Source organism: Equus caballus, chromosome 6, assembly GCF_041296265.1.
Source record: "Equus caballus isolate H_3958 breed thoroughbred chromosome 6, TB-T2T, whole genome shotgun sequence".
Classification (NCBI taxonomy): domain Eukaryota; kingdom Metazoa; phylum Chordata; class Mammalia; order Perissodactyla; family Equidae; genus Equus; species Equus caballus.
Genome location: NC_091689.1, coordinates 6,902,281 through 7,024,176, shown reverse-complemented (window position 1 = coordinate 7,024,176; position 121,896 = coordinate 6,902,281). Strand labels below are relative to the sequence as shown.

At 44.8% G+C, this 121,896-nt stretch overlaps 2 long non-coding RNA genes across 4 annotated transcripts; both read right to left on the bottom strand.

The window, feature by feature from the left end:
- Positions 1-15,440: 15,440 nt before the first annotated feature.
- Positions 15,441-36,223, bottom strand: LOC106783234 (uncharacterized). 3 transcript variants are annotated; one of them, XR_011439474.1, is made up of 4 exons: positions 32,859-36,223; positions 21,346-21,673; positions 20,097-20,297; positions 15,441-16,761 (listed from the first exon to the last, which is right to left on the bottom strand). It is a non-coding gene; the product is annotated as an uncharacterized lncRNA (long non-coding RNA). The 3 variants fall into 3 exon arrangements; XR_011439475.1 differs by lacking the exon at positions 32,859-36,223 and having other exon boundaries at positions 21,346-21,460; positions 21,556-23,365; XR_002808458.2 differs by lacking the exon at positions 32,859-36,223 and having other exon boundaries at positions 21,346-23,357.
- Positions 36,224-38,604: 2,381 nt separating this feature from the next.
- LOC138924552 (uncharacterized) lies at positions 38,605-85,649 on the bottom strand. Its single transcript, XR_011439476.1, has 3 exons — positions 85,429-85,649; positions 40,773-41,007; positions 38,605-40,599 (listed from the first exon to the last, which is right to left on the bottom strand). It is a non-coding gene; the product is annotated as an uncharacterized lncRNA (long non-coding RNA).
- Between the last annotated feature and the right edge of the window lie 36,247 nt (positions 85,650-121,896).

Here is a 121,896-nt window from a genome sequence, read left to right as displayed (position 1 = left end):
ACTCAGTTGAAGTCTGTAAAGAGACCAGAAGTTCTAAGTAAAGCATTAACTCTTTGGAATTGAAGTTACTCTTGTAATGCAGGAGTCCAACCGCGTGGTGTAGAACCCCAGCGCTGCCAGGGACAACTCTGAGTTGCCTTAAGTCTATGACTTAACCACTTCACTCTTCAGTCTCTTCACCTGCAATGGGAATCTTAGTCGTACTTCCATTATAGATGATGTGCTGTGAGGACTCAGTGAGAGAAGGTGGGCAGCCCTTAGTACACTGCCTGGCATCTAGCAGCAGCCCATACCCAGGAATTCTGGTGGTTGTAACACAATGTAGAAGTTTCTTCTGTGTATTCATCACCAGGGTACAAGAAGAGTCTGTCTGGTATAGTGCAGGCAACACTCAGCTATGTTATTTTTCTGGTTATGAAAGTGACATAGTGCAGTGCTACACAAAATGTGGTCCACACGCAGGCAGCACCAGCATCACTTGACAGAAATGCCAATTCTCAGGCCCTACCTTGGACCTACAGAATCAAAATCTCTGAGGACAGGGCCTACCAGTGAGTGTTTTAATAAGCTTTCCAGGGGATTCTGATGCACATCAAAGTTTGAGTCACTTTGATCAAATGGAGTCCAATCTCATAAACGCACACATATACACACACACACATTTAACAAACATAAATTCAGCTCTAGGTGTTAGACAAAAAAAATTAAATAAATCATGTTACCGCTTTTTCCTCTTCAAATTAAACTCTACCCTCCATTTCCCTGAAGAAAGGGGAGGCTGAATGGCTCCCTAAATACAAAGGAGAACAAAAGAATTTAATTTTTTACTTTTAAGCCTCTCTAGGCCCAGGTCTTGGTGATTTAAGAATTATGTAAGGAGTTCATCAACAGATAAATGGATATACAAATAATGGTATATCTATACAATGGAGTATTATTCAGCCATAAAAAGGAATAAAGTTCTGATAAATACCACAACATGGATGAACCTTGAAGATATTGCACAAGTGAAAGAAGCCACTCACAAAAGACCACATAGTGTGTGATTCTACTTATATGAAATGTCCAGAATAGGTCAATCTATAGTGACAGAAATTGTGTTAGTGGTAGTCTAGGGCTGGGGTGTGGTTGGGGGAAATTGAGGGGTGATTGTTAGTGGGTACAGGGTTTCTTCTGGGGAGATGAAATACTCTAAAATTGATTGCAATGATTATTCCATGACCCTGTGAATATACTAAAAACCATTGAATTTTTTAGTGGGTGACTTTAATGGGTGACTTGTACAGTATGTGAATTATATCTCGATAAAAGTGTTACTAAAAAAAGAGGTTAAAAGAAATTTCAAGGCTAATTCTAGCTAAATTCAGTTTTTGCCTTAACAATTGTCTTTAAGACCTAACCCCAGTAACACATGACTCCATCAGATAAGCTCACTGGGAAAGACCTAACTACAGATATTACCTTAAAAATTCTCCATGACAACAATTACAGCATTTAAAAATATTGCATCATAAATTGCCAGGGCTGAAAAAGCCTTCAAAGATGATCTAAACTAGTTGTTTTCAAACTTTTTTTTTTTTTAAAGATGAGGAACTCCTGTTCGACAAAAATCTTACAGAAGCTCGAAGGGAAAGCAAATGAAAATGGAGCTGTTCTGGTAAGGCAGGAGGGGTCGTCTTGGTGCCTCACTCCTCTGGTAGCCTCTAAGGAAAGGTCCAAGAAGCAAAGTTTGAAAGCAACAGATCTAGGTACCCTCTTCCTGTGTCCGGATGAGGAGGCCAGGGCTAGGAGTGCAGCGTGACCCAAGGTTACACAGGGAGAGCTTCTTGGTTCTGATTCCCAGTAAGTTTTTCATCCCGCATATATGGCTGCTGTATTCACCACCTGGGAATGACTTCACAACCATGTCCTATGTTGGTATGTGCAGGTGGCCTCAGGAGCTTGTTGTGTCTGTGCTTGAAGACAGGACAGTTGGCTCAGTCAGTTCCACTAAACCGCTAGCGGATTCATCAGAGGAATATGAAAGAGGGTGGTGAGAAACCTTTCTGACCCTTTGTTTGGATTTTGGCTTTGGGTAGACTAAACAATAGATTGACCACCTGAATGGTTGCCTCTCTGCAATTTAAGACATACTTCCAAAGCTCTTGGAGCTGCTTTTGGTGAGGCAGAAAATGAGGGCTGCTCATTTTCTCAGGGCTGTTGTGAGTATCAAATGAAAGACAGAGCATAAGAGGGCATTTTATAAGTATGCAGCTTTTGTGTTTTTCAGAGGGAAAACTTGGCAATGAGATGGGGAAGATTGGGTCAAGGTAGAGGCGAGTTAAGTCCTGACCTCCTAATTCCTAGTCCAGATGTCTGTCCTTTCATACCACCTATATCAGCAGAGATTTAATCTTGACTGGGGTCAACAAACCATAGTTGCTTCCCAAATTATGCCAGCCGATGGAGTAGGACACTGTAGGAAAGATGCAGCTTATGCATTCTTTTTCCCTCGCCCCACCCCAATCAATCATGAAGAATTTCCTTTCTCTTTTCAAAAAGTAAAGAAAACTGGTTTGAGTGTTTTTTCTCTAATTACAGAGACCTCATAACAGCTTTCTATAAACTTGGGCTCAGTGGTCTCTCTTGTGATTTTTCAACCTCCTTTTCACATATTTCAAATGCAGGAGACATTGGTCAATATACCATCGACAATGAATGGATGGAAGGAATCAAGAAAAAGAAGACGAGATAATAAAATGTTGATTTAAAAATTAGATCCAGTAGTTTCTTCTCCGTCAATGATTGTAAATTAGGTGGAAATACTGCACACAGATGCGCTTAGAATCTTCTGTTTTCAATATATTCTTGTGAAAACGTATTTTTCCAGAACAGCACTGTTCAATAGCATTTTCTGTGATGATGGAAATATTCTATATCTGTGCTACAGTCACTAGCCACACATGCCTATTGAACACTTGAAATATGGCTAGTGTGACCAAAGAACTAAATTTTATAATCTTACTTAATTTTAATTAATTTATATTTAGATGGCCACATATGGCTACTGGCTACTGTGTTGCATTATGCAGTGTTAGAATAAGGTACCAGTATATTTAAGCATAGGACTATAGAAGTTTAATATTTACTTATTCCATATTGTTAAGGAGGAAAACAATAATAAAAAGTAGGTTATCAAAACATTTTTGATTCCATTTTTACGTTATTTTAAAATGTGTTTGTGGATAGAAAAGATATATTCAAAATATTACTAATATGTATCTCTGGGAATGTAATTATAGTTGGTTTTGCTTTTCTGTATTTTATATTTTCTCTGAAATAGACAATTTACTGTAAAATTCTTAAAGTGATTGTTTCTGTATCTGGCCACAAACTCCACTGCTATCTCTAAGCATAGTGTTTGCAGAAAGTAAGATTTATTGTATTTAATTGACACAGTATCATGTAATTGAGTTTTTCCCCGTGGTCAGAAATGTACATAAACTTGCACAGCTGTAGGAAGATAGAGAGACATGAAGGGCTGTGGACATGTCACATGCATACATGAAGAAGAGTGGAGGCAGAAAACCCATAACCCTTCAGACTCTTGAGTGGGTGCCCTGGAGAGCCACTAGGAACCCAAGGGCCTAGGTACCCAACCACGGCCCATGATTTCAAGAAGACCTCTTAACTCAAAGTGAGCCATGGTCCTGGTCGAGTGCGTCCTGAAGCTGAGGCTAAGTCAGTGGGAAGGTCAGACTTAGCACACCCTCTAATAACAGACACAGACCCAAGTGGAGGCCAAAACAAATGCATTGCATCATCTTGGGTTATTATCGTCTATCAGAGCCTCTACCCCTTAGGAATAAAAATTGCGTGGGGATGGAGAAAGGGGGAGGAGAGAGGAACCAGGCAGTAAATGTTTGGCTGCAGACAAATCATTTCTTTGGGATCATAAAGTCATTGAATGCCGATACTGAAAGGGACCTAGAGAGATCATTGCATCCACTCTCCTGCCTCTATTGCTGGAGCCCCCAACACCTTAAGTAGTTGCAAAGCTATTCTGTGTTTCTAGCCCTACAGAGACAGTGACAGGAACAGGCAATGATTTCTTGTGTTTAATCTAAGTATCCCCAGGTCATAGTTTATGATACTTGCCTATTGCATTGCTCGAGATCCATCATTCTATTCTGTGTATATACAAACTCATCCTCACTCACTTCCCCTCACACAGTGAATATTTATTCACTTTATGTATATATCATTAAGGTGCCACTCTAAAGATTATTTATTTAATTTTTTTCAGGTAAAGAAACTGAGATAAAAGGGAAAAAGGAAGAAATTCAAATAATTGGTGGCATAATTATATTGTGGTGGCCCTTCAATAAGTATATCTTGATGGAGTTAAAAAACAGAACCCAACTTTCTTTATTCCTAGATTCTTTACAAATGTATGACCAAAGCCCTACATCGAAAAAAAGGAGACTGGAATGACTCTTCCTATGCTTCAATAATTCCCCTCCTTATAGCTGACCCCCAATTGTAGACTCCACTGAGATATTTTGTCCCTAAGAACTGGGGAAATTACTCATAGATTTATGGTCCTCTCCTATATTTGGCCATTTTCTCCCCTGATCAAACCAGGAAATCTTTGTAAGTAGAAAAAAAATTACAAAATTTTTCTGTTTCGCATCCCCCATTGGAAATCTGGTGGATTTTTCTCATACTAAACTGATTTACACTCAAGGTCTGGAATTTCACTAATGCAGATATGAGAGAGAGACAAAGGTGAAATGAAATCAGGATGGATGAATCAGTCTCCCAGAATAAAGTATGGGGGCACACAATCTCCCTCTCAGGACCCCACCGGCTACATTTATAAAATCCCATTGTTCTGACCAGGGCAGTATCCTGTCCTACCTGTGCTGTAATATCCCCGCTGATCGGTCTTGGTAGGCAAAGAGGGTTGAAGCTCCGGGACTGCAGCTGGGACAAGTAAAATGGATTTGGGATGGAGAAGAAGAGGCAGAGCATATTTCAGTGGTAAAATAAGGAGGGAAGAGGGAGAGAAGAGGCAATGTGAGTCGGCTAAGTTGAGGTCAGAGACATGCTAAACATGCTGGAGTCAAAGTTCTGTGTTGGATGATAGTATCAGAAAAGAAGAGCCTGGGATACTAGTCTGAGGAATCTCAACTCAATGTAACACACAATCATTGGAAGCTCGGGAGCAAAGGAATAATATGGCAAAAAATGCATTTGAGGAATATTAAAATGTCAGGAGTGTGCAGGCTTCGTGTACAGGAGAGATGACAGCTTGCAGGCAGAGACTCCAGTAGGAGTATATTGCAAGTGTACTGGCCTGCAATGGAGAGGGGCTGGGAAGGAGGCTGACAATGGGATAATAGCAAAAGGAATAGCATAACTCACATTTACCGAGTGCTTCCATGTGCTAACCATTGTGCTAAGGGTTTTACTTACGTTCTCAGATTTCATCATTACAACAAGCCTATGAAGTAGGTATTGTTTTTATTTTTATTTTCCAGTGTGCAGACTGAGGCTCATAGCTGCCAAGTAAAAGCATGAGTGGGAGATGCCTTTTAGAGGTTTTGGTGAGCAGGCAGTGTTAAGGATGGACACAGAATGCTTTAAGAGCCTGGATAACAGCGGGGCGGGGGTGGGGCGGGCGGGATATCTATTGGTGTCAGCGATAGAAAAAGGGAAGATTTGTAGGAGACTACGTTTTATTAGGGGGGAAATAAACGAAAATTTTTGCCCCATATGAACTTCCCATTTTCCTCGATTTTTCAAACACTTCTAAGTTCCCGGAACACTTTCTCAATAGGATCTTCTTCCCCCCAGTATTTCTATAGTTGGGGGAACAGAATTGGTTGAAAATGAGGAGAAAATGAGGGTCCAGCAACACCAAACCAACACCAGACAGTGAAGAGAGTTTGAAGACAAGGGTCTTTGTCCTTCCCTATGTGGGCACGGGGTCGCCAGTGACCTTCTGGTTGACCACAGGACTGGCTGAAGGCCCCGCTTTTCCCTACCTCTTTGTTCCACCCACACTCTCTCAGCCACCCCAGGCTCCTGCACCTGGTGGGACAAAGCTCCAGCAGTTCTCTACAAGGACGCTGTGTCACTCCCAGTACTCGGATCCCTCGGGTCCAGGAGAAGGGTGTGCTGTAGTAAGACAAGAGCAGTAAAAACGTCTCTGAAAGGCTGGGACTTCCAAGAGGGTCTGGGAGCAGACATCTGCCAAAGGCCACTGGGAGGAGGCGTGAGTGATTCCACCATCAAAGAGCCTCCAAGGTCCCGACACAGGATGAGATAATGGCTTTTTTCTTGAGGGAGCAAAGTCCCCTTGTCCCTAAGGTTTTTTATAACTCAGGGCACCAGGAGGTTAACCACAGATGAAAGTTCTGTCCTAACATTGAGAACCTTCTCCCTGTTAGCTTTGCCTTAGAACATGAGCTTGTGCGGCACACACATGTATGCCTTCTCTGTGTAGAGTTGAAATGTGACTGCTCCGTGTCTTGACTCCCTTCTCTCTTTCTTCTACACTTCTCTTCAACAACCATCTTCTCATCCTTTTCTTGACCTTCCTCTTCTCCTTTCTCTCTTCACCCCAGCAAATTAGAGAACCTTAGATTGCGTGACTTCCATGAGAGGAATGAAGGCAGATATTTCTATTTTCTTCTTTCCCACTAAATCATCAAATTGAAGTCAATGACCCCACAATCAAGTTAAATAACTACCTGGGGGAGGCACAAAACCCTTTCTAATGGTCTGAAGTGTTGCACTGAGGTTCATTGAATGAAATCCCAGAAATGCTCATCCTTGATTATGGCATCCTTACTGAGCCCGACAGGTGCTCAGCAAGACTCCCCTGACCGTCTCCAGGTTTCAAGGTAGGAACTGTCAAAATCTCTCTTCTACTGAGAGGTCTTGAAGGAATGAGTCAAACCTGTAGCTATTTAGACTGCCGAGTATTTTCAGAGCAGCCAGAGCCACTTCAGAGGGCAGGATTCCTCCTTGCTTCAAGCTTTCCTCCTAATTGCCTGACCACGTAATTTCACTTTGCCCATAGCATCTATTTCCTCTCAAACAAAAAGTAGCCCTTTTCTATCAGCACATGAATAGACCGTCAACATCTAATGTTGGTCATTTTGACCCTAACTTAAATTCTTTTTTAGAATATGGCAAAAAACCAATCCATCAACAGGTTAGTATTCTCCCTGACTAGAACGAAATCTGTAGAAGATCAAGGACTTTGTATGTTATGTTCTCCACTCCCCATCCCCAGGACCCAGAGCAGCGTGGGCACATTCCTAATGGTTTACAGTCATTTAACAGGCTCCCTCATGAGACATCTTGGCATATAAGTGTTGAAAGACTTGACACCCAGCCTGAAGGGCGATGCACCAAATAAAGTCATCTTTTCTCATTTCACCAGCTGAGCAGGCAAGTTTTGGAATGCTAACTCTTCTCCCCAAGATTCACTGGCCCTCTAGCCACATTCTTTGGTGGGCAGAGGAGTTTCTTCATAAGTCCTGGCTGCACAATAATCTGATTGTTAAAGGGCACAGAAGTGACGTACATGGGACCGGGGCACCACATTGGTTTTCTAGGGCTGCTATGACAAAGTACCACAGGCTGGGTGGCTTAAAACAAGAAAAACTTATTCTCTCACAGTTCTGGAGGCCAGAAGTCTGAAATCAAGGTGTCATCAGGGTCATGCCCCCTCTAAGACTCTGGGTAGACTCCTTTCTTGCCTCTGCCTAGCTTCTGGCGGTGGCCGTTGATCCTTAGCCTTCCTTGGCTTGCAACTGCATCATTGCAATCTCAGCCTCTGTCACTACATGGCATTCTCCCTGTGCTGTCTTCTTAAAATGACACAAGTTATATCGGATTAAGGTCCACCCTAATGACTTCATGCTAATTTGTTTATCTGCAGATTCCGTATTTCCAAATAATGTCACATTCACAGATACCAAGGTTTAGGACTTGACTTTATTTTTTGGAGGGGACAAAATTCAACCCATACCAGGCACTCTGTTTCCCTCTTGTCACGTGCAGACTCACATGCAAGCAAGCAGGCATGCATGGCCAAGCCTGGCCTGCTGCAGAGAAGACGCTGAGAGGATGGGCTTGACCGGGGAGTCTGAGAGCGGCTTCTGACTCTGGGCTGATGAACCACGTGACCATGGGCAGGCCACATATTAAGCCCACTTTTGAACAGACAGGGGAACTGAGGCTTTGAGAGTCTATCTAACTCACCAAACTCACATGGAAGTTGTAAGAATGGAAGAAAATACACTTGTGAAAATAAATCATAAAACCTGGAAGCTATTTAAATATGAGGGGAGATCCTCATTCTCCAGGTTGCTTTGGTCTTTATGATGAGAGGAGGACCTGTATCCAAGAAAGCAGAGCTGGGAATGTTGGGATTTTCCCATGACAGATCACTTGACCCTTTCCTAGTTTCCTCCAGAATCCAGAGCTCTTCCACAAAATCCCAGACATACTTTTCCTAAAGCCCTTGTTTCCTTAATCATTATCCCTGGCTGGATTTCCAAGAGTATTCCTGTTCATGCTTTAGATGTATGAATGTGGAACTTAAAAAGCTTTTGGTCCCCTCTCTGAGAGATCCCTCTAAGTCAAAATGAGGTTATATTTCAGCCCTAAGAAAGACTCAAGCCCTAATCCTAGAACTTTAGGGCAGTTCAGAGTTCAATGCCATGGAACAGGGGTAAATCTCCTTTGTCCACCTTCACTTGCCATTGCACTTGCCACATTGCAACTAGAGTGATGTTTCTAAAATGCAAATCTGGTCATGTAACTCCTCAGAAGTTACATGGATCAATCAATGGATCCCTATGACTTGCCAGGTAAAATATACAATTCCTGTAATGACTTGTGGGCCTTCCACAGCCTGGCCTCTCTCTGCCCCGAGCCACGTCTCTCCCCGTGGACCTGCAGCTTATCCATGGAGAGCCATTTGCAGTTTTCTGGATACACCAAGTTCTCTCGCCACTCCTTTCCATTTTGTATTCTTGTCTTTCAGTTAGAAAGAAAACAAACACAACATAATAATGCTTGGTATTTTACCACCAGGAATGGACCATGGTCCCATTTAGCCTGGAGAGTTTGTGAATCTAAAGGTTAATTTTTGAGTTTTGGTTATTTTCAATCCTGTTCCCCATGTTCTGTCCCCACATAAAGGAGATGTTAGACTCTGCGAGCCCCTGGGACCGTACTTTCTGTGGCTGTTGCTGCGCTGTTGTTGTCAGACATTCATCAGACTACAGTCCAGATTACGTGAACATGGGAGAATGGAGAGAGAGCACGCCCCTGTGTGAACACCCACACAACTGCAATAAATCATGATAAGTGACATCAGCAGCCCCAATATGAATTTTCCATGCCCATGGAGGAGGCTCCAGCCCTCACATTTCCTTGCTTTCTTCCTCTCTCTCTTCCCCCCACGTCATTCTCCTCTTTCTCCCCATCACCACCTCACTTCAGGCTCTCACCACATCACAGCTGGACCGTTGCAGGAGTCTCCTGCACATCTTCCTGGAGTGCTCTGAAATGACCTCGCCTCCTAGGCCAGTATTTTTCTTCTTTTTCTTATTCTTCATGACTCTAAATTCTCAAGTTCTTTGGAAATTCCTGTTCCTTTTGCAACTTTACCACCAACCCCACCACCACCCAAATTAAAAAACAAACAATAAAAACAGTGTAGAGAGAGGCAAGTAGGCAATACACCTATCCTATACCTTACCCATAGTCAGTCCCCCAAGATCTCAGCTAGCTACTATAATGACCTTCCCTTCTCCCCTCCAAAAAGAATTGTCTCTTTGGGTCCTAGTTCCAGGCCTTTGACTTGCCTCAAATAGGAGCACAACCATCCAAATCTTTCTACCATAGTCTGTGCCTGGCTACACCCAGACTCAGTTGTTTATTCTCTTAAACAGACAGGTACAAACATCTTTGACTTACCTGAAACGCAAACACACCCTGAAGACATTTCTCCACCTCTCCCTTAGATCAATCTGAATCAACAAAGTGTGAGCAAGCAGGCCAACCTCACCCAGAACCTCAGGGTAGAGCAAGCAGGAGATAACCAGTGTGAGTCTTAATCCTAAACCTTTGATGAGTGGATGGCCCTGTGGATCGTCTTTCTCTTGTACTTTGATGTGAAGCCTTTGGCTGTGACTCAGCCTGGGAGAGGGTGGGGGTGCCCAGAAAGAGAGAGAGATACCAAGCAAGACTGCCACCAGGATCATGCCACCAAGTAGCACGAATTCAGCTTCCCAGAAACTTGCACCCTGAGAAATTCAATTATCACCCTGAGACACACAGCTCAGAGGGACTCACGGGTCCTGAGTAAGGTGCCAACAACAAGGGGAAAAAAAAAGGAAATAAAGACATTTTAAAAAGCCTCCTTACAAAAACAGAAAACTCCTTACCCTGCAAAGCATTTGCTTAACAGGAGCAAACTGAAAACTTGACAAGTCTCCATGAATTGGGCAGGGCAGAAAAGTACACACCTCAAAAGAAAGGGAAAATAAACCCAGCAACAACAACAAAAAAACCAAATGAATGCACTTTTCTTCTGCAGGATGAAGTGGAAGGGGAAAGCATGGAACAGGGATTTAGGTGTAGTTAGGTTCTACTAACTAGATTATTGATTTGAACCTAGTCTCTTAACCTCTCTGCGCCTTTGTTTCATCACCAATATGTAACCCGAATAAACTCAGAGACCCATGTGATTTAGTTTCAGAGAAGCATCAGATTTAAGAAGCAACATCCAAAAATTAAAAGTAATAAAGATGAAATTCCATTTATTATTCATGTCTGTCTAAAGACATTAATGGGGATGAAGCTATATGGCTCTTAGAAACACTCATTCAAATTCTCTTTCCTCTCCAGCCTACTCTCTTATCTGAGCTCTTCTGGCTCTGGTCTCCAGGGGGAAATAAAAAGCCTCCTCTTTCACTCCCTACTCATTCAGTTTTCTGTCATTTTCATCCTCTCTCCCCACTCCCCAAGTACTGTAATATCTAGATCAACTTAGCTCTTCTTCCAGGAAAAAATTCTCTCCTCCTGTAAGAGTACAGGAAGTGGAAATTGGACTCGCGTTTACACATTCTTTTGATGAGGTTGGGGAAGGGAAAGGTCGTTAAACAATTTTAAAGAAGTGACTTTTGTCCAAGTATTGTTAATTTTTGGTCCAATAACACTAAATATGAAATCTCTAATCTGTCCTTGCTTACCTCACAAATTTGTTGTGTAGATCGAGTAAGATAATGTACACTCCTTTAGAAACCATAAATCACTATAATCACACACAGTATTCTTACGTGAATCTATGATAAAAGGATTGGTATAATTTCTCTTTCCTGGATGGCAAGGCAAAAATATAGGAAGAAGAAAGGGAGAATTTCTCCTTGAAATAACCACGTAAATGATTATACGTCTGAAATTGTTAAGCATATTCCTGTGTTGTCTAACATGTCTTCATCTTACTTTTTCAGTTTTAGCACTCCTAAGGATAGAGCTGTTGTTGTTTTTTTTTTTTGTCATATTGTGTCTCTATAAATGGGGTCCTCCATTAGTTAATTAACTAATTTATCCAAAGTAAATATTTATCAACGAATTAGTCATTTCCTCCCATATACGTATATTTTTAAACATCTTCTGTGAGTCTGGTTCTGGGTGGTAAATAAATCCTAGCCCTTTCCCTCAAGCAGCTCACAATCTAGTGGGTGAGGTGAGAACGTAAGCAGACACTTGAAGTCATTGATTCCTGATGGAGCAAAGTCCAAGGAAAGGGATGGGGATTGAGAGCCCAGCCTACGGATGAAACAGCTGCCATTGCTAATGCCTAACCCAGACCTTAGTCCTCCTGTGGGCTAAGCCAGAGAGAGCCCAGCAACTGTGCTGGACAGTGTCGTTTGGCCATGCTCCAGCTATTTACATCCCTTCCTCCTTTGCCTACATCCTCTAAAAAAGACTGAAAAAGACAGACCACACTTTCCCAGCTTCCTCTGCAGTTAGAGACGTCCACGGAATCTGGTTCTAGGCAGTGGGGAAGTCGATTGAGGAGCTTTGGGAAAGTTTTTCTTCCTTGATAATAGAAAAGAGAAGCAGAAGAAGGAAAAAAGCTAGAAAGTTTCTGCACAGCAAAGGAAACAATGAACAAAATGAAAGGTCAACCTACGAAATAGGAGAACATGTCTGCAAACCCTACATCTGATAAGGGTTAATATTCAAAATACATAACGAACACTTAGAACTCAATAGCAAAAAAAAAAAAGCACAAATACCATGATTTTTTAAAATGAGCAAATAAGTTGAATAGACATTTCTCAAAAGAAGACACACAAATGATCAGCAAATATATGAAAAGGTATTCCACATCACTAATCATCAGGGAGATGCAAATCAGAACCTCAAGGAGATATCACCTCGTATCTATTAGGATGACTACTATCAAACAAACAAAAGATAGCTCATGTCGGTGAAGATGTGAGAAGTTGGAACCTTTATACACTGTGGGAATGTAATGGTGCAGCCACTACGAAAAACAGTATGGAGATTCCTTGAAAAAGGAAGTACCATATGACCCAGCAATCTCATTTCTAAGTATAAATCCAAAAGAATTGAAGGCAGAGATGTCTACACAGCTATGTTCACAGCAGCATTATTCACAGCAGCCAAGATACGGAAACAACCTAAATGCCTATCAACAGATGAGAAGATAAAGAAAATGTGGTATATACATACGATAAAGTATTATTCAATCTTAAAAAATAAGAAATCCTGCCTTATGTGACAACCTACATAAACTTGGAAGACGTTCTGCTAAGTGAAAGAAGCCAGTCACAGAAGGACAGATACTGCATGATCCCACTTACAGGACGTATCTAACAAAGTCAACTCATGGAAGTAGAGAGTAGAATGGTGCTGACCAAGGACTGAGGGAGGAGGAATGGGGAGATGTTGTCCAATGGGTGTAAGGTTTCACTTATGCTAATGAATAAGCTCTAGAGACCTGCTATACAACATAGGCTCTTAGTTAACAATACTCTATTGTACACTTAAAATTTTGTTAAGAGGGTAGATCTCATGTTAAGTGTTCAACAAGAAAAAAAAGGAAAAATCCATGCTCTGTACCCCTTTCTTTTATTTTTGACCTTTGAGGACATGATGTACAATTATGCAACGTGCATCTTGCAACCATAAGATGGCAAGGTGGAGAACTTAAATCAGAAGAGCCCTGGTCCTTGGTGCCATAGTTGAGCCATCAAATTATCCAGGAGCTCATCTATCTCAGAAGGAAACCATCAATGTCCATCCTGCAGGTTACTGTTAGTATTTTCCTTGTTGTTGTTACTTGCAGCTGAATATTTCTCATAAAGAGATGCAGCCTGTCAGAACTAGGAGACATAGATTTTTTTTTACTTTATTATTTCTTAGTTAGTAGCCCACAGTTTATGGAAACAAATCTTTATTACCTCGAGTCGTGCTTTCTGCGACTTTGCGACGGGGCAGGCTGCTTTGCTCAGAAACCCTCTCCTCTTCTTCCTCTCTCACAACAGAGAATTTAGAAAGTTTCCCAGGTATGGAATGTAGGTTGGCTATGAAGCGCTAATAATTCTACTAAAATGATTTACCTTAGGTCAAGGAGTAAGATGTTTTTTATACAACTAAAGGAAAAAATATTGTGGGGGTGGGGAGCACATTCCTGAGGGTGGCAAATATGGCAACCTTCTGAGTATGTAGCAAGAACCACATTCCTCCCTGTGCCACAGACCATGGGCAACACTGCCCTTGGGACCACAGAGACTGCGTAGGGTACTGGGAAAGTAACCTGCAAGGAGAAGACAGGCTCACAACGGGCAGGCAGAGAGCAGAAAACAAGTATTTTGCAGGGCCCTGGTAATAAAAAAGATGAAAAAAGCCATGGACAGTTTCCTTTAAAAATATACATGCACTCAAAATTTTGCATACAAATTTTGAGAATTTTCTGTCTTCCTGAAGACTACCCATGAATTATGGTTTAATGTCCTCTGCCAAAGTGTTACTGGGGATGCTGAAGAAAAAAGCAGTTTGGTAGAAATATTAAATAGAAGGGGGAACATCTTCCACAAATAGGAAGATGGGTCCCTGCAGAGGGCAGGAGGAGAGGACCAGTACGAGAGGCATTGGAGACGGTAGTGAATGGGCTTGGCTAAATTCGGAGGGTAGGGCACTGGCCTCATTTAGAGTGAGGACAAGTGGACTGGGGATGTGATAGAAGTTTGGTGGGGACCCTGAAGCACACACTTACCAGAGGTAGCAAGCAAGTCTCACAGAGCCATCAGCTAACTCTTGTTAGTGTAACTCTTACAAGTGAATATGCACGATTGTGGTTAATATGGAGAAAAACCTGGCTTCTGATGATTTTTGTCTTGGTGTTCCAGTGTTTTCTATATTTTCAAGAGAAGCTAAGATTCTGAATGTTTATGTAAATATCTCCTGATTTTTGAAATATCATCTCAATGTTTATACTCTGCAGGCAACTAAGATCAGCTATGCATGCCGGATACAGCCCATAGGCTTCCATTTCAAAACTTCTGCATCGAATGTGTGCAACGGTTGGTAACAATTTCAGGTGTCTGAGGTGCCTAAGAAGCAGGGATGGAGAGGAAACCAATTCAGGAGAATTTGGGTCTAAGACAGCCGGCTGCCGGTATGCTGTGTGACCTCAAAAACGTCCTTAACCTATTTCCTCATCTACATATAAGGAGACGGAAGCAGATGACCTCCAAGGCTCCTCTTGATACTGCTTGGACATTCTGAGGTCCTGTGGCTGACCTGATGGGTGCGATGTACACTGGTGCAGCCTGACATCTGAGAAAGCACATCCAGCTGGTCTCTGAGGCTTTCAGCACCTCCTCCCCATTGTGGTCCAGCGTCCCCCTGTACCTCAGTTAAGTGGATGTCAGTCTGTATTTTCTCAGCATCCTGGGGAAGAATGAAATGACTTTGGGGCCAAGATCATCACAAATGGCAGTTGCCTCACCTGTTTTGTGTGTCTGGGAAGGATCCCAGCACTGATAAGTATCAATCGCTCTGATCACATCTCACAGAATACTGGCCAAACCCCAAACATGATAAAGCCTGCACCTGTAATTATCAGCAAAGTAATGGTGGAAAAGAGCCACTCCATCTATTAGCTAACACAGTGCAGGTGGCCAGCAGCCAGGCATGATCAGTCAGCCTAGAAGAGGTTGATGACACGTACTGTCCACCGAGACTTTGCCTCCCAGACCACAGCCTACAGGTTCAGACGCTGGGAGTCCCAGAATAACGTACCAGGTTGGTAACAGTCTGAAGAGGACAAAATCACAGAGAGCATTCTGCTCTTCAGAATATTAAAGTCACATAACTTGCCAAACTCACACAGCTAGGTAGAGACCAAGTCATAGTCAATTCATAGCAACTCCAAAGGCTGGACTTATCATCAAAGAATAAATAGTAAAAGAATATTCAGGAGAACATATTCAGTCTCTAGTGCAAATGAAAAATAAGAAATACATACCAGTAACCAGAAAAGTATCATTGAAATATGAACACGGGCTTCCAAAGTGAGTCTTTGTTGGAAAAAACACTTATTTATATGCATAAGTCTCAATATGTTTGTTAAAAGTTCATTTGCAAAGTCATGGTCACAATATGTACATGACAATGTTTGAATCTATTCCTAGGTTAATAAACTTGCAGTACACGACAAATGATATCCATAGCACTTTGATTGCCCCTATCGATCCATTCATCACAGCTGGAACATCTATTTTCAATGTCTGACTTCCTCCCTGGACTAGAGGCTTCCTGATGACAAGAAACTGTTCATCTTATTTCAACTGCTCTACCCTTAGTGCTGAGCCCAGCACCTAGTATATAGAACTGCTTCATAATTACAGGATGAGTAAGTGAATGAATGAATGAATGAATAAGCTCCATGCCGCCAGCTAAACTTACTCTCTTAAGGAAGTAAACAATTAGGGATTCAAGAGGCTGTTTTTCCCCTTGTGCCTTGACCACGTAGCATTTGAATTGTCTTTGAAAGCTGTGACTCCAGCCTTGCACAGAACATCCTGCCTTGTCATTCTTCCAGTTTTGGAAGAGATTTGAGATCCCCCTTCCTCTGTGTAGGCCTTCCCTCAGCTGAATCACCGTTCGATTATATTCTTCAATTCAACATTTACTAAATGCCTACTAAGTGCAAGGCAAGACAATCCTTTCTTCAATACCCAAATTGAGGTTAAGAGTCGGTTCGGTGATTTTTATTTTTTTACCCCAGAGTGCCTATCATATAACTCTGTTATATGATATATATGTGTTATATAACTGGGTGTTAAATGAATACTTATTACTCCTTCCACAGTTTGGTTCTTGGCAACCGGTCTGTCCAGAAAGTCTACGCTGCATCTTCACTGCTGCTGCTTGACGATGTCAGTCAGTTTCCTCGTCCTGGTCAGCGAGAAGGAGATGGATCAGCAGCCAGTCATGTATAACGTGGGTCTGTAAAGAGCTCAAATCGTCTTCCCCTCTGGATCGTTAACTCCTGTGGGAAGAGAGGCCAGCTGTCTTTCTACACATACATTTCATGGTTCTCTCTTCTAGATGATGGCTTTACAACCACAAAGTGTCCAGGGCTTCTGCTTCCTGACTCCTGCTTCTGACCCTCTTCTCCAAGGCCATGGTGGTTCTGGGCTGCATGGAACCCTGTGGACAGATGGGTAAGGAGGGGCTTAGTCACAGTACCAGCACTGCAGGAGTTCATGTTGTGGGGGATCCACCGGCCAGAAGGACTCTGGGAATCTGAAGGCCAAGGCACCTGTTAAGGCCTGAATGTTTGTGTCCCCCCCCCAGAAATTCAAATGTTGAAGCTCTAACTCCCAATGAGATGTATGTGGATGTGGGGCGTTTTGGGAGATGCTTAGGTTTAGATGAGGTTGTGCAGGTAGAACCCTCATGATGGGATAGCGCCCCTATAAGCAGAGGAAGAGAGAGAAACCTTGCTCTTTCCAGGCCCATGCACCAAGCAAAGGCCATGTGAGGACACAGCAAGAAGGTGGCCACCTACAAGCCAGAAAGCAGGCTCTCACCAGAAACCAAGTCTGGCAGTGCGCTGATCTCAGATTTCCCAGCCTCCAGAATTGTGAGAAATAAATGTCTGAGTTTAAGCCACCCAGCCTGTGGTATTTTGTTGTAGCAGCCCAAGGTGACTCAGACAGATCCCCTACCAGCCGGTTCCCTTCACAGGTGTTACCCACCCTGGGCTGCCCTCTCTCTGCATCACAGCACATTCAAACGGCCCTCTGTACGGCACGTGCAGACAACTCATGACAGTGGCGAAATGCAGCACGTGTCAGCGAGTCCTCCAAGAAGAACCACACGTCTTCCTAAATTCCCCACTTTCCTTCGGCTTGACTGCTCCCTCCGCCTAGAGTCAGAACTCTTCAAAAACACGGTGTTGGATCCGTGTCCGTCTCAAATCAGGGATCTGTGGAACAGCCTCGATGCTGTCCTCACATAATTGCTGGTATCAGCTTTCAACCTTGTTCCCCATCCTCAGCATGAGTGACAGAGCAAGGAAAATTAGAAGCGGAAGAGGCCAGCCCAGTTGGTGGGTCCCTATGTCTAGACAGGCTAATGAGTAAAAAGTGTTCCTCTTGGAGGTCCTTGAACCAGGAAAATAACTTCAAAGACTGATCCTCTTTTTCCCCCTGGTCAGTCTATGCCGCCTTCCTGAGATCCCTGTCCCAGGGTAAGTGGGGAGGAACGCCTCGTCTTGGCACTCGGGCCCTGCTCTGCACAGGCCCTGCAGCCCGGCTCCACCCCTCTCGCTCTAGGAGGTCCATTGGGCACCAAAGTCTCCCCTTGCTGGGGGTCTCCTCATCGAGGCCGGCCTTTCAAAAGACTCAGTGTATGGTCCCCAGCAGGGCAAGACCTAAGGAGGGCCAGGATACTCTGTTCCTCAAGATTTCTCATTATATTTTTTTAGTGGTCCTTCCTCTTTCCTAAAATTCACAGAATCCATTGATCAAAAGTCTGCAGGGGGGCTGGCCCCACGGCTGAGTGGTTAAGCTCACGCTCCGCTTGGTGGCCCAGGTTTTCGCCGGTTTGGATCCTGGGCTCAGACATGGCACTGCTCATCAGGCCATGCTGAGGCAGCGTCCCACATGCCACAACTAGAAGGACTCACAACTGAAAATACACAACTATATACCGGGGGATTTAGGGAGAAAAAGGAAAAATAAATTAAAAAAAAAAAAAAGTTGACAGGGACCTTAAAATCCAGCCACTCGTCCTTTCTGCAGGATTCCACCTGCAGAAAGTCATTCAGCCTCTTCTTAAAAACTACATACGGAGAACTCACAGTTTCCTTTTCCATCTTTGGTCAGCTCTGTTAGAATACTCTTCTTTTTAATTCAGACAAAATACCTATAGTTTGTAATAATTGGTTTTCCTGGAGTTTTAGAATCACAGATAAGTAGAAGATCTATAATGGAGCATAGAGGAAATCTAATTCAGTCCCTTCACTTTCAGGGAGCCCTTTCAATGCAGTGAGCTCCTGAGACATCACAGGGAGAGTCAGTGATACGGACAAGACTCAGGCCCAAGCCTCCTGACCAGGTCCAGGTGAGCAGGTCACATACCTGCCGCCCCTCTTTCTCTCGGGATCAAATTCTACCATAAAAGTTGTAACCCTTTGTGACTTAAAGTTTTGATGTGTGGAGTACATGGCTTCAAACTGATTCCTAACTATTATTCTGGCTAAATGTCAGATATTTTCCAAACAGAGCAAAATGCCTCAATAAAAGACCCAAGAGGGACACCAGGAGATGGAATGAATAAAGAAGAGACAGAAGATTTTAAGGACAAACCTCAATGTGCTCCTGTCCAGGGTCTCATTGAGGGAGAATAGCACCCTGGGTGGTCCTCTTCTGGTCTGCCAGCTCTGGACACAGCTGGCAGTAGGGCGGTGGGGTGGGGGACAAGAGAGGCCAGCCAAAGCCCAGATGGCAAATCAATAGGAACAGTACCCCTCGATCTGTGTAGGGTTCTCTAGTTAGCAAGATGCTTCCTCGTCCATTTTCACATTTGATCTTCACAATCACATGGCAATGTAGACTCCAATTATCCTCATTTAGAGGATAATTGGCATCTTTAGATAATGAGAAACTGAGGCTCACAGAAGTTAAACATGGCTGATCAAGTTCAGAGAACTAGTCATTGGCGGAATAAAGACTAACCAAGGGGTCCAGACTCCCTACCACCTCAGGAATCCCGGAACTGTAAGATAATACTAATAGCTAATATTTATTGAGCAATTATTACATGCCATGAGTGCCTCTGAGTGTTTTATCTGTTTCAATGCATTTTACCTTGCACCACAACCCTGTGATTTGGATATCATTTTTATTTCCATTTTGCAGGTGAGGAAGCTTAGGTACAGAGATGTTAAGTAACTTGTCCAAGGATACATAGCTAGAAAGATAGCAAGTCAGATTTCAAACCCAGGAAGTCTGAACAACTGCACTGTGCTGCCTCTCTGTGGGTGCCCCCCAGACCAGCAGCCCTGGGCTTCAAGGACAGTCCTAAAAATCTCATGCTCAGGTCAGATTTTTGACCCATGAGATCACTTCTAACAACGTGCCCTTGTTTTTATCTCCTGCTAAATGTTTTATCTTGATCAAACTACCAATGAGCCAGCTTAGAAGGCACTTTGGTCTCAGTTGCATCTACAGCTGAAAATCACAAATTCGAAAGGTTAAAACAACGTTTTATCCTCTCCTCTCTTCCTTTCCTCCCCTGCCCATCAGAGTGGAAGGAGTCAGGCTGCCAAGGCCAACCAAGGGAGGAACAACTCACGGAGCAGCCTGAATGACTCGGTCTGCTCCTCCCACTGCCCTCTAGAGTCATCCAGACCCACAGGCAGGGTTTCAGGATTAAGCTGGGAGTCTCTGGAAAAGTCCAGAGACCACACAGCCCAGGGGTTCCATCCAATCTCTCAGTCTGAGGGCCAAAACCCACCAGCTTCACTACACACCAACCTTCACTGGATGAAAAGCTGGGCCCTGCGCTTGATGAGACAGCATGAGAATCTAAGGCTCGCAGGTTTCTGTCCAGACTCTCCAGCCTCTCTCTCTCTTCATTAGGTCTTCACTCTTGCTCCTGACTTCTGCTGAGGCCAATAGCGTTAGGGCCAATGCTGGCCTTTCAACACTGTGAAAACTCAACTCTTGGTCGTGGATCTGTTTGCAAGATGGAGAAGAAGAGGTCAAAGGCGCAGCTATGGGTCATGTCCCCAGTACTTCCCACACTGAGCCTTCCCTCCACTTCTCCCCTCCTTCAGAATTGCTGGCCTCAACTTTGCCTTGGCTTCCTGTCTTGGCTTGTTCTACTGCCAGCATGCTCTCTTTCCTCCATCCACCACCACAATCAGAGTGATCATCCTCAAGTCCAGCTCCAGGCATGGCACTCTGCTGCTCTGAAGTCTTCAGTGGTTCCCCATTGCCCACCATCTCAACTCTTAATAAAATCCTTAATATGGTTTTCCCTCCATATGACCTTCCATAATCTGACCACAGCTTGTCTTTCCAAAAAGTGAATCAAACTGATTGTTGCTTTCCCCAGAGGGGGACAGTGGCCATTCAGGGAACTTCCAGGCTCTACAAATCAGTTAGAGCAAGAAGGAGTCCAGGCCCCTGCTTCACTTTACCTAACTCCCTGGCCTTCGCCTCCTGCATCTCGAGTTTTCCAGTCATTCACTGAAGACTGGGGGACAGCCGGACTCTGGGGTCCCTTCTGAAGGCATGAAAGGAGCGTAAACCTAGACCAGGACTCTAAGTGGATGGGAACATGGATGAGAGGGTAAATGACTTAGAGGGAGTCTCAGAGAGTGAGGAACTAGCTGTGAAGAAACTGGGTCAAGAAGGGAAGACTCTGGGAAACGTCAAAGTTGGCAGTCCTGCCTCAGTACCTCAGTGACACATTGAAATCATCTGGGCACTTTATAAAACAGCGAATGGAGCCTGGGTCCTACTCCAGAGATCCCGATTTAATTATCCTGGAGTGCAACCTAGTCACTGGGATTTTTAATAGCTCCCTAGTGATTCTAACATGCTGCAGAGTTTGCGAACATAACCCTAAGGGAAGGGTAGGCACAGAGGGGCAATGACATGACCTTTATCAAAGAGAGAAGTTGCCCACATTGAGTTCCGAGGGACTGGCCTGAGGAGACAATCTATGCAGCAAAACAAACCTTCGACTCCCCCAGCAGATAGTGACTATTTTCCTCACCTCCTAGGGCCAACGACATCTGGTTCACTCAGAGAGACTTCCACACGAGAGGGCTGGTTCCATCATTACTGCTGGCTCGTGAACGCTTGCGCCTTCCAGGCCTCTGTGCCCAGACCTGAGAGGAGCAGAAGGTTCCGCTGACGTGTGAAGGCTGCAATTACCACCCTGATGTGGGCTCAGGTCTCCACAGGTTGTGTCCTCTCAGCTCACCTGAAAGCTGATTTATTTTTAGCTTTGCTGGCGTCGGTCTGGGTGAAAAGACTGAGATATCTATCAGGCTGGGCCACGTTTTCCTCCCACGCTGTCCTTAGTGAACCGTTGAGCCGTCCTGGAGAAGCCGGATGACTGGTGTCAGAAATGCCCTAGGGAAAGCTGCTCATCAGGCCTCTCTCTCCACACACACCGAGCTGTGCCCTTTCTCGGCCACCAATAGCCAGAACCGCCAGCTCTGCTCTGGAACTGGAAGGGAGTGTGGCGCCAGCCAGCTGTTACTTCTCAGAGGCTGGGATTCAATGCAGGGCGTGGGGGGCAACTGAGAGAGTAGAGCTAAATCCACACATTTTCACTTCACTGCAAAAGTTTCATGTTAAAATCTTTGGAAAGATGCTACCAAACAATGGTGGTTAAACATTTGAAAAAGTAACGTGGAGCCAGCAGCAACCTAGGACAAACTCCTGTTCTTGGCTCCTCTTTGTCCCTTCTGGGCATGACTTCTGCAATTTTACACCTTTTTTGGGGGTGTGTATGAGCTATAACTGCCATTTACCCTCCGTGTACAGTACCCATTCTTTGCTACTCTCCTTTATACATCCTCAAACGTATGGACTGCATCATTAGCTCGTGCTTGCTGGCTTCTGGTTGGACTTAACCAGTCGGGAATACCAGAGAAAAGTCCTGATAGGAGAGATCAAAGAAGGGTGAAGTTAGAGACAAGGCAGGGGCTGGAGTGGGGAGAACACGGAAGCAAGAAGGCTGGGCTGCAGTGTATCCATTTTGCTGTGGATTGAAATCAAGAAGTGAGATGATCAGGCTTGTACTTAAGGGAGATTCCTCTGGCTGCAGGATGGAGAAAGGATTGAGGGGCAAGACTGCAGATGAGGAAACAAGGTTGCTGGCAGCTATGACAGGCCAGCCAGAGATAAGGCCCTAAATGAACCAAGGTGGAAGCAGTGTTTCTAGAGAAGAAGGCAGGTGGTCAAGCAATGGTGGAGACACAGCACTGATCAGACTCTGAGTGACGGGATACGAGGAGAAAGAAATGAGAGCAGTAGTAGGGATGCCCTTCACAGAAAGAAAGAAGATACTGTTTTAGTATCTACGTTAAAGAAATAAAAAAGATACTGCTATTAACCATGGCAGGCAGGGTCCTAAGATGGCCCCCAACATTCTCACCCCCTAGGTGTACCCCTAGGATTATACTAGGTATATGCACCTAGTATAATCCCTTCCACTGTAGTGTGTCTGGGACCTGTGAGCATGATGGGGTGTCATTCCTGTGATTAGGTTACGTTATATGGCAAAGGTGAATGGATTTTCACAAATGTAATTAAGGCCCTTAATCAGTTGGCTTTGAGTTAATTAAGAGGGAGATACTCTGGGTGGGCCTGCCCTAATCAGATGAACTCTTTGAAAATAAATCTAGAAGTTAGAGACGTTTTCTCTTGCCAGTCTTGAAGAAGCAAGGCACTATGAACTCTACAGCCACAGGGAAATGAATTCTGCCAACACCCATATCAACCCGGAAGAGGACCCTCTGAAGAGGGACCCTGATGAGATCCCAGCCCTTCCTGAAGGCTTGATTGCAGCCTTGCGAAACCTTGAGAAGAGGACCCGGTTAAGCTGTGCCTGGACAACTGACCCATGAAAACTGTAGGCTGATAAATAACGGGTATTCATTTAAGCAGCTCAATTTGAGGTATCTTTTTACAGCAATAGAAAGCCAGCACGCTAGTAATCACCAGGACTAAAACAATCTTTCATGTTTTCCAGGTAGCTTTTATGAGCAGAAAACAACAGCCAGGGGTCACTTTAAAATTAATTTTAGGTAAATATTTTATTAATTAAGGTTCCACATTCAAAAATCTAGCTCTCCTTTAATCTACTACTTTCAATTTATAAATCTTGTATTTCAGATTATGGAGCAAGTGAATTTCACTATCACTTTTTAAGGAGCTTTGATTAACGTTTGGGCGCAGTTACAAACTTATTAAAGACATTCTCCACTGCACTGATCAATTTAATATATTTGATTTCACTTAAAAGGACTCTGTCCAATAAGTTTTCTCACTTATTTAAATGATTCTTATAAATCTAAAAAGTAAACCATTTTAAAATAGTTATTTTTGTTTTCCTAATTATTTGAATACAATTAAACCAAGATTTCAACCTAAACTCGTGTCCAAATTAATCATTCAACTACTTATTGTAAATTGGAGTTACAAGGCTGATCTGTAATTTTAATAGGCCAAAATCTCTTAAACATGATAAGAACATAGAATACCAAAAATGCACAGATTTCTAAATACAAAAATATCAATAATATGAATCTATTATCTAAATTTTCTACTCTTAGTTCTAACGCTTTTTCAGTTAAAAGGTGCTTCTACCTGAAAGAAAGAAAGAAGCCATGGCACTTTTGGAGTGGGTCTTTCTTAGATGGTTGAGCTTGACTGTGGCCAGAGACACTGGCCAGAACGGGAGGTCTGGAGAGGTCGATGCCCAGAGAGATTTCTCATGACCTCTTCTGCCAAAGGGAGCCCTGTTTGTCATCCCAAGTCTTGGGCTCTGTAAATTGGAGAAGGGGCTTTTCAGACCATCCATACCCGGGTTTTGAGTCATGCCATTACCTAACTCTTCCGTCTAGAAGGAAGGCTGGCATCCAAGCCCTGGAACCACCTTATGGCAGAGAATGGGGCTTGGACCAAGGATGGGACCCTCAGGTGGCTTTGCTTCTCACCCGTGGCAAGAAGTACCCTTTTCCTCGGTACCAACACCCAGCCCTGAGGCCCTAGGTGGAAGAAAAGGGGCCAAGAGGTGCAAAGGAGTGTTGACCTGGAAGGCACTTAGTCTGGAAAAGTGTGCAGACGGTTCAGCTGCTCTGTTTTTCCTTCATGAGCTGGAAATGTAGGGGGAGCTGTAGGTATTATTTGCAGACTTGCTAATAGGCCGGGTCTCGTGGTTGAAGGCCCAGCCAACACTCAGCTTCGCTCTGAGGACTATTTCCCTTCCCCGCCCCCACTCTCTTTCCTCTTTTCCATGTGGTCCCGTCCAAGTTGGTACAGACACCTTGGGTGGCAAAATCCATTTGCCGTCTGACACACACCCCTCCACCTCTCCCCCTGGCGAATACTTGAGGTTTGCCGGGAGCCAAGTGAGCTTCGGGTAACCCCAGAGATGTGACTCCTTCTCGGAAAATGATCTCTGGTCCCGAAGCATGTGTGCTGTCAGCCTCGTTATCTATTTCTTGTCTGTCTCTCTCCCCATCCCTCCTTCTCCTTTTTGTCTCCTTTCTTACCTTCTCTCCCTTTATTTCAGTCTCTCTTATATCTCTTCTCATATTCCTTCCTCTCTCTTTTCTTCCCCTTTTTCTGTTCTTCTGCACTATGATACATATATTGATGAATTTCATTTTTTAAGGAGAATGGTGGAGATATGGGGTAAATGTGTATTGGCGCCAGTAAAAATAGGTAAACTTGTGAGCCTTCACTACGTGCTAGGCACAGTGACAAGCACCTGACATGCATTACCTTTTCATCCCCCAAACAATCTTGATCGATTGATTGATATATGTTTTTCCTATTTTCCACTGGCGGAAACTGCAGCTTAGAGAGGGTAGGCGATTTCCCCAAAGTTAGAGAATGCAGTTGAATCACACGTCCCAGGAGGACTGACTCTAGGACCACATTCCGAACCGCTCTGCTTTGGCAACCCAGGCACATTACCCACTCCATTTGACTAGACGACTTCAACATTATTTCCCTGACATCCTTGCCCCTTGAAGCCAGGTGCCTCACCCTGAGCTTCTGAGTAAACCGTATCCACTAATGGAAAATCTAGAAATTGTTTTCTTTTGAGAAGGAGAGTATTTATTAAATCCACACTAAAGGGCCTGCACTCCTCCTTACTCGTCCTTGCTAACATGTATTAGGAACTAAGTAACCAGCTCTAGTCCAGGGTACAGAGAAGTCGTCTGAAATGTGAGCTGGTAGGGCCAAAGGGCTGTGTTGGTGGATGCGATGAGATTCCAGGGGAGGGGGGAATATGTGATCTAAACACCTACCGTCTCGGCCTCAAGGAACTATTTGGTAATCATTTGTGTATCTTAGGTCTGGTATATAGTTCTTTCCCTTTTAAACTCAGCCAACAGGTGGAGAAGTCCAGGCTATCCTACAGGAGAAAGAGGCCACGTGGAAAACTGAGCACCCCAGCCAAGAGCCAGCACCAAGGCCCCAGACACGGAAGTGGAGCCTTTCGGACCCTCCAGTCCCAGGTGTGCTGTCCCAGGGGATACCTCGTGGTGTGGAGATAAGCCGTCCTCCTGAGCCAGGCCCAGTTTCCTGACCCTCAGAACAACATGCAATAAAGCAGCTGTTTTTAGGTCACTAAGTTTTGGAGAGGTTTATTGTGCAGTAATAGATAACTGATGCATGATCCTCAAAAGATGTGTGCTGAATGATTACTTCCCTATCCACTTCTGAACCTCTCCAAGGACCCCTCTGACCAGTTTCTCTTCATCCCTCGTGTGGCACTCTCTCCTGGGGAAGAAACAGGGGTTCATGAAATGAGAAGCAGAATAAAGGGGGACTTCCTCTGTAATTCATGTATCCCTGGCTGCTCCAAGCAACTCCTAATAACAGCATACCCCCAATAAACCAAAGAGGCCAAATCATTTTTGGGAGAAGAGGTGCCTTTTCACCTCCAGAGGCCCTGAGCTGGCCGCAAGGGCTGGGGACTGCCTGTGTCTGCCCTGCGGGGGATGCAGCCTTCTGTTCCTGCGAAGAGCAGGGAAGAGGGATCTTCTCCAGCTACACTGTCCCCACCGGCAGTCCTCACAAACTTCAGAGAGGCTGGAAGAGGGCAAGGAGCAGCCTGGGCGTGAGGAGGACGTGGTTGGAGGTCCCTCGGATAGTGCTTTCAGATCCTCCCATGGGTGGCTGGGAGCTAGGCCTCAGGGGCACGGCGGGCTACTCTTGGAGGGGAAGAGAATTTAATAAAAGGAACCGTGGGAGAGGCCTGATGACTGAGCAGGTAGCAGGGCCTGCCCAGTCATTCAATACATGTTTCCTTATCCCCTAACTGTGGACGGCTCAGGCCAGGACACATACCTTGTCGACTTTGATACCCAGGGCCTAGTGCCGGCTGGGCACGGGGACCTCGGGCAGGCCATGCGGCCTCTTATCTCTGCTTCCTCAACTGTGGAACGAGGAGCTGAACAAGCTCCTCCCCAAAGTCCCTTCTGGCGCCATCTCCCTCGGTCCTCCATGGGGAGAGGGGCAGCTTGGGGGTTGGTTTCATTTTTTCTGCTGCCAAAGGCCTGTTTCTCTCCCAGCACAATAACCAGTTAAACTAGAAAGAAGATGGAGGGAAAAACCTAGGTGGGTCCCTCCCTTCCCTGTGGCTTCCCCAGGTTCAAGGCCCAGTGGGGAGAGGTAGGACCCTGCCTCAAAGAAGGGCCTGCGGCCTCAGCCTGCTGAGCTCTGGCTGGGTCTTGTCACCAGCAGGATAAAATGGGGCTCTCGTCAGCGTGGGAGAGGAAAGGAGGCAGGTGGAGCTCATCCTGGGACAGGGAAGTCACACAAATATCCCAGGCAGCTGAGATAACAAGGACCTATTGAGGAGAAGAGAGAGGCACGTCAGAGGAAATGGGCCCAGCCGGCCCATCAATGAAAACGTTAGGGAGGGCAGCCGAGTCTACGTTCACAGCCACGGCCTTTCGGAAAGGTGGGGGAGGGCAGGAAGGAGAAGGCAAAGCGGTGAGGCTCAGAGCCCCCAAAACAATGAAAACGCTTGCAACATGTGATCAAGAACGTGGGGAGAAATAAATAATGTCACCCAGCGGGGCAGGTCGTGAACAGGTGTCAGCAAAGGCAGAGAGCAAAGAAGGAAGCAAGGCAGGAGGGCAGGCTCAAGGGCTGAAGAGAAACAGCGTACAGAACGAGTGTCTCCAATTTCCCCCGCAGAGTGGTCCTGCGAGATGAAGCCCTGAAATTGTAGACATAATTTAAAATTGCAGTCGTGATTTATGCTCTGTCTCAGGCTTTACGCTTTGCAGCCTGTTCCAGTTTTCTCTTTATAGTTGCTTTGGGAAATCAGGAGGGCAGGTGTCATCAACCTCATTTACTGATGGGGGACTGAGGTCCTGAAATAATTAAGGGACTCACCAAGGTCACTGAGCAGCCAGGGACCCTGGGGAAGAAAATGTGTAACTGGCTTGCAGACCACTCTGGGGTTCTACTCCTAGGCTGACCCACCAATTCACTGCTTTGAAAAAATTAGCACATTTTTGATATACCGAAATAAATATGCTCGCCTGACTTATCTTTTCTTACTACTATAGTTTCTTACATAATTAAAATTTGTATGCAACTTTTATGTGAATAAAAACAAATGAAATCTTGCAAAGCATTGTGAGAGAGGCTGCAATATTACTCTAATTATAATAAGAGGAATTTGGAAAATGCCTTGTGCAATTGAAAAGCACTAGTTAAAGGACAATTTAGTTCTTTGCTCCTGCTCCCTCAAAAAGAGTCAACACAGGGGCTGGCCAGGTGGCGCAGTGGTTAAGTGCTCACATTCCATTTCTGTGGCTCGGGGTTCGCTGGTTCGGATCCCGGGTGTGGATCTATGAACTGCTTGACAAGCCATGCTGTGGTAGGCGTCCCACATAAAACAGAGGAAGACGGCCACAGATGTTAGCTCAGGGCCAGTCTTCCTCAGCAAAAAGAGGAGGATTGGTGGCAGATGTTAGCTCAGGGCTAATCTTCCTCAAAAAATAAATAAAAATTAAAAAAGAGTCAACACGTGGCTGTGTGCTGGAGAAATTATGTTAATTGCAAGCTGACCTTAAATGTTTCCTCTTAGAAGACCTTATGAGCCCTGTGCTGTCTTGGAATCACAGAGAGCCCTAGTTTGTCTTTAACTAGAGTTGAGCTTCTATTTGTCCTCCTGAGGGAGGGTTGCTGGCTGGGTTTGCATCAGAAAATGAGCTGTGGGTTCAGTGTGAGGAGCAGAGAGCAGTGGCGTCCACCACCACCCACCTCCCCTGCAGCAGAGGACGGGGAGGCAGGGCAGGCGGCTGCCCCGGGAGGGCAGGAGGGAGGCTGCCAGCAAGAGAAGGTGAAAGTCAATAGCTATCAAGCCCCAAACGAGGCTGCCCACAAAGCTCTTCCCAGCAGGGAGTAGGTGGCATTGAGCACGCAAAGATGGTCCACACCACAGAGTCATATGTAACATCCAAGGGAGAAGCACAGACAAGCGGGAACAGGGGCATTTACAGGGGGCTATGCATTGCTGGGGTCTGGGAAGTGTCCACACTTTCCAGGAGTGGCTTGGACATGTTCCCTGAAAGTGGTGGAGAAAAGCAGGAAGGAAATCCCAGGAAGAGATGGGAGGCAGGGATGCTGGGTGTGTGCAGGAAACGCCGGGGAGGCCGGTCCTGCTGGCAGTGGTCAGTGCTGGGAGTGGGGGACGCGCATTTAGAAAGAGCATTTGGAGTATGTTGTGGGACGTCCCGAGAGGGAGTGTGGCCCTCAGACCAGCGCTGAATCACAAGAACAAAGCGTTCATCCAACTCTGCCGCCACTGGCCATGTGTTCATGGCCAAGTCATTTTCCCTGGGCCTCAGTTCTGTGATTTGTTGAACAAGGAGGTTGAGAAGATTGTCACCATAGCTAATGTCTTAAGTTCTCCCTGTGAGCCAGGCCTGGCTCTAACCTGTATTAACTCACTCAGTCCTCCGACAGCCCTGTGAAATGGGACCTGGGATTATACCCATTTACCAGACGAGAAAACTGAGGCACAGAGAACTAAGTAACTTCTCAGAGGATGCAGAGGCAATCAAGTAGTGGAGGTGAAATGCAGCATCCTGCACGCTGACTCTAGAGCTTGTCTTCTCAGCCATGAGTCTCTACCACCTCTACAAAGTGTCCCCAAATCAGCATTCAACCCAAGTATAGAGTTGAAATGAGCTGCCATCGCCCCCCAGCAAAAATAGGACACGTGGCCCTTTTCCCAAATGACAAAGTCGTGCCTCTCTCCTTCTAAAGCCTGGGCTCACCCTAGACTCCTGCCCCACCCAGGAGAAAAAGCCACCTGGCTGAGCCCTGAGGCCCGGCCTGCCTCACACTGGGGATTGGGGTGCAGAGAGTGGCGACATTTAGTGACTGTCGCTCCAACCTCCGGAGAGACTCTGAACAATGACTGCTCATCGCATAGCTTGCTGCTGTCCTGGTCCTAATTGTGTGCTCCAGTCAGTCAGTCAGGCTGAGCTGAGGAGTAATAAGTGATTATTAATATGAACAAAGGCAACAGTAATGAAAAGCATGATTAAAGAGCCTTCTAAGGAAGACAGGTCACAGAACACAGAATTATAAAATACAGCAGTCAGAGGTTGGGCAGAGATCTCCATCCCAACCCCTGATGTTTCTCATGAAATCAGGCTCAAAGAGGCCAGTCCCCTGCCTGAGGTCACACAGTGCGTAGAACCAGCACTCTGACTGGGACCCACCTTTCTTGAGTCTACTTATTAAAGATCATGCTAGAAAAGGCAGATGTCTACTTTTCCAGTTCTACAGGGCTGACTTCTATATACCCGGGACACACAGCGTTGCGGGGTGGGAGGTGGTGAGAAGTCTAGAACCATCAGCCCTGTGAGCTGAGAGGGGCCTCATGCCACCAGCTGATCCACACTTCAGCCTACAGGGAGTTAAACGGCAAAAGCTCCTAGCCTCGATCACTTGGCCTCTGTGTGGCCCAGTCCTGAGTCTGCCCAGAGCAGTTTCAAGTTCTCACCTTGATGCCCAGGAAGTGGGACTACAGCACCCACAGACCCCTCAGGGACCTCAAACTTCAGAAGGACGGCTTTCCTTGCACTTCCCAACGTGGAAGACCCATTGCCTTGTGTTAGGCTCACAGCATGCCTTCTCCGCAAACGAAAAGGCTGCATTCGCCTTGGCCCCAAGCAGCCACGTGACTTAGCCATATCAGTTCAAATCTCTGGGCCCCACTTTCAGCAACTGTGCAATAAATGGACTTAAAAATGAATGCTACCTTCCCGGGCTCCTGGGGAGTGCTCAGGCCTCGCTTGTCCTGGCTGTGCAGTCCCATGTGGAGGTGCCCCTTCTCCCTGGTGAGCCTGGGTCACCTGTCCCTGCTGGCCTGGGAGGCACCAGGCCTAGAATAAGACCTGAAAAAGTCCTAACCCCTGAAAAGCACGTAGCATATGCTGAAACGTAAGTCACCTCTCGCTAGAGTCTCCCAGTCTCTCTCTCTTTCTATTTGGTGACCCTTGGCAAGTGCTGACTCCGCTAATCAGTTTATCTACATCACTGTGAGTGCATTCCTTTAAGCTAAGAAAGAAAAAAAATCATGAGAAAAGTGTAGGTAGCCCAAAGTATCTGGTTGCCACTACCCGAGCTAGTTATAACCATCTAAGTGAGGTGAGGGTGCGGGGGCCGCTGGCCTGGGACAGACGCGCCCTATCTCAGTGCTGCCTCAGCTCCGGGCTCTGTTCTCACCAGCCCACAGGGCAGACTTCTTTCTTTTTTTTACTTTTATTTTTTCTTGTATTTTCAAAGCCTGATCTCATTCCAAAGTAGGTGAAGTCCTGGCACTGAGATTGGCCCACCATTCCACCCCCGGGAAGCTCCCCAAGGAGGTCTCTTGGTTTGCTCCATCAGCCATGATGGCTACCCCACTACGGAACCCTCAGACACCCTCACTCATGCAATGCCACCCCTGCCTCCCCATCCATCACTCTTCCACCCAGAACCTAGCAGCTCTCACGTAAAACGTGGTACAGACCTATCTTGAAGGAGCTGGCTGCCAGGTCGGCCCACTCTGCTTCCCTGGGTGGACTGTCATGTTTGTTTCAATGAATATGCAGCATTCGCTGGCATTGGCACACAACCCGCCTTGTCGGAGACAGAGCTTCCTCAGCACATGTGCCGGCCTCCCCCGCTGCCCAGAGTCATCCCTGAGGGCGTCCTGGTCACAGCCTCCTCCTCAGCCCCATCTTCATCCTCTGTCCTCTTCTCCCTCACAGCACAGCACTGGCTGCATTTTATAGGAAAAAAAGGCCTTCAAGCCATTTTCTTAGCTGAGCACAGAGGGGAAGAACGTATAGGGACTAAGGGTTACTTAGCAATGTACTTCTTAAAGAAATCAGAGCAAATTCTCATCTGCCTGGCTCAACATTTCTCTTAGAATAAGAATCCTGTGGCCGAAAGGAGCTGGGAGGAATTATTCTTGCCTGGGGAGCATGTCAGACTGCTGGCCTCCCCTTCCTGAAGATTCTTTAAGGAAGGAGGCCTCCTTGGCCTCTGATCTGCCTCTGATAGTCACAAATTTCCATCCCTCCCTCATTCTGGGGGGATGTCCCGATCACCTTCCTCTGGCAGGCCTGAGTACCTCAGTCTCCCAGGAGCAAAGCCAGCCAGGCCTGGGACAGGAAGGAGACAGGAGCAGAGGCAAAGCAAAGGTCCCACCTGGCTGAAGGAGGAGCATTACTCAGGGGCAAGAATGGGGATGTGGGCCCAGGGTCTCGATCGTTGGGACTTTTTTTGTTGTTGTTTTTCCCCAAAGATTTTATTTTTTTCCTTTTTTCTCTCCAAAGTCCCCCGGTACATCGTTGTATGTTCTTCGTTGTGGGTCCTTCTAGTTGTGGCATGTGGGACGCTACCTCAGCATGGCTTGATGAGCAGTACCATGTCCGCGCCCAGGATTCAAACCAACGAAACACTGGGCTGCCTGCAGCAGAGTGCGCGAACTTAACCACTCGGCCATGGGGCCAGCCCCTCGATCGTTGGGACTTTTAAAGAGAAACTAGAAATCTAGATTTTTGCACATGTCAATTCATGGGCTGAAGACAGGCTGGGAGCCTCCTGCTTTCCATGTCTTCTCTGGACAGCGAACTCCATGACCATGCGTCCATGTCCCGCATGGCACCTGACTCTTCATTCTTCCCCAAAATACTTTCAAGTGAGTTAATGAGCAAATGAGTTTCTGGTTCCTGACAGATACAGGAAGGGCCCCCTGGAGGCCCTACCCTTTCAGCTGGATTTCTCCCAGGGGGCTTCCCAGAGAGTCCTTCCATAGTCGCAAGCCAGAGACTCTGAGTTCAAAGCTCACAAAGACTCTAATAAGGGTCTTTAAACTGTTGACAGCCTGAGCTGCTGAACATTTATGTATGGGACATTTTTTTACTTCAAATTTCCCAACACGCCATAAAGTCCAGGAATTGCATTAACTGATCATTCTAGCCAAAGTAGATGCTCTAAGCACACCCACATACTTACCCTTGAGTGATTGGCTTCTAGGTAGACCTGGCCTACAATCCAGGATCCAAACGGGAGGTGTCCTCCTTCTGTACTCACAGTTCTATTGGCATTTCATGCAGAAAAGTACATATAGTCACGGAATAAATGAAGTGTTTTAGAAAACACAGAAACAACACAAAATTGTAGACCCCAGGCAAGGGAGAGTGACAACTGAGGGCTAGTTTGGAGAAAGTTTGGAAGGAACCCAGGGGTCAGCATCCCTGGTCATGGTGGGGGAGCAATCCTTAACCCCAAATGGAAGCCCTGGCAAGCTGCTCCCCATACCCACCCCTGCAATGCCCTAAAGTGTTTCCTTTCTGGGGCAGCCCCAGTGAAATGGCTTTGTATTTGGGTTAAACAACTGTGTGTGCACACACAGCAGTTCAGAGCTAAGTGTCAGGAGTTCACTGTTATTGGGTAAACAGCACACTTTCTGAGTCTTCTCTGGATGAGATTAAGTGATTCTGGTTCCCGGGAACAGATCAAAGTGAAATTCTGACGCCCTGTCTGGGGCAGAGGGCCTTGGGATAAGGAGGGAAGCCTAGACTCCGGAGAGGCAGGCACTGTGGGGGGACCTCAAGGGCTGGGACAGTGAACCTTGCTTTGGGGCTGAAAGCGGAAAGATGAGCACTCCTGGTGGGGGCTCAGGAGGGCCGGGCTGGGAAGAGCTTGCAGATAATGGGATGCCAGAGGCCCTTAAAGTGGCCAAAACTGTGTCTTCAGTGGATTCTGTCCCCAGCTGCCTGCCCCATGGGTCAGTCCTCACACTTCCCCTGGCTGGGCAGCAACTGGCTCCTGGTTGCCTTCATGGGGTCTGAGACTAAGGCAGGGTGTTTGGCATTCCCGTCTGCGACCAAAAGGATGAAGTCATCAGAAAAAGGCACTGAATCAGGAGTCAGAAGAAATACATTTTGCTCTGAAATTTGCCTCTAATTAGCTTTAGATTTACTGGCCTAATTTCACACATCTGCAAAAAGAGGGGCCGGTCTGGATAAGCTTTCAGCTCTGGATTCAAAAAGTCCTCCCTGTAGGCTTGTCTGTAGCCTTCCTACTCATGATTAGTACTCCCACCCCAAAACACACATACGCACAAGACCACACACACACACACACACACAGACCACACACACTGGCCACACATGCACATAAGCACATATCACACCACACACACACCACACCGCACACACACCATACACACACCGCACATCCGCATACACATAAAACACCACATACACTACACAGCCACACATACACAAACACCACACATCACACACACACCGTACACACAGACCACACATATCATACACACACACACCCCCAACATACACACCTCACCCTGACACACACACATACACACACCACACAAGCACACTCAGATCGAGAGGGCTGGGCATGCAGAAAGGATCCAGGCCCCGTCCGGGCAGCGAAGAGGAAGGCGCACGCCGACTGCAGGCTTCCATCTACCTCCTGAGAGGTTAAAAGCACAGCTGAAGCCAAACGAGCTGTAACTGAGAGCTGGGGGTGGGGGACAGGCCTGCAGTCTCTGCTCTCCACCCCACTTCTCCTGCCAGACCCAGCTCCACAAGCGCATCCGCCCCCGGCAGGGGTCATCCCACTCCAGCCTGAGACAGAATGAGAGGAATGGCAAGGGCTTAGGAAATGCTGGACCTTGGAGCGGCCCTGGGTAATAACCAAACGAGCTGCAGGAGTGTCCGTTCCCTTCCTCTTCTCAGCAGCCCACGAGAGGGGTACAACGATGGAGGAAATCAAGGCTCAGAGAGGCTGAGGAACCTCCCAAGCTGGAAATCAGCATTCATCTGACCTTATCACACTGTCCCAGGTTTGTGGTGTGAGTAGAGACAACCACTATATTTCCTGTCCAGGTCCCACCAGTATCTACACTTGAGTGTCATCTTCTATGCATTTAGGAAAAAATATATGTGTATATTACTATATACATAGGTGTGTATCAATCACTTACACATCTAACCTATAATTTCAAAGGTATTTTTGTGTGTGTCTGAGGAAGATTGGCCCTGAGCTAACATCTGTTGTCAGTCTTCCTCTTTTTGCTTGAGGAAGATTAGTGCTGAGCTAACATCTATGCCAATATTTCTCTATTTTATGTAGGATGCCACCACAGTGTGGCTCAACAAGCAGTTTGGTAGGTCCACACCAGGGATCCAAACCCGTGAACCTTGGGTTACCAAAGCAGAGCGCATGAATTTAACCACTACACCACCAGGCTGGCCTCTCAAAGATATGTTTTAAAGATAAGAATAGATAAAACAAAGTACGTTGGTTTAAAGTTGTTTTAAAGAAAGTACTCGCTAAATAAAAAAATATTAGATAAATAGCAGCACAGGTGGTACAGAAATATGGCAAAAACCAAGACATTGGTGTGAAAATGGCAGGTGTTGAGAAACCCTCACTGGCCCACCAGCACAGCTCTGACAATCAGAGCTGTTTCCTTACACTGAGCTGAGTTTGCCCGGATAGCATCTACTCCTTACAGTGGGGGTGTCCTCTCTCAGTGGCGGGGCACAAGTCTGATCTTCCTAGGCTGGTTCTTCAAATACTCAAAGCCAGGAAAGGACCAGGAAGACCCTTCTCTTGTCCACACTCAACCTCTTCTGGTGGTCTGCAAGGAGCTGGAGATTCAGATGTCCACTCCGCCGGCCTGCCCTCCAGTCTCTACGTCTCACACTTATGTCTGACCAGAGCCCAGCCTCCTTTTGTCCCACGTTCAACTTACTCAGTTCAAACTGTGGGAATGGAAGCAGTTCCTGTTTCCTTAGCATCTGGACCGAGGCAAAGGTCAAGAAACTTATGGTCAAGATCAATCACACTTACAAAACTGCCAACAGAAGCACATGCTTGTGGAAAACAGTATAAGAATTTTAAGCAGGAGAGCTGGGCTTCGAACTACACAGGGTGCCTAGTGTCTGGACAGCTTCATCAGGAGCTGTGTCCTGGAAGTTGCAAGCCATAAACAGTGGTTTAAAGCAAAAGAGGAATGTGTTAGGGTGGTCCTGAGAAACCTGTCAGGCCAAAGCGGGTGCATGAAGGGTCGGCACAGCCAACAATGCAGGGACAGAAAATGGTGCCAGTGAGAGGGGACAGGTGGACACATGCACAGAGCAGCGAGCCCCTGTGCCTAGAGTCAACGGTTCTGTTTGAGCAAGAATCACTTGCAGGGCTTTTAAAATTACAGATGCCCAGGAGCCGCCCAGACCAATTGATTCAGAAGATCTGGATAAGCATCAGCAAGTTTTTGTTTATTTGTTAACTCGTCTGATGATTTAATGTGCAGCCAAAGTTAAGACTGTTGAGTTATTGAGTATAAGATGCTGGATAGATAACTAAAAGCTGGGTGAAGAAAACAGATGTGAGCCCTGCCTCCATAGTGCCTCAGAGCCTGGAAGGAGAGATAAACATTAAACACAAATAAACACTCAATTGCAAATTGTGGTTTGGGCTACACAGGAAAAGAACAGGGTGGAGGATGTGTGTGTCACGGTGAATGGCACATCTCTGCAATTTCTGGGAGAAGGTATTTAACGGTTATAAACACCATAGAATGTAGTTACATGAAATCAGCTACATAAATTGTGACTAATGCTCCCATTTGTTGTGCAATAATATAAACATTGCAAAATGTAATAGAGATTTAAACATTTTTTTAAATAAGATACCAAGTGCTAGCTCTGTTTGCCCTCTCTGTGTTTTAGACACGCCGTGCTGGAGAAGGTCTCACCTCAAAGGCAAGAAGGAGTATTTTTATCCTAAATATCAGAGAAGAACGAAGAGGTAAGGCAGAAATCACAGAGGATGAAAGCACGTCCAATGAGAATCTCTGAGAAAGATGAAGGAATCCGCTGGTTCAGCCTAGGAAGGGGAGGCTGGCAGGGAAGAGGGCATGAGAAGTCCATGTACTCTCCAGGTTTTCTTATGATGAGTGAGAAATCTGAGTTTCGCCTTCTCGAAGAGCTTCACAGCAGTTGGAAGAGAACGGTTTAAGTTATCACAACTTGGAGTTGTATAATGTTGGGGATTTGGAAAACGACGCTTGGGGAAAGGAATCAGGGGGACGGAATGGGGACAAATGCATAGAAATGTCAACACGGCACCTTAGCTGGTGATACCATAGGTGGAATTTACCGATTTCAAAAATAAGCTTTTAAAAAGTACCTGTGCAAGTTACTTAACTTCTTTGAGCCTCGGTTTCCTCATCCGTAAATTGGAGACAATATTCCTAGCTCCCTTGTGTGGATTTTGTGACACTGTATTGAATGCTTCTTGGGGGCCAAGTGCTATGCTAACACTTCCTTTTCATTAGGAAAGGAACTATCACCAATCAAGCATCAATTATGGACCGGGCACTGTGTTGGGTGGTTTATAAATGTTATCTATTTGATTCCTCCCAACAGACTCAATACCTTGAGCGAGGTATGATTTTCTTCATTTCCAGATGAGGAAAACTGAATCTCAGGGAACTCTTCCAAGACCAAGAGCTAAGAAGGTGGTGGAGCTGAAATTTAAACCAAGTTGGGCAGACCCCTCCAGATCAGAGCTCCTCCAAAGGTTGTGAGAATGTTGTAGAATGGCGGAGGACGGGCGAGAGTGAAGATAAGAGAGAGATGAAGGAGAGGGAGATAGAATGAGGAGAAGAGAGAGAATGAGAGAGAGCAAAGCAATAAGAGAGAAAGATAGTAAGGGACAGGAAGGTTGAAGAGAAAGAGAAGCAGGGGGAGGGCGAGGCCGTTGGAGGGAGGGAGAGCCTGACTGAGGGTGACGGGCAAAGTCTGGTGTTCTTCCCCGTCTCACTGAGGCTTCAGTGGAATGACCTCCCCTGTCTGCTGACGCATCTGCTTTTACAGTTCAGGGTGTTCTGCTCAGTTTCCTGAAGCCATAGCCCCTCCCCTGCATCCCCCTCCTTCTTCTTTTCCCAGCCTCTCCCAGGTCCCAAGGTTTGAGTGAAGCCTGTGCTCCGGATGCTTCTGGTTTGCTCAGACAATTGCTTAATTGCCATTTAAGAGAACTGATGCAACTGACCTTTAGCACACATTGGCAACATTGACATCCGAAAAGAGAAAATAGACTTCCTTTAGTGAATGGGAAATTCTCACAGCAATTATTCCAAGAAGGAAGGATGGGCAGGTGGGCCTCAGCCACAGACCCAAGGAATGGGATGGCTCTGCGGACTGTCTTCTTCTAGGGGCTGGTCAGGGTTTTCAAGAGATTCCCAAAGATCTTTAGGGCTCACTAGCCTTGAGTGAAACTTTCCTTCCAGAATAAAAAGGGGCTACCGTTTCCTACATACTTCGCCCTTTTGATGCTTTTAGCCCAGCCTCAGGAACTGGCTCCTGCTCCCTGGGCCTGCTCCTGGAGGCAGGTATCAACTTCCCACTAGCCCATGGGGTGGGTGGTAGGAGGAGTATTTTATCATTGATAGCATTAGAATTTATTATTCATTTTCAGTTATCTACAGCCCATGCTCCCCTATTACCCATACCCATGGGGGACCCATCTCAGCTTCCACACCCTAGGGTGCCACTGCCCAAGTTAATCAACCAGGATGGGTCACATGGCCCAACAATAGGGTGGTGGTATTCCATTTCCGAGGAAATTCTCTGTGTGCAACTTCACACATCCAGTAACTCTGATGACTCAAGTCTCAGGTCAAATGTCACCTCCCAGGAGGGCACCGCCCAATAACCTCCCCTAAGGTGACCCTGTTCTCCTTCTCAGGCTCTCTCTGTGGCATGCCGCCCTGCTTTATTTCCTCCAAAGCACTTACCCTAACTTGAAGTTCTTTAACCCTGGATGTCATATGGACAAAGTCTTCCCGCCATCAGCCGCAGTCTCTCCCTGAGCCCCGTGTATAGAACAGAGTCACGTTCATGGTAGACTTGTGATAATGTTCATTCGACACATGAAGGAACGACATCAACGTCAGCCTCAGAGCCCAGGGTCCTCCAAAGCCCCACCTCTCTCTCCCTCAGCCCTCTCCCTGCCTCAGTCCCATCCCAAAGTGTCCTTCTTCCTTTTCCTCTTTCTTCTCTTTGTAAGAGTGGAAAGCACTAGACCCTTAAAACCATCACCTTGGGAGTAATTCCTCCTCTGCCACTTTCTGGCTGTGAACTTTTCTGTGATTATGCGATTGCCGCTGTGAACATACGGATGACAATAGGATTGATTTGAGGATTAAATGAACTAACTATATGGTGGGGCCTGGAAGATACTAAGCATTCAATTAATAATAATTGCCTTGCATTCTTCTCTTTATTTCTCTCCTCTCCTCTCTTTCCTTCCTTATAACTTAATCCCCTACCTTTCTCTCGACCTTTACACTCCACTCACAAAGATTGTGCCAGAGTTATCAGCAGGATTTATGTACTTGACTTGGACTGAGTCAGGTAGGCACGAATGCTAGCAAAGTCATCTCTTCCAAGGGGAAGAAAAGTTGAAGGTTGAGTGTTCTGAGAAATGTCAATGGCACAACCCAGCTGGAACCCGGAGAGAGGGGCCGCAGGGGTAGGCAGTCCGCCCAGCTGTGAGCAGGGCCACATTCAGACCAGCCGTTCACGAGAGCCCACACAGCCACTCTGGAGACCACTCTGTTAGCAGCTGGGCAGGAAGGTTTGAAAATATTTATTGCATCAGGGACAAGGTGGAAGAAAGAATCCTGGATTGGCAATGAAGAGACTTGTTTCCACCGCCCACCCTCACCCCTCTCAGCTCTGCATTAGCCAGCCACAGGGCCTCGCTCGGAAAAGTCCATTCCCCTCCCTGGACCTCAGCTGTCCCCTGAGAATTGAAGGGAGACTAGTAGGTCTTGAGGGTGTCTTCTAGCTCAGACATGCTGTGGCCAAACCAGACCGATATGTTTTCTGCAGGCATTTTAGAAAAGGGAGTGAGAGCAAAGAGTAGCAGAAGCTTCGAGAAGCACCATTTGCGGGAGATTTTGTTTGTTTTATGTTTTGTTTTGTTCCTGATCATCTTGCTTATCTGCAGCACAGATTCCATTGGGCTTGGGTTTGTGTTTACGTGGCCCTGGGTTGGGGGGTTTGTGCTAACTTGCAGGGCTGTCTGAATTTCCTCCATCCTGCGTTGCCAGGTCTCACCTTCTCTCTAGTGGAAGTTCCTCTCAGGCACTCGAGAGCTGAGAATCCTCAGAGGTGCCTGTGGATGGACTTGCCTCTTTTCTGTTATATTCATCAGAAGCCACGGCAACCTTCCCAGCGCCAAAACCGCTTGCTAATTAATACATTGCACAGGGTGAATGGAGCGCTGGCAGGACCGCCGGCTTGGGGCAGCTCCCAAAGCCGCGGGCCTTGCCTGGTGCCCAGAAAGAGCCCTGCCCGGGGCAGCCTGTGCCAGCTTTCGTTCATGCCAGTGTCTCAGCCTTCTCACTTGAACCCAGAAGCCCGTTGCCTGCCAGCATCCCCCAGGGCCCCCAGCTGTGTCATTCTCTCCTTCACCTGCTTCCATTTCCAAGGAAGCGGTCACAGTCCCGTGGCACCTGATCTGTTTTTCATTCTCCAGTTCTCTGGGCAGAATGATGGATTGACTCTGGAAAACCCATTAGGGAAAGGCTGGGCCATCCTGCATTTCCGTCAGGCCTGTCCAGGTGACTTTGAGTCAAGCTGCTGAGAGCTGTTTGGCTGCGGGACCATCTCTGTGGGGCACCATGTTTATTTGGGCTGCTGACCCTGGCCTTAGAGGAAAAGATGAAGGTTAGTGGCACTCAGTGCCCAAGCCCCTTCCCCCTATTCATCCCCACAGAGGACTTTTTGCAGCGTCTTTAATTTACAGTCTGTTGAGAAGCCCCCAGTGCCTCTGATGGAGCAGCCCACCCTTACCTGCACTCTAGGTAAGGTCCTTCCTTACCTGTCTGTGCCAGGCCAGCCTGCAAGCACAGGTCTCCAAACTTCCCAGTGAGGTTTCCAAATGGCTGGGAAGCCAAGGAATTGGTCGGAAGGACAATGGGTCAGAATGATGGCTCTATTTTTGTCCTAGGGTTGGTTTGCCTTGGGAAGAGCTTGTTGTCTTGACCTTAAGTGGTTGGTGGGTGGGTCTGCAGGCTGACGTGGTCCCTCTCACCTTTTCAGATAAGGCTCCAGCTCTGTAGGGTCAGAAGGCGAAATTTTCAGCTTCCTTAATCAGGATCACACCATTGTGCTCATCCAGCCCAGTCTTACATGGCAGAGCAATTACCTTTCCCTCTGCATCGCAGTCTTTTTCTACCCCACAACTACGCTCATCAATGACTTGCTTATTCTCAAAGACCCAGCGGAAACCTCACTTTCTCCATGAGCCCTCCAGCCCTCTACGGTCTCCTGCAAGGTCCCCTTTATCTTCTATTTCTTTGTCAGTCTTCAAACGATTATGTTACCATTATTATCATTTAATTTGTGCTTTTTAATCTCTTCATCTGCTACCCTGAATGCCCAGCTCTTTTTGCCAGACATCATACCTTGTATGTCTTTGCATGCCCCATAATGCCTAGAAAAAAGCTGGCCACGTCATAAATTATTATTAAATATTTCCTGGTTAGGCCAAGACAGAAATATTGGCTGGCTGGTAGTTCTATTTCTTCAGATAAAATAATACATGGACTTTCAGCTTCAAACCAGGCATAGTCACCTCAGACAGGAGGCCAAATTAGGTGTTAGACACTGCTGGGTGAGTGACCCAGAGCTAGGAAGATGCCCAGATGCCAACTGGGAAAATCTTGACCAAGCCAATCAGGTGCTGCCAGAACCTTCTTTTTGATAGCAAAACCAGCCCCATGGACTAGTACTTTCCTGTCTGAGTGGTGTTGACATGTCAAAGAAGTTAATGGTCGTATCTCGGCTGGCTCATTTGCTGGAAGCAGTATGTTCATACGGCAACTTTTAGTTTGCCCCACATCATGCCTCCACCAAAAACAAAACAAAAATATATCATATTTTCAAGCTAAAGAGCATTAGGAATTATAGCTCTTCATTTTCTTGGCGTCATCCTTTGACCTATACCTGGTTTTCATTGTAAAATGTCTGTAATATAAAAAAATGACTACAAAGTGTGGTGTTAGAGAAAATGAGAGAGATATTTTAGAATTTATCAAAATATGAGTATGACCACCTAATATCCAACCTCTTCATGTGGTTATTAACTCCTCTTCTCAGGCTGTGCTAGAAACAGATAGCCTCTTTGTCTCTAAAATACTTCATTCTGTGTTCAGAGTGACCTATTAAATTCTGCATATTATATCATAATTTGGATGGCATCTCAAGGTCTCAGTTTCCTCCTCCTCCTCAATATGGAGTTGGACTAGACATTATCTAACATTACCTGCAATTCTACCATGTTTTCATTCAAGCTTCCCTCTTACATTTGCAATGCTCTCTTTACCACTCTTTGGCATGATTTTGAAAAGGAAAGGCTGCATAAGGATTTCCTTGGGGATAGGGTCGATGTTACAAGGAAAAGACAAAAAGATGAGGCATCATTAAATCAATTCCATAGGCATTAGCAAAGGTAGGGGAGGTAAGGATGTGAGGGGGAAATTAGAGTGAAAATTACGTTTCATGTTTAGCAGAATTAGGCAAAATTGGCCTAGAGCCCTGCCCATACAACTCCAATGCCCCAGTCACCAAGGTTCGTTTTCTTCCACACTAGAACAGACCAACATCTGGGGAAGGCTGACCAAGGTGGAGGAAGGGAGGGTGGTAGAGAGAGCTGAGGAAATGGCTCCCAAACTTGATCTTAGCATCGTGGACCTGCAAGCACCTAAAGAGTGCACATTGCAGGAAAAGCTTCAGGTTGATCATTGCACACCAAGAGTCCACAGCTGCAGAGTCTTCCTGGAGCTACTTTGTGTCTTTGACTCTCCTCCTTTGGGAGCAAGAGTCATGATACAGAGGGCAGGGTGATCTAATAGAACTCCGTACTTGATTGAACCTGAACTGTAAGCCAGGATCTGCCACAAATTCAAGTTTTTAGAAGGTCCCTTCCCCTCTCTGGGCCTCAGAGTCACATCAATAAAACGAGAAGATGGACTTGATCTCCAAGATCCTCCCAAGTCTTACACTTTGCTTTGCAAGGGCCAATATTGTCTACTGAGCCAGAACTGCAGGGTGGAGCGGAAACAGAAACAATGCTGACTGCTCTCTACCACCTCACCCCAATCCCTGCCCCTCTGCTTAGTCAGACAGCCCATCAGACTGATTTCCTGGCAGCTTTTTCCCTTGTTCTAGAACTTACAGTGGAAAAGTCAGGGATAACTTGAGTCCTTCTGTGGGTGACGTCATGCACAGAGATCCCTGTGACTAGTGACTCCCTTTTCCGAGAAAGTCCCCAGAGGCAGGAATTCAGCAAGCAAGGGACCCTTGAAGAAAGTGACTGCTGTCCATGCAGACCATGGCAGGGCCAAGTGGCTCTCCTGGGAATATTAACAAGAGGGGGTGTGCACCATCTGAAGCACACAGCAGCTGCTGTAAATGAAGTTCTTTCCCTCTAGGTTTGGGTTTTCTAAAAAAGAAAATTTTCACTCACTCAGTTCCTCATCATGAAGTATCTAAGAAGCTTGAAGAACAGTGTTAGGAAAGGCAGAGATGACTGAGGAACAAGTCGACCCTCTACCTGCTTATGTTAGTGTAAACCCTGGCTTAGAAACCAGAGCACACTATGATTCCAGCCTTGAGCACTTCTGTAAAGAATATAATAAATGGTCCCTCCACTTTATGAGAGTTCAGAAAAAGAAGCCACAGCCTGAATCAGCAGCGAAATAAGGTTATGATCTCCTGCTCGACAGGGTTATGTGACTCAGATGCTAGACTCAAGCGACCAAGGGAATATCGTTCCCGGGAGAAGGGTCAACTCCTGCTTTTATAAGTTGAGAGGTATGCTCTTCTTATTAGGGTCAGACAGTGGAGGAAAATGAGTTCTATGCTGCTGTTACCTAGAGGAGAGAACTCTAGTGGGAAATATTTTGTTGAGTGCTGAAACTTCATCAAGACTTTCTTCAGCGTAGCAGAATGGGAGAAGAGCCCATTCCAAGTTGAAATAATTGAGGGGTATTTAAATCTACAATCTGAAGACAGTGACAGTGATTTCTTCAATACGACTACTATGAGTTCAAGAGAGGAGGGGCATGTAGATCACTTTATATAGGTCAAAAAGGACCATCTTGAACGACAGTCATCAAGCCACCAACGTGGAGAGACCTCGTTCATTGTTCTAAGCATCAGGTTTTCCAACCAATGTTGTTGCCCTACCTCTTTCAAGAGGCCTCCCTTCTATGATCTTACTCCACTGATGATCAAAATGGGAGCGACTACATAAAAAAAGCAGTTAAATACATTTTCTTCAGAGTGAGTTTAAAAGCCGAGGATGCTTGTATTTAGGCTGGAATATCCCAAGCTCTTCCTGCATTACTGAGAACAAGGCTGTTTGCATCTTATTTGCATCTTGTTTATGCCTCTAAGGAGGAAGAAAGGAGCAAAGAGAGAGGTCTTCTGAGTTCTGGAGAAGTGCATAAGGAGCTGCTGGTGGATTTTCACTAGGGAGCTCTCCTGAGGGAAGATGATGTGTCCAACACTGCCCCACACTTCTGATAACCCCTCTTTCCAAAAAGAGGCCACAATTGTGACAACACAACTCTGCCTTCACTGAGTGGGGATGAATTTGGTTTGGGGTGAGTCCCACAGGCCCTAGAGTTGGAAAGGGATTTAGAGATCTGCTGACCCATGTCCCTTATTTTTTTATGTGAACAATTTCAAGACTGGGAAAGTTACCTGATTTCCCTGGGATCACAGGGGCTATGTGACAAAAGCAGACCTTAACTCAGGTCTCTTGATTTCTGTTCCAGACCACGACATCCAGCCATAGATACTTTACTTGAATATTCATCTCATCTCTGCACCCTGTCTTCTGGGGGAATCTCTACTCTTAGCCTCTATTCTCTAAGTGCCTCCTGAGCTCATCTCCAAATATAACTGGACCAGAATGGACTCCTGACCCAAGGGCAGTCCATCCCTGAGCTGGCGAGACACTCGTGGCCTGACTCAAAGTAATAGGTGGACCAATCAGAACCTTGTATCAGGAATTAGTGCTAAAAACTACAGAGGGAAGGTAGTCCTGGGCTCTAGACCTCAGGCAGTCATATAACACGGGGCAGGTGGCCTCCTATTAGATGAGTTAGAAGAGGAAGACCGTCAGGAGACAATAGAAAATGAAGAAGCCAAGCAGGATAGCCAGGGGCAGGGAGTGACTTTCTTCCCCCTTCTTCCTGAGACCTGCTTGTATTTCTCACACCAGAATGATATCTGAGCACTTCTCTTTTTCACATCTCTGGCGTCCCATCTAGGCCAATGGATAGGTCCTCCATCTGATTGGTGCAGCGTGGGCTCAGATGTTCTCGCTTGATTTCCCAGCCTGCCTAGCTTCTAGGATGTTGGCGCTTTCAGCTTCTATAGCAAGAGATACGCTTTGCCTTCTAAGATGGTATTCTTACCAAAAATAGTAAAGAGGCCACACAAAATACCACAGCATCCCCAAGTACATGGGCATTGTGGTGCACCATTCCAAAATCCTCTACTTGGCGCCACCTCTTTCTCCAGCCATTGTTGCACCAATCAGCAACATGAAAGCTTTGAATGGCTTTGCATGGGCACAATTGCCTCAGCCCTGTTCCTCATACCTCTCACACCCTGCCCTGGCACTGTGTGGTGGGACAGTGGCAAAAACTACATTGTCCTGCAACATATGCACACTGGAAGTTTGGGAAAGTTAATGCACATAGGACCACCTTTGACCAGAGATAATAGGAGGTGATGGATAAATTCTTCTCTATTTTTTCCCCAAGATAAATTCCTCTGAGACACGTGGTACAAGATTCTTCCAGATGTCCAGCAGCACCAAGTACTAGTTGGCTGTAATGGTGGCCAACTCTTTAACATATCTTTGTGTTGCTTTCCGATTTTCCCTATTTCATCCCTCTGTTGTGTTCTCCTGCTCCCTGGGACCACACTCCCAAAGCAACTATGAGTACTCAAGTCTTTGTCTCACACTCTGTTCTCAAGGACCCCAGGCTAAGGTACTGAGGAAAGTTGTTTTTGACTCTTGCAGCCAACACAGTCCTGATTAAAATAACCATATGTTCATGATGATTGCCACCCAGAGTCAACATGGATCTGATCCTATATGTGAGCATTAGTCTAATGGTTAATTTTATGTGTCAACTTGACTGGGCCACTGGTGGGTGCCCAGACTTTTGGCCAAACATTATTCCTGGTGTGTCTGTGAGGAAGTTTTTGGATGGTGTTCACATTTGAATTGATAGGCCAAGTAAAAAAAAAATTGTCCTCTGTAATGCGGGTGGGTCTCATCCAATCAATTGAAGACCTGAATAGGAGAGACTGAGTGAGATGGAGCCCCTCCTGCCTGCTTGAGCTGGGAAACAGGTCTTCTCCAGATTTTGGTCTCCCAGTGAAGCATTGGCTCTTCTTGGGTCTTGAGCTTTCCAGGTTTTAGACTAGAACTTACACCGTGAGCTTTCCTGGTTCTCAGGCCACAGGCTAAGACTAGAACTAAACCATCAGCTCTCCTGAGTGTCCAGCCCGCCTACTGCAGAGCTTGGGATCTCTTAGCCTACACAATCTCATGAGCCAATTCCTTCTAATAAATCAATTTCTCTCTCTCTCTTTATACACATACAAGGTATTACTGAGGATTCTCCAGAGAAACACAACCAATAGGAGATTTTACATATATAAATATGTAACATTATATATATTATATTGAATCAATATATATAATCTCCTATTGGTTCTATTTTTCTGGAGAACCCTGACTAGTACACGTGCACACAGCTCCGAATTCAAATCATCTGCTCTAGAATTAACCAGTTCAGTCCTAATATACCAGGAGCCTATGACCTTTTCGGAGGGTAGACAATGCCAAAACGCTATACTCATTCTCTACCATCAGTTTAATGCATGGGAGCAGATGAAGACAATCAGCTGGAAAGAAGTTACCCTCTGTTTGGTGTTGTCGCTTCCTACTGTGATTGATTTTTGTGGAAGTCAATGATTGGTTGGTGTATTAGCTCCCCAAGGCCACCAGAGTACATTACCACAAACTAGGTGGCTTAAAATAATAAGAATTTATTCCATCATTTCCAGAAACTAGAAGTCAAAAATTAAGCTTTCAGCAGGACCGCACTCCCTCTGAAGGCTCCACGGGAGGATCTTTCTTTGCTTCTTCCTAGCTTCTGGTATGTGCTGGCCATCCTTGGTGTTCCTTGGCTGTGACAGCGTAACTCCAATCTCTGCCTGTCTTCACATGGCCTTCTTCCCTCTGTGTGCCTCTGGGTCCAAATTTTCTTCTTCTTATAAGGACATCAGTCATTGGATTAGGGCCCAACCTAATCCAGTGTGACCTCATGTTAACTTGATTATATCTGCAAAGGCCCTATTTCCAAATAAGGTCATATTCCCAGGTTCCAGGTGGACATGAATTTTGGGGAACAGTGTTCGATCCTGTAGAGCTGCTAAGTAGGCTCAGGAGACAATTGGCCATACTCTGCACCTGGTGAGACGAGGACAACATCGTGGTAAAAAGGAGGAGAGAGGCTCAGGAAAATGCAAATGGAGCCAGGCCCCATTTGGCAATGCTGCTGGTCATAATTCTAGGCTCAGAGGAGTGCTGAGGCTGCGTGCAAGGCCCGTTTATACATGGCTGAGGTGAGACAGTCTTAACAACTGCTTCTTTAAGGAAAATCCCCTGTCCACCCAGGATATAGAGCTTCTGGGATCCTGACTAACGTGTCCTGATGTTCCCCCTGGAGGATACTCACTGTGTCAGCTTCCTAGGGGGCAAGATTAACAATGACTTTCTATTTAGAAAGGTTAGGAGTAAATATTCCCAAATAACTGAGAAAATAGGTAAACAAGGAAAACAGGTGGCCTTTAAGAATGAGTCTTGGCTAGGGCCTAATGGAGACTCTGAGGAATGTCAGAGAACCTTTCAGGGAGGGAGAAGCTTGGCTGAGAGCCAATGACGACATAAGGAGAGAAGACCTCCTGAGAGCATCGGGAGCATTTCCTTCACTCACAGTGAGACCTTGAACAAGTCCTTTCACTCTAGAAATCAGTTTGATTGGAGCAGAAAAGAACTGAGCCATCTCATGACCTGTTGTCCTCTGTTCCATGATTAGAAACTATAACCTCTTTGAAGGCAAGGACCACATCTGTCTTGCTTGCTTTTGGGTCCCCAAGTCTTAGAATACTACATGACACTCAGGAAAATACCCAGTAATTATTCATTGAATGAATGTTAGAATGGACTGGTTAGATTGAAGAGAGGCTGTCCATTTTCTAAGCACAAATTAGAACCCAGGGACCATGCTTTCCAAAGCGGGGAAAGCATATAAGTGGTGGAAGATTGGATATTCATTGAATAGACATTTTTTAAACACCTACTATGTGGGACACACCATAAATAATGTTGAAGGAACAGAATGATGGGCAACTTGTGGCCTCTGCTTCAATTTGTTAACATCTAATGACGAAAATAAGTTAAACACTCTCAGATAATACAGCTACTTGAGTATAAGATTTCCAAAATTAAGAAATAAATAAAAAATAAAAATTCACATACTATTTGTGTGACGTAGACGAGGAAAAAAAAAGTTACTCCTGATGAGGATAATCAGAGAAAGCTTCATTGAGAAGCAATGCATTATCTTAGGAAACTAATAACCATTTACAATATTGGACCTTAGAATATCTTGGAATTCACTACCTTGTGGAAACATCCAGACTTGAATGTTCATTCTGAATGTTCATTCAAAGGAATGATATTTGAAACACGCTGAGTCCTTAAGTTGGGGGACCTCCTGCACTGCTCTTACTCAAAGTCAAGGTAATGTCCTCTAGGAAAGGTGAATTCCACAGGGTAGTTTGAACAACACTGTAATCTTGAAATGTGCAACACATCTAAAAACCACCGCCAAGGCCACCCATTCCTCTCAGCCCTGGGATCATTGGTTGTAGAATCAACTTAGCCTCTGAAAGATGATAGTCAAAAAATGTTTCTGCGTGAATTGCTTCCATTTGGTGTCTTTAGAAGCTTTCAGAGAAAACTGTCGGCCCTCCCTAATTTGGATGTACATTCCGAAACAGATATGAAAGGGAATTCCCACAGAGAATTTAAGGGACCACCCACCGTCCCTTAAACCCACTGGAGATTGTTTAAGATCTAGAACTCTCCCTCACCAGCCACAATTAAATCGGGGTTTAGAAGAACCTGGATTCTACTTCCTAGACCACAGCCAGAATACAGTCAGTGGAACCAAGAAAATTATAGTTCAACCATTAGCCACCATGGCTTCTAGTTCTTGTTCATTGGCTGTTTCACTCATCTTACAGACGTGGAGCACTCACAATCTGCTTGGTGCTATGTGAGAGCAGGAAAACCAGCCTGGAAGAAGGGAAAGACTGCATCGGTCATCAGCACTTAGTATGAACACACATCACTCTTTCAGTTGTAAGAGACAGAGAAACTCTACTCAAACCGACGTAATTGATTTATCACGTAATTGATAAATTCAGGCACGGCTCCACCCAAGTGCTCAAACAGTATCATCAAGAATCTTTTTCTCCCTCATCGTCAAAACTCCAAAGCTAAATTTGCAACAGACAAATTTGTGTACTTTATCCATCCCTGAGCCAGTTAGTGTAGCCGGGAAGCACTGACTGGCCAGATATGAATCACGTGACCTCACCCGGACTTCACACACCCTGAGAATGGGAGAGGGATAGTTTCTCAAAGAAAATAAGGCTGATGTTCTAGCGGAAGTAGACAGATAACTGCTGAGAGGCAAGAACAACAGACGTCCACTGTGGAATGTAACAGAGCATTTCAGTCATGGCAGGTCCTGGAGCTCTGAATAGGGCCACTTGCCCGGCGACCTTGGGGTTTCCATCGTTGTTAGGGTGAAGTTTCCTCTGAATCACCTACTTCGACTCTCTCTGCATCATCTGCCTAATGCCATTGTGACCGGGAATATGTATTAACTCTCAATTTCAAGTTCTCAATAGGAAGGACTGGAACCCAGGTGCATCAACAAAACTGGTTTCCTAAAGTCCCCGCCTGCCTCTAGGATGGCAAGGCAGGTCAAGTCTCAGGAGCAGCTACTCCTATTTCAAGGATCCAAAGTCCAAAAAGAGGATCCCAGCCAGACCAGGCCTTTGGGACTCTATACTGGGCATGGCATCACAGCCTCGCTGTCCAACGAACGCACTGGACTCCTTTCTCACATGCTTGCATCATATGCCAAAGTAGCCCGTCTGCTCTCACTCTCTTATTCCAACTTCTTCCTCCAAATATGAGCAGTTTTTTCCTTCTCCCTTATCCCTCTCGGTACAATTGCATGTTTCCACCCAGAGGAGTGAAGCGGTTTGTTGTTGTTGTTCTTGCTTTTTTCCCCATGCTGTTATTTCAACTGCAATTTGATGTCTTCAAGCATTGGGGAGGGGAAAGGCATATATAATTAGAAAAGTCAGTAATGATACAAAGGTCCTATTTCTGAGGCTTTCTGGATGACTGTTCAAGTCAGAAAAACAATAGTGAGCAGAGGATGGGAACAGAGACAAGGAACGGAAATCATGGAGCAGGGCAAAGCCAAGTCCAAAAGCAGGACTTTACATCTTGCCCAGAAGACAGAGTAAGGCACTCAGGGGGACAGAAGCCAGGCCTGGCATTTCCGGTCACTCTCAGCAGCCTCCACTTTCCCCACACACTTCATGTGTTCAATCTGCAAATCTGACACAGGAGCTTCCGGCCAGTGCCAAGCGCATTCACAGATAAGCAAGACCTCCTCGTGCTCGCCTACCCGCCCCTGTGGTCACACCAGCAGGACCGACCTGCAGAGAATCTCTGGAGAGATTGGAGGGCTGGTGCGGTGGTGTTTGTCAAGCATCCCTGGGCCCGCGTGGGAAAATTGGCCTGGTTGCTTTGGCCATCCTTCCGTCATTTTGATTCATTGAAGGAAAAATCAGTTAATTTGCAAGAGGTAAAATTCAAAAGTGCTGGTTTCATAATCTAACTTTGTAGATAAACAGAGTCAGATTGTCCCGCGAGTCTTCTCTCACCCTGGGGAGAACAAAGTGTATGATGTAAGAAGAGATCTGCCCACAGACCAGGGACCAACCCCGACTTCACAGACGGATTTTTTTTAAGTCATTATGTTCTTAGAGATTGTTTCTACACGGCCCCAGCATAGCAAGTTAAAGAGTATTCAACCAAATCTCCTGATTGTTTTATCATGAAAGTCCAGCTCTAAAGATAGGCACAAGGCTTTCACTTCAGGAAAATTCCATTTCATCCAGCAAGGACTTCTTCAGCAGTTAGGGGGTGCCCATACCGTGCTAGTATATATAAGCAGAACAGAAAAAGGTGTCTTCTTACCCCTACCCTCAAGCTGCTCCTAATGTGGTTTCTGTGACAAAGCACAAATGTTGTAGGGTGAGGAGGGGACAGCAGATGCTGCAAATTACAAGAAACTCCTGTGCTCCAAAACTTAACACAAATCAGGCAGATCAAAGAGATCCAGAAAGGCACTTTGATTTTTTTCCCCTTCAACCAGGGAGCCCATTAAACTGTGTTATTGGAGAAGTTACTGTGGGCTGAGCCCAGCTTAGACACTGGGGGTTGGCTTATGAAGGAAAAACCATGACCTGATCCAGGGGGAGTATTCCATCCCACAGTAGTGGGGGACCGCGTAGGAAAATGCAGGCAGGTTGGGAAAATATGAAAGGAAACAAATTAGCTTGCATAATTAGAAACATCTTGAGTTAAGGCAGGATGCTGGTGGGGAGGTTGGGGGATGCTGTGGGTGGTGTGGAGGAGGTGAGAGGGGAGGAGGAAAAGAGAAGATTTGGGAAGATTCCTGGAAAAGCCAAAAGTAGAGTTAAATGTTTGAGTCCTGTGGAGAATGTGGCTTGGCACAAAGTGGGGAAGTGTCTTCATAGGCTGGGGGAGGAGCTGTGAAGAGGTGAGGAAGGTTGTGTGCATCACACACACGCGAGCTCCCCTTTCTCACTCATCTTCCCTGGGCGGTCTGGAAGCAGAGAGTTGCTCTGTCCTGTTCTGTCCTTTTTCTCACCCTGCCCCTCATAAGATGGAATGGGAACAGAGGCGGATGAGAGCTTGGAAGCCAAGCCTCCAATTTCATGCTGATGTCCGGCTGGGGAAGGAAATCATGAAACCTAATTGCCTCTCAGGACAGTGCTCATCTGATTTTCCCATGAGGTATCAGAGGGTATTGAGTGCAATTGGTCACAGGGTCGCCAGAGTTTAAAGTCCATCCTGGCTCCGGGTTCCTGCATTACTCTACCTCTGGCAAGAGAGACTGCCTGATCTCAACCAGTAGTCTCAGTCCTGTGCCAAACTCTGAGACCAATTCTGGTTTCTGGCAGTGGTCAACTTTTTGTCTACTCTTGCTGTCTTGCTAGTGCTCCAACTTGACTGCAGCTCTCTTGTCCCCCAGTAATCATGTGCTTGCCTATTTCTGCCTCTGTCTTAAGTCCTACTTTTCTCCTCCATTGCCTCCCTGTCACGCGTATGCATCTTCGGTGTTGGAGAATCAGGCTTGCTTCCCAGTCTCCTCGGGGAGCCTTCCTTGGAGCCCAGTCTCATTAGCAGCTGGGATGCCCTGCCCCTGACCTCTAATTCGCTCACTGCCAGGTTGCCTGAAGCCAGCTTTCGCCTATTCTTACTGATTGCCTGTCCCTTGGACCTCCAGGAACCAAGGTGCCATTCCTGCCTGTAAAGACTCTCTGGATCTTGGTATTGGCTTCCACTTCAGCCAATGGTGCTCCTACCCTCTTGCCTTTTGGAATAACCTCAGCTTCATAAATTCTTATTTCTAGATGCTGATTCCTGGCCTTACTCCCTATTCAGAGCTATTGAGTTTCCCTAACGAAGGATCTCTCTGGGGCTCTGATCCCAGCTTTACTTAGTCTTGCCCCTTCCACTGGCCAATGCCTGAGCTATAACAGAGAACCCACTTCGACATCATGTCTTCCACTTCACAGATGCTCAGTTGCTACAGGACCAAGTTCATCTGATCTTGAGACCAGGTAGAAGAACTTTCCTGCTTGATTGGCTCAGAACCCACTATTCCTATTCATCAACGTGATCATTCTCTTGTCTCCCCGAAAACCTACCAGAATTTTACTTCTAATATTCATTCACCTCTCTGATCTTTTTCTTGTATTGAAGTGAGTTGAATGAAAAGGAAAAAAAAATGCTTACAACTCCTGGAACTTCTTGGGAAGAGATGGGATGAGAACTCCCAGGGCCTCATAGCAATTCTGGGTCAGAAAGGAAGGCTAAGAAATATGCAGGAAGAAGAACTCAAGGCATCAACTCTTGCGGTTCTGTTCCCATGATAGTCCTATGACTTGTGGAATTCCCTCCCTCTGAGTGTAGGATGGACCTATGAGTCTCCTTCAATGAATAGAATATTTAAAAAGTGATGGAATATCACTCCTGAAATTTGGTTGCAAATAGACTGTCTTCTATCTTACATTCTTTTGCTTCCTCCCTTGCTTGCTCTAATGGAAACCAGCTCCCATGTTAGGAACTTCCCTATGGAGAGGCCCACGTGGCAAAAAACTGAAGGAAACCTCGGATCAATAGCCAACAAAGAACCGAGGCCCTCAAGTCCAGCAGGCTGTGTAGAACTGAATCTTGCCAGCACCATGTGAGTGAGTTTGGAGACGGTCCTTCAGATGAGACTGCAGCCCCAGCTGATACTGTGTTCATAGACTTATGAGAAACCTAAAGGAAGAGGCACCAGCTAAGAAGCACTTGGATTCCTGACCCACAGAAAGTGTGAGACAATAAATATTTGTTGTTTAAAGCAGCTAAGTTTTGGGGTAACTTGTTACACAGCAATAAATATCTAATGCAAGCTTCAGAGGATTGAAGACAAAGAAGACAGAAAAATTGGGCTGCAAACAATTTAGATAACTTCCATCCACCCTAAATCTTCCAGTCCCCTATTTAGCTAGACTTGGAGGAAAACCACACTCATTTCATCAACATATACTTCAGTGTGGCCTCTTTGTGCCCAGTACTGTGACGCGTGCTGTGGAGGATTCAGAAGAAGTTAGGGCCTTTAGGGAATTGAGAGAACGACCATAAGCCACAAGAAATACAAAGGAGGCTCAGCATCACCATTTTGTCCCTAGTTTCCCTGTCCCCAAAACTCATGAAAATCCCTCTTAAATTCTGTGAAAACAATATAAAAAGAAAAGCGGAAAAGAACTTCTATTACAGGGTAGAGTGTTACGGGGCAGCCTGAACTCCACTAGGACTGAGGCCAAAAATTAGCAGGAAGGACTCTATCCACAAGCATGTATTATTTTGTCAAATGCATTCATTTTTTAATTGGTCACCAACATATCAAATCAGGACATTTCACATAAATACCAACTTTCTGTCTTGTCCTGAAATATCAGAAGACCTGGCCATCTTGGGTCCACACTGCCACACTGGACCAACTGCCTAACACAAAGTAGACCCTTTCCTCCCCTCTGGTTTGGACATGTGCCATTCATTTTGCCAGTGTCCCCACCAAACCCACTTCAATAACTTAAGCTAGCCGGCGTTTCAGTTCACAAACAATGCTTTAAGCCCCTCTCTCTGATTCTTTTTGAGCTGCAGAGTTCTTCACGTCTTCAGTGGTCACTGCAGCCCCAGAGAAAGATAGCCCTGATTCTCTGCCTCTGCGAACATCCTTTGGGCAAAAGCCCACACGTTGGTCCTGAGTACACATTCAACAAGTGTTTCCTTAGGTTTCTACCATTCTCTGGATGGAGAGAACACAATTTTTCAGACTTTGTGAACCTTTTGCAAATCACAAGCGCTTTCCTACACTTTCCCATTATATTGTTGGAATCTTGGGGTGACTCCAGACCTTCCCTCCCATGTCCCAAGCACTGGGCTCAACTAGGATTTACAATAGTGAACAGAAGAAACCAAGCCCAGCTCTTCCAGGGCTTACAGCCCCCTGGCAAACTCAAGATGAATCTGTGTTAGTAAATGTAGTGGCCTGACTGAGATGACCTTTCTAGGCCCTTCCAGGCATAGGAGTCTGTATTGCAGCCCCCTTAACAGATCCCCTTTCCTTTTCTTTCTTCTCCCTTCTTGTAATTGGACCCAAGATAAGTGGGTCTTTTTGGCTTCGGTAGGAAGCACAACACCCTGAATTCTGGATGAATCCAGGGCCCCGCAGCGCTTGGAAGAGCAGAATGAGGTGAAGGAGTTGTCCAGCGGAAGGTTTGTCTCATCTGCTTCTCTGAAGTGGTTCCTCATAACTTACCCCAGAGAGATTTACCACCCAAGCTCTCAGAGGCCATGAAGAAGGAAGAGAGAAAAGAGGCGTCTAACTTCCCCAAGAAGAAAGACAATGTCTGGGGTAGCAGGGCCCACTGGTCTCCGAGGATAATTCATGCTGTCCTCATGCGCATTGGATTCATGGTCTGGCTCTGACCTCTGAAGGATGGCTCTCAACCAACGGTCTCCAGAGGAAGCAGAGGCTGAAGCCGGGGAGGATCTTGGCCAGGGCCACAGCCATGACCTCAGTCTCTTCAACTGCACCTGAGTACACATTTCCAGGGGAGATGTGCTCTCCACAGAGGACCAGCAGCTCTGGCCCACGGGTCCCTGTGAGATCACCCCAGCTGGTCTAGATTACCGTGTGTGACACACACACGCACATGCACACTTTTTTTTAAAGCCCAGAACACAGAATCCTCTTTTTTTATTCTTGATTCCGTACCCTGACCTTCTGGTAAGTCAACTTTTTTTATGTAATTTGCTCTTCTTCTTACCTAAAATTTTTCCATACTGAATTTGCTGAGCAGCCAACACATTCATAAAAGCACACAGGCAAGCTGAGCTCACTTCCTCAGCCAGCTTCACACCTGAGCCGAAAGAAGGCATCAGGTCCTCAAAACTGAGCTGCTTTCCTGACAAAGAAATAACTTCCTTTAGCCAAGGGAGCACATGCCTGAACTCTGGATCTCCTCTCCTTTGTCCTATTCTTTCCCCATTCTTCTTTCTCTCTCTTGAATTTTAGCTTCCAATAAAGTCGGATGCTAAAGCCCAAATAAGTGGAGGAGGTCTCATGTCTTCTCAGCTGGACAGTCTCAGCTCACCCAAGCACACAGCCTTCACACATAGTGTTTGCACATTGGGTTTGCTGCCTGCTGCGCTGATTTCTCTCTCTCTCTCTCCTTATAAACCAGGGGCTGAAGGTAAAAGAGAAAGTTTGGATCATATTCAAATCACAGAGTGCAAAAGACTGGTTTCAAAAGAAAAAGGAGAAAACAAGAGACCTAGCCCTCTTTTTCTTTTTTCTTCTTAAACTTCTTTATTCTTAAAAGCCCTTTACTTTTAAAAGACTTTTGGTTTTTTGCTTCACCAAACTCCAGTGTGAGAAAACAATAAAAGCACACACATGTTACTCAACTATCCAGCTTTATGTCGATGAGCTCGTGTTTATTATGCCACGTCTTCTAATGATGAGGAGAAACAAAAACTGACACAGAGAAAATGCTCACCCAGCTCTATTTCTAAAGAGAAATCTCTCTGTATCAGTCAGCGTACAACTAATAATAATGAAAATCACACCTGAGTATCTAAAACAGAGGGATTTTAGTGCAGGAAATTAGTTACCCAGGTGATGGAAGAGATGAGAAGGCAGACAAGAGAGAATGAGGCAAATCAGAGCATAGCAACAGCAGGATACAGCTAACACACCTAGGCTACAGGGGCAAAGGAAGAAAGAGAGTTATCAGAACCCGATGGCTGGGGCCACCGGACAGAAGCTGGAAACACAGCACACCTGTCAGGTAGGATCTGGAGTCTGGGAAGACAGGTAGCTACCACTGGAGAAACCACCCAAGACTGAGAGGGGGAAGGAGAAAGAACACAGCTTCTCTTCCCTCCCTCTTATCTCCATCCAGGGAACCCAACTGGAAGCCAGCTGAATCCAGGAGCCTGGGCAATGCACCCTGAAAATGGTCAGCCCCTGAGGCACCAAGCAGAGCTGAGGAACACAAGAGATGCAGCTGAAGATGAACAGGCTTAGGATCCACAAGTGTGCTTCCCACTTCTCCCTCTGCTGTATTCCCACTACCAACATCCCTGCCTAACCACTGAACACTCAGGATGTAACTTCTAAAGGGGTTGGAGAATGGGACTGCAAGGAAAGCTGCCATGGGAGTAAAGCTCAAATTCACCCCCAAATTCAGCTCTACCAAGCTCTAAACTTGGGCATCTTTCCCCTAATCGCTAGAGCTGCCACCCTCTCTAGTCTGTGTCCAGTCCTAGGATATGGGAAATGCAATAAGTCTCAGGCAGAGCACGAAAAATCACTGCAGACCTACATCAGGGAGCGTTAAAACTGAAGCTGGATAGAAATGTGTCCTCACATGGAGGCAGAGGACTCAGTCCCATTCCCTACCAAGAGCACTGACTCGCCACGTGAGAGGACACGGGGTGGGGAAGAGGTAGTGGGGATGCTCCTGGATGTCCTCTGAATGCTCCTGTTGAGCTTGTTCAGCAACCAGGACTTGCCAGACATGTGCCTCCCATGCCCCCCGTGCACACTCCCACCCCCCAAGGCTGGCACAGAGCCTCTAGAGACAGAAGCATCAGAAGATTGCTCTGTTCAGAAAGACTCATTAAAAAACCCATGAATTTGCTCTTAAATAATCCACTCAGGATGGAATTCAACAAATCACAACTAAATCCTCCTTTTGGCAAAATGTTTCCATCTTAATTACAACTTCATTATTGCTTATATTACCGCACATGTCTTTCTCTGCCCTTAAAAATGGAGGAGGAGGAGAGAAGCGAAAATATAATATAAACATAGGAATGGAAAATTACCCCAGCAAAGTATAATGGCTAAACAATGACTAAGGGGGCTATAATATGCATCAACACGGATCCATGGATGTAAACAGTGCGATGCGACGGGAATGATGTGGATGAGCTAGACAGGGAAGACGGATTTAGGCTGAGGCAGAGTTTCCTCTCCTTGGGGGTGGGGGTAGGGCACAATTAGGAGGCTGAGACAGCTGGGTCCTTTCACCTTGGACTGGGAGGCCCTGACTGGGCCGAGAATGGGCACAGCTCATATAGCCCAAGCACTTTATGATTTACTTAACAAGGCTGGAAGAGAACAGTTAAGCAGGATCTGAGGCTGGGGATCCTGAGACAGCCTGCCTTGCTTCATCGTTATTGAGTTGTCACCTGAGGCAAAGGATTTACTCCCTTAGAACCTCAGATTCCTCATCTGTAAAATGAGATAATTCACTCAGCGAATATTTGTTGAATATCTACTGTTCCAGATGCTGGGAATACAATGGGGGGTGAGGGGAGAACATGCTTGCTCTCAAGGAGTTCATCCTCTGGTGGAGGGAGAAAGAGAATGCACAGGTTAACAAACAAATATAGAATATGGTGATGGTGACTGCTGTAGAGAGAAATAAAGCCAGGGAAGAGGGAGAGCGATAGCGGAAGGGAGCGAGCTATTTATAGAGTGGTCAGGAAAGAACTCTCTGAGCACATGACATTCAAACAGATCTGGAAAGGAAGCAGAGGGGAGAGCCACAGGGTCTATGTGGGGAGGGCGTTCCAGGCAGAGGGAATAGCAGGTGTCTTCAGAGCCTATTGTATGGGCATAATATAAGACATTAGCACAGCTCCTGGCATACAGTAAGCACTTAATAAATGTTAGCTATTATTTTTAATCATAAATGGAACATCCATAAAGCACATTTTGCTCAAGGTAGAGCAGCAAGAACTGAGAGGATCAGCTGATCTCCTCAGTGTTGGATCCTTGCTCTTCCCCCAACCTGTATCTCATTCTTCTGCTTATAAAGACAGATGGAGCTCTCAGCTTTCAGTTATCCACAAAATAAAAGGGGGCAAAACACTTGACAACCCAAACCAGCAGATAACCCAAAAGTCTCTCCACATTTGTGCAAAAGATGTACTTGCCTAGTTGTGTCTTATTCACTCTAGTATCTACAGGAGAGTCATGTGGTACAGAAGTCAGTATCAGATGCCAAGCATTCAATTCCTGGTTATGTGATATGAGATAAGTCTCTTAGCCTCTCTGAGCTCACAGGGTCATTATGAGGATCAGATGCAATGGTGTCTGTGGGGCCCTTTGTGAACCACACAACTGCATTTGATTATTGTTTTATAATGAAAGCTGAGTGAATCTTCTGAGCTCACAACCACTGTTGTGGTGGGACATGGCCCACCCACATTTTGGATGACTAGGAGACACAAGTCTGAGACCAACACTTGTCCCAAGGAAGTCATAAAGCCAATCAGAGTCACAAAGGGACTCTTCTGTTTTTAATACTCCCTGGGACGAGAGTTGATGGCATTTGTTTAGATTGGCATTGAAAGAGAATCATTCTGTTGTGAATCCAAGTTGCTTAGAAAAGAGTTGACGACCCTGCCAATAATCTGATGAGAAGAGGCACACATTGCAGGGGATCATAATGGTGGGGGCATTTCTCACACTTTCTACCGGGATATAGACCACAAAATTAAAGCCCTAAGCAAGACATGACTTCATAGGAGACTCAGTTCAACGCTAGGATGAGTAAGACTTTCAGGAACTGCACATGAAATTCTTAATGTAGAGATTCAGAGAGAGCAGCATGCTCCCTCAGTTGTCCTTCCTTGTTTTAGAATCACTGACTTCCAGGGCTGAACGAAATGAAGAGGTCTCTGCAAGTGAATCCTTGTATGTCCTTGGGCTAAAAAGAAACAACAAATAGATGTTATGGAAAGAATCACTGGGGCTCTATTCATTAAGGACAGTAACAGTTCCGTAACAGCCCAGACTATTATTGGGCATAGGGCATTGGGCCAAATAGGGTCTGCTCCCAAAACTCAATTTACTAAAAATTACTGGAAGAAAAAGGGACAGAGAAGGGTAAAGAAGACTCATTTAAAATTCCTGACTCTCCTCAAGTTTCTTTCAAAACAGCAAACACCTGATTGAATTCAGTTTGGTCAGGTTAGATTGGGTTGATCACTCACATAGTTGTTCATGGTCAGAAGTTCAAAGAGTGGCTCAATGGGTATCTGACAAAGTTGCAAGTGAGCTCTCCACTCAAGCTTGAAATCAACCTGAAGCCAATGGAGTTGGGGGAGGCCATGGTGGAGTAGAGAAGGGACATGTAAGTCTCCCAAGAATAGTGCTTTCAGGAATTCTGAAGTCTTCCCAGTGCTTCTGAAGATGCGTGTTCTCACATTAAATTCCAATTCCCATAACTCTCAGGCAAGAACCTAGCCCTCTTTCTATTGATCAAACAGATGGGGGATACTTATGTTACAAAGCCCAAACTTCAACCCAACTTTCAGCAAGCACTGGTATCCCATCCAGGAGATAAGAAGGAGGAGAAGATGATGCCGGGGAACATGCCACCACATTCTCCAAAGACCAGGTACAATCAAGCCTAGTTGTCCTGGACAGGCAATGTGGCCATAGTGTGACTGTCACAAACATGTTCCTCTGAAGGAAACAACGTCATCTAGATTCTAGATTTTTTCTTCCTAACCTTCCCACCATCCTGGGAGCATCTCCAGTAGCTAATAGATGGTCAATGGTATCTTTAGTAAGCATGAGCATTCTGGATTATTTACTTATTGAGGAGAAAGTGTAGGGAAGAGAAACAAGAAGAGTAAAGAGAAATAAAGAGGGAAAGAGAGATGAAGGGAGGAGGAAAAGGGAGAGAAAAAAATAAGGTAGAGAATGATATAAAGGTTGCCTGCTGTTGCATAAAAAATGTGAGATTAGAAATCTGAACAGAGTTCAAATACTACTTTAGTGGCTAAAGAGTTTTTATTCCATCCTAGTCTAAAATTAAATGAACAAATAAAATGAGTGGATTCCCATTGTCAAGCAAGCAGGTAGACATAAAACTTCTGGCTTCCTTCGCATCCCTTCCAAGGGGCTGTCACTTTCTCTACCTCAATCACTGTTCCCTCTGTAGTTTTGTCCACTTATCAGCGTTATTCAAACAGCACACAGGACAGCACACACACGTCCTTATGTATCTACGGCAGACAAGGAGATAGTGGACAATATTTGGAAAGGGTAGTTTGCAGAAAGAAAACTATTGATTGACTATCGATTGACTTAATATTGGAGTGTCTCATAGCTTAAATGTATAAAAGAGGCAGTGCCCATTACGTATCACTAATTAAATCGAGCTTGTTTTACACTCAAAGTTTTTTTTAAATAATCAATCACTTTGGAAACTAAAAAATAAATACAGACAAAATACACTCTTTGAGAGCCAACTCCACTCTGAATTTTCAGGAAACCCAAATTTGGGTTCGAGTCCCTGCCTCACCCTTTTCTTACCATATGACTTTGAACAAAAGAATCAAATTTTTCATCTGAAGAATGGACCTAATAAGATACTTCCTATAGGATTATCTTGAAGATGAACACCTTCTGGTCCAGTTGTGTGCTACAGAATTGGTACGTAGACAGTGGGAGCTAGAACTATGATTGCTGTGATTTGGGTGAATTTGTGGATAATTATCTCACAAACAAACAGATCACAGGGATCACGGGACTGTGAATAAAAGCACATGGTACTAGCTGAGTGAGCCCCCATGAAGTCAGCTCTACCACATAGCAGATGGTGAGGTGGCTAAGGGACAGCCTCAGGACAAATGCCTGGACACTATTTGCCATAGGAAAGAGGTAAATTCCTTAACCTTTCTGTCCCTCAGTTTCCTCATCTTTGAAATGGACTAATAATAGTACCTACTTCATAGAGTTAGACTAAAGATTAAATGAGATCATCCAGGTAAGCTGTGCTTGGAACAAATGCCTGGTACACAGCAAACACCGAAAAAGGTTAGTTATCTATTATGATATGGTCCAACTCTCAGCCAGGATCTGGCTAAAAGAATGGAGTTTTTTCATGTAAAGCCAGTGCATCTATTTCATCTCATTCTTTTTCATTTGGCGGGGGGATGGGTTATGAGTTCAGTGGGTTTGACTGGAGAAACTAGCTGTGTCTCATGATCAGTTGGGGAAACCCTGGTGATAGAGTGGGAAAAACGTGGTACTAGTCACACTTGGGGATTGGAGGCTGAGCCATGTGGTACTGCGAATTTTTCACCTGACATGATATTAGGTTCTTGATCTGTATAAAGAGAGTAATAATATCTGCTTTTAAGAACTGTTGGAAAATGATTGGAGAACCACTTGAAGGTTTTGGTGCATAGTTGGTTCACACATGTCTGTTGAATTGATTTTATCAGAAAGACTCAGACAACTGGGGAGCAGTGGAATTCTAGGAAGCAGATGGCCAGGTTGAAATGCCAATGAGTGGTAAGAACACTGACTGTCTTCATTCTACGCAGTGCGAGGTGGTCTGGCAAGGAGAGAGAATTTCTATGCTAGGCACTCATTTTTGCAGTCCTTGGCAAAGTTGCATAAAATAACCAGGTCTTTTTAGTGCAATTGCCCTATGATCCATACTAAATGTGGTGCATGTTCCTATGGATTAAAAACACACAGAGCTTTCTCAGCATCCCTCCCACAAGGAGATCTCCTAGCGTGGTGAAGGAAGATTCAATTCAATAAGGAAATCCTTATTGATCAAACAGATGGGGGTTTCTCTGGCCTCCGTTGCTCCTCCTTTCTGTTCTGGTTCAGCTACCATTTATGTATCCATCACAACAAAACAATGAGTTAGATACACTCCTCATTCCCATTTTTATAGATAAGAGAACCAAAGCTCAGAGAGATTGAGAAACAAACACCAAATCTCAAAGCTAGTAAGTAAGAGAGCTGGGATTTGAACCTCTATCTTCAGATGCTGTGTTTTTGCCTCCAGAACCACAGCAGCTTCAAGTATGCCAGCCCAGCCTGTGAATACATATGGTGGGGCTGGTCCAAGAAGCCAGCGCTGGGGCCCTGCCAGGAAAGGTGTGGATGTGGGCTGGAGTCTTCTCCCACTGTGACTCTGCTCATTCCTAAAATTATTCCAAAGGGAGCTGAAATAGCAAAATTGGGAGGCTGCCCGGCTATGTCTGAATTCTATAAATTAGGGCTTTATTTGAATCACCGTTTTGTTTTCCAAAAAAAAATTATGAAAAGAAATTAAGGAGCCAGCCTAGAGGAACTTAGCGCCCTTTGTTGGTGTTTCTCTCGGAAGCTTATAATGAGCTCATAAACGCTAATGAGGAATGCTCCGTGGCTCCCAGCGGGGCTGAGCCAAACCAGCCGCATTAGAGGACAGAATTCCACCAGGGCTGGGAATACACACGCCCACCCACCCCAAGGGGCTGGCCTGTTTGCAGCAGCAGGAGCACCGCCATCTGCTTTGTCAGCTCCCACACTTGCCGGCGTGTCCCCTCTCCACAGCAGTCTCGCTGACCTAGATTATTTCCCCTGGGATGATGGCTCCCAAGGCCTCTTTGAACAGTCAGCCCTGGGAGTTTTGAGCTCTCCCTAGGCTTGGTCAGTAGGTTTGTGCTGAGTACCCATTACTGTGCCCAGAACTTAGTGAGGAGCTGTGAGAAGTGGCTCCCCATGTGCTACCTCTGGTCTCGTCATCCTACCATTTAGCAGCTTCCACAACATGGCCCTAAAGCAACTGTATCAACCACAATCCCAGTAGGAACGAGGAGTGTGTAGGCTGGGACGCAGCAAAGAATTCAAAGAAAGGGTTATCTACAAGGTGGAGCAGGGTTAAGGGACGTCAACAAGGGATGGTGACGCCTTCTGCTCTGACAATATCCAACATAAGGAGCCATCGCTACTCCTGGGCCGACAGGGACAGGCGCAGGGGGCAGCTCCAAGCACCCTGGCTGTAAGAGAGGGCTGCTGTCCCGGCAACCTGGCATGGGGGAAACTAGGGAAGATATCCCCTGACCTCCTCTTCTTCCCTCAGCCCCAACCAGGAGCCAGCAGGCCAGGGAGCCCATTGTGCAGTGGAGGCAGCCTCCGGGGCACAGAGCAGGGCAAGGAAGTGGAGCACCAGACTGGAGGGGGCAAAGGAGAACACCCAGCTAAACAGCTCTCCTGCCTTGTCTCCTAAGGCTTGCTGACGGGACCTGAGGATTCAGGCAAGCGTGAGGACCACGCCTGCAGCCAGCTGTTGCCTCTGCCTGGTGCTTCCTCAAACAGATCTATCCATACCTGTATCAACACATTACCCACTTTTCAGACTTGATGGTAAAGGCCCAGTTCTCCTCGGAATGCTCTCTGAGCAGTCCAGTCTCGTAGTCAGCCTTGTGTTGGAGGCATTTCTACACTTCCTTAAGGCCGCCAGTCATCTCCATAAGCTAGTTGAAGAAAACGACCATGACCAGTACGTCCTGTGCTTTGCACAGAGCAGATGCTTCTCCAGTGTGTATGGGAAGGGTGGGTCAAGGGTGCAAGGGTGGAGAAGTAAGGTCATTCCCATGCCCTTGAGGCCCTAGACTGTTCCACGCATGTAATTAGTGGCTTGTAGGTAAATGACTCAAATCAGGAAAAAGATGGGCCCACCACAAATTTATGGCCCTGAGTTTAATAAGAAATATCTTCTATCCTCTGCCTGGAGGCTTGAGGGATGAAGGGAATATGGAAGTTGATCTAAGTCCCTAGGGATCTGGAAGCACACACACACACACACACACACACACATTGACCGACGTAACTTTTTCACTTTGTAGAGCAAGTAAAAATACCAAGGTATCCACCCTAGAACATTGTTTAGAAATCACTAGAAGTCTTGGTCTACGGCCTCCCTCTCTCTACAGCCATTGCAGCAGTTATTCAAAGAGGGAGGAGGCAAAGGAAGGGGGAGAGAGAAATGTAGATAGAAGCACCCCACACGGGGCTGGCTCTATGTTCTACTAACAATATCTCGTTTAAATTTATTCCTCACAGTCCTGAGAGGTAGTGTTCCCAATTTATAGATGAAGAAATTGAGACTCAAAAGAAGCAGTTTCCCAAGGTCACTGGCCTCCCAGCTCAGCCAGAATGAGCGAGGAGTCCGACATCCGCAGGTGCACGGTGCTCCTCAGACGTCGGTCCCTGCTCTTCCGTGGGACGAGGCCTCAGGTCCCCAAAACTTCAGTTCTTCCCATTGGTCTCGATGTCAGGCTTAAGAGATGAAGAGCTCTCTCTGCTTCTACAGGCGGGAGCCTTACCCACAGGGGTAATGGCTGGTGGCAGACAGCCAGCTCGATGCACTGAGACACGATGCCAATCGGGAACCAGGAGGAACAGGCAGAGGCAACGTAGGGTTTCCAGGATCAGTGCTGTCACTGGATAAGGGTCCCCTCCCCAGTGGGGTAAAGAGGACTGAAGTGTCCTGAGCCCTGGAAATGCCCCGACCTGCCCTAGGAGCAGAGAGCTGGGCTTTGAGGCCACTCTCTCTGGGAAGGGCCTGGAGATTTCACATGGACTTCTGGGAAATCGCTACATTTTCATCACTGTCCTCCACTTTCCTGTACAGTACCCTTCCTTCTGGCAAAGTCTCTCTCGCATGCTGGAGCTGGCTGACGAGAGACTGAGTGGGTGAAGAAGGAGACGCAAAGGAAAGGATGGAGAATGAAATGGTCTGCATATATGTAAGGGACTGATAGGCAAATCCTAGGCAAAGCCTTATGCAAAAGTCTTCCCTTGTGGGGACCTGCTCCCTCTGCCTGCTCTACCCTCTCCTGGGAATTGTAACCTGGGCATGTCTTATCCACATAAAAACCAGTCTGGCTTGGTCTCTTGAGAGAGAAGGTCGAGGCCAAAACCACCACTGGACTGAAGGGGTTAAAGTCCTGTGCGCTATCTGGCCAGAATGAGTTAATAAGTTTCTTTGTTTAAAAAAAAAGTAGCCAAGAAGATAAGGGAGAAAGTGAGTGGAAGAATTTCCAGAAAGAGAGCTATGTGTGAGACGTGTCTGAAGTGTGTGCCTCCCATGGGATGGGAGCGTGTGTGTGAGCATGAGTGTGTGTGTGAGCATACACGCACATGCACTGGTGTACACGTGTACCTGTACACGTCAGTTAGGGGGTGGCTGGGGAGAAACGCATGGGTGGGGTAGGAAGAGCTGACAAATTGAGGCACAAAACTGCTAACTCCAGAGAAAGGGGGACCCTCTAACGCCTTCTGGCCTGCTTCCACTTAGCTTTCTCCTTGGTCGTCTTCATTTCTGTCTTAGGTTTCCATAAACACTACAGTTATTTATTTTATTTTTGTTTGAAATGTTAAACAAGGCCCGAAAAGAAAAGCTGTTGAGGCAACTCGTGGCGTCTCCAGAAGGCAGCGGCACCACAAGCATTTTCTACAAAGGCTTGGTGAGGTTGCCTCTCCCCGCGTGTTTCACCCTGGGTCTCGATGGAGGCCCCCACGGACCCCTGCTCTGGCGCAGGGCCCTGAGCATCCCCGGCTCCTTAATCTAACCCGTTTCTGTGCCCAGAGTGTAGATCCTACCCCTCCCCCTCCCCCTCCGTGGAGAACTTCTCATCTGGAAGGGTCTCTCTCCGAGCTGACAGAATGATTAATAATTCTCACAAAATCAGCAACACTCAGAATAGCACCCAGCATTCTCTGAGTGCTCCAGGTATGAGGAGCTGTCGGAGACGAGGGCGAGGTACACGTATGGACTCATCTCACCCCCAGCCCAGGCCTACGTGATCACTGCTACTATTATTCCCATTTCACAGATGAGGAGCTCAAGACCTGGAGGAGTTAGGAAACTTGACTATAAGAGACAACGCCAGCAGTGCTGGGCCTAGGGTGAGGCCAGTGAGGGGCCTTGGGCACAAAATTTGAGGAGGGTTACAAAAAACTCAGTAATCAAGATAAATATTTTAATGCATTTTTTTTGAAAATCCAAATTAATGCAAAAAACCCGTGCTGAACAACATATCCAGATTTTAAATAAAGACAGGCCGCTAGGTTCAATCCAGTCTCTCTGTAGCCCTGCACCTCCGTGCTCTGCTGCTTTATTGAGCATTTATTTAGGGCCCAGGATGCACCAGCAGGTCCCCACTTCTGCCCAAGTCAGCGCTCTCATTCATTCTTGCAGGCGCCCGCGCAGGTGTTGCAATCCTCACGGAGGAGATGGGAGAGGGCAGACTGGGGCAGGGTTTCTAGTGATCTGCTCCTGGTTTGTTTGTGTTCGCTTCTGCCATTAAGGAGCAAACCCAGTAGAACCTCAAGCAGGATTTGATCCCAAGGTCCCTCCGAATCCAGTGCTCTTCCCATGAGCTCACAGCTGCCCCCAGTTCCTGGGTCTCCTCTCCCTCCCCAGCTAGGAAAGGAATCTGATAGGCAGGAGGGGGACCTCTTGGGAGCATAGGAATTTGCCCTTATCGACCTCTTGGGAGTGTAGGACTTTGCCCCACGATGGGGAGGAGACTGCAGGGGAGGTTATGGTTCCAGGCAGGTCAGTTCTGACAAGCAAACTTCTGCTGCCTCAGCCACCCCTCCCCGGAGATACCTCATGCTCAGCCACGCCAGTCGTCCTGTGCCAGCCCCGCTCTTGCAGAGCGCCAGTGCAGACATACAAAAGACCCTTCTCCTTTCCAGTTCGTCACCAGACTTCCCAGGGCCTCTTCGCTCACCAAGCCTTCCCCTCCTGCTCCTTCCTGATGCAACAACACACAAGACCCTGGCGTGCACATGCAGGAGCCTCCCCCCACTTCCAGCCCAGTTCCTCTAAGGAGGGAGCCACCAGCTTGCAGCGAGGCACAGGGAAACGTGGAGGGAGGGGGGAGACCCCAGAGCCAGAAGCCAGCTCTTGAAGAAGAGAAATGGAATGCTGCTGCGGCCATCCCCAAATTCAGGCCACTGGAACCACCATGGTGTGGCATAGACACCTGGTTGACTGCGCTGTCTCAATTTGCCAGAAGCAACATTTTGGCAGATTTAAGGCAGATGTGGAGAGGATTCTAAAAGGGTCAAGGAGGTGGGGTCAGCCAGCAGTCATCTCTGTCAGCCCCTGTCTCTGCGAAGCTCACCTCTCCCAGATCCAGACCCAGTGGCCTCTCCCCAACTCCTGAGACCCAGGGGAGATATCTCCCTATTCGGTCAGGGTACGCCCCTGACTTCTAACTGCCCTGGGGTGGGAGAAAGAACAGGGCCCTTGGAGTCAGGCAGGGGTAGGTGCAAACCCGTGCTCTCCTTGCCCCTCGCTGTGTGGTCTGGGTTTGTTGCTTGCTCTCTCTCACCTTATTCAATTTTATTAAATAGAGTAATGGTGTCTACTTCAAGGAGTGGGTACCGTTCTTGGCAAAATGAGATGTTAGCCCCCCTCCCTGGTTTCTTTAAGATCCTTTCAACGTGGCCTCAACTTGCTCACCACTAAGAGTGACAGAGGCCCTTTCAGAAACCCGTAAAGATGGTCTTTGGTATTCAGCCTTCACAGCACCTTCCTGGGTTTTCCCACCTCCATCCCACCCACCCCAACAAGCAGGATGTGACGGCGCTCTTCTCAAGTGTCATCGATGGGGGGTACAAAGCCAAGTGTGATCTGTTTTAGAATCCTCACTTCACCTGTTTGCTTTTTCTCCCCCATTAACTTTTCATACTAGAAGGTTAGGGGTGAGACGGTAGTGTCCACCTTCTTGCCCCAAAGAAGAGGAAAACCAAACTCAAGAGGCAAGAGGTGTGTTTGAAGGCTCGAGGGAGAGGGTCATATTATTCATGGTGACGGCCCCACCCCTGAGTGATGAAGAATGTACGAGGGACACGAGGGACAATGCAAGGCCGAGGACACTCCATAAATAGCACCCTTCCCTACCAGTGTTCTGAACAAATAGAGAAATAAGAAAAAAGAATAAAGCAGGTGGAGAGTAACATACCACCTTTGTTATGGTAAACGCTGGTGAATGGGGCTTAATCTGGGGACAAGTGGGTTTTCTCATTCTGAATCCCAGAATTATACAGAAGTACCATGAGGTACAGAGCTTGCTGGGCTGGGGCAGGCTCTCCTGCAGGGCAGACCTGCCTCTGGAAACTTGAGACTGGTGGGCCAAGACACACTGTGTTTCCTGCAGGCGGCTCACTCTGAGAGAAAGAGGACAAAGAGTAGACCAGGGTATACTTCCCTCTGAAATTCATCAGATGAGGTTACTGCTCCTCCGAGGAAGGAGGGAGCAGATGAGGCAGGCCAAGAGTGTGACTTCGTGGAGGCCCCTTCACTTAGAAGGAAAATCAGAAATGGGGAAGACGCATTCAGCATGCCCCAACCCCCATACAACAATTTCTTTCCTTTCAATCTGATAGCAAGAACAAAAACAACAAGCATATATATCCATTAGGTGTATATATGTATATCTATTATCAATTAGGCATAGGTATATGCATACATATGTATATATACACACATACATATACAAATACATAATTTTGTCTAAAAATTAGAAAATAGTAACTATCTTTTAATATTTTTATGAACAATAAATGGAATAGTGCCACTTAGCACTTAATAAATTCTAATCAAAATCAAACTGGAATAATACACACTGTACCCGGTGCCATGGAACACAAGGGATTCATTCAGTCACATTTACTGTGTGTGAACGTGTAAATGGAGGTGGACAGAAGTACACACATCCATCCAATTCAAGACAGAGTAAGAGAAACACCAAAAAGAAGAGTCCAGCAGAGGGAGAATGGCATTGACCTAGGGTGATCAAGAAACCTGCCTTGGTCACCGTGACATGTGCGGTAGACATTCTGGAAAGATGTTCTTAGGCAAAGAAGTTGGAACAGAGTGGTCCAGTTTGAATGAAGTGTCATATTCTTGAAGAAAGGAATGGGAAGCGAGATTTTATATTTTTATCCACATCCCCCAAGTCTTTCTTTGAGGTTGGTGCCACCATTAGCCATAGGAAAAGTGGTAGCCAGGATAAGTTTGGCAAACCCTTCACATTAGGGAGTAGGGTGTACATGCCCTTCCAAACCACTTATCCTAACATCAGTTTCCTTTCCTCTACGTGGGATGCTGTTTAGAATTGAGGATACATCTCTGTCTGGTTCCAGCACCTTCCTGTTTCCACCCATCCCTTAGTACCATCCTGTCTCCTAATTGGTTTATCCATTAGGCAGTTTTCCCCAGCTTATGTTTTCCTCTGTTCCCCTCTGATCCAGCCCCTCTGGGCCACAACAACAATCTACCCCCTCACCCAGAACCCACACCCTACCATGGGCTGGCACCCTTTTATCAGGCCACATCTCTGGGCGTTGGTGGTGCAGAACAAGTTAATGTCAGCACTTCCACCTCTGCTCCCAAGCCAGTCCCTCCAGCCCCTTAACCACACACTATGCCTCCTTCTGACCTTCCCCCATCTGTCAGCACATTCCCAGTCTTAGACTAACCTCGCCGCACTCCCCTGGAGACACATGAGAGCACCTCCCCAGCCTGGATGCATATATCTTCTCCTGGTTGAACAGAAATTATGGCAACAGAGTTGTAGAAGGCTGAAAACCATGTTAGAAACACCAAAACAGAACCCTGCATTACCCACAGGAGTAAGGAGTACGCAGTCCTTTCTGGACTCCCTGCGTTGGACTCCCAAGGCCCATGGAGGGCACAAATTGGACACCCCAATGTTCAAGTTACTTGAAGGTTGGCCACTCAGATCCAATTCCTGTTTTATTTTAATTGTGGCCTGGCAGAAATTTTAGCGGCTGCCTTTGACTCTCTCCCTTAACTCAGTTACCAACACTCTCAACTGGGTTCCTTTCTTCAGGTGCAAAGTGGAATCTTATCATCAAGAACCAGGCTCAGCTCATTGCATTTTTCTAATCTTGAGGGAGTGCTGGAAACAACTGCTTGACTTTGCATCTGCTCCAGGGCAGACAGGTAGGTCAATACAGAAAGTCATTTGAAAAACTCCACACGGTCTGTTAGTTGTGTTAATACCACTCCTGCTCAGGGACAATAGTTCTGGGTCTTAGAGTGAACTTGACCAAGGCAAGAGCATTAGAAACTCAGTCCTTAGAAATAAACAGTGTTCTATACAGTTTTTAGTGGAAATCTCTTTTGCTGGATACACCCATGAGAGATTACAGTAGTTCTACTCGGAACAGCCATACTGGTGACCTAGCTAGAAACGTAGACTAGAAATTTAGCAACGTCTGACTCTTTCCCTTCCCTCGTTCTCTATGTTCAGTTGGACAAAACTCAAATTTGGCTGCATGGTTCCCTTCCTTTCCAGTTCCATTGTTACTACCTGCTCAGACCCTCACCCACTGACCACCTGGATTATTGGAACAATCCAATCTACCATTAACTTCATTTCTTCCATCTCAACCCACTCAGCACTCGGAAACCAGATTTATTTTCTTGACTTTAATCCATTGCTAAGTAATTGTAATTGTTCCCCATGTCCCACCAAAGAGCAAACTCTTCAGCTGGCCCAAGAGTCTAAAACCCTCCCCATCTGCCTTCCAGCCATATGATTCTGTTCCTCTCCCTGGACCCCAAGATACAGTCAACCCCTATGATTCACTGTTGCCCAAATCCTATCTTCCTGTACCCTGCCTTTCTTTCTAGAGGAGCCACCTCATTCTTCACTTCATCTTCTCCCTTCTTTCTAACTATTGACTAATAACCATCCCTTCAGACCTGTTTTACAGTAGAGGATATTTGTGATCAGCTGGCCCAGTACCCATTTACTTGGGAATTTCGCTTCTTCCTCATTCCATTCACGCAGGTAGGCACCTGACCCAGTATGGCCAACTCAAGTATTCCATATCCAAGCCAGAGTGATTGGGCCAGGTTTGGTGAGGAAAGCTGTGCAGGAGTGATCAGTGTCTTCTGGGAGGTTTGAAAGATGAGTGTTGGAGAGGAGGAAGTCTGCCGGGTAAGTGCTCCCAGCAGCCATTTTTCCTGGCACCTGGAGAGAGCCAGCCCATCTCTCAGCGCCCAGCTCTGCTCTACGTGTTGGCCTCACTCTCTGGCAGAGTCCTGGTTACCGTCACACGTCTTTGGATACGTCCATATCTGAAGCCACTTCAGCCTTTGGACTTACCAGTTGTGTGAAGCAATAAATAGTTCCTTGTTTGCTTTCAATAAATAATTCCCTTTTGTTTTTAATAAGTAATTCCACTTTTGCTTAAGTTGAAGTTGGGCTTCCGACATTGATAAGTTGAAAGAGTCTTGACCAGGACCTTCAGCACACTTTTTGATAAGTACAAAGAGACCTCCACATTCTGCCTCCTATGATTTACTGGAGTGTAAGTATCATTCCTGCAGAGTACACGGTAAATTGCTCCAGGGCCGTTTATCTTACGCACATCTGTGTCCTCTGTGGTACCTAGCACATAATAGGACTTCAAACATACTGTTTGCTTGGTTGAGTGAATGAAAAGATAAATATTAGACAAAAATAGACTGTTTCCCAACATGACTGTCATTGACCACCCTCATTCATCCATAAACTCTGGAAACGTAGGCAAATACACATTTTGTTGCCAAGGACATTTTCAATCTGTAAAAATAAAATAACATTGTCTATGTTTCCAGACTTCTCTAGAAGTCTAAGAGGGAAAACATGACTTGGGGGCTGCGTGGATTCAGCCTTTCCCACCCACATCTCTGGGTCTGAGCTGAGTCAGCTGAGACGCTGTCCTGGCTCCACAGGCCCTTGTAATGCCCGGACTCCACTGGACCCGGGAACCGAATGACTGCTGAGAGAGGTTTTTCAAGAAAAGAAGGAGGAGGCTTGAGGAGCACCATGAAAGGGGAGCTGGCATCAACATGTCTATGTCAGCCGAACACCGGCCAGACAGCCCAGGCACATGAGACTGCCTGCCATGTTTCTAACTAAGGGGGCAGCGTCGGAGCAGGTTTCCATCTCATTCTACGAGAAGATGATCCACTTACCTCAGGGGGGTTTAAGGAGCGCTTCAGTTTATTTAGTGGTCGTGTCCTTTTTAATTTCCTGTTTCTCCTTCCTGTATTTGGGGTGAGTTGGCCCCTGCCTCTAGACGAGAGCTTCTTTAGTATCAGAACTACTGGGCCACAGGGCTGTATTTGCTTCTGACTCCTTTGCCCAATCAGGCCCCACCCCGCCCCCACCTATCCCAAACCGTAGTTCTTCATTGTCTTCAGAAAGAACCCAGTGGCCCAGTGAGTAGCTGTTTCCAGTCAATAAGCCAAGTGGAAACTGGGTCACACCCCCAGCCCACTTTGCCTCTGGTGCCTGCTGAGGACGGTGGGCAGACAGCACTCCAATTACTATGCTCCCCTCCCCTGTGCACACTCAGTGGGGAGCTCTGGATTTTCTCCTTCTGACAGTACAGGCCCCCTGTTCATTGTGTACAGCTAGGAGACTAGGAAGCCAATGCCACACCTGACCAAACCTGTCCTCTTGCTCTGTCAGCGTCAGACGTCCCCAGCTGGGAACAGACATTGTTAGTTGTGAGATGGGGGCCACATCTTTCTCCCTGAGTTCAGACTCCTTCCTACAAGAAGGCCTTGCTGCCCCTCAACAGGTTTACCATCTGGAAGCTGGAATCACGCACTTTGAACGAAACTCTCTGGGTATCATCAGAGTGAGTGTATATGTGCACACCATAGACACTCGTGCACACATGAACACATACGCAGGTGAACGTGCACATGTGCCAGGCCTTATTTGCACACTATCTTGCACAGAAACAGAAAGAAACAAAGTAGAAGAAAAGGATAGGAGAACCAACTCAGAAGAAAGACAAAGGTAGACAAAGACAATGACCCACCAAAGAGATGCCCACTCCCACCTTGTCCTGGGCCCTTCTGGGAATCGCAACCAGAAAATGTCTCTTCCCTTTCCTCTGTCTTCATTCTCTATTTTCTAGTTCTTCCCTTTGCATATAAATATTTTTAAGTCTTATTTTCAAAAGAAAGCAGAAAAAGGAAAGAGAGAAGAAAGAAGGGGCAAAACAAAGAAAGAAGAAGGAAGGAAGGAAGGAAGGAAGAAAGGAAGGAAGGATGGACTAGGGAGAGAGGGAAGAAGGGAGGGAGGAAGGGAGGCAGGGGGACATCTTCTTGCCCCTCCATCCTTGCCCTGCTGTGACTACAGATCTCTCTTCTACTTTCTAGCCAACGTTCCAGAGAGCAGTCTGCAATCCTTGATTCCTTGCTCTCGTCTACTCTTTCCTCTTCAATCCATGGTAATCCAGCTTTAGTCCCCACTGGGGCATCAAAAGGACTCCAGCCAAGGGCACTGTTATGGACTGAATTGTTCCCCCTTCCCAAAAAATTCCTATGTTGAAGTCCTAACACCCAGTATATCAGAAAATGACTGGGTGTTTGGAGATAAGGCCTTTCAAGAGGTAAAGAAGTTAAAATGAGGTCACAGGAGTGGGCCCTAATCCAACCTGCCTGGTGTCCTTATAGGAAAAAGAAGAGACACCAGGAGTGTGTGAGCACAGAGGAAAGGCCACAGGAGAACCCAGCCAGAAGGCAGCCATCTACAAGCCAAGGAGAGAGGCCTCAGGAGAAACCAACCCTGAAGGAACCTTGGTCTTAGATTCCAGCCTCCAGAACTGTGAAACAAAGAATTTCTGTTGTTTATCATCTTCTCCTAAACTTTCTTGGTAACTCCGCATATTCAATGGGTAACCAAACCTTATCTCATCTACCTCTTTGCTAGGGACTGAATGTTTGCGTCCCCCCAAAATTCATATGTTGAAACCCTAATCCCCAATATGATGGTATTTGGAGATGGGGTATGGAAGGTATGTAGGTCATGAAGGTGGAACCCTCATGATGAGATTAGTGCCCTTCTAAGAAGAAGAAAGCCAGCCTTTCCTCTCTCCCCACTGGGAGGACACAGTGAAAAGGCAGCCAGCTGCAAACCAGGAAGCAGGCTCTCATCAGACACTGGGTCTGCTGCCTTCTTGACTTTCCAGACTCCAAATCCGTGAAAAATAAATATTCATTGTTCAATCCACCCAGGCCATGGTAATTTGCTATAGCAACCTGAAATAAGATACTCATAAATGTCTCTCAAATTGTTTTCTCACCCACCACCATCTCCATTTCTCTGTTTACTTTAGAGTTGTCATCTTTTTTCCACTGGGATTACTGGAACAGTCTCTAAACTGGTCCCATGTCTTCATTCTCATTTTCTTGATTCCATCCCCACTCTGGGGCCAAAAGAAGGAAGTTTCTAAAGTATCAAGCTAATCCACACTGAAGGCTGCTTACAAGTCTTTCAGTGGTTCTACAGAATCTTCAGAATCAAGGGAGCCCCTCAGCATGGCAGACAAAGCCCTTTGCAAGTTGGCACTGCCCCCCTCTCTTGTCTGTGCCCTCAGGTTCTCACAGGTACTCTGCATCTCTCCCACGCCCAGCTTCTCCAGAGCCTGAGCTCATGTACTCTACCACATGCTGCCTCACACCTAAGGGCTTCATACATGCTGTTCCCTCTTGCTGGAGTGTCCCACCTCCACTGCAGAGAAAACCTCCAGTCCTCCATCAGATCTAAGCCCAAATGCTATCTCCTCTGTGAAGATTTTCCCAGCATTCCTGGGGCAGACTTAAAGGACACCCTTTTGTCACACATGATACTTGGTACATTTCTTCATTAATGTTATTTTTTATTGTATTATAGTTGTTTGCATGTCTGGCTTCCAAACTACACTGTAGTCCCCTCGAGGTGGGAATTACATCTTTCTTCCCTGTTTGTATACCCATTACCAGAGCAATGTCTGCTAGCCAGTGTGCTTGCAATGCATAGCAAATATTTGTTAAGTGAATGAGTGAAAAAAGAGACAACCAGGTAAACAGTGATTGGAACCAAAGAGAAAAGAACCACACACCCAAAGGCCTTAGGTGCACTATGGCCTTGAGGTAAGTGAGTCAGAAAACATAAAAATCACCAGGTTGCTACAGCATCGATATTCAGCATAGCGTCTCTGGGAGCTCGAGTCAGGCGGAAAGTAGGCAATGAGCTAGAGAGGAAATTCAGTGTGGACCAACTGTTGTGATGAAAATGGTAGCAGCCTGAACTATAATTACAATAGGAAATTATAAGCTATTAAGCTAACTTGATGCAATTTAACTCATTCATTCGTTTTTCAAGCAGTGAAAGACTTTGTCTCTGTGGCTTGGGAGAGTGGAATTAGTTCCAAAAGGAAAATAAGGGAAGGCAGATTTCAGTGCAGCATCAGTATCTTTCTAGCAATGTATCTGCCTACATACAGACGGGGTCAAAATGTACGAGTCTTAGTTCTGCCACTTACAATTTCTATGACCTTGAACAAGTTACTTACCTTCTCTGAGCCCCAATTTCCTCACTTTAAAATGGGCATAATAATAATATACACCTCAACACAAATATTATAATGACATAATGTGTTTAGCGAATGGTAAGCATATTGACTTTTATTAGCAATGGAAGTTAGTTTCCTATAATTGAAACTTTTAGAACAATGATGGACTAATCATTTCTCTTCTCTTTTCACTTTCTCTCTATTATAGTTATTTGCATACCTTATTCCCTAGTAGATTATAAGTTTTTGAAGGCATGGTCCAAACATGTTTCATTTTGATTGTCTCCAGATTATCAAATCTCCTTGGACATAGGAAGCATTTGATAAATATGTGTTGAATTGGGGTATGAAGATCAGTGAAGCATCAGAGGAAAGACAGGGCTAGGTCACCTCTAAAGTTTGTTGAGATGCTAAAAGTCTCTGACTTGTTCTTTCATTCATTTACTTACTCAACAAACGGCATTGAATGGCAACTGTGTGCCATGTAGTGGCTAGCTCTTGGGGATACGATAGGTGACAGAAGCAGACATGGTCTCTGCCTAATGATTCTATGTCCCTGTTGGATTAAGGAGCTGTATGTTACCCAAAATATACCCTTTGTCCCTTGAGCCGTCCTGATGCCAGTGCGGGAGTTCTTTGTCTTGTTCTCTAAACTGCTTGCTCACTTTGTGCTATCCTAGAAAGCCACTTAGGAGGAGAGATACCAAAGAGGAACAAAGTGGGAGTGGCTCTTTTCCAAAACCACTGCCACAGCTGTATTTTGAAATGCAAATCTAGACCTCTCGGATGATAAGGGAAGAAATCTTTATCAGTAGCAAAAGGCCGCAGGAGGTCTCCAGTTAGTGCTACCCCTTCCTGCCTCTTCCATTATACTCTGATAGTTCACCCTCAAAGGCTCAACACGTGACAGAGTTTGGGAGGTGGATGTATGACCTTAAAAAGGGTGCTCTTGGGGTACATAGAGTCCAAACTCAAGAGTGGAAAATCCAAGTGGAAAGGAAGCAACATACAACCACGTGTTCAGATGCCCAGGGGACACTGTACCATATGAAGGTAATGTAACAAATGCAATGAGCTACCAAAGGATGGGAGCCATTCTCTGGAGAGACCTAGTATTCCAAAGGCTGTGCATGCTTTCTTTACTTAGAACACAAGTCTAACCCCAGCGGGTCAAGAATGGCGTTTGTGGATCTGTGAAGTCCTAACATTGGTTGCAGAATGGAGAATTTTTTCTTAGGGAGAGGGTTCATAGCTTACATAAGACTCCCAAAGAGATCTTTGGCCCCTGAAATCCATCATGTTCATAGGAGGCATGTTGCTGACTGAGCAGTTATTCTGAGTTGGAGGCCTCTGAGCACATCTCCTATTAGTCTTCTTCCAGGAAATTTCCCTCAAAGAATACTGAATATTCTATGGCACTCAATGTGTTACAGCACTCAGAGAGAGCTGTGTGGAAAAGACAGCCTGACAAGAGGGGTGACCTCCTGCCAAGGGACACAGACAGCCCAAGGTGACCCACAGGAGGGGGATATCACAAGAATAAATACTTAACCACCCTCCTCCCTTCAATTACTTGCCAGGGCTCCCCATTGGTCAAACCCAATGAAAGCCAAAGGACAAGGGAGCCCATTGACAGAGGTCGTAAGATCAGCCTCCATAAAGTGTAGAATAGATCTGGAGGGGCAAACTAAAGACCTTCCAGCACAGCATGTGTGTGTATATGTGTGTCTGTGTGTGTGCGTTTGTGTGTGTTGCACGTGTGTGTGTTACCCGCATGTACGGAGGTCTAAATTCGAATCCACTGATCTTTACCTCCAACAAGTTAAGCCAGAGGAAATAGGGTAAATGAGGGATTCACATTTCTTGCTCACTTCTTCTCTGTGCTCATCACTGCAATTAGGAGCTCCCCGTGTATTCTTCCACCTAAGACTGGCAACAACCCCAAATGGCATTAAAGGGTAGAGCGGGGAATGAAAATCAGTCTGACTCCAACCCATGCAATTTTCACTACACCTTGAAACCTTAGAATAGGAAAGAGAAGTTCAGAAATTTGGAGAGCTTGTGCAGAAGGTGCTCTTGGAGCTGGGTTCTTCTGTTTGGGGTGAGGTAGACTGGTGAGGGGTGGGCCAGACCCAGGGCCAGATACAGCAGGCTTGAGCCAAGTGTGGGCACTGTTTAAACAGAAACTGTTTTCATGTCCACTAGACGTGTGCACATATGCTCACACACATAACACACCCATCAACACATAGCCCACTGCAAGATACTCACCGAAGATGGGTGAGGATATGGCCAAAAAGAAGAGTGTGATGGAAAACCTGTAAGGGGAACTCCAGAAGTAAACAAGTCTAATGATAGCCACGAAAAAAAAAAAGCAAGAATAATATAAATAGAATTTTAGTCATCACACAAACATGCAGTAATTCAGTTTCTGCAGATGTGAAGACCAACGCGGATACCATCTAACACGGTATGGAGCTCTTTAAAAAGTTCAGTAAATGCATTTTGAAATTGAGAGGTTAACAACGATGGCCTGTTTTCTTCTAGTTGGATTCTTTCAGCCCATGCCGAAACAGCAGGCTGGTGGTAGAACCCACATCTTTCAAGGCTCTGCTGGGTCCGTCTACAGTAGCAACAACTCGTTAGTCCTCCCCATGGCCTGTTTGTACTCCTGTTCCTCCTCCATCCTTGGTGTGAAAATAGGGGTAGTGCCTCTGAGAGGCAAACCACACTACCCAGCCAGGTGTTTGTCTTTGCTATGCCATGAACTGGCTGTGCAACACCGGGCCAGGCCAGTCTCACTGTGGACCCCGGTTTCCTCATCTGTCAGTGAAAGGGTTGGACCAATGCCCTCTGGTTCCATGTTGGGCCCTCTGGTTCCATGTTTGGCCACTCTACTTCTCAGACTCTTGGTAACATTGTGGATCCCTAATGCTTACATGTGTGTGAAATGGCTACACATACTGGGCACTCTATAAACCCTTCGAAACTATAGGGCTTCTCTCAGTTCAACGAGTACCTCTCAAGTCTAATTCTCACTATGTGCTTAGCTCTTGTACTGCTCAGTTCAGGTTTATCCCACCAAAGTTCATTTCCAATAATAATCTTCAATTTGGTTATTGCCATTAAAGACTTAAGGCTTCCTAGCTCTGGTCAGTACTTTTAGCTTCCCGGATCCCTGTATGCATTTTATATCCCACTCCAACCTTCCAGCCTAAGGAGGAGTGTAGGTAACTCCTTGCACAATGACCTAATTGTTTCTAAGTTGTTGCCTGTTCTGGCTCCATTCCAAGAATTCCCTTCCCACTCTTCTCTGCCAACCATATTCCGGGTTTCTCTGCCAATCGCAGTCATGACCTCATTCAAAGCCAGCCACACATACTTCCTTCTTGAAGCACTCCAAGGCTAGCCGTGGGTGACTCCCATCACTTCTGTCCCTTCGCTCACCAGATATTTTTCCACACTCCCCTCTTGCTCCTCTGTGGTACTTAGAGCTTAGGCTTGTCATGTTGGTTATAGCTATGGGACTGAGGCAAGTTTTATCTTATTTTTCACTTGTTTTTCTGCTTGAGTTATAGTTTTGCATTAGACTGCAAGTTTCCTAAAAACTGAACTATGTAGTCTCTTTTTTCTATGATTCTGCAGAATGCCAAGAATTTAGCCCTGTCCCTTGGGAGGGAAAACTTCCTGCAACCTGGATAAAACCAATGACAAGACCAAAGGATACACATTGGTGTTTCATCCCCCAGTGTGATAATGGTATTCATTTATAATAGAGTTGGATTTTTTTTAGCATGTAAAAGTAACATGGTTCCCAAAGAAAAACTATACAAAAGCTATACTTAGGGGAGTGTCATGCCCCAACCATCACTACCCATCTTTTTCACTCCATTTCCCATATCCTCAATAGGTAACACATTTTATTCATTTTGAGTTTACCCTTCCTGTGTTTCTTTTGGCAAAATTAAATGGATATTGTGCAAATCTATGTTTGTTTCTTTCCCATTTTGTCTTACACAAAAGGTAGCATAGTATACACTGTATGTATACTCTTGCCTTTTGCTTTTTTCACTTAATAAAATATCCTGTAAGCATATCAGACATAGAGATCTTCCTCCATAGTACTCTGTGGGGTGGATGTATCATAGTTTCCTCAGTCTGCTATGTGTGCCAACTTAGGTTGTTTCCAATATTTTGCAATCATAAACAGTGCTGCAATGAGAAAGTTTCTGTCGATATATTTTCATACTGTTGGAAGTGTATCTTCAGAATAAATTCCTAGAAGAGGGGTTGCTAGATCCTTGTTTGACATTGTCGACTTCCCCTCCAAAGGGTTGTACCATTTTTCATTCCTCCCAGCAATGGGAGCGTTTGCTTCCTCTGAGCTTTGTTGATAGAGTGCATCAAGTGTTTTTAATTTTTTTTCTATTCTGATAAGTGAGAAATGGTATCTCATTTTAGATTAATTTTCATTTCTCTTACTACAAGAAAAGTTGAACATCTTTTTATATATTTAAGGGCTGTTTTAAAAATTATTTGGACATACAGTTTGCTCATTCTTTAATGGTTTTTGGGTTTTCTTTTTTTCCTCAATTTTAAGAGTTCTTTTTCCTTTAGAGATATTAACTTTTTATCTGGGCTATACATAGAAATATTTTCTCCCAGTTTGTCACTTGGCTTTTGAATTCGTTGCTTATGGTTCTTTGATGATGCAAAGTCGTCATTTTTAAATTTTCTATATTCAAATTTATTCTGATGATTATTATTACAGGAGGATTCTAAGTCATAGTTACACCCAGATCAGATCCAAGTCAGAAATTAATTTGCTCATGTCTTCTTCTAATTAGAATCTCAAACTTCTAAGGTTTTTATTTGATACTCATCATTGATACGCTTGAAGTTTATTCTTGTATATGTTTTAAGGTACAGATTTCATCTTATCTTTTTTCAAATGTCTTATCAACAATCAGAACTTCTACTTTTATCATACACTAAAATTTCGTGTACACATGGTATGTTTCTGCATTCATTTAATTTCACTAGTTTTTCTGTCTACTTATGCACCAGGTCCACACTATTTTAATTACAGAAACTTTAGATACACTTAAAATTGGGGCACAGATAATTTTTTATCGTAGCTCATTTTTATTTCTTAATGCTTTGCTAGTTATTTTTGCACGTTTAGTTTTCTATATAAATTTTAGTATCAATTTCTCTATAAAACATTTTAGATGTGGTATTTTATTAGAAGCGTATTTAATGTATAAATTAACTAAAGGAGAAATGACATCTTTATGATATTGAGATGTCCAAAGCAAAAACACAGGCTGTCTTTCCCCTTGTTCAAGTCCACTTTTGTGTCTTCGAGGACTTAAAGTTCCCTCCTTTCGATTTTGCGCATTTCTTACTAAACTTGTTCTTGAGTATTCTATCTTCTTTCTTACTCCTTTAAAAGGAGTTTTCTCTATCATTATATCCTCTAATTATTATTGTTTGTGTATATAAGAATTATTGATTTCTGAATGCTAATTTTAAATTCTGCAATTTTTCCTATATTTAGTAAAATATTTCATTTGAGTTAGTTTTATCACTGATTGAGTTTTCTACGTATGCTATCATCTGTCTGCAAATAGTGATAGTTTTACTTCTTTGTTTCCGATTCTTATGCTCCAATAGGTTTATCTTGTCTAATTGCATTGGCCAATATCTCCAGTATAGTGTTAAATAAAGGGAAGAGAGTGGATATTTTTGCTTTGTTCCTGATCGTAATTAATGGTCATGCCTCAAATGTTTTCTAGAGTAAGTAACATATTGACTTTAAGACCAAACTATATATTTTTATCGTATTAAGGAAGTAGCCATTGACTCCTACATTCTTGAGTGCTTTTGTCGGGAATGGATGTTGAATTTTTTTTCAAAGTCTTTTTCAGCACCTGTGGCAGCAATCATGATTTTTCTCCTTAGATATATGAATGTAGTATATTATCCTAGTGTATTTCCTAAAACTAAACAAAATCTTCATTCTTACAATAAGTCCCACCTGGTTATAACATACTATTTTCTTAATGTGGTGTTGGATTTTGTTCACTACATTTTTATAACACGTCATCTTTACCATCCTCTCATCTCTACCTAAGTCCACTCCTCAGTTATTTTATTCAGACTCACCTTTATCTCATGTAAAGTAAGAGTCCATGACACACATGATTTGGAAGTTTCTTTGGTGTTTAACTGAAATTCCTGCTTCTGTTGATTCAAACCCTCTTCTATTTTCAACAAGGGAGATGGAAAAGAACTCGGTTCATGGGACTAAGCTGACTCAGTGACCCTACCGTCAAAACCAGAAGGAGTCACGGATACTTCCTGGAGTATGTGCATTAAGTTCCCAGACCCACTTCCAGTACCGCTGAGAGAACAAACCAAAACCTTGGTTAAATCATGCCTTAACCTCCTCCACTGCAAGCCAAAACCTACTCTGCTTCAGAGGGAGAAGCGGAAATTCCTTAGACCCTCAGGTTCAGAGTCAAGGTCTAAAATTATTCAAAGTCCAGACATTTAGACAAAGCCCCTGACTTCTTGATTCATAGTTTCAACAAAAGAGCAGGTTCTTACAGTGGAAGACAAGGGACCATCCACCCAAAGTCTCAAGTCACAAACTCTGGTGTTTTCTTGAATTTCTCCTTGTCCCTTCCCAGGAGCACTGCCACCCAACTCGTCCAGCAGCTCATCCAATCCAACATCAAGTACTACTGATTCTACCAAGAAAATAAATCCTCAAAATTCATTTTATTCTTTCAATCTCCCTAGTCCCAACCTAAGCCATTGTATTCTTATCTGTGCTACTAGATTCTCTGCTTTCTACTTTTACATTACTTTTTTTCCTTTTTGAAGATCTCTCTGAGTGCTGTCTGGAGAATAGGCTGTGGTTGGGAGTAAATCACACTGCATCACTGTTCGAAGGCTTCTCCCTGTGAGCAGATTCTTCCTAGGAAGGTTTAAGTCCAGTGCAAGTCAGTAGCTGCTCTGTTATATTTTACTCTCTTTGAAAAAGTAGTTGTTTAAACTTAAAAAAAAAAAATAACAAAAAGAAAAAAACAAACAAGAAGACAGCCTAAAGGGCAGGGCTCCAGACCCTGGATTTAATTTCTTCAGGCAAAAAGAAAAGCGTTGAACCATACCAACATGAGCTCATTGCTTGTGTGTGTGCGTGTGTTTACACATATGTGTGAGCTCTGCCACCTCTGAATTCCCCTTGACACCCACTTTCAATAAATTCATGCGGCCCCTGTCAAGGATGCTGTAGGTCATTTTCTTTCTCACTCACTGTCTAACTGGGGCTTAGATTATTTTGGAGATTCCTTTTCAAGGAACATCTGGAGCCCTGGACCTGGCCCATTAAGTGCACTCTCTCTCCCTCCTTCATTTTCGTCTTCCTTTGAAGATGCTGTTCTGGTTTGAAACTTTCTAAACCAGAATTTCTGGCTCTGAGATAGTTCACTCAGTTCTCTGGAGTCATTTACAAATAAACCCGCCAGGCAAAATCTTATTGCTGGGAACCCACGGTGGCTTCAGGCATCTGTTTACGGGGATCTGGGAACCTCAGGAACAAAACCGGTTCTAAGGAAAACTTTTGTGGGGGTCAATGTGACTTGAGAGTGGAGATGGTCACAGACAAGTGTCCCATAATCATGCATCATATGTTTTGCTCTTCCAGCTCCTCAAACTCACAGAAATCTAAAGGAATTCTGGCAAGAAAGTGGGGAAGAACATCATGAATATTTTTCCACTGTAGTAAAAGCAATAATCTTGGGAAAGAAAAGAAAGGATCTAAGTCCATACAAAAAAGCAATGGGTAGGGCTAGAAGCAGAGATCAAATGTCACGATGGTCACTTCACATTCTTCACTACCTCAACCTTGGGTCTTTGAGCCAATCAGCCATGGCAGAGGTGATGAGCTTTGTCTCTCTACCTGAGCCCAGAATCCTTCTTTCCAAGGACTCTGAGCTTCCACTGGGTCTCCAGAGAATTCTGTCCAAGCACTGGGTAAGAAACACAGTGTAGCAGATTTTCACGAATGTCCCCAATTGTCGCTCTTGCCTGTATCTCTGCCCCTTCTCATGAAACTGGAAAAGTCCTCCCGCTGTGGGTGGTGCATAAGCCCTACCTCTGAGTTCAGCCACATGACCTGCTTGGCCAATAGAAGTGATAGTGTGCCAGCTCCAAGCCAAGGCCTCAAGACACTGCGAGTGTTTTTATTTGCTTTCTCATGCCTCCGCCATCACCCTGAGAAAGACACGCTTGGGCTCATCCATTAATCCCGGGAGGAGGATGAGAAACATGTGGAACCAAATTGACCCAGCCAGGCCCAGTATGGTCAGCCAAACTCCAGCCACCCCCCAGATGCAGGAGCGAGCCCAGCCTGCATCAGCTGAACTCCACAGATGTGTGAGAAATAAATGTTTATTGTTGCATGCCACTGAGAATTTGTGGTTGTTTGCTCCACATCAAAAGTTAACTGATCACAGAGCTAAAAATTGAAGCACTTAAGAAGCTCTATTTTTGAATAACAACGCCTTATACTCATAGGGCATTCTGAGGTTCTCTAAATATTTCACACAGCATATCTTATTGGGCTTTCATGATAACCCTGCAAAGTAGGTGGGAAAGGTCTCATTAGTTCCACTTTATAGCTGAGGATGCTAAGGTGAAAAAAAGTGAAGTCAACTTGGCCGTAGTAACACGGCTAAGAAGGCATAGAACCACATTCTTCTCATCATTAGTTCAGCATCCCGCTCTCCACTGGCAGGTAGAGGAGAAAGATGAGCATATAAGCAGGCAGCATCATACAATCAGAAGAGTATGCTGAAAGGAGATTGGGGTGGAAAAAACATTGGCTGTTTATTTAATGGACTGCATTCCTCTGGCAAAAATCTCTGGAAAAAGTGGGCCACAAGTAACATTTCGAAAAGGATAAAATTACAGCACGGCAGGAGGCAGAAGAGACAAAAGTCAGAGCTCAAAAAGGTCACCTACGCGGTATATATGTAATCTATTGGGTTTTGCCGTATGCCAGGAAACCTGCTAGACAATCTGACAGTCATTATCGCATTAATCTTCATAATAACACCATCAGGAAGATTGTGATATAATGCAACATAACATAGCACAACATAATATAATATAATCCCCAGAAATTAAGCAGTAAAACAATTTGCCAAAACTCACACAGCAAGTGGCATGGCGTTGAAGCCCAGCTCTGTCTGCCTCCTGCATCGGATCCTCTGTCTTTGGTGGAGAGTGACAGTCGTGGGCAAAGAAGCCAACCCAAATAAGCCGAGAAGAGAAAAGAAGTAAGAAAGCCGCGGCAGAAGAGTAGCTGGAGTCTGGAAAGGCTTTCTGAAGATAGTGAATTTCAAAGCGTCCTATTTTCTGCCCACGTGTTGACTCTTGATTACATTGTTAGAAACTCAGTGGCTCATAGGCCCCCTTCCCGGCCAGCTGAGTCTCTCACCGCCTCCCAAAAGCAAAATGTCCAGCATTTCGCATTAGCTTTAGAATTACCTTTCTCTCTACTCTTTGTCTCTCTCTCAGCCTGTTACAGCACTGGAAAGGCTTTTCTCATGTAGTAGCTATTGTCTGAGACCACGTGGCATAATGCAAAGACCACAGGTGTCAAATTTAACACTCCTGGGTTCAAACCCTAGCCTGATTTAACAGCTGTGTTTCCTTGCGTAAATAACTTAACTTCTCTGAGCCTCAGGGGAGGCTCTAATAATAATGGGGGAACTAAAAGATTCTCTCTGTAAAATCCTTGGTTGGTTCCTGCAACATTCAAGTATTCGATAAATGTTAACTCACCTCTCACGCTCCTCTGGAGGCCCACCTATCTTTCTAGAAGGCCATGAAGGGGAAAGCAGAGGTGGCCAGAAGCGGGGCCAGATTGTGGGGAGCAGACCACCATAGGTAACTCTGACCTGACAGTCCTGCCACACCTGCTGTCCTGTCTCCCGAGCACAGGGCCCCCCCTGCCATGGGCACAGGGCTGGGACGAAACCATCACCGAGGAGCTCAGCTTCCCGCATGTGCCTCAGAGCCACGGGGGCCTCTCTGCACAGCTCCAGCTCACGTCTCTTTAAAGGTGAGCAAGTTTGCTTGACCACTCAGCAGTTTAAGGACATCTGGGCTGTGTCCAGCTTTATGAGGGATAGGGGTCAGAGGAGAGCAGGTGTGCCTCTAAAAGGGCAACATGAGGCGTCCTTGTGGGGATGAGATGTTCTGTGTCTTGGCTGTATCCATGTCAATATCCTGGTTGTGAGACCGTACTACAGTTTCGCAAAGTGGCACCATTGGGGGAAACTGAGTAAAGGGTGTAAGGGATATCTCTATTATTTCTACTATTGCATCTGAATCTACATTAGCTGAAATAAAAATTTTAATTTAACATATATAATACACATACACACACAGTCAACAAATGTGTTTCCCAAATCCCTCCTCCCAAAGCTCATGGTCCTCATTCATCTTCCTCCTACCCAGGGTGAGGGATTGGGCCCCGGGTGCCAAGTGCTTCTTGTTCCCTGAGGAAACTTCACATTCCCTGCATGTGACTGGAAATCAGAAGGGCGTCCTTCCCGCATCTGGGATTGCGGCTCCCTTTCTCAAGAGGCTGGAGGAAAAGGTGTTATCTTTTCAAAGTTTCCCTCAACCCACACATGAGCCAAAGTGGGCTTCAAAAACCTTTGTTAAATAGTAACAATACGTTACCAACAATGGTAATGGCTGCTGCTTCTGGGGCACTTCCGTGCCCCGCCCCACACTAAGTGCTTTCTGCACATTCATTTCTCATGTTATTCTCAATCCTTCAGCATCATCCTAGACAATCCACCCTCGACTTTGCTTTCCAGCATCATCTCTCACTCTTGGTTTCTACCCACCCAGCCCATGCTCGGTGCTCTTTTGTGGCTGGGCTTTGGTTTTGCCCATGCTGTTTACTCTGCCTGGAATGTCCTTCCCGCACACCACTCTCTCCTCACACTGGCAAGGCTTCTTATCCTTGAGATCTAGCTCAAATGCTCCCCAATCTGTGCAGAGGTTAATGCACCCCTCCGCAGACAGTGTTAGTCGTTACTTCCCCTGGGCCCCTTGAACTTTACCCATGCTTCTTGTACAGCACTAGTGGCATTGCCTTATACGTGGCGCCTCTTTCCAGACAGCGAGCTCTTTACCTGCAGGGTGCCGGGCCCACGGTAGGTGCTGCATGAACACTGGTGAAAGGATGCGCCAGGCTATTCCCCTTCTGATACCCTGACCACAGGAGGAGTTCAGAGAAGTGAGAACGCAGCAGCACATGGGGTGGCTGAGGAAAGACCCACGTTCTTTGCTTCAGACACGTGGAAAGAAGAAAGGAGAGAGTTCCAGGTAAGAAGAGCAATACAAAATACAAGCAAAGATATAAAAATCACACATTGTACATTCAGGAGATGGTGTAATACCAGCCAGACATGTTAACTCTATCTCTTAAACCAAGAATTCCTTTCTTAATAAAAGGACTCAATGTTTTAATTTTAAAGTGACTTTATGGGGGTATAATTTACGTGCAATTAAATGCACTCATTTTAAGTGTACAAATTAATAAATTTTGATTGACAAGCATATGTGTGTGTATATATATACACACTGCTATATAATATAATATATATGTGTGTATATAATATATATACACACACACATACATACAAACATACGCTTGCACACACACGTAATCACCTCAACAATCTGGAGATTACTTTTGTCTTTTCTAGAATCTCCTGTCAATAGAATCATCACAGTATTCACATTTTTGCTTAGCATAATAATTTTGCTTAGCATGATAATTTTGAAACTCATCCATATTGTTGCATGTGTCAATACATTGTTCTTCTTTACAGCTGAGTAGTATTCCACTATCTAGATATGCGATAGTTTACTGATCCTTTCAACTGTTATCTGGCATTTGGGTTCTTTCCAGTTTGAGTTTGTTAGTGATTAAGTTTTCCATGAACACTCACGTAAAAATCTTTGTGTGGTCATAAATCTTTATTTCTCTTGGGTGAGTATCTAAGACTGACATTGCAGGGACTTGGGGTAAGTGTGTGTTTAACTTTATAAGAAACTGTCAGACTGTTTTCTACAGTGGTTTTTCCATTTTCCATTCTCACCAGCAATGGACGAGAGTTCCGGGTGCTCCACATCCTCACGAACACTTGGTGTTGACAGTTTTTTTCGTTTTACCCATTTCTAATGGGTGTGGATCTCTTTACTAGTGGCACGTCATTGTGGATTTTATTTGCGTTTCTCCAATGCTTAGTAGCATTGAGTATCTTCACGTGCCTCTTGACCATTCCTATATTTCCTTTGCGAAGTGTCTGTTCAAATCTTTTGCCTATTTTTAAAATACGCTTTTTAATGTTAGAATAGTTTTAGATTTGCAGAAAGTTGAAGAGAGTACAAAAAGTTCCAGTATACCCCACATCCAGTTTCTCCTGTTGTTAACATCCTACATGAATATGGTACATTTGTTACAGCCATGGACCAATATCATGACATCATTATTAACTAAAGCCCACACTTTATTCAGATTTCCTCAGTTTTTACCTAATGTCCTTCATCTGGTCCGGAATCTCATCCAAGATACTGCATTACGTTTAGTCATCCTGTCTCGTTCATCTCCTCTACACCAAGAAGTTTCTCAGACTTTTCTTGCTGTTGATGATGTCGACAGTTTTGAGGAGTAATGGTAAGATATTTTATAGAATGCCCTTCGATTTGAGTTTGTCTGATGTTTTTCCATCCTTAGACTGGGATTATGGGTTTGAGGAAGGAAGAGCACAAAGGTAAAGTGCTATTCTCATCACATCATATCAACAGTACATACTACTGACATGACATCAATATTTATGTTAATCTTGATTGTCTAGCTGAGGTAATGTTTGTCACGATTCTCCATCATGCTATTTCTCCTTTTTCCCCATTTTCATATTACACCCTCTAGAAAGATGCCACTATGTGCAGGGTAGGGAGTTATGTGCTATTTCTTGATCCCAGGGAGAGTATCTACGTAAATTATTTGGAATTCTTATGCGTGAGAGATTTGTCTGTTCTCCTCATTTATTTATCTTTTCAATCATCTATTTACAGTATGGTCTCATGGATATTTATCTTATAGCTTGCTCTTTAATCCAATTCTATTTCATTTATTTTATGCTCAAATCGTTCCAGCTTTGGACATTGGGAGCTTTTTCAGTGGGCTCTTGTGTCACTTTGATATATCCCCATTGGTTTTTTGAGTTTTTTCCTTGAGACTTCATTTTCTGGCACTCCAAGATGCTCCAGGCTCTTCTTGTATTTTGCGTGCTTCAGCTCTGCAATCAGCCATTTCTCCAAGAAGCCTTGGTTTTATTTATTGGAAACTACCTATCTTGGTGTTGGGTGTGCTCCTTGCTACATGGGTGTCATTGCTTCTAGGTCCTCTCAGTGGATGGAGCTAGGAAATATATGTTTGTATACTAAAATGTGTTTACACACATATCTATAATTATATCTATATCTATAAATATCTATATCTAATTATATGTATGTATACATATCTGCATCTATAGTGAGCCAAACGTGAGTTCATACTGATGGCACCACCTTTGACCCAGTACCACATGGTCCATGTGAGGCTTCCCTCTGACTTATCTGTAAGCTGCCACTCTAAGAGTGAGAAACCTGGCCCTCACCATCCTCCATCCACCTACTTATTTGTTTAATCTCAGTATCCACGTATGGTGGTTTCAAAATTACTTATCCTTATACCCAAGGGAAAAAACTTTACCAGCTAGACTATGGCGCTTATGTAATTGCCAAAAGCTCAAACAGCCAACATGTCCTTCAGTGAGGGAGGGGATAAGCAACCTTGCCAACGAGACTACGGTGCTTCATAGCTGCACCTAATCGCATTCACCTGTCTTTAGTCCTAGAGTCCATGTTCATTTCCAAAGTTACTTACGCCATTGCCTTTTCTCTCCAGCCCCTTCAGTGAGGTCATGTCATACATTCATAAGACAGTTAGAGTCTTCTGTCACCGTCTGCATTTCATCCTGGGATCTCCTGATCTCCTAACTGAATTTCTTTAATTTGCATACAGCACGGTTTACTCTTTGTGCTCTCATGTTCTGTGTAGCTTGGTAAATGCACAGTGTCATGAATCCTCAACTATAGTACCGTACAGAACCATTATACTGCCCTAGAAAAAGCCCCTGGACTTCATCTATTCAACCTCTACCCCAAACCCTTGGCAATCACTGATTCATTTTTCCTCTGTACCGTTTTGTCTTTCACAGAATATCATGAAGTTAAATCATCCAGCGTAGCCTTTTTAGACTGGCTTGCTTCACTCAGCAATAGGCGTGTTAAACTGTATCCACGTTGTTCCAGATTGGTAGCTCATTCCTTTTTATTGCTGAATAGTAGTCCATTGTGTGAATGTACTAGTTTGTTTATCCACTCACCTATTGAAGGACACCTTGGCTGTTTTAGTTTTTGACAGTTATGAAAAAGCTGCCGCAAACTTTCTCATGGAGATTTTACGCGAACGTGAGTTTTCAAATCAGTTGAGTAAATTCCTAGCAATGCAGTCGCTTGATTGTATGCTAAGACTATGGTTAACCTTATTACAAAGTGCCCAACTGTCTTCCAAAGTTATTCCAGTAGTTTGCATTCCTACCAGCCACGAATGAGCATCCCTGTTGCTCTGCATCCTTATCAGCAGTGGATATTTTCACTTTTTGGATCTTAGCCATTCTAATAGCTGTGTAGTGGTATCTCATTATTTAAATTTGTATATCCTTAATAACAGGTGATGTTGATCATCTTTTCATGTGCTTATCTGCTAGCTGCAATCTTCTCGGATGAGGTGTTTGTTCAAATCTTTTGCTCATTTTTTAATTTGGTTGTTTTCTTGTTGTTATTGATTTATAAGAATTCGTTCTGTATTCAGAATATCAGTCCTTTGAAATATGTATGTATTGTGAATATTTTCTCCCAGCCTCTGGCTTGCCTTTTCATTTTCTAATCATTTCTTTCAAAAGGGCATTTTAATTTTTGACTAATTAATTTTCTTCTATTGTTCTTGCTTTTCATGTCCTATCTAATTTTTTTTTATCCCAAGTTTGCAAAACTTTTTCTCCTATTTTCTTATAAAACTTTCATAAGTTTCATTTTTTACATTTAGGTTTACAATCCATTTCAAGTTAATCCATTTCAAGTTAATGTTTTTGTATGGTGTCAAGGAAGGGTCAATGTTCATTTTTTTCTATATAGATATCCCACAATGTCAGCATCAGTTGTTGAAAAGACTATCCTTTCTCCATTGAATTCCCTTAGCATCTTCTTTGAAAATCAACTGACCATATATGTATGGGATAATTTCTGGGCTCACTAATTCTGTTCCATCGATCTATGTCTATAATCATGCCAGTACTACAGTGTCTTGAATACTGTAGCTTTATAGTAAGTCTTAAAATAAGATAACATAAATTCTCCAATTTTATTCTATTTCTTCCTCAAAATTGTTTTGGTTGTTCTAGGTACTTTGCCTTTGAATAAAAATTTTAGAATTAGCTTGTTGATGTCTACAAAAAAGATTACTGGAATGTCGATTGGGATTAAATTGAATCTGTAGATGAATTTGGCAAGAATTGATATCTTAAAAATGTTGTGCTCCAATTCAGGAATATAATGTCTTTCCATTAACTTTGATTTTCTTTAATATCTCTCAACAATGTTTTTTTTAAATTTTCGTTATATAGATCTTTGTAAAGTTTGTTCCTAGATATTTTATTGGATGTTATTGTAAATGAGCTCTTTAAATCTCATTGTCCAAATGTTCATTGCTATTAAGGGGAAATACAATGATTTTTTAATATTGACCTTGTCTTCTTAGACATTGCTAAATTCACTTAATAGTTCTAGTAGCTATTTTATAGATTCCTTAGGGTTTTTTACATACATGATCATATTATCTGCAAATAAAGACATTTTTATTCTTTCCAATGTGGGTGTCTTTCATTTCTTTTTCTTGTCCCTTTATTATTTTATTAAGATTTTTTTTTTTTTTTAGTGAGGAAGATTGGCCCTAAGCTAACATCAGTTGCCAATCTTCTTCCTTTTGCTTGACGAAGATTGTCCCTGAGCAACATCTGTGCCAATTTTCCTCTATTTTGTATGTGGGATGCAGCCACAGCATGGCTTGATGAGCAGTGTGTAAGTCCGCGCCTGGGATCCGAACCCACGAACCCCGGGCTGCCAAAGTGGAACATGCCAACTTGATCACTATGGCCCTGAGCAGGCCCCCCAGGAAAAATTATTTTTAAAATAAGTATAAGATGAGCAAGTTTATAATCTGTGACTCAATAAGGCAGTTACAAGAAGCCAGGCCATTTAAATCTGTATCTGCAATCCAGTCCTCCCTGAAATTTCAGGGACAATGTCCAGAAGTTAGAGCTTTACAGACCCATTGATGTGCCACTTATCAACTCAAGCTTGTAAGGCAATGGCAGATATCACCAGATCCCAAGACCATGATCAAGGAACACATAAGCTCCAAGAGGAAGCGCTTCCAGCTTTCATTTTGCCCGTTCTCCTCTCCTTTGCTTTCTCTCTTGCTTTTTTCCCCCCCACTTGCCTCCCTTTCCCTCACTCTCCATCTCTCCCTCTACTTTTCCTTTCTTTTCTTTGTTTCCCTTTCCTCCTGATGTTTCCTCTGTTCTCTCTCAGTCAGTTTCCCCAATCAACAACTTCCTCTAATCCCTCCGTTTCCCAACTCTTGCTCATTCTTCAACTGCAAAAGTGTCACATCACTTCTCTTTCCACAGCTGGTTCCTTTCCTTTTCACTGCCACACCCTAAGGACTGTCCAGTCTTTGCTGTCCTGACCAACTCTGTGCGGCTCTCTCCAAGCCCCTCGGCAGTATTCTCTACTGCTGAGCGGGTGAGGAGAAAATGTTCCCATCCTGCTGTAAAGTCTTCCATAGGCTGAAGTCCCACTGATATGAATCCGATCAACCTAAAACTCCCTTCTCCCATTTTCTTAAATCTGACAATTCTAACCATAAAGGAAGTGAGTCTCAAGTCTTAGAGAGCATAAGAGCATCCATTATGTCTTGATGGGGCCTAGGAATCTACTATTTAGCAAGTCTCTCCGCTCTCCCCAGGTAATTTTGATACAGATGAAATGTGGACCACATGTTGAGAAACAGTGCTATGGGAAAAGATGAGTGGAGGGGAGAGCTGCAAATGAATCCCATGGCCTGGCAGCTAGTCCCAGGTCTGTTCCGGCAGTGGAGGACCCAGATTACTTAAACATGCCTCAGATCCTCGTGTGAAAATGGGGCTAATAATATCTACCTTATATGTTTCACGGAGTTATAATGAGACTCTCATGAGTTGATCAATCTGAAGGCTTTTTGAAAAATATAAACTCGAAATGCATGCAAAGTAATAGATAAATCTCAAAGCACACAGTAACCTCAAAACTTCCTTTATTACTTGGAAAACACTTTAGGAGCTACTATAAATTCTGAAGGAAGAAAGTCAAAAGGGCATTGCATGCTTCCTAATAGTGGGTATAGGCTATATTGAGCCTTCTCAAATCCCCAGGGGATCCTTTGAAAGGCAGATTTGGCCACAGATGTGGGCTGGGTCCTGAGACCTTGCATTTCCAACAAGCTCCCAGGTGAGACTGATGCTGCCGGTAAATGAACCTCGCTTTGAATAGCAAAGGGGTTTGTCTTCTAACTAGAGAAAGATGGGGTGGGTTGCCAAGAAGATGGCGTGATTCAATTTGGCTCTTGAGAGAGGGAGGAGCCTGAGAAAAGAGCAGAGCTCAGACTCTCTCTGGAGTCCCATTCTTGAGGAAGTCGTGGCATTGGTGTCAGAGAAAGAAAGGGCTTTCCTTAGACAAGGCTCCTCAGGGAACATGGAGCAGGAAGAGAGGGCAGGGGGTTCTGATTCTCCACCTTCCTAAAGAGTAGCTAATGTCAACAGACAGGGTTCAGAGTTGACAGGGCTGTGAAGTCCCTAGAGAACACAGGGACTGAAAGCTCATGGGGTTTAGTTCTCAGAGGGAGACACCTTCGCAATGACCAGGCTGTGAGAAGGCTCAAACGTGGCAGGTTTGTCCTAGCTGACAGAATAGCATCCTTTACTGGACCCACAGAAAGAGTCTATAGACCTCTTTGCACACTGAAGTAAGATATATAGAAAAGTAAGCATGGAGTTCTTACATCAGAAAGAAATATAAACATCCAAGATGGCTCTTTAATTTTTTTCCCCATTTTCTATCAGGTGCCCTCTCTACTCTCCCCTACCCTGCATATTCCCTGGGAGGCTGAGCTTTATGGAACCGTTTCGTTGGACTCCCTTGCCTTCTGGCTCTGGTTGGGTTCTACCAATGGGAGGCACCAGCAGGAGATCACAGGAAGGGGGGAGAGAGTTTGGGGTATTTATTCCCTGCGTGCCGCCCTGCTGAGCCGTGAGTTGGCAGTGACTGCCTTCTCTACCGAAGGCCACAGCACTTGCCAGGTGCTTCTCTACCACAACTACTGCTAACATGTCTGGGTTCAGAAAACCACTGCTCTCCCCTTACCTCTTCAGACCTTGGTATGTTAATGGCACCCCACTGTTGCTGGCCCTGGGTGGCTTCTCCATTATTTATTGATTTCCCTTAAACCTCCCACGGCTTTGTAAACAGTGCCTTTATTAAACTCTCCTCTTTACTCTGTTGGTGTGTTTCATTTTCAGGTCTATTCTGATGCATTCCCCATAACCAGAATATTCTCACGATATCCCTTAAGGTGGTTGATTGGGAAGTGCCCTGTACTTAAATGGCTGTCATTGGAGTGGAGATACCAGAGAGAGAGAACAAAATCAAGGTTCTCAGCTTTAGTGTAGAGAGAGCGAAATGGGCGGAAGAAGCTGAGGCTTGCGAGAGTTTCAGGATTAATGAGGGAAGCCAGACAGCACAGTGGCCTATGAATGCAGCAGCAGGAATTCAAGGCCTCTCTGCTCCGGCTATTTTCACATAGCCTAGTCTCCCGCTTCTGCTGATCTTCTCAAGAGAAATGAGTGTGGGCTCTCTTGAAGGTGAGGGGAATCAACCTCCCAGTTTCTTTGTTCTTCACATCAAAAGTCCAAGCTCTGTGCCAGAGCTCCCCAGGCTCAAGTTGGAAGGAGTTGGAGGGAGGATCAGGTGCATAAGCGAGTGGTGTTTTCTAGAAGCAGTAGATGCAAATGGTGGCTGGAGGTGATCCATCACTGAGAGGGCCCCAGGTACAATAATTAAGATCTTGAACTTTGGTGCTTAATCTGCCTGCATTTCAATTCTGGTTCTGCCACTTCTTGCTGTTTGATCTTTGGCTCTTTACTTCACCTTTTTGAAGATTTGCAACCTCGTTTGTGAAAAGTTGATAATAATTTAACCTATCTCAAACACTGTGAAAGTTAAGCAATATAATCCACATATAATCATGCATTGCTTAGTGATGGCAATAGGTTCTGAGAAATGCATTGTTAGGTGATTTCGTCATTATGCAAATACCATAGAATGTCCTGAATGGGAACAAAATTTGCTACCCCAAAATGTGTCTCTTTAACATGAGGAGTATTTTTAAGAAATAAAAGATTCAGAAAGTTTTCCTTGGTACTTCCTCCTTGACTGACTAAAAGAATTCAGATTAAAAAGCCCATCTCAGAAAGTGAGCTGTCACCTGAGCATCACATGAACTGGGTGGTAGACAGGGAGGAATATAGAAAAGCCTGTTTGTTGGGCTCCCTCTGTGTTCTTCTGTGTCTGTGTGGCCAAATGCTTCTTTTCCAAACATTTTCTCCTTTCACTGACCTGTGAATTGCCTTCCTTCTCTTTGAAGTCCCTGACTCTCCCCATCTCCAACATTTTCTTTTGTCTTTAGCTGAGGATGGTATTTAAGGTGGTGGCTTTGGCCATTTTGGCAAGTTACTCAGTTTTCCCATGTATACATATTATTAAACTTCTGTTTGTTTTTCTCCTGTTAATCTGTCTCATGTCAATTTAATCCTTAGACCAGCCAGAAGAACCTAGAAGGGTAGAGGAAAATTTCTTCCTCCCATACAGTACTCACACAAACTATATGTATAGCTTACTACATGCCTAGGCTATATGGTATTAATCTTATCGGACCCCCATCATATGTGCAGTCTGTCATTCACCAAAACATCATTATGTGGCACATAACTGTATGCTGTTTCAATGATTATGATGATGACAATGATGTTCATGATGATGATGATGATAGTACAGTAATAACATGAATACTAGCTGAAGTCTACTGGGTGTTTATGAGGTCCCAGGCACTGCACTGAGTACTATACAGGCATACTTCATTTTATTGTGCTTTGCAGATACTGTATTTTTTACAAATTCAGCGTTTTGGCAATTTTGCATTGAGCAAGTCTATTGACGCTATTTTTCTGACATCATTTGCTCACTTCATGTCTCTGTGTCACTTTTTGGTAATTCTAGCAATATTTCAAACCATTTCATTATTATTATATTTGTTGTGGTAATGTGTGATCAATGATCTTTGATGTTACTATTGTAACTGTTTTGGGGTGCCATGAATCGTCGCCACATAAGACAGTGAACTTAATTGATAAATGTTGTGTGTATTCTGACTGCTCCATCAACTGGCTGTTCTCTCTCCCTCTCCTCAGACCTCTCTATTCCCTGAGACACAACAATATTGAAATTAGTCCAATTAATAACCTTACGATGGCCTCTAAGTGTTCAAGTGAAAGGAAGAGTCGCATGTCTCTCACTTTAAATCAAAAGCTAGAAATGATTAAGCTCAGTGAGGAAGGCGTGTCGGAAGCCAAGCTAGGCTTCTTGTGCCAAACAGGTAGCCAAGTTATGAATGCAAGGAAAAAGTTCTTGAACAAAATTAAAAGTTCTACTCCAGTGGATGCACGAGTGATAAGAAAGCAATTGCTGATGTGGAGAAAGTTTTAGTGGTCTGGATAGAAGATCAAACCAGCCACAACATTCCCTTAAGCCAAAGCTTAATCCAGAGCAAGGCCCTAACTCTCATCAATTCTATGAAGGCTGAGAGGCGAGGAAGCTGCAGAAGAAAAGTTTGAAGCTGGCAGAGGTTGGTTCATGAGCTTTAAGGAAAGAAGCCATTTCCATAACATGAAAGTACAAGGTGTAGCAGCAAGTGCTGATGCAGAAGCTGCAGCAAGTTATCCAGAAGATCTAGCTAAGATAATTAATGAAGTTGGCTACACTAAACAACAGATTTTCAATGTAGACAAAACAGTCTTATATTGGAAGAAGATGCCATGTAGGACTTTCATAGCTAGAGAGGAGAAGTCAATGCCTGGCTTCAAAGCTACAAAGGATAGGCTGAATCTCCTTAGCAGCCAATGTAGCTGGTGACTGTAAGTTGAAGCCAATGCTTATTTACCATTCCAAAAATCCCAAGGCTTTTAAGAATTACGCTAAATCTACTCTACTTGTGCTCTATAAATGGAACAACAAAGCCTGGATGACAGCACGTCTGTGTACAACATGGTTTGTTGACTATTTTAAGCACACCGTTGAGATCTACCACTCAGAAAAAAAGACTCTTTTCAAAATATTACTGCTAATGACAATGTACCTGGTCACTCAAGAGCTCTGATGGGGATGTACGATGAGATTAATGTTGTTTTCATGCTTGCTAACACAACATCCATTCTGCAGCCCAAGCATCAAGGAGTAATTTCAACTTTCAAGTCTTATTATTTAAGAAATATGTTCTGTAGGACTATCACTGCCATAGATAGTGATTCCTCTGATGGATCTGGGTGAAGTAAACCTAAAACCTTCTGGAAAGGATTTACCATTCTAGATGCCATTAAGAACATTCGTGATTCATGGGAAGAGGTCAAAATATCAACATTAGCAGGAGTTTGGAAGAGGTTCATTCCAACCCTCATGAATGACTTTGAGGGGTTCAAGACTTCAGTGGAGGAAGTAACTGCAGATGTGGTGGAAATAGCAAGAAAACTAGAATTGGAAGTGGAGCCTGAAGATGTAACTGAATTGCTGCCATCTCACGATAAAGCTTTAATGAATGAGAAGTTCCTTCTTATGAATGAGCAAAGAAAGTGGTTTCTTGAAATGAAATCTACTCCTGGTGAAGATATTAAGAAGATTGTTGACATGACGACACAGGATTTAGAATATTACAGAAACTTAGTTGATAAAGTGGTGGCAGGGTTCGAGAGGACAGACTCCAATTTTGAAGAAAGTTCTTGTATGGATAAAATGCTATCAAACAGCATCACATGCTACAGAGGAATCATTCGTGAATGGAAGAGACAATCAATGCAGCAAATTATCTTATTTTAAGAAATTGCCACAGCCACCCCAACCTTCCACAGCCAGCACCTTGATCAATCAGCAGTCATCAACTTTGAGGCAAAACCCTCCACCAGCAAAAAGATTACGACTCAGTGAAGACCAGATGACTGTTAGGATTTTTTAACAATAAAGTATTTTTTAATTAAGGCACGTACATTGTTTTTTTAGACATAGTGCTATTTCACACTTAATAGACTATTGTGTAGTGTAAACATAGCCTTTGAATGTACTGGGAAACCAAAAAATTTGTGTGGCTTGCTTTATTGCAATATTCACTCTATTGTAGTGGGCTGGAGCTGAACCTGCAGTATCTCCAAGGTATACCTGTATCGTCATGTACTGCATGACAATGTTTCAGTCAACGACAGATACACATATGACGGTGGTCCCATAAAATTTGTACCATATAGCAGAGATGGTGGGCTATACCATCCAGGTTTGTGTAAGTCCTATAGGGGAGGAAGAAATTTTCCTCTACCCTTCTAGGTTCTTCTGGCTGGTCTAAGGATTAAATTGACATGAGACAGGTTAACAGGAGAAAAACAAACAGAAGTTTAATAACATAATATACGGGAGAAACCCAGGAAAACTAAGTAACTCACCAAAATAGTCAAAGACCTCACCTTAAATACCATCCTCAGCTAAAGACAAAAGATGTTGGGGATGGGGAGAGTCAGGGACTTCAAAGGGAAAGAAAGCAACTCACAGGTTGGTGAAAGGAGAAAATCTTTGGAAAAGAAGTGTTTGCTCACGCAGAAACAGAAGAACACAGAAGGGAGCCCAACAAACAGGCTTTTCTACATTCCTCCCTGTCTATCACCTAGTTCATGTGTTGCTCAGGTGACAGCTCGCTTTCTGAGACAGATTTTTTAATCTGAATTCTTTTAGTCAGTTAAGGGGAAAGTACCAAGGAAAACTTTCTGAGTCTTTTATTTCTTAAAATTAATCAACCTAAAATACTCCTCATGTTAAAAAGATACATTTTTGGGTGGCAAATTTTGTTCCCCTTCAGGACACTCTATGATATTTGTGTAATGACGAAATCACCTAAGGGCATATTTCTCAGAACACATCCCAGTCCTTAAGTGATGCATGACTATAGATAACTATAAGAATGAAGATAGACCAGCTTCCTATAAATCCCACCTAAATTCCACAAACCCATCTACCCATTGTCTCAAAGCTGGAAATGTCTTCATTTTATTCTGCCCCTCTGTCTCCAAGACAGAATGGTCATGACCTGCTCTGTGCCTCAGTTTCAAGTTTCTGAGGAAGTTTGTCACTGGAGGGTGGAGAGATAGCAGACAAGGACCTTGTGTTGCCTGAGGAGGATTTCCTGGGACACAAGGAGGGCAGCGGAGGGGGAAGAAGAAAACACGCATGGAATGGAAGAGTAAAGGTGAAAACATTTTTTAAAAAGTGGGTGAGGGGTACATACCTTCTCCTTTCTTGGGGAAAAACCATACATTTTCTCTTATTAAGATCTTCCATGTGCACCTGTAATAGCTCCCTGACTTTATGGGTTTTATACACAAAAGAAGTTGAACCCAGTCCTTGGACTCTGAGTTACACACCCTATCCCAATGTCAAGACACCAGGGTGAGTAACTGAGAAATTCCTGTCAGAGCCCTTCTCTTTGGGGGTGAGAATGCTTCTCATTGGCTGAGCCAGCTGACGTGCTTCACCCTGAATTCACTTTGGCCCATCTCTCAAGTCTATACATCTCTACATCTGAGAAGCTCAGGACAGAAGTAAGGGGGGACAAGATGCCAGTAGACTCCGGAAGACTCTAAACTTCTATGTCCTTTTCTTGACTTTCCCAATCTGATGGAAACGCTTGCCTCCCTCAGAGTCCACAGCTTCCTCTGGATGCAAGGCAAGAAATCCCTGTCTCCCTGAGGATTCTCGTCTGAGAACATTCTCCAGCAAGTTTCCAAAACAAGGATAAGAAGAGTTGACTTTCTACAATGCTTCACATTTTACAGAACTGCCAAGAGAATCAATCAAGATAATGTCTTTGAAAGATGTTTTGTAGACTACACATTATAGGTACGTTTACACAACTGAAAACGGAGCCTTCATGGGGTAAAACAATGGTGTCAAGGTTACATAACAGGCAAGTGGCCGGACCATGATTTGAACCCATATATCCCAACCCCAATCCCTATACTCTTTCCTCTTCATCACCTGCATAAGAGGTCCCACTGTGACTCCTGCTTGTCCGCGTGGCTGGGCTCTTATTTTCACAGTCTCTTGGGCAGTCACTACTTGCAGCCCACAGGTTCCATTTAGGTTTTCCCATAGGTTTTATTTCTTATCTGGCTAATAAGGCCCATAAGGAAAAAAAAAAAAGACTTCACTTACATCCTTTCTATCTCCAGCAGAGTCAAATGCATGCCTGTGGGTTGTTGAATACTTTGACCCACTCAGCCCTGGACATAGGAGCCAAGACACTTCTTTCCATGACATCCAAGAACGACATTCCAGCAGGTCAGGAAGAAGCTTGACTGGCCTGGAAAACCTGCCTTGGCCCATGTACACGATGAAAGCCAGAGCAAAATGAGGCCGTGAGCCCAAACAAATGGAAAAAAAAACACACAAAAAAGCCTGCCTCATCATTAGATTCTTTTTTAGCATTGTGTTTCTTGGAATGAAATTATAACCGCCTCTTTCTTTTTCTTCTCCCCCTCTTCATCTGATTCTGGACATTTTCTTCCTCCTTGTCCTCTGCGCCTCCTCCTTTATTTCCATGTTCCTTCTGTATCATTCCTTCCAACAAGCCATCACCACCCAGCACCAGTGCTTATGTAATACATGCGGCAAGTATTCACCTACCCCTCTGAGTCCGCCATGACTGAAAATTCTAGAGTGAACCGCAGAAACACCTGATCCCCACCATTTTAATTAAGTAGTTCAAATGGATCTTGGTGTTTGTTGTTGTTGCTGTTTCTTCTGTTTTCCATTTATGGTTTAATCAATCATATCGTTTTAGGGCTGGAATTAAACTGTTTTTAAGACCATGAGTTATTCATTTCAGGGAAGATAAAACACTAAACACCAAAGAACTTATGTCTATTTGAATATTGCTAATTCCACATACAAAAATAATTGTCAGTGTAAGGTTTCACTGAATAAATGCCAGATGACTAGAGAGAAATGCACTTTTTTCCCAGGACAGAGTGTAAGGGTGTGTGCCTTGGCTGTAGATGGTCAGTGGTTCCTGGTCCACGTTGCGCTCAGGTGGAAGTAGCAGCGGGGAGGGTGATGTTGGGTGGGGACACAAGGTGACTGATGATATTTGCATGGTTGAGGTTCAGAGGAATGGGACCCACAACATCCCCGCCTTGTCTCCTCTCCTTTATCACAATGACTAGAATGCAGTGGGGGGAGGAAAGGCAAGGCGGGACGGGGCAGCAGACCTCCGTTGCCACAGTCAAGTAGCAGATGATGTAATCTGTCAAGGCTGACCTGAGAAGGGGCTGGGGTTAGGGGCTTGAGGCAGGAAGGACTGTGTGCTGGGATGTCTACAAGGACTCAGTGAAGGAGTGGTCCAGGAGCACAGGGGCTCCTGCCTGGGTTGGGCAGTGAGGTGCACAGAGTACACAATGGGTCCAGCAACCTCAGTGCTCAGTGTTCAGTGACAGGAACAGAACTAATGCAAGAGGAGGCCAGCAGGACTGACTGACAACATTGGCTAAAAGAAAAGGCGATGAGAGCCAAAAGGAGCATTTTCATCCCATGGTTAAGGATATTAGAATAAATGTGGAGAGTGGGAGAAACGCCCAAAAAATCAAAGTAGAGAAATATTTTGTCAACTTTTAAAATGCAAATAAAAGTAGAGGGCTGGCCTGGTGGTATAGTGGTTAAGGTTTCATGCTCCCTTTTGGTGGCCTGGGATTCGCAGGTTCCGATCCTGAGCACAGACCTACACACTGCTCATCAAGCCATGCTGTGGAGGCATCCCACATACAAAATAGAGGAAGATTGGCACAAATGTTGGCTCAGAGCCCATCTTCCTCTCTAAAAAATTAAATTAAATTAAATTTAAAAATAAGTAAAAGTAGATTACAGAAACTAAAATGTGTAAGCTTGACATTGACGATGTATACTTTGAATTTATTTTCCAGAAACCAAACAAGCAATTGTTGAGCCTTTATAAGAGTAAGTGATGATTACTGGAAGTCAGATGCACGTGCTGACAAACCCAAGTCAGAGCAGAACGTGCGTAAATTATAGATGGGCTATAAGAAAACCATCAACACGGGGCAAAGAGATTTGATTGCAATTCAATATAGATGCTTTGATATATATGCCTATGGATGCATATATCTTATAGATGTATAGATGCTTTGTATATCTATATCTATATATTGTATACTGCATCCTATTGTACTAGATACAGTAGAGATAAATGGGCTGAATAATAAAATCCTCAGACGTGTTTTTTTTGTATGTAGAGAACAGTCAGCATTTGACTCTATACTTCAGTTCCTTTAGGAATGGAGAAATATCTGAACTTGGAGCTTGAATGATAGAAACTCAATTTTGACAATTAATATAGTTGGCCATTAAGATACAGCATTTAATATGTTTCTACCAAGTACCAATATTATGTCTCAGATAAGAAACAAGAGTCATTTATGGAAAAACGATATCTCCAAATGAAAACTCATTGACTGATTCCAGGCATATTTTTGGGATTGGGAGGGGGTCACTGAAATTGTTCAATGGCAGATTTCATTTCCCACAAACACAACAATAACAATCAACAAACAGACACTAAGAAATCTTGTGACAGGTCAAAGCAAAGTTTTGAAAATTATTGACTGGAAGTGATTGCCTCCCAGCTTCACAGACTAAAGCCTGGTTGGCGCTGGTTGATGACTGCAGACCAGGATCTGGAATACCAGACCACGACATATCCTCTCGGTTCCGCGTGACGCTCAGTGTCTCACTGCTCCTCCTCGCTTCCTTTTGAAATATACGTACGTGAAATGTGGTAATATTTACCTGACATCAATTGCCGTAGAGGCAGGATTTCCTCATTCCATGCTTGAAGGATTTCAACATTTATCCCAGAAGGTAACATTGATTAGGTAAGAGAGAGAACTTGAATTCTAAAAATAGTTTCCAATGCTTTATATGAAAACGACTCAGAGCTTTCTTAGCTACAGTTTAAATGAGAGCCCCAAACATGACTTGGCTGCTAGAAAGGAAATCCAGTCCCAGGCAGTGCTAATAAAAGTGTAATTGCAAGTTGGAGGGAGGTGATAGGTTTGGTACTGCTTGGATTCCCTCTATGGTTAAGGGAGAGGGGCCTCATTTCGGGGGGCACTAGCAAACGTGAACATATCCAGAGGCTGGCCGGTTTTATAATGAGAGCAATAGAAAGAAGTTGAAGAACACAGCACTGTATAAGAGGAGGTCTGATGGCGTCTTCAAATATTTCAAGGGCAATAATAATTAGGTAATAATAATAATAATTGGATCTACCACAAATGAGACCTGCTGCCTCATGAGACATAAGTTCCTGGCACTGGCAAGTGCTGCACAGATATGAGCTCCTCAAATACTGCACACCTCCTTTATCGTATAACAGCAACACCAACAGCTGATGCTATGTCCCAAGTGTTCTTCAAGCATTAGGTCATTTAATCCTTGTGACATCTTAGAGTCCCATTTTGAAGATGAGGAAAGTGAGTCACAGAGAGGTTAATAACTTACCCTAAGTCACTTGCCTACTCAAGGGAGGAGGTCCGTTTCAAACCTTTCTCCCATCGCCTTGTATCTATTCTTGGGAAATTGCCTTAGGAAGTAAGCTTTATTCTCTCTAATTCCTCTGTCTCAGAGGAAGAACTCAAAGTGAATGCAGCAGATTCTCAGAGTAGATGAGCACTAGAGCATGAAGGAACCTTTCTGACTGGCGAGTTTGAAGAAGGTACAATCAAATACAGAAGGAATGAACATAGAGACAGTCCTAAAATACCTCAGTTAGTTCATTTTTGATCCAGAATTAGAACTGTAATTTTTAAATTTCCTGCACAAGGGTCTTTTACAGTTTCACGCTGATTCTAGTGGTGAAGAACGTAATGCAGAGCACCCCATCAGGCAGAGGGAGCCAGCCAATGGGGAGACAACGTCTCTCCTGTGGGCCAACATCTGGGCATCCAGTGTAGGGCAGTGTATTAGAACACATGGCAACCTCATGGAATATACCACATGTTGCTGCCTTGGTGTAACGGGGACAGGCCAATAGTCAGGAAGGCTTCATTTGCACTCCACTGGGTTTGAGTATGTGCTACATGGGGATACCAAAGTACAACAGGGAGGGCTGGTGTGACTTGGATGTAGACAGAAGGAGGACAGGGCCATGGAGAGGAGGAGAACTGAATTTTGACCAAACGACATCCCTATGTGACAATTTACTTCTAGAGCCTAACATCTTTGGTACCACCTCAGCATCAATTTATATGTTCCAGAGACTTAATTTGCTTGTCCAAGGGAAAGGGTGATCTCAGACTCACCCAGAGCAGGATGAAAATTCTCCTCACACCGTCCGCCTACCATCAGTGGAAGTGGACATGGATTGGACATCGATTGTTCTGCCTGCCCAGCATCCCCCACTCTGAGAATAGCAGCCTAGTTTCCCTCAGGTGAGCCATCCATGAGGTTTGGGAGAGGCTGCTCTTAACCCCAGGTTCTAGGGGTGGCAGCTTGATGAGGCTGGGCTAATGAAAAGAGCATATTCCATTGGCAACTCTGATTACTTCAGAGGAGGCCCCACGAGCCAATGTGGGCCACTGAGAGCCCTCCCCAGGGTTTTAGCTGGACCTTTTGGGAAAGAGACATTCTCTTTCTGCTTAGGGTTTTCTAAGCTATAGGGTGACACTCCTGGAAGGGATCGTTGCCTTCACTTCAATAAAGTCTGCCTGAGAATGGAGCCAACACAGAGGAAGGCAAAACAGAGAGAAAGAATGTTGAGAAACTACGGTCATCTGTGCCCAAAACCAATTGCATTCCTGGACTTTCCAGTTTCAGTAGCCATTAAGTTCCCTGTTTTGCTTAAACTAGTTTGAGTCCGCAACCCAATGACTCTTGACAATCTCAATTTTCCACTATTAAATTCTGGGGTGGGTGGGATGGGTCAGAGAACGGAGGCCTCCCCAGAATAGCCTTGGCTCCCCCAAATCCTTCCTAATCCTTACCATCAAATGTTTCAGAGCATCCTTTATCCCAATAAGATCAAGGCTTGAGAAAGTCTTCTAAATCATCCTTCTGGGTTTACATGAGCATGTAACTAAACTTACTCAAACAGATGATCCTCTCTGCTATTTTTTTTAATTAACGCACTTCCAAAAGAAATATTTCTAAAGTCATCAGAGCTGGAAGCTATGAAGTGTGTTTGAATGTGTGATTATATGTTGACCCTGTAGCCAAGGAGCTTATGCAGAGAAAAATAATAAAAGTTAAGACGTTATGCAAAGTAGATGCAGTTTCTCTAGATTTTCACATACGATGTTGGGTTAGGCAGGGCGTGAGCATGAGAAAGACAAAGAGAACATTCTCTTGTTTGGTGTTAACTAGGGAAGAGTGTTGAACTAAGTCTTAAGGGAAAGGAGGGACACTGTGACAAGTGGGAGGGTGGAGGCAAGTGGGGGATGTATGCAGATGGCAGGCTAAGTCATGTGCTGTTTCTGCCCTAGAGGCTTCATGGTCTAGGGGTCCTTTCATCACCAACCCCAACTCTCATAATTCCAAGTGTCCTACCCACTCAACAGGGAAGAAATGTAATGCAAACTGGACTCAAGGCTGCTATCAACAAACTCAGGATGTTGATTAAAAAAATGAACAAAATTAACAGCCTCTGAAAGGGGACAGATGTTCTCAGGAACGGACCCAGCAGGGTGGCCAGTCGACACTAACCAAGTCATCCGAGAAGTCTCTGTTGACTCTGCCCTGACAGCATTGGGGTCTGCCTGGAGCCCCTCTGAACATGTGTGGGGTGAGCAGGCTGTGTTGGCTTTCATTTTATTTGCTAATTAAAGCAAATTCTAACCTCTAAAGAACACAAGGTACACCCTCAATGGCTCAGACATGATGAAGGCGGATGATTTGAATGTCTTTTTCCATGACCAGATGTCATTCTGAGCCCTCCCTCCTTGAGAAGGACGAGTCCAGGAGGGGCTGTAGTACCCCATGCTCAGCATGTTGTCCTACAAAGGACTTTCTCTCCAGTTTGAGCAGCAGCTGGCATCCTGCTTTGTAAAGCGGATGGCTGACCCAGCAAGCCAGCAGAATGGCTTTCCTCCCCTTGCTGGATGTTGTGTGCCTACTCAAACGACTTGGTCCTCACACTGCCCACCCAGAAGAAAAGCAACCACATCTGCATCAGGAAGAAATAACCCAAACCACAACCAGACTCGCTGGGCCATTTGCCCATGCTGTGATAAACATCTGGTCAACACGGAAAAATCCTCTCGATCCCAGAGCTGAGGTCTTACTCACCTCCCATGTGTACCCTGCTCTAGAGCCTAGAGATGTTAAGGTAAATGTTTATGAATGAAGCCCAGTTAACTGGTCAGCTAGTGTCAACCAAACTTCCAATGGAATATAGGAAATAGTCCATAATTGAACTAAATTCTTCAGTTTATACCTAAATTTTTGGCATTAGGTATATCAATGATTATTCACTTAACTTCCGCCCTATTTCATCATACTTTCCACCCATCCTGACAACCATACATAATTCAAGCTGGATTGATACAGTATAACTGTGCTGTTCAAACCTTCTGATGAAAACTTTTCTCTGATGATGTCAACAGTGGACTAGATTAAATGGGTGTGGAAACAGGAAGGAATAGGATAGTTTACTTAATAAACAGTGTGAGAGGTCTTTGATTATACAGAGAAAAAGAATGTAGCTCCTTACTTCAGACCATATACAAAAACAAATTGCTACAGATTAAAGAAAAAAACAGGGAACTATTGTATGCGAAAGTATCTGGTTGGGAGTGGAGAAAGTGATTTAAAAGTATAAAAGTGAAGAATTTTTTTAAAAGATTGATAAATATGGTCAATTAAAAAATATTAATATCTATAAGTTAGAAGTAACTTATACACAAAATTAAAAGGTAAGCCACAAACTGGAAAAAAAACTTGCAAGAAAGGGTTGAAAATATGTGACAAGAAAGAGTTAATACATTTAAATGTAAAGAGCTCTTAGAAATCATTGACAAAAAACACTCAAGAAAACAGGGCAAAGGATGCCAACAGTCAATTCAGCAGAGATGAAATGAAAGTTGCCAATTAACGTATGGGGGAAAAGTTCAATGTCATTTATAGTCACAAAGCAGGAAATTGAAATAACAATGAGATGCTTTTATGCCCTAAAATGAGCCCTCTCATGCATGGTGGTGAGAGTCAAAATTGGTATATGCTTTCTACATGTTAATTTGATAAATGCTTTAGATGGCTTTACAGTGGGGATGCTCTTGACCCAGCAAAGCTGTGTGTGATGGAACATGCTACCAAGAAGGAGGTCACTGATAGGGGGTGAGGGTACTGCAGCGTCCCAGAGCCTGCTGGCTGTCCTGGCCCTGCACCTTACCCCCTGCGGTATGAGATTGCTGGCCTGAAACTTTGGCACTCTCAAACCCACGTGACTCTGCCTTGGTGTTCTTGCAGCTGGAGAAGGCAAGAGGCTGGGATTAAACTGATGGAGATCTGGCCTGTAAGAGCAGGAAAGAGCCCTAGAGACCCCTCACTTGATAGATGAGCATGGGCGTCTGAGGAACAACCTGCCCAATGACTCGCAGCATATTCATAGCAGAGTTCGGATTCATGCCCCCGTCTCCTAACTCCTAGCCCAGGCTCCTTCCACTCTTCAACCCTGTGTGTTCCATTCCAGCTAGTCAGCCTTCCGAATGATGCGGTTCATGGTCCATCGTCTGGTTTTCATTAATAACCAGCTAGTTTGGCGCTTTGTCGTGATCGGTCACAGTGTTCACATCTGTGTTTTTGGACCCCAGCCACTTCTGGTGTGAAACAACAGGAAGAGCCCTGACCGGCAGTGCTCTGGAGATGCCACTGCAGAGCAGAATGCACTTGGGTGGGTCTTCTCCCCATACCAAATACGACGTTCGAAGTAACAATTTTGGATATGCTTTCCAAATTTATCATTCTAATTTACATATTTTCTGAGTCTTGCTGGGTTTCTTTTTAAAGCATAAACTATGCGTGTGGGTTGCATAAAACAGAAAGGCATGCAAGAAAATTCAAAGATCCCAAAGCAATTGTCTTCCAAATATAGATTCAGACACTAACCCAAAGAATAAAACTGGAGGTTAATGGATTTTCTTCAACTAAAAGAAGTAAAAAGAAACAGGTGAAATTAATTTTAATAATATATTTTATTTCACCCAATATTTCCAAAATGTTAACATTTCAGCATGTAATCAATCTAAAAAATTAGTAATAAAATATTGCACATTCTTGTTTTCATACTAATCTTCAAAATCTGGTGTGCATTTTATGCTTCGAGCACATCTCAATTCAAATACTAAAATCTTTTTAGAAGTACTTGATCTATTTTTAGATCTCATGAAGGTTACAGCTGAAACATGATCAAGTTGTTTCAAACATACTTAAAAGTTCTCCAAGAACTGAAATGCGTGTCAGTTTTTAAATTAAATTAAAATTTAAAATTCAGTTCTCAGTTTCATTCACCACGTTTCAATTGTTCAATAGGTGCGTGTGGCTCATCCTACCGTATTGGACAGCCTTAGACAGAGTCCTATGGTAATCTCTGAGTCTTTTGACCTGTCTCCATCCTTAGGAGAATACTCAGTTCTTCAGCCCAAAGCACCAAATTATTCTAGTATAGTGATACTAGTGCTTAGAAAAAGCTCATAAGAGTAAAACAGAAAGATCAGTTTCCCTGTGGTGGAAGTAGAGGTGGGGGCTATTGAAAAGAAGGAAGGATCAGGGATAAGTAAAAGATCAGCCATCCCCTGCCCCCAGAGCAAGCAATTGTCTCATCTTCAGAGTAAAAACAGATGTAAAGTACTCAATAAATATAAAATTCCTAAAGCTCCAGCCCTCTATGAGTAACTGATAAATGCTCATATCCTTTCTCTGTATGCAATATACATCAGCACAATACGTCCCTACTTCTAAGAAATTATAGTCTAAGAAACATGATCTTTGAAAAGAAAAATGATTTTTAAAACTCTGAAAATACTTTGCAATGAGACCAACTACGTGGTTTCTTTAAATATCTAGCCTTCTTATATTTACACTGTGATTAGATTAATGGGAAAAAAATATTGACAGCCAACTTTTCAAGAACACACCTACTGAAAAAAGCAAAGAACACCTGTTGTTGATCTTATCTTTTGAATCTTAATTTGGAAAGTTGTTTTCATAGCTAAGGTTTTGCTTACAGAATGGTCCCGCCCAGTGCTCTTGGGTTTAAGACTCTGGAGATGTGAGTGACTGCTTAAAAACATCCTGCCTTGGGCCCCAGTGTCTGCACAATTACCCTGATTCTCTGCTCTCTAGGCCCATTTCAACATTAGCAAGTGTGTAGTCGGCCAGAAAAGTAATTTCGTTTACCAAGTGTTGGCATTGTGTCACTTTGACTTGTCTTCTAAGTATACTGAAACTTTCCAACCTTGTAGAATTCACATTCGAATTTAGAAAGTCTATTATTTGCACATTTCCTTTACATTCATCCACATCTAGACTGTCTGTTGAGATAAACCTCAGAAGGTCAAAGACCAGATTGCTTTGGCTCATTTGGAGCCGCTGGCCCTCCACTCCATGCCAATGGTACTTTAAGAAAGTCTTCTTTATGGAATGGGAGAGTGAGAGGGAAAGTGCCAAAAAAGAGGGCTTGGCATAGCAGAACTTCATTTGGTAAAGCTGAAGAAGGAAACCAGAGGAAAGGTAGGTGGATCCAGAGGCCAGTGTTTGGAAAAGCAACATGGACACAAGTTGCCTCATCTGCCTTACGTCTTCAGGTGTCTTCAGGTCAATTCTTTTAGTCCAAGGTCAACCAAAGAGAAGCAGCAAAGACAGGAGTGGTGGACAAAGTGGACAGCAGGTAGGAAATAAGATGGGAAAGAAAATTAACCCTCCTACCTCCATCCCTTAGGAGCCAGTTCAGTTCTCCAGATCATTCTGACATGTGTTGCTTGAGGTAGGTTGTAACAAGGGAGTGATTCAGGAAGTGAGTTGTCAAATCACATCCAGACATGGATACTGTGTGTTTTCACAGTCCCCACAATGTAACCTGGAAAAGCTACGCATGCTTCTTGTAGGGTATTGGGGATTCTTTCTGTTAAACTCACCCAAGGTGGTAAGTTAATGATGCAGGAGGTGGAGACTAAAAGCGGCAGATGCCAAGAGCAGGGGACCCAGAGCTCCCAATTCCGCTGATGAGCCGTGCCTCATCACTCCCCCTCCCACCACAGGCTTTTGCCGGGCCTCCCTGCATAGACGCTAGAGGAGGAGCAAAATGATCAGACAGGGGTTGGGGTGGCAGTGACTTGAGATGGTTGCTAACTGGGGTAGACGTGGAGGAAGAATGGAAAGTGGCTTAAGAGTTGTCTTGCAATCTAGGTTGGGTTTCCATAAGGAGAATGTTGCGTTGTTGTCTATTAATGTAGGCAGCTATACAACAAGAAATGGTAATCACCTATAACAAGAAGAAAGAGGGGTTAGATGGGCAGCTTGGGAAAAAGAAAGACAAGTCACCTAGGAGTGAAAAGAGCCATGTTTAGTCCTGGCCATGCTACCGACCACTTCTGTGGGCTTTTAGCAAGTCATTTCCTCTCTTAGCTTCAACAGCCCATAATAGTCTAACAACTTTACTATATACTCTCTACTCTTTAGAATCTTGGGATTTTAGAGATATTTATTTTGCTTATCAAACCCTAACATAACACTTAAAATTGAAAAGCTTTGTTGTAGACATTCTGCAAATATTAACTCAGTTAATCCTTATAACAACCCTGTGAGGTAAATAATATTATTATCCTCACTTTGCTGATGAAGAAGCTGAAGCACAGGGAGGTTTAGAAACCTGCCCTAAGTCACTCAGCTAGTAAGTGGCAGAGCCAGAATTCAAACCCACTGTGGCTCTAGGGCCTATGTTCTTGCCAGTGCAATATACTACATGCTTCTCAAGTAAAAGGGCAGTTTGCTCAGGGCACGAACCTCGGAGGAGGTTTTAATGAAGGCCCTACTCAGGGACTACTGCTGAGCGCCACACGCTCAAAGCACAGAAGAGCTGTCTCAGGCGTTTCTGTCGGCGGAGTTCAAGGGACAGGGCATAGGGTTTCTCAATGTCCTACATGCGCCACCTCCAACGGAATCACCTGTGGAGTCTTAAAAAAGCTTCCTGGGTGTAGCCCGGACCTACTGAACCAGACCCTCTGATGGGTGGGGCTTAGCACTCTCCATTTAGGCAGGTCCCCATGGGACTCTGAGGTGTGCCTGAGTGTGAGAACCACAGGTCTGGCATCTGAGAGGAGAGCAGACTTCACCCTAAGTCTTGCTTCTCGCAAAAAAGCACCCTGAGAACACACATGAGACTTGACCTGGACCCCAACAACGGAGTCAAGTGAGCAGAAAAGACAGTGAACAGGAAGGTTGGTGCTCAGAGGAGCCTGTGGTCCAGGTGGATGCTGAAGCCTGGAGGAGACCACTGAGTCAGGCCCCTGCCTGGATTAAACCACTCACTCTTGGAGACAGACATGTGGAGCTTACCTCTGCTGCACAGCAAAGGGAACTCGGGAGATAAAAGTCCTTGTGAACTTGATGGCAGCTGGCTCGGGGTCCCCCAGGGAATGAGAGCAGGCAGACCCCAAATCAAAGGTGTCCCATCTCCAGGAGACAGTGTCTCTCCTCCTTCCCCAGGGTTTTTTTTCACTTTTCCCAGGAGTTATTCGCTGATGCTTAAAAATGCAGCAGCGGGAAGAATCTGGATGAAGTCTGACCCACTTGGGATCATTTCTCAACATCCTGACTCTCCATCTCATGCTGGGGGCACGAGGCAGCTTTGTGCCATGGGGAAGCGAATAGACGTTTGTGTTTTACCCCTAAAGGAGAGCCCCTGACGTAATTTCAGTTCTGACAATGATTGTAGGATCCCAGCCAGTCGCTTCAGCATTCTAGGCCACGGGTTTCCTGTGTGTAAACTGAAAGTGCCGGAGGCGCTTCTCTCTGACTTTCTCTGATCTGCGGTACCCTGGAGGTCTAAGTGAGGTGAGCCCCAGCAGGAACCAGACAACTGTCCAGCACGGGAGGAGTTCAGCGCAGCAGCTATCTCCTGAGTTCCTACACGGCAAAGCGACACCTGCATGAGGCCTGGAGACCCTCGGGGATGTGGGCCAAGAAAATGGCACGAGACTTTCAGATGTTCTCCTTTCTTCTGAGTTTCAGGGTCATTACCTCCAGGACTTTGGGAGGAGGGGGCGGTGCTAAAGGCGAAGACTCATTCTTATCGGGCTAGACGTGAAATCAGGCATGGCAGGTGACGAGCATGTCTCTCTGGAAGAGGATCCACTGGGCTTCCTACCTCCACACATCAGCACGCACAGAGAACAGATCAAGGACCCCACGGGAATTTCCGAGGCCCCTAGAAACAGCCTGGGAAGCTGTAGGATATTGGGTCAGAGGTTGAGAAACAGAAAGCAAAACTGTGTGGAATCTCAAATTGTTTAGTCTCTCCTGAGCTTCTTATCCACACACAGCAGAGGTTAAGGGGAAACAAGTTGTACAAATGAGGCAAAGCAAAACACCTTTCACACGGGAAGATGACAGCCCGAGAAAGAAACACCCCCTCGACTCCAGGCCCCACGTCCAAAACGTCAGGTCGAGAGAGCTAACACGATCATCCCACCAGGGGCGGCCCGTCCTCTGCCTGGGCTGTTTATCGGTCCACAGCCCTCACCCACCAGAGTATCACCTTTGGCTTTGGGGCTTCAAGGGAAGAGAGAAAGGCGAGCCTGCTTTGGATCATCGTGCCCTGGGATGCTGCCCCCGGGGAATTACTCCAATTCTTGACTTTTTGAGATGTTTCTCCATTGGCAAGTTGCGATAGCAGCAGAAAAACAATTTCATTTGCCAAATAATTATGTTGTCAAATTTTGACTGAGCCCTCCCTTTACACACTAGACCTTATTTTCTTGGAGGGTAACATCTGAAATGAAAATGCTGTTTGGAATCATGAACTTCTAATGCCCCCTCTCACCTCTTTAAACACCCCCGCCCGCTTCACTCCCCTCTCTCCCACACAGGGCCAGGATTTCTCTCTGTCAGGGTATTGTGTGTGCCCTTTCTTTCCTTCACTGTGTGTGGTGAGGGTAATTCTGCTTATAGAAAAGACTTCAACTTGCCAGCCCCTCTTCCTGAAACCGTGACAAATCTCGGGACACCCCCGGTGCACTCACTCCCCTCCCCATCTCAAACTTGGGTGAACTCTGCAGGGCTCTGCCATGTGGTCTACTTTGCAGGAGAGTGTCAGTCTTTCAGCAGGTGACACAAGAGACAGGCCACAAAGATGGAAGCCATGTTCTCACAGAGTTCTGTTGGGGCCCTGGAGGGCCTGTCCTTTAGAGGGCTGAGGCTGAGAAATCCTTTCTCAAAAGCAGACCAGGAACAGTCAACGGGACAGGCCTAGGTCTTTGAAGTGAGAGGAAAAGGTACTTGGACAGGGTGTAAAGAGGTAAAGGAAAAGCAAGGAGAAAAGGCATTTTCAAAACCGTACCCAAGTCAGGGAAAACAGAGGGGTTGACTCTTTCATCCACTTAAGTCCCTGGAAAAAGAAGAGTGTGGAATTTCACATGTCTGTGCTCTGGGAAATCTCTGTCCTCAGCACAGCAGAGCGTTATGCAACTGCCTAATGCCCAGAGCCAAATCTGTACGCTTTAAGCCAAATCAGTCAATCAGACAATCAATATAAATAATTTTATTCCGCAATAGCTGGATTTAGAACTGAATCATCAGAGTATTGGTTACAAGCCTGTAAACCTTTTTGCATCTGGGTAGACATCATCATAGACTTGTACCATAGATGTAAAGTGTTATGGATACTTTTGGCATCTGATTGTAGCCAAAGATTCTTCTAGGTCGGGCAACTACACAGCTGGACCACCACTGACAGCATCCAGTCTTTACCCTCCGTGATCACACTCTGACTTCCCAGCAATCCCAGCTGACCCAGGAAAAGACTTTGTAGGTGTACATCTGCCTAAAGAGATCTCAACATTTTTGGCCAAGTCGTGAGAGCATCTATCAGTGGATATACATTAGACACATTGTGTGGGTCCCTATGAAACAACCCTGAAGGAAAGAAAAGAAACATTTCAAAAAAAGAAATTAATAAATGAGACCACAAGGAGCAAAACTCTGAGATGCTTAAATGAGAAATTGTGGAAACTGACGAATGCCTAAAGACAAAAGAGAGAGCCCTCTACACAGGCAAGTGTGACGGCTGCTTGGAAGCAGGAGTCTGAATTAAATGCCCTCACAAGGCCCCTTCCTCTCCTGGGATTTTAGCCCTCTGATTAGTTTTCCAAGGGAGGGATAAGTGGGAAGTGTGCATGAGGAAGGGTGGTAGAGAAAGTGAAAAGGAAAAAAAGCAGTAAAACATTTCCGGATCCTACAAGAAGCATGTGTGTTGGGGTGTGGTGGGGAAGGAGAGAACCTGTCATCTGAGTGTTGAGCAGAGGTTCAAGGTCATTTTTGAATTTGTCCAAGCAATCTCTCCCAGCACTTGTTGGCACATGGCGGATCTGGGCTTTTGGGTTTTGGCAAAGGCGAGAGCGTCAGGAATTCAGCAAAAGTCTTTCCAGTCTCTGAGAGAGAGAAGATGGAGAAGCCTGAATTTCCTGGGAGGGCTGCCAAGGGTGAGGCTGATGAAGAACAGAGAAAGGAGGAGACCTGGGAGAAGCAGCCTGCGAAAAGCAGGAAGGTCACAAAAGCTCAAGAGGCAGAAGGGCTGGAACAGGCCAGAGCTTCAGTGCATACTGGGAAGAACAGCCTTACCCACAGCCCTGTTCGTCAGCCAGGGCTGAGATCCCGCTGTCAGAACGGACACCGCACTATGGGACCAGCAGCTTTCAGGTTCATTGGTGGCCCCACGAGCTGGCCAGGCAATAGGTCTTGCAGGCAGGAGGAGCACCGATTGTAATCCTGATGGGAAAGCAGCGCCATTGTTCTGTCCTGGCTCCTGGACAGCTAACACTGTTCACGACTGCCCCAAACCTTTCAGGAACTCTGTCCATGAGGAAAGGAGAGACACCCTCATTTTGAAACGCAACATGAAGTGGTTTATAAACTTACTTGAACAACACGACTAATTTTTTTGTCCTTTTCGTTGTTATTTTTTAAGCAGAACACCAATTTATAAACAGACAAAGGAAAGCGGGTTGAAGCAGAGTCTGGAGCGCTGAGAACCAATCCGCATCCCCTCCCGCACTGTTTACACAATCACGAACCCTGAGGCGCTGGCGGGCCCGGGGGCACTCAGGACACCATTAAATGACCTTTGAGGGAGGGGAAGTAACCCAGAGCAGAATTAGACAAGCCTGGGTGTAAAGATCAAACTTACCACTTAATTTCCCGGACAACCTCAGCTTCATTGCCCAACCTCTTCGGACCTTAGTTTCCCAATTTCTAAACTAGAGCAGGTAGAGCCTACCTCATGGGCTTCTTGTCAGAATTAACTACTTTACAAACATGGCTTATATTTTACCAACATGGCTCATGGTAGGTGCTCACAACCGTCAAAGTTCCCCTTCTTGTAAATAATCATTATCAGTGAAGCCCCATTAACCGTGCCTCCAGGCGGCCTATATTCAATGTAAATACTTATTCTTATTAGCTTTAAATCAGTACAAAAATTAATTGCCCTGAACAGCTCTGTGTTTGTGCTATGGATTCAACAGCTCCAGCCCAGGACACCTATCCATGGAATACAAACAAGTCAAAAACTCAGAGAAATAAGTTGACCCCAAACTGATCTATGGGTTCAATGTCATCCCAACCAAAACCCCGGTGGATGTTTTTTGTAGAAACTGGCAAATTGATTCTAAATTTGTGTGCAGACACAAAGGAGCTAGAATAGGCAACACAACCTAACAAAAGAACAACAAAGCTGGAGATACTACTTGATTGCAGGGTTTATTATAAAGCCACGGTAATAGAGAAAGTAAAGCATGGGTGCGAAAATAGATGAGTGAATACGTGCAATATTGAGTCCAGAAACAGACCCCACTTATGGTCAGATGATTTTTGACAAACATTTAAAGATAATTCAGCATAGGAATGCCGTTTGTCTATGAATTTGTTGCGGAATAGATGGAGTTCTGCCTAAATGCAGGAAACTCAAAGCTCTCATATTTACTGCACAGCTTAGTCATTTAATCTACATGGACCTCAATTTCACTTTCCTTGTGATGAAGACAGCCAACCATGTTTAGGGTCTACTGAGGACTTGATGACATTCTTCAAGGAAATGTGTTCCCGAATTGAAATCTCTTACAGGACAGTGATGCTGCTGTGTTTCATTCCACGCACAATTCCACTGCCCTCCAGATGTGTGTTCTGAGCTGCTCCTCTGGTCAAGGATTTGGAATTGAACTGATTCATCCACACCTTATTCCCCCATCCCCACGAAGACCATAATAGCATGCCATATGCGTTACACGATGTCTGGCCAGGATTTAGTGCATGGGCTGTGGCCACAAAACAGAATGACCACACACAGGGTCTGAGCCTCTGACCAGAGCCCCTTAGCTCTGCCTGCAAACCAACCAGCTAAAGGAAAGCTTCCTCTCTGCCTTATGCACGTCAAATGTGTTCCAGAGGAGGGTTCTCACCACTCACTCCCAAGCTGCTGCTGCCGCGGAAAGAATTCTTCACTCTTGCATAGCCCCTTGCTTGACGAGGGCAGCCAAATAACCACAGCCTGGCGGATTGCTAATGGCAACTTTGTGCTTCGGAGCAGAAGACAGAGCTGCGGTGGCGTTAGAACCTCCATCAAGCGCCAAGGTCAAATAGGAGCCAACTGACCCAGGAGAGAAAGTGATTCCTTCACGCTAAGCCTCCTTGCTAGTTGGTGCTCTCTGCTTCCTCATTATCTGTATCTTGGATCTCTTTAGCTTTTCCTTTAAGGACTAATGAATAATTCATGAACATTTTCAACATTAGCTGCCCCTGGGTCTTCGCCATGCTTCTGGCTGGCTGCCCTCTCTCCAGGTGTGAGAGGGCTGTTGCATTCTGGGAGTCCCCACGTTGTGGTGAAATACAGGCTTAGAATGACCGTCTAGGCGCCTCTCCAGGGTCTCCCACTTTCTGGGTGACCCTAAGCAGCTCATTTAATGTTTATTAGCCTCAGTTTCCTCCTCTGTAATAGTACCTGTTTCATTGGGTTATTTGAGGAATAAATGAGACTAAGAGAAAGCCCTCAGCAAAAAGTTTGACACATAGTTAATACTCAAATGTTACCTGTTATTATATTAATATCTTTAACACCATTGTTGTTGTGCTGCTACTGCTGCTGCTGCTGCTGCTGCTGCTGATGATGACGATGATGTGCTTTTATGGTGGTGATACAGCCCCCTCCTCAAAACGTAATTTTGGTGCAGGAGAGATACCAGGAAGGGCCTCCTGAAAAGGGGCTGGACTGGCCTGCAGCCAAAGCAAAATGTGAGGCACTGAAAACTATTTTATGCGATGAAGGCCGGAGGGAAGCTGATCTCAACAGGCAGCTGTGTGTTGCATGATCACAAAGGAGCTGCAGTAAGGATATGTGACAATATCCGAGATATTTAAATGCAGGAGATTACAGCTGGGCAAAGGTGTGGGACGGTACAGAGATGGAGTGCCTAGGGGGTCATGGGAGAGAAGGAAACAGGGGGTGAGACACTGAGAAGCCCTTGAAATGGAAACCAGTGGGAAGTGCCAGGAGAGCAGGACCTAGGCTCTGGGTCTGCAAAGCAGGTGGTCCAGAATGACAGCACTGGGGAGAAACACGATGGGAGAGCGGAAGGCAGAGGCCACGCCCAGACCAGCAGCACCCTTCTTAGCACATCTTAGCCGTTGAGGGTAAGGAAAGAGAATTAATAGACCCAAGATTTCCTAGGACTGAACCCAGAAGCATACCAGGTACACAGTGGGCGACTCCCCCAAATAGTAAAAGCTCAATCAAAAGCCAAAAAAGTGTATTCTGAGACAAATTAGGACAGCCAAACTTCAAAATCCAAAACTGGTGAAGGTGTAGGGTGTTGGCAAAGACGCATCAACTCAGGGCTGACAAAGGAAGAAAGATTGATGAAAGTGTAGGGAAGTCAGGCCGTTTGGGGAGTGTTTTATGCTTCTCAGTCTCAGCATCACGGATGAAGGGTTTCTCTTTCACCAGAGGATCAAAAACAAAATAAGAACTTGGATGTTATTTCACACCTGTATGTATTCTATCCCCCCAACCCTCCAGATTTCCCAAACCTCCATAATGTGATGAGTTTGAGCTGGGCACAAAGTGTGTGTGTGTATCTTGTGGACCAGCTAGGGGACAGGGATGCTACCGGGTAGGCTAGAAAGTGTCAGAGGGAAAAATCATTTTCCCTTGTTTCTCCTATGGTTCTGCCTGAAAGATTTAGCCCTGAATGCAGGATAGAATGGAGAACACTTGCTGGGCTGGGTGATAGACTACCTCTGTTTTGTTACAAATTACACAGTCCTTGCCCTGATAATTTTTTAGAGGAATCAAACTTTGGTTTGAAGACCAATCACATTATCTTCTCTAAAGATCACAGCAATGGATGCTCCAGCCTCATATTTATCCAATACTTCCTGAGAAGAGGAAAACAGGAAAATGACTTTTATAGGGCTCTCCCAGTCCTCTATCTTATGGCCATGAAATAATCCATTTACCTTGGAGATTTCTCAACCGTTAGGAAAATAAATTTTTGTTTAAACAGCAATTAAATGTGACGAATAAGGTAGATTTGTGGGCTAAACAAAAAAGAGATTTCATTGCAAATCCAAAAGAAAAGGCTTTTGAATTATCCATCATCATGTCCTACCCTCCTCCCCAGCCCAACTCCATTAACACTGATAAACAAGGGCGGATGACAGCTTATGCAGCTAGTGAACATTTCCAGGATGCATGGAGCCTTCCCCTTGTTGCGTCCTTTGGCACAAGACAGGCTCTCTCTTTCCTTCCCATGATCTCTCTGACGCTGTACAATAGGACATCATGTCCTACTTCCCTCTCTTTCCCTCAGTTAACTCCTCCATCTTTAGGTTGCCAAACAAGTACGATTTGGCAGATGGAAACTTGGCTACCTGCAAAGAATCGTGCAATATTACTTTGTGGCCATTTCTGTCCTTTCTCTAAAGTACCCCCTGGCCTCAAGTGGATAAGGCCATTTTTTCTCTTCTCGTGGCTGTATTTCTTCACCACATACTCTCTCTGCTCTCTATCATATGAGCATCACACACAACAACTAGCGAAGAAGTCAAGGAATTGTACCAAGAGTCAGAGCTGTCAGTAGAAATCTGTCCAGGGGGCATGTGTGGAGTAGTATAGCATGCTCCTCGTCTATTTACAATGACATGTTTTCCATACAGACGGGCCAGATTTAAGTACTTCTTATGGCCTTGGTATTATGGCTAACACCAAGGATACTGATCAATGAATGAGGCAGTTAAACACAGGCAAAGAGCTTACATGATGCAGGAAGGACAATCCTGGAGATTAAAAATGGAAGGACGTGGAGGGGGCTGGCCCAGTGGTGTAGTAGTTAAGTTCACCTGCTCCGCTTTGGTGGCCCGGGGCTCACAGGCTCAGATCCCAGGCATGCACCTACTCTCTACTCATCAGTCCATGCTGTGGCAGTGTCCCATATACAAAATAGAGGAAGATTGGCACGCATGTTAGCTCAGGGACCATCTTCCTCACACTCACACACAAAAATGTAAGGAAGGGAAAAAGAAGGAAATGGAGGGAAAAAGAAAGAGGAGAAGAAAAGAAAAGGAAAATAAATGAAAAGGTGAAGAATGCAATCACCAATGGAAAGCTTACTGTTCATTCATTCTTTTCATCGTTCACTCAACAGGCATGCTGACTGCTGCTGTGGACTGGGTGCTCTGTTAAAGACTTTAAGGCACATGATTCCACTTAATTCTCATAACCCCATTAGCTAGACGTGCTTCCCCATTTACAAATGATTAAATGAGACTCAGAGAGTTTAAGAAGGGAGCCCAGTTTATACAGCTAAAGGCAATGGAGCAGGTATTGGGGTTCAGATCTGGCTGACTTCACAACTTTGGCCTTTGTGCCTTAGAACTTCCATGCTAATCATCCTATCTACTAAACATTTGTAATACCTCAGGATAATGGACAGTGACCAACCCAAATTTTGGAATCATTAGTTCTATCTGACCAATCTCGTCTCTTCCTGATACAAACGAGTGATTCTTGGTCCCCTCCTGCCTGGAATAGCTTCGATTCTAATCACTAAGACACTTGCCTTCATGGCTTGAACACAGCGCACCTGAGACACTCTGTTATTAGCCGGGTAGATCTGCCTGGCCTGTGAATCTAGCCCAAGAGTGATTGTCGTAAGCAAGTGTCTATCCTGGCCCTCCAAGACCACACAGAATTTTAGCACATCTGAGTTCTCCATCCTCTTTAAACACCTAGAGCTGGAAGAACCCTCTGTGTCCTTCCTTTCCCCTCCCACTTTTCCATGCTCCTCAACCCAAAACTCACGCTCATATTTCTCCAACCTCACCCCTGAGCCCAGCTGTGTTCCCTGGAGCATGTGAAAGAGAAGACTCTGCCTCCTACAGCCTGCCATGTCACCAAAGTGTTCAGAGCAACCTAAATGAAAAAGAGGGTAAAACTGTTGAGGGTCTCCAACATGCCACACAGTCTGCAGCACGTCACATGAATCGTCTCCTTTAAGCTTACGTCTCAAGGTGAGTATCAGTAACCCTACTTTGTAGATGAGGAAGCCAAGAGACGAAATGCATTTCCTAAGATCATACGGCTAGGAACTAGTAGAGTTAGGACGGGAATCCAAGTGATCTGGTTCTAACTTATTTCCCTCACCACAAAGCCAGGTGTCCCCCAAAAGTAAGCATGAAGATGATGGGTGGATGGGGAGACAACCCGTCGAATCAATACGGGCTAGTTCTCATCATTGTTGTTAAGAGAGGCTG